Source organism: Lynx canadensis, chromosome B3, assembly GCF_007474595.2.
Source record: "Lynx canadensis isolate LIC74 chromosome B3, mLynCan4.pri.v2, whole genome shotgun sequence".
Taxonomy (NCBI): domain Eukaryota; kingdom Metazoa; phylum Chordata; class Mammalia; order Carnivora; family Felidae; genus Lynx; species Lynx canadensis.
Window position 1 is genome coordinate 106,906,736 of NC_044308.2, and position 135,488 is coordinate 107,042,223.

The 135,488-nt window shown below is 38.3% G+C and overlaps 1 protein-coding gene across 1 annotated transcript; it reads left to right on the forward strand.

The window, feature by feature from the left end:
* Positions 1-12,804: 12,804 nt before the first annotated feature.
* PPM1A (protein phosphatase, Mg2+/Mn2+ dependent 1A) lies at positions 12,805-62,446 on the forward strand. The gene is made up of 6 exons (XM_030319241.1): positions 12,805-12,882; positions 45,923-46,776; positions 48,977-49,094; positions 53,213-53,321; positions 54,705-54,762; positions 55,943-62,446. Exons 2-6 carry the CDS (start codon positions 45,943-45,945, stop codon positions 55,970-55,972), a joined length of 1,149 nt encoding a protein of 382 aa, XP_030175101.1. The 5' UTR covers positions 12,805-12,882; positions 45,923-45,942; the 3' UTR covers positions 55,973-62,446.
* The last annotated feature ends 73,042 nt before the right edge of the window (positions 62,447-135,488 follow it).

Sequence of the window (135,488 nt, forward strand, 5' to 3'; positions counted from 1 at the left end):
TTTTTATTTTGAACTTGGTGTTTGACTAACAATTCTTTCCATAGGTGTGGGGGTTGTGATTTATGTCTTCTAGAGCATTTTATCCAGTCAGTGAAAGTTCTTGCCCTTAACGGCCTTCAGACAAATATTAATAACCAAAAAGGATGTATCTAATCCAAGTTAGATAGAATTACAAGGAGCATATCATGGACTTTTAAACACCCTTTTGTAACATTGCTTTTGGGAATCTAGGCGTAGGAAGCAGAAATTTTATTTGTTATCAGTTCCATGTGTTTCTGTATTTTAGCTTTTGCTTTTGAATTCAGGCAGGACTGACCTGAGATGATGACTTTCATGATGACAATCCAAATAGTCTAACTGCCTTTAAGGCAATGTTTATGGGTACATAACCCAGATATGATACACATGACTCACCAGGCCATATAAATCACTGGTATTTTATATCAGGCCAAGATTTTTTTTTGGCATCCCATGTTTCAAGTACTCACATTGTTCCCTTTAACCTTTCCATGCTTTTGTTGTGATTGACAACACAAAAGAGTTTTGTATGTCTTGCCTACTTGGATAAAGGTCAGTAATTTTACTGACCCCTCCCCAGGACATGTACATGTGGCTCTTTAAAACTAAAGATTCATTCACATATTTTATTAAATATTTATTTCAAGAACTTATGATTTCCATAAAATATAATTTAAATAACAAATTATTTCTAACAGGTATTTCTAATAGAATGGATATGACATATATCAGAGTCTGGTAAATTGGAGGTTTGTGCTACATTACGTCAACTATTATTTGCATCCTTTTCCATGTTTAATGGATTTGACACATAGGATCTTCATCTGTACTTAGTTTGGAATGATGGATTATTTTCCCAGTAGTAGATGCTTATGATTTATACCATCTAGTGCACAGGCTGAATTTGGCACTATAGGCAGAAATTGTTGTTTGGTCATCAATGCAGAGACTACAGATTCTACAATTGTAATATAATAGCCGTAATAATTTTTATTATGAAATATTTCTTGGGTATCTATAATGTACAAGTTATAAGATCATTAAACGTAAAATTAGTCATGATCCTTTTCCAAGGGCCTATTCTAGGTTTACTTTGAAAACTACCTATATATGACCATTAAATTAAAGGAAGAAAACTCGTAGTAAATAAGATTAAACATGTGAAGTGTTTGTATTTCTTTCATTGGTCCATGAGCAAGACTGAAACTAGGTATGGCTATGGAAGAAGTAGAATTCATCTTTAATTTTATTGAGGTCTTTACCAAATTCCTTTGTAAATTTCTTTTCCCCTATCCCACTAATGCATGTCCATGGAACTTGCTTCCCAAGTATTAAAATTTGACTATTCGAAAGATCTAAAAACTTTCATATTAAGATGTAAATGTCCACCGTAGGTAAGGACACCTAAACTATCATTCTCACTGGATAGCACAAGGTATAAATAATTAGTCGAATTTTAGTCTTCAGCCTTCAGATGTGTGTTGGGAGAGTATCAAGGGGAGAGAGAGAGGGTAATGAGGTTCTTGGAGAATATTTTTGAGGGCACTAAGTATTCACCTGAAATTGAACCACTTAAATGGGTGTCTGTCTTACCTACTCTTAATTTGGCCTTTCCTACAAGGTACTTCTTGCAACATTTCACTATACTTACCAAGAAAGGTTACATGATGAGTCATTGGCAAAAATATCTAAGTATAGTTCTCAGAAAATGAAAACATAAGCTCCAGTAACAAGAGCTCTCTAAAAGACCATATTCCTATCACCAAAATGTAATCATTCTATGCCATTTAAAGCTGAAACTAATTTCACTTCCTCTTTAAGGATTTATGAAACTGACATGAAAGGATTTTTCTACTTCCACTTTTGCTTTTCTAAAATCTCTTCTCCATATTGCAACCAGAGCAAAACGCAAATCAGATCACATCATCCCCCTGCATAAAAACCTCCAGCGGTTTTCCATCACACTTAAAATAAAATCAAAATCCTTAACTGTGGCCTATAGGTACCCTGACTACATAGCACTCTTTCCCACCTTGACTGTGCCCCAGACATCCCTGAGTTCTGTTTGTTCCTTGACATGTCAAGATCACCCCCACCCCAGGGCCTTTGCTCTTGCTTGGGTCTTCCCTTAGATTTTTACATGGTGGCTTCCTCTGTGATTCAGGCCTGCCCAGCTGCCACCTCCTCTAACAGGATTTCTTTCACCAATTGGTATAAAGTAACCTCTCCTTTGCCCCCTCTCCCATACTACTTGCCTACATCATACTTTGCTCCACATCCATTATTTATTCCTCTGTAATGATCTTGTTTGTTTTCTATTAATCCCAAGTAAGGTCTATGAAAACTGCCCCTCCTCTTCACCATAAGATCCCTCTAGGTGGGTGCCTGGGGGTTCAGTCGAAAAAAAAAAAAAAGATCCCTAGCCTCTAGAGCAGTAGCTGGCATTTTCAAGGTACTCAATATCTATTGATTAAATAAAATGCATGGTGACTCAAGTCTATGGTATAAAAATTACAAATACTATAACATATATGTTATATATACTATATATATATATACATATAGTTTTATATATATAACATATAGTTATATAGTTTCATACACACACACACACACACACACATAAAATCTAGGGTTTGGAGTCAGTCTTTTAAAGTAATTCTTTTTTTTTTTTTTTTTCAACGTTTATTTTATTTTTGGGACAGAGAGAGACAGAGCATGAACGGGGGAGGGGCAGAGAGAGAGGGAGACACAGAATCGGAAACAGGCTCCAGGCTCCGAGCCATCAGCCCAGAGCCCGACGCGGGGCTCGAACTCGTGGACCGCGAGATCGTGACCTGGCTGAAGTCGGACGCTTAACCGACTGCGCCACCCAGGCGCCCCTGTCTTTTAAAGCAATATAAGAAGAACAATCCAGGGTTTAGGTTCAGAACCAAATGGTTACCTCTGGTATAGATGACATGAAGTGAAACTCACATAAAAAGGGTCAGCAGTGGTGGGATTGGCAGAATACTCCAGCAGGCCTCAGTAAGCCAAAGGGCTAGAAGTCAAAACAAGCCTTCAAGAGAATAGTTTTAGCCCTGCAAGGGACAAGTCTATATGAACCTAACTAGGCCTATGGAAGAGATAAAATATTGCACAGCAGATGTCAAATCATTTACAATGTATTATTATTAAAAAGATCACATTATGTGCTTTAAAGTAACAGTTACATTTTCTTGTGTGTCTGCACACCATGATATCACGCAATGTGGTAGGTTCTTTCTGTGCAAGATCTCATCTGTTTCTGCAAGGCGATTATTCCATGTCCTGATGAAGAAACCAAGGCTAAGAGAGGTTAATAACTTGTCCACAAGATAGAGCAGAGATAGGCTTTGGGATATCCTCTTTGGCTCTAATATGTCTAAAGTATTTAAAATGATTGTTTTGAATATCTTCAAAATGAATAAATATGCTCTCCTCCTCCACAGTTTTCACCATGGCCTGTTGGGTCATACCCAGCCTGATCTCACACTTATGGATCTGTCTGGCCTCTACCATAGACTCTAGAGTTCTCTCTCTCTCTCTCTCTCTCTCTCTCTCTCTCTCTCTCTTTCTCTGTATGTCTCTCTCTATCTCTATCTCTCTCTATCTCTTTTTTTTTTTCAGGCACAGAGCCTGACGTGGGGCTAGAACTCACAAACTGTGAGATCATGACCTAAGCCAAAGTTGAGACTGAGCCACCCAGGCACCCCTAGGGTTTTCAGTCTCTGATGCTAATCTGAATTCTTCCTTCTATGGGCTGCTTCTCTACCAAGAGGCCTCTGCCATGTTTGTACCAATAACAGGTTGAAGATGTTCTCCAAGGACCCCCTGAGTGGGGGTTAAAGGCCGTTATGCTGGCTTTTATCTTATTAAGTGGGTTTTATAAATAATAAGCCAAAAAGAGAGGAGAGAGTCTTCCACGAAGGGAAGAGAGAAGTTTTCCTTGAATGGAAAGAGCAGGAGAATGGAATTGGTGACAGTTGGAAGCAAAACTCTAAGAAAAGTTATGATTTTATATGGAGCATGAGAAATATTTTGGTGTGTAACATGCTGTGTAATTCCTCTCCTAAGACATCTTCAGTAAGGACACCGTTTTGGGACTGGTTCTTTTTTCTTGGATGGGAAACTGCAGTAGAAAGGGCCTAAAGAAGGGAGAAAGTCATCCCAAGAAGGCCCAATCAGTTTCTGGAACAGAAAAAGCAAGGACTTTGGACTCAGATGGTCCTAGGTCTGCAAAAGAGCTCGTTTTCTCAGCCTTAGTTTCCTCTTCTGTAAAATGAGAGGTGGGAGGAAAGGGGAAGTAACTTTTTTGCAAAGTTATTGTAAGAATTAAATAACACCCATAGGGGCCTGATATGGAGCTTGGCATATTCTAGGCCACATTCATTCCCTTCCCCTTCTATTGAATTATAATTGTCTTCTCCGTAGTTCCTAAGAATTGGCTCTAGCTCTACCCTGCAGAACACGAAGACATTCTATTATCTTCATGATAGAAGCTCTTCATGTGATATCTTCATGTGATAAAGCTCTAGTTTGTCTAGAGCTTTCAAGAAAAGGCATATCAACATCTCTGTATCAATCCCTCTCAAGCTTTAAATGACTTAACTTTTTTTTTTTAATTTTTTTTTTAACATTTATTTATTTTTGAGACAGAGAGAGACAGAGCATGAACAGGGGAGGGGCAGAGAGAGAGGGAGACACAGAATCTGAAACAGCCTCCAGGCTCTGAGCTGTCAGCACAGAGCCCGACGCGGGGCTCGAACTCACGGACCTGAGCCGAAGTCGGATGCTTAACCGACCAAGCCACCCAGGCGCCCCTGACTTAACTTTTCAATTACTGCTTTTACTACTCAATTAGAAACACTTTTATGAAACAAGAAAGAGATGAAAAATGAATCAACATACTGAACAAATCCTTCAACTATTAAAGAATAAGATAAGTATACATCTCATCTTGTAGCTTTTCTAAAGGCAAAGGATGTATTTTGGTAGCAAGCACCTTATTAAGTACTTACTAGGTGTCAAGGATGTCCAGGTCTTCTGCAGTATTGAGCTGCTCTTAACTACAAATAACTGAATACAAAAATAAGAGTGGCTTAAACAATGAGAAATATTTATTATCCACCCCTCTCCCCAAATAGATTCCCAAGGTAGGCAATTGCAGGGAGAGCTCAATGGCTCAACAATGTGCAGGACCCAACCTTTGTCATCATTCACCTCCTCCGTGTTACACTGGTCCTTTGCAAGATGGCTCAGAAGTTCCAGGCTCAGACATAAACGTAACAGCTTATGGTTGAAGAAGGCATTTTCTCTTGGGTGACTCTTATCATTAGGGAGAGTAATCTTTCCCAGATCCATCTCCCAAGCTTTTCCCTGGGTTCCATTGGTTAGAATTGCATCACATACCCATGCCTTAAGCCAGTGCTTCCCAATTTTTTCACATGATGACACAAATAAGAAAGATAATGGTTTGTTTGTTTGTTTTGTTTTAATGTTTTACTTATTTTTTTAATTTTTTTAATGTTTATTTTAGAGAGAGACAGAGACAGAGACAGAGACAGAGTGTGAGTAGGGGAGGGGCAGAGAGAGAGAGAGACAGACAGACAGACAGAATCTGAAGCAGGCTCCAGGCTCTGAGCTGTCAGTGCAGAGCCCAATATAGGGCTCAGGGTCACAAACCGTGAGATCATGACCTGAGCCAAAGTCGGACACTTAACCTACTGAGCCACCCAGGTGCCCTGGAAGATTATGGTTTTTATGACATACAGGGGTACCTGAGTGAGGTTGCTTGTGGCCAGACAAGACAGTCTCAGGTTTCAGTAGTTGACCCTTACTGGAATATTCCAAAGGCATAAGGGATCAATACTGTGTCACATCTCTAACCCATTCAAGACATACCAGCGTGTGCTGGCACATAGATTGGGACACTGTGCTCTAGACTACAAGAGAGACTGAGAGAGCATTATCCATATACAAACTGTAGTGGGAGAAGGATCTACCAGTGAGAAGGAAAAAGGACATGGTGGTCAAGGGTGCCTCATCTATTCTAAATCTTACAATACAATGAGAAGAAGTGTACTTGACCTTTGAACAACACAGGATTGAACTGCGCGTGTCCACTTTTTTGCAGAATTTTTACAGTACAGTACTATAAATGTATTCCCCCTTCCTTACGATTTTCTTACTAACATTTTCTTTTCTCTGGCTTATTGTAATGATACAGTATATAATATATATAATATACAAAAAATATGTGTTAATATGTGTTTTGTGTTATTGGTAAGGCTTCTGATCAACTGTAGGCTATTAGTTGAGTTTTTGGTGAATCAAAAGTTATAGGCAGATTCTCAACTGTTCAAGGGGTCAGCATCCCTAAATCCCTGCCATGTCCAAGGGGGTTGAACATGGAGAATGAAATTGAGGCTAATAATTTAAATGACTTGCTTAAGGTCACAGAGCCAGTAAGTGGCCCAGTTGGCACAGTGGATGAGAACCAGTGGAATGCTGGTAAATGTGTAACAATCAGCTTTTCCAAATGTAGTTCTGACATGCCTGTTGGTTAATATTTAAGATAAAACTGAAACAGCAAACGTGTATGGGGACTTACTTTCTCAATGATCTGAGTAGCTCTAGTACAGAACTGGATGTTGTGTACCAGTCACCATGTAACAGCTATAGACATAATATGCTTTGTATTTGTATTTATTTATTTATTATTTATTATTTATTATTCATTATTTATTATTTATTTAGTTAGTTACTGAGTGAGAGAGAGAATGCTCCCACACACAATCAGGGGAGGGACAGAGGGAGACCCTTAAGAGAGAACCTTAAGAGTGTTCTACTCCCAGCTCAGAGCCCCACATGGAGCTCAATCTCACAATCCATGAGATCATGACCTGAGCTGAAATCAAGAGCCAGACACTTAACCAAGTGAGCTGCCCAGGTCCCCACAACATGCTTTTTAAAGTTTAATCTGCATTGACAGTTTCTCTGTCACTTAAGTCTAGACAATCAACAAAGTGATAAGTTAAGTCCTGAATGGTGGCACTTGCTGATTTCCATGGTGTAAATACTCCTTTCATAGCCAATTTCAAGCCACTAAAGTGAAGTCACTGAATAGAGCAGTGAGAAGAGATGTACAGTAACACATTACAGAGAATTTTCACCACACAGACACAAGACAGGTAACCTCAAGAGCACAGATAATAATAAGCTATATTAAAATAATTTGGAAGTGGTGAGTTTTTAATACACATTATCTTTGCTTAAATTTTATTTACTTTGAAGTTTTATATAATTTAATTTTTAATAATGGCTTTATTTAACAAACTACTGGCAAACTCCTTGAAAATCTAAGTGTGCTCTCAATGCTAGTATAAGCCAGCTCCACACACCGCTGTTGACTCTAAGCCCATACAGTTTCCACTGAGTCTCCTTGCTGCCTTTATTACTGGCATGTAAAAGCTAGAGATGATCTGTAGGATGCAGGGGAAAATCTGGGTACCAGCCATTACTTCTGGTGCCCCTGGATTGCTGCTACTGGACACTTCATTTTCTCCTCTGGAAAGGATGAGAACAACAGTCCTTGCCCTGCCTACCCACAAGGGATGTTGTGAGCATTAAACTGGTTGGTCTAAGTGAGAGTGCTTTGAAAACTGCAGAGCCAGACACAGAAAAAAGTCTTTATTATGATTATCATTTCATCACTGGTGTTCAACCAGGCCACCACCAGTAAGGATACAAAATGGAGGGGGGTGGGCACCTTGGTGGCTCAGATGGTTAAGCATCTGACTCTTAATTTTGGCTTAGGTCATGATCTCATGGTTTGTGAGTTCAAACCCCCACATCAGCCTCTGTGCTGACAGTGTAGAGATCCTGCTCGGGATTCTCTCTGCTCGCATGTGTGTTCTCTCAAAAATAAACATGAAAAAAAAAAAAAAGGATGCAAAATGTGTTGCAGCTTTCAAAGATATGGTTTGAGATCTTCTGTAATGCCTACCATAGACAGTAAACCCAGAAAAACTGTTTCTGAGAAGTCCAAATTTTTGCTAGTCTTCACTTACTGAGAGTAGCTATATATATTGGGAGAAAAGAGATTCTTTTTACTCATTTCTAGCTGTTGTTGGATTGTCTGAGGGGATCTCTCCCTGGGGTTATAGAATGCTTCTTATTTTTAATTATTGAATAAAGATCTTTTGATTTTGTAATTTTGATTTTTCAAGCTGCTTTCCTTTTGGGGCCACACAAATTCACTAAGTTATTTTGTATGGATCATGCCCCTCTGTTGAAGGTGGTTTCTACGTGAATTTGATTAAGTATCCCAAATATCCCAAGTTGAAATTCTAAACTTGATTGCCTTTATAAAAAATGTATACCTTATGCTTGCTGAACTTCTCTTTGGCCTGTAGACAACTTTTCTGCCAGAGTCTTCCCACATCAGGCCCTTTGCCTATGCTGACCCCTCTGCCAAGAAAGCTTTCCCCTAATTCTTTGCAAAGTTAACTCCTCCTCATCCTTTAGCTCAAATGCTACCTTCTTACAAAGGTCTTCTCTGAACACCTGTTTCAAATCATCTCCCCAATCTGTTTTCTTCATAGCACTGATCACAATCTTAATTTCCTTATTTGTTTGCTTTTGTGTCTATATCCCTGATTATAATATCAGATCTTTGAGGGCTAGGATTTTGCCCATTCATATCCTTATCTACTTCCAGCCTAGCATACCATAACTATCTGTTGAACAAATGAATTTGTCTGAAAGGATCCACACCAATGTTGTGGAGCTGTGGCCATATACAGTTCTCTTAAGGTGATAGCCTCCTCTAAAGACTCTCCAAGGCTTGGCCTGTGGTGTTCATGGCGGCCTGCACTTCCCTCAAAAGGCCTAGGAGGAGTCACAGTGGCAACACAAGACTGCTGGCTCGAGTCTGCTCCACCCTATTGGAGCTGCCTCAGTGATGTCACACAGGGCAGGATTCTCTAATCCTTCTCATTCTGTGACAGTCCTTTAAAGACCTAAGTGTTTCATGACTTGACATGGTGCAAGGGGAGGGGGACGATGGAGAAAATAGGACCAGGGTGGGGGGTACACCCCCCACCAACAAAATTAGTTTAGGGGCACTATCCACTGATTTGTACTGCTTCAGGAGAAAGTGCGTAGCAGAGGCTGTAATTTGGGCTAAGATAAGAAAAAGTGAGAAGAGAAGAATGGGGAAAAGAAGGGCAAAGGAGATCAAAAAAGAACAGAAGAAAGGGAGAAGAGTGATGAGAAAAGAGAGAAGAGGAAGACATATGAAGAGGATATATGTGAGAAAGAAACGCGGAACAGGTAATGAAGGTGGAGGAGGAAGAGTTGGATCTCATTCTGCTTGACTTTGTGACTCTTGAGTAGTGAGTGACTGACTTCAGTGGGAAAGGATGGATGGCTGAGGTGAGGGGAATTCTCAGGCGCTTCCTAGAGGGGTCACTTAAAGGGCGACCCTTATTTTGAGAGGCCCAAGCCAGGATGTCTCATGGGTGACTCTCCTGGGTGGATTCACAATAGTAATTTGGGAACAAGTGATTTAACCTTCACTTTAAATTACGATTGTGGAGGGAAAGATGAGAGAGTGTTATTGTTAACCAGATTGAGCTTCAGACTCTTCACCTCGGCCCCCACCCCCATCCTCACCGCATGCCTCCCAGTTACTAGGCTAATCACATACAGTTAAATTCAGGACTTGAAAGCCAATCTTTCAGAAAATCTTCCTCTTTGGTAATTGTAATGTAAACAGATTTCTGACGCAGAGTAGGATTGTGTTGTACCTATAAAAATTACTAAAAAACAATTATGGGAATATGTGCTCACGGATGTTTCACAGAAACTCACTATGAACATCCCAAATATGTGTAGGAGGCCCAAGCAAAGCCTTGTAGTTCAAACGAAAAGAAAACTTTTAACTCTCTTTTTTCAATGTCCTTTCCTCCCTTCTAAATAGTTGGGTTTTGCCCATAGCATATTTAGGAAACATAATATTTAGTATAATAATAAGGAGGGGGATATTATAAGATCGAGCATATTTATTCAGACAATACTAAGATATCTTTGTTCCAAACTTTAAAATGTTAGCTTATAACCCATGAGTTTCCTAGTTCATACCAAAATGTCCCTGCAAGCTGTATCCAGAAATAAGAAATAGTAGGAAGGTACAACTTTATCAGCAGTCTGTGGTACACTGTGCAGCCTTCTTCAAAATCTCTTTATGCTCATATTTTCTATTTTTCTGCCTCTTCTGCTATAATTGACCCAGATTCTCCTCCAAGTGTAGAACAGAGAGAAGAAAGATATGGGAGCCTGAACGAAGGAAGCAGAAAGATAGGAAAGCCCTTCAAGTTCACTGTGGTCCACTACTGCCATTGGCTGTCCGGGCTCTGCCTTATGAATAAGAAAATTTGTTTTCCAAGGGCACTTCAAACGGTGGTTGCCACATGGGCTTTTCAGTTTCAGAATGGTAATGAGTCCACTAGCATGCAAATCATGCTGTTACTTGTCTGAAGTATTAAGGATTTCAATACAGAACAGTTTCAAAGATCTTTGATCTAATTTCCTTTTTTTTTTTTTTTTTTTTTTTTTTTTGGCAAGTGTATGGAGAAGCAATTAGGAAATGTGTCCTCAGATGATACTGGGACCAAATGCATAAGTGAATTTTATTTTCACGTTGTATACCTGGAAAAGATCCATCGTCATCTTACTCTAAGAAATTCAAACACCATAGATATTGGGTAGAGTGACTTTTGGGTTCCTTGAAGAATGGGCCTCCCAGTGACTATTTGGTGATACTGTTTTATCCCGTTGTCAGGTTCCAGGCCTAAACGTGAAAGGAACAGAAACTTCCTCAAAAAAAGTCATGTAGAAAAAATTGGAAATGCCTTTCACAGCTTCAAAAACAGCTAAGTGTTCGTTGAATGACAAAAAGAAAAAATAGATTGCTTTTTGATCTAGGAGGTGTGGGGCAAAGTGGTTTTAGGAGATAGTAAGTAGCAATGTAAAAATTGCTACAGTGAGTTCCTCAGATAAAAACGAATAGGACTCATCACATACTAACCTTTTTATTGGCCAGAACACAATTTGGTTAATATTTTCAGGTGTTCTTTTTAAAGTACCTGCCTCCTACACTGAACTATTTGGTTTTTCTTTGTATATACAAGAGCATCTTTTAAAACGCGGATCTTGCTTTTAAACTTCTCTTCCAGCAAATGTGGTATAGGTCAAATCCCTGAACAGGTTAAGCCTCTGACAAGAAAGGGAAAGGCACCCCAGCCAATGGGAACTCGTGCTGGTGATGTACTGCTTCCAGTTCTGATTCATTGGCCGCCTAGGGTTTGTCATTCTATCCCGGCGTCTGCAAACAGCGTGGGTCGGTTTTCCGTAGACCAGCTAGCTAAACTGGATTGTGACCGCCTGCATGTGCAGTTTCAATTAGGTTCAGTTGATCTCTAACTCTTAACAGAAACAGCTGTTACGTTTCTGATTATCCTCCAGATTTTGAAAAATCTTTAGTTCCTTAAACCTCGCTGGAGGTCGTAGGAGGTCCCCTGTGACAGAATCACGTGACTGTCTAACATGTGCAAATAAATACAATGTGGAATCTGATGACCTACAGATGGAAAACCTGCCAGAAACTCAGAGCATGTGCCCCGTGTATCGGTTGCATTCGCGTGTTAATGGGTGGTTGTAGGGTGTTGCTGCCCTTCGGGACTCGAGGTGTGTTGTAGCAGAAGCACCTGCGTGGGGCTCCCAGGGTCACTGGTGAGGGTGGCTTAGAGCCCAGGGGGAGGGGGTCTGGCCGCAGCCTGTATCCAACAGTGCGTTTAAACCACAGCAGCGAGGCGGCAACCAGGCCGCGACTGCGCCGGAAAGAGGTCGGTCCTCGGTGCTCAGAGAACGGCGTCTCTGCAGGGAGTGGGGTGTGTATTTAAGACAAGTGGAAGCGCCGGGGCGGGAGGAGCCGACGCCCTAAGGGGGAGCTCCCGAGTCCCGGCTGGACAGACTGTCGGGCTTGGAGAAGCTCTCGACGGCCGGGGCGCCTTACACTCACACACTCTGTCCAGCCCCCAACGCCGGGGGCATAACGACCCCAGTGCCGGTTCTGATCCGGCATTCGGATGCTCCGTTCGGCCTTCGCCTGGGGCCCTGGCCGCGAGGGGGCTGCGGCGAGAGAAGCAGGGTAGGGCAGTGATGTCATCTGCGGCCGCCCCTCCCCCGCCAGCCGGCCCTCGCCGCAGTTCCTGCCCAACGACATCCGGGTCTCTCCAGCTGCTCCGCCGCGCCGCAGCTGTAGCGGCCGCTGAGCCGCCGGGGCGGGGCTGACAGAGGAGTCGGGGAGGGGCCGCACGGCGCCGTCGTGAGCGCGCCTGCGCGGGGACGCGCTCGAGGCGGCGGTGGCGGCGGCGCTAGGGACGGGAGCGCGCGCGGGAGCGAGGGAGCAGTGGTCTCGGCGCCGGCCCGGCCCGCAGCTTCGGGTGCTCGGGCGGCTGCAGCGCCAGAACGGGTGGCTGGGGAGGGGGGGTGGGGGGGCGCCAGGCAGGTGGGGCGCGAAAGCGATGAATCTTTGGCTCTTCCTCCTCCTCCTCCGGGACCCGCTCTCCGCCTCCCGCTCCAACGCCCGGATGATCTGAGTCGCGAGGGCGCCGAGAGCCGGGGGCCCGGACGCAGCCCGGCTCCTCCCCTCCTCCGCCCCCTCCCCGGCCTGACCTGGCCGGCGGCCGCCGCGGTGACCCCCTTCCAGCCCCCTCCCCGGCCGCCGTCGCCGCCGCTGCCTTGGCCGACCAGGGACCTGCCCGCCCGCGGCTGCTCCGGGTAAGCGCGACGCTTGGGCCGAGGGCGGGCGGGCGGACGGCGCGGGCCTGCGCGGCGGCGGTGGCGGCCAGGCCTGGGCCTGGGGCCTGTAAACAAGCCGGGCGTCTGCCCGGGCGCTCCCGGGAGGAGACACGACAACTCCACCCCCTGGCCCGGCCTCCTTCCCGAAGCCGGGCGGCGGGCGGCGAGGGGTTAACGCTCCGCGAGGGCGGTGGCGGCAGGGAGGCGGGGGCGGAGTGTTGGTGGCGGCGGCGCGGGGAGGGGGCGCGACCCTCCCGCCGCCGAGGCCGGGCGGGTGTTTGTGGCCGCGACGCGGGCGAGGGCCGCAGGCCATCCTGGCTCGAGAGCGGCGGGCGGAACTTTTTTTCCGGGGCGAGGAGTGGGGCGTCGCGGCGCCCGCCCCCTCTCCACCCCCTCCCCCCGCCCCTGCCCGCCGGGCTGCCCAGGGCTCCAACCCCTGGGAGGGAGGCCGGGAGAAAGGAGGGGGTTGGCTTCCTCTGGACCGGACTTAGCCTCGAGGCACCAAATTCTGGACTGTTTGCTTCAGGTTTATAGGGGGGCTGAGCTGAGAGTGAGGCTCTTTCTGAACTCCAGTCTGTGATGCCTCCAGTTCATTCATTATTAAGGCATCGAACAAATGCATTGGAGTAAATCACACTGATTTTTTCTCGTATTTTTAACTGTGTAAATTGGTAAAAGTTCTTAACGTCAGTTTGATGGTTGAGGTATGGTTCTGTTCTGCCTGTAGATTTTAAATATTTTCTTGAAAGACAGCTGGCTCTGGAGAGCCTTTTAGCAACCGCAGTTTAGATACGTTTTGAACATTTCATCACCCACCTGAGGTCTTTTTCCTTCTCTCTTCTCAAGCACCGCATGGGACTTAAAAATCCACAAAGGTCGTTCTTAAGTTGTCCAAAGAAATCTGCGCCGCCCCTACTCTCCCCACTGAATTTTCTGCTAATTGGAATAATGAGCCGAATGAATTGTAAGAAGTGATTGGAAGAGTAATAGGAGGTGTAAAAATCAGTGGGATATAGGTATTAGAAATTCGAAATTAAAAAAATGGTTCTGAGGAAAAAGGCTTAATCTTTTCAAACTCGCACGATGGGATTTTAAACACAACCACTTTTTTTTTTTTTTTAAGATGCAAAGAGCTCTGAAGAGTCAGAGGATTTATTTATTTAAACTGTACTCTGCTGAGCTTTCTGAGTTCCAGAGCTCACAGGAGTCCAACTGGGCTTACTCCCCAATTCCTCTTTAATTGGAACAACTTCACTTTTACAGCTTTTATCTTTTTAACATATTGGGCCTTTTACAAATACTGCATTTCTGTAACTCTTTACAGAGTAGAAAACTGATTAGAGAGATGGTGACCTACCCCACTGCCTATTTTCTAATCCTAGATGTTACCTTTGATTTAATGTTTCTTTGGTCAAAAAATTGAAGCCCAAAGTCACATCCCTGGCCTCGTGTTGTAGTTCTGTTCTTATGTATAACTCACATATATCTGAATAAACATTCAGTCATGTAGGGATGATTACTTTTAAGTTGCAAGTTGCAGCCATTAATGAGAACTTCACATGGAAGTTGCTTAAGACATTTTTGATTTGATATCCTCAAACATTTTTCACCTCAGTGAAGTAATTTTATTATGGGAGGGGTATATTAAGACCAGTAAGGTTTGGCTAGCTATCTCAGATTATATTTGAGAAATAACTGTGTTAAATGCTGGCGTCATCAAAATTTCTTTTTTGGTGGAAATTTACATAAATTTGTTTTCACATTCTTTTTTAAAACACAGGTTGTATTTTTTTATATTTTAGATTGAAGGGCTGAAGTGATGATCATAATTACAATATAACCTGTTGAAGGGAACACTGCGCTGGGAGATAAGAAATGTTTAGTCATGGCTGTGCTCCAAAATATCTGTGTCCATGGACAAATCCTTTAACCTTTTGAGTCTCAGCTTTTGCATATTGGTAAAGCTAAAGTGGTATACTGTATTGTCAAATGCATGCCCAGTTGTTAAATTTTTTTATTCTGTTAACATTGTCTATTCAGTATGCCTTGACCATACCAGGCATTTAGATGTTTCAGTGTTCTAAAGATGTGTGTTACTTAGAAATAAGTGTCTTAATTAAAAGAATTTTAAATTTGTGATTCTTCTTTAGGGAAGATAGTCCTGTAGGTAGGCTTTATTGATTTTTCTGTTGGGATTGGGAAGTCTAGAAAAACTCTTAGGAGAAAGAGGAAGGAAGAACTCTTAGGTCCGAGACAGAGGGTGGTTGAGACTATAGGCTTGAACAAGCACAGGACCCTGGGTAGTTTGATGTGAAGGGCATTATAAGAACACATTATATCTTTCTGTGAGTTCAGGCTGGGTCTTGCTATCTTGACTTGTTAATAAACCTTTGTGTGAAAATTTGTTTCCTAATACCTAACTTTTTTCCAAAGGAATCTATAGCAACATCATGTTGTCACATTGTAAACATTTCTAAACAGTTACCAAAAACTTACAGTCTTTGAATTTGTTCACATTATGCCTAGACTGTATAATGGCCAACAGAATGTGTAGCTGATTCTGGTTTAACTATGAATGTTTATTTAATAATTTAAAGACTGACATGTCCACAGAGAGCTTATTATCCTTGAAGTGCTCACGCATGAGAGCTGGATTAATTTCTTAAGGTGTAAGTCTATGATCATGTAGAAATAATTAATTATAGGGTGATATTTTGATGATCCCCCTCCTCCTCCTTCTCCCCCCCCCCCAATGATTACCGAACTCTTGCCTGAGCACCTGCCTCTGAGTGGTACTGATTACTTTCCGTCCTTAGATCAGAGAAGTGAGGCAGCCATGTAAGAAAATTGGCTCAAGTGGAGTCCTATAAGAGTTAAGCAAGAAGATAAAACAAGGTGTGGCCCTGTGAAATATGTGGACGATGGGTGAAGGGAAGGTGTGAGGCAACTGGGCAAAAGTTTGTTTCTTCTTGCACCTTGGGTAGTAATTTTATGCCAGAATGTGTTCTTACATTTCAAATAATGTTGGTGGCAAAATTTTTAAAATTCAGTTGCTTCATCTATTATTGCATTATTAACCAAGAAATTCAATGAATTTCTATCTGGGATGACGAACTGCCCTAATATGAAAGGAGCTTGGGTTAAATGATATCAAAATCAAAAGGTTGATTATATTCTTCTTTTGCTCTTTCTAATGTGCTTCATATTACATGAGTAAAGATTTTGTATTTGATTGAGTCTCCAGAATATATTCCTTGATGATTTTGACCTTTGCAAGTCCTAGCTATCTATATACTACCTAGATAATCTCTTTACCTAGCTTTTCTTTTGCTGAGGCAGGTAGGAGGAGCTAGAGAAAGTAAAGGTTTAAGAGAGGTGAGCTTCTGTGTACCTTTATCTAAAATCTAATAGACTTTAGAATTTTTTAAAGAGACTGAGGGAAAAGTACTAGATGTTAATGTGTATTAATAAAGTAGGCTATTGATACATGTGTTTATAAAAGAGATGTTTTAAACATTCCTTGAATGTGTGATGAAGAAGGGAGCTTGAGCTTTTATAATTCTTAATATGTTTATTTGGAATCCATTGACTGAGTTTATGTAGGATCTGGATTGAAAGTCATTAGAGTTTTTGTCACTGGTATGATTTAAATTAAAATCCTATGAGACCAAACTACTTCTAGATAAAGTGAATAATAAAAGCCATAGTTTATTATTTGTCAAGCTTTAATTTTCACCACAACCCTCTAACATACATGATGTTATCTCTGTTTTACAAATGAAGAGATACAGACTCAGAATCTAACATGCCAGAATCAGAACTATGTAGATATAAAAGTATTTTCAAAATCTTCCTAAGTGAATTTGTCCCAATTAAATGAGCCTTCTTGTTCCTAGGAATCAAAAATTGAAAAGCTGAATGTTAACACTATGATTCAGATTAAGTCATCCATTACAAGAGTGTCTTCTGAAAACATTCAGAAGTTAAATTCATTTTGTCATTCCCCAAGTTTCAGAAGTCAACAGAGCTAGACAGTTTTATGTCTTCACCTATCATTGTTCAGATTGAGGAATGGAATCAATATTAAATTCTCAAATGGTTGGTATCCTTAATGAAGGATTAAGGGAAATGTTTCTATGTACATACAGTCAATACAACCACATTGAAGGCTTTAGAGGGGAGAAGGTGGTAGAATTTCCTAGTGGGGTTATTTGGAGCAAGCCACTTGATTTCTCTTAGTTTTCTTTATTTGTCATATGGAAAAGTCTTTCTCATAAGATATTCTTGAAGATTAAGTGAGATGATTGTGTAAAATACTTGACTTCTACCATGAAGAAAGTACTAGATAAATAGTAGCTGCTATTGAGTTTGTGAAATCTTGAGATACAGGAATAGAGACTTACTGAGTCTTTGAGCACAGTTTTAGCAGTGAACCTGAAAGCCATACTGTAAGAGATTGAGTAGAGACTTTAGAAGATGTTGTAAAGATTGTAGGCATATAGAACTTATATATATTTATAAAAGTGAAAAAGTTAAGAGGTAACGGAAGAGAGTATGATTAGATCTGTTTGATTATATGAAGCTGGAGAGGTCATGGCTTTGGAGTTAGTGGTTAGGTGGGAATAGACAGTTAAACAGAGGATAAAGAATAAGAGTAATTTTTTTTTTTAATTTTTTTTTTCAACGTTTATTTATTTTTGGGACAGAGAGAGACAGAGCATGAATGGGGGAGGGGCAGAGAGAGAGGGAGACACAGAATCGGAAACAGGCTCCAGGCTCTGAGCCATCAGCCCAGAGCCTGATGCGGGGCTCGAACTCACGCACCGCAAGATCGTGACCTGGCTGAAGTCGGACGCTTAACCGACTGCGCCACCCAGGCGCCCCAGAATAAGAGTAATAAAGCAACCGTGAATGTTTAGACTAGAGTGATCAGTAAGTGAGGAAAGACAAGGGTTGCTATTTTGAAGAGGAGTTACAGTCTATGATTAGAAATGGGCAAGAAGATACTGCTACAGGAAAAAAATGTGAGAGAGTGAGAAAGCTAAATTATTCTAATTAACCAGTTCTTGTAAAAAAAAAAAAATAGGGAGTCTTTACATAAATATGTTAAGGTTTTCAGGTGGCTCCTGTGTCCTTTAAGGTTGAAAAATTGTATTGAAATACTACAGGTCTTGTCACTTCATACCCAGACCATGGTTTCAGCACTCCAGCTGGTCTTTCCCACTTTCATCTTGTGCTGCATCTCCCTCCCCCATTCTATAAACTATTACAAACCCCGTCCTAATAAACTATTTGCACCATATTATTTCTTTGCTCCACATACTCAGTGATTCCCTTTTCCTCCAGAATAAAGTTTAGAAATCTTTGTTGGGCTTTTGACACTTTCCATGACTGAACCTCAGGACTGATCTATTTCAGCCGAACTGGTACACTTTCCATCTCTAGAACACACCCTGTACTTTTCTCTCAGTGGATTGTCTGTCACTCATGCTAAGTGGTAGCTTGGAATTCTTGCCCTTCCTTTTCCAGCTTTTGCTTTCCTCTGTATCAAAGCTCTTTTCTAGTATTTCCTCTCCCACAAAGCCTTCTCTGATCACAATGTTTCATCTCTCATTTCTCTGTACTTCTATAGTAGTATCTATTGTATTATTTGTGTGGCTTTAATAGTATACTGCTAGGTGTCTGTGTTGTAATTATAATTGTTCAATTTAATTACAAATTCTGACGGGGAAAATATAATAGCTTTTTATTATCCCTGAAGCCTACCACAGGACCTTGTGGATAGTAGATACTCAGATATTTTGTAAATATTAGGCACAATTTACCTGAGAGTGGGAGTGATTGCTTTGGAGGTGGTGGAAAAAGTTAAGAGCTTTCAAGTAGTGGACATTGCTGCTTTTCTTCCTATGTATTATTTTCGTTGAACCTGGATATTTAAGTGTGAAGATCATACAAATCAGAAATGTGGGAGAGTTCTTACGTTGGTGTAGAAAATTAGGTTGATTGATTCTAGACCTAATGGTTTCATTTTAATTTCCAGTTAAGGGTTAATGGGACATTCATAATCTTGCATCTCTTTCCAGAGTTATATTTGCAGATATTATGACCTAGGCAACCTTTTAACCGGAGTGGTGGAATCACAGTAATTAGATGATGTATTAGTTAAAGATGGGAGATAACTCAACTGATTTAATTTAAACCAAAATGTCTAACATTATGAATAGTCTGTTCATATGAACCTTAGAGCTAAACTTTAAACCATATCAAACTGTTAAACTATTTCCAGTATTTGAAAAATGCATAGTAAAATTTCCTTTATTGAATTTTAAAATGAATAATTTTATATAGACAGTCTGTGGCTGCTTAGACTCCTTTATTGAGGTATGATACTAATGAGACCAGAATCATAAATTTGATTCTTTGTGTGCCTTTTAAGTTTTTCTAGCTTTAACATTAGCTACTAACACTGATAGCTAATATTATTGAGCAGTATGCCAGGCATTATAGAAAATTTTTAATTACTATCTCATTAAATCTTCATATTTCTGTATATGAGGTAGATACTATTGTTAGTTGTATCTTAACAGATGAGGAAATTGAGACAGGTTAAGTTACTTGTTCAGTTTCACAGCTAGTAACAGAAGCTAAACACATGTCCTTGGACTTCTCATAGTTGTTATATATATGCAGTTTTATTGCTTCTGCTAAAAGAAATTGTTGGCAGTTGTGATGGTTTAGAAAATCTTTGATTATACTGGGGTGCCTGAGCGGCTCAGTCGGTTAAGCATCCAGTTCTTTAAAAAAAAATTTTTCTTTTGATCATTTATTTTTTTTTCCACGTTTATTTATTTTTGGGACAGAGAGAGACAGAGCATGAACGGGGGAGGGGCAGAGAGAGAGGGAGACACAGAATCGGAAGCAGGCTCCAGGCTCTGAGCCATCAGCCCAGAGCCCGACGCGGGGCTCGAACTCACGGACCGTGAGATCGTGACCTGGCTGAAGTCGGGCGCTTAACCGACTGCGCCACCCAGGCGCCCCTTGATCATTTATTTTTGAGAGAGAGACAGCGTTGCGGGGGGAGGGGGGGAGGAGAGGCAGAGAGAGGGAGAAACAGAACTTGAAACAGGCTCCTGGCTCCAGGCTCCAGGCTGTCAGCACACAGCCCGACATGGGGCTTGAACTCACAAGCTGTGAGATCATGACCTGAGCTGAAGTCACATGCTTAACCAACTGAGCCACCTACGTGCCCTGATTAAGCATCCAACTCTTGATTTCAGCTCAGGTCATGATCTCACAGTTCGCGAGATCGAGCCCCACATCGGGCTCTGCACTAACAGTGCTGAGCCTGCTTGGGATTCTCTCTTTCCTTCTCTATCTGCTCTTCCCCTGCTCATGCATGCGCTCTCTCTTTTTCTCTCTAAATAAATAGATACAAAGAAAATCTTTGATTTTGAAGCTTATAACTACATTTCCATCATACTCAATGAGTGAATCTTGTCATTGAGCTGGGTCTGAGGTAGACGTGTACACTAAATTTGAAAAGTATAGTGTCATATGTCACATCATGTCAGCTCTGTTTAGAGCTTTTTACCAAGTACTGGAGCCATTGGCTGGCTCACGTCCATGGAGTATGTGACCTTTGATGTCTGGATTGTGAGTTTGAGCCCCACTGTTGGATGTGGAGATTACTTAAAAATAAAAACTTTTTTTTTTAAAAAGGAGCTTTTTACCAAGAACTATTAAATTTTGTTATATAAAAAGAATATAAGATAAAGGCATAATATAACTGGTACCACAAGCCACATGCAATTTTACCTTACTTATGTTCACTACTTTGCAACCCACTGACATGATTTCATCATTCCTTTATTCAAATGAAATTCTTAGTGAATTTAAGAAGAATTCTTAGGGGCGCCTGGGTGGCGCAGTCGGTTAAGCGTCCGACTTCAGCCAGGTCACGATCTCGCGGTCCGTGAGTTCGAGCCCCGCGTCGGGCTCTGGGCTGATGGCTCAGAGCCTGGAGCCTGTTTCTGATTCTGTGTCTCCCTCTCTCTCTGCCTCTCCCCCGTTCATGCTCTGTCTCTCTCTGTCCCCAAAAAATAAATAAACATTGAAAAAAAAAATAAAAAATAAAAAATAAAAAAAAAAAAGAAGAATTCTTAGTGAATTTAAGAATATAGCACAAGCTACCTAATTGGGCTTACAGTAAAAGTTATACTATAAATGGAATATTTCATTATTAAGATTTTTTAAAAATAAATCTTTGAAAGCAAGGACCAGGTTTCATTTGTTTTAAGTAGATGTTCAATATTGGATTGTTTAATCCTTGTAGTCTCCTTGCTTACTTTCTGATGAACACATGACAAAGAAAATTGATTGTGAGCCAGAAATATAGCAAACTATGAGAGCATAGGTCACGTACAATCCATCTTAAATTTAGGCTCATTCTTTTTATTCAAATCTGTGTTATGACTATCTCAGGCAGGGATGTAGATAGATAAATGGGTTTTTTGTGTGTTTTGAGTCATGCTATATGTAGCTTAATTATTTCTCTTAATATGTTATTCAAGAACTATTCTGGTGTTTCTAAGAATGTAATTCATTACTGACTGAATAAAGGCCTTGGCTTTTTTGTTTGTTTGTTTTTGTTTTTTAAGTATTGCTCCTTTTCTTTAGTGTGAGTGGTAGAAAAGTGCATCTAATTTGACATTATATCTATAGGAGATGCAACTTGCTTACTTTGTTACCAAATTTCAGAAATGAAAATATTAGGGGTAAGCAATGAGTGGCTATATATTGGTTCTTCTTCTCTTGTTTTGCAAACAGGATTGTTTACAAGGTTTACAATTGTTTACAGATTGCTTACCAGGCTTTAGAAAAACATCTTTGCAGTATGCCATTATGCTTTAGAATGTAAATAGATAGTAAATAAAATTTTCACTATTTAAAACAGTAGTTATTATCCCTGCTGAGAGTGTGTAAGCCTGTTTGGGATGTTAGGGGCTGATCTTAGAAATAGCAGATTTTGTTTTGCTGTCAACCCACAACTTAACCCTGTATTAATTACTCCATATCTGTCATCTTCATTTTTCTCTATCTATGTAAATGCTTCCTGATAGTATAAGTAAGTACTTCTACTAGTCAGCGGTCTAGTGTGATCTAGTGTAATGGTTTGCTATAGTCAATAGAATAAGGAGCTCCTTAAGTGCAAATGAGATTAATTCATTTTATACAGTAAAACTCCCAGACTAAGTTAAAGATACTTTTGTCTAAAATACATTGAAAGTGGATTTCTTAGCTCTCAGAAATTATTACTTTGTGTCTAAATTACCTTGTACTTGGGGTGCCTGGGTGGCTCAGTCGGTTAAGCGTCCTACTTCGGCTCAGGTCATGATATCACGGTCTGTGAGTTCGAGCCCTGCGTCGGGCTCTGTGCTAACAGCTCAGAGCCTGGAGCCTGCTTCAGATTCTGTGTCTCCCTCTCTCTGACCCTCCCCCATTCATGCTCTGTCTCTCTCTCTGTCTCAAAAATAAACATTAAAAAAAATTTTTTTTAATTACCTTATACTTTGCTTCTCATGTAGAAAAGACTTTTAAAATTTTACCCATTCATGACTATTGATTGAGCAGATAAATAGCACAGGGAAAGAGACTGTATAGGCTCTAACTTACAGTCAAAACTACATCTTTCTCTTTTGTTTCCTCTGGTATGTCTTCTGTGGCATTTTTCAACAATAAGAGTATGTAACTAATGATGTCAAGAAACTTTTAAAAGTCATTAATGAACACTAATCTGAAAATTTGATTTTTGATTAATAGGCTGCACATTTGTTTTAGGGTCCAATATTTTCTTATTAGAAATCAATTAAATTTCTGTAGAGATTTTAAAAATTAGATTATGCATTTTGTAGAATAACAAGATGGAAATGTTAGGATATAGTTTGTTTGCAGAGGTCATCGTCCGGGAATACCTTTCCTGGGTAGAAAAGAATTCCTAACTCTGTTGACAAGAGAGAAGTCATGATAATGGCTGTCACTCCTTTGTCCTACATATTAAACAAGTGTCTGACTATATGCAAAGTACTATGAACAAAAAAGACATAATCCCTTCCCTCATGGATCTTACAATCTAAAATGAGTGAGAATTCACAGGGTCTTCTGTGCTATGATAAGGGTAGAATACAGGATTCTGTGAGCTTATGACTAATGGTAGATCTATTTCCTGAGACAGGGAACTGAGTAGAAGTGGCAGGGCATTGAAAAATTCACTTTAGGTCATGTCATTTGAGGTGTGGCTAATCAAGTATAGGAGGTAGTTGGATATATATATTTTTTAAGCTCTTAGAAAGATAGAATCTTCACTTAAAAAAAAAATGTTTTCTCTTCCCCAACACCCTTTTCCATACACAAAATATCTCATCAAAACTTGTGGACTCAGTGAATGAATCTGTTTTGAAATGTATGGACCGAAGTCTTTCTCTTAGAGGCAAATATTTTTTGGTCCTCTTTTCTGTATTTTGTGTAAAATACTTAGAATTGCTACATATTGTTAAGACAATAAATCTTTTATTGTCTTAAATATTTAGTAAGTTTTATTTCCGCTTCTTTCAGGTTATCAGCAAACATATAAATGCTCAGTCACACGGGGGTTTGTTTATTTTAAGCAAAAGGAAAAAGGATGGATTGGCTAAGGGAGTCAGTTATTTTCTAGGTCAGTCTGAGTCTGAATCCTCAAATATGCAAGGATTAAAAAATAACAGACTGGAAATTGAATCCACTTCTGTAGACAGTTATTCAAAACTGAGAAATTTGAAATAGTTGACAGATGAGGCAAATTGAAATTGTGAATACTATAGAACATTCTTAGAAAACTTTAAATAGCTCCATGTTTTCCACATCTTTTCAATGTTTTGCTCATACTATAGCTGTTAGTGAAAATAGGTCAGTATCTAATTTTTATGGTCATTAGAAACCTCAAACTAAATTGAGCTTAGATATTTTTCAGGTAATTATGTACTTCTAAAGTTTACTTTTAAAAATTATGCAGTACATACCTTTGTATGTACTTCTAGTACATACCTAGAAGTTTAATAAGACTACCTTATGGAGCATGTAGTTCATATCACAGCACATGTCTAGAAGATATTGACACATTAAAAAATCATGAAATATGGGGCACCTGAATGGCTCACTGGGTTGAGCAACTGACTTGATTACAGCTCAGGTCATGATCCCAGGGTCCTGGGATCGAGCCCCACGTTGGATCATGGAGCCTGCTTGGGATTCTTTTTCTCCCCCTGCACCTTGCTCTCCACCCCCCCCCCCCATAAATAAATAAAAATTTTAAAAATTTAAAAATAAAGTAAATAAATTGTGAGAAAACATGGAGGAAACATCAAAAGCAACAAGCTCTGACTTGCACATACCATGTGAAATTGAGACTGCTGCTCATAGCCTGCACAAAGTAACTATGGTTTGGGTAAGTTGTACATTTTTCTTTAAGTTTATTTATTTATTTTGATAGGGAGAGAGCCATTGAGCACGTGTGTGCATTAGCAAGGGAGGGGCAGAAGGTGAGAGAGAATCCCAAATAGTTTCCCTGCTCAGTGCAGAGCCTGACATGGGGCTAGATCTCGGACCATGAGATCATGACCTGAGCCAAAATCTAGAGTCAGACACTTAACCAACTCAGCCACCCAGGCACCCCCAAGGTAGTTGTATATTTTTACCTAATTCAGCGAAGACTAATTATTTTTGAATAATTTTTGGTCGGAAAAAAATGACCTGTGTCATGGACTTCATGGAAATGCTATTTAGCATAGAAGTGCTGTATTTGACTTATTTTGCTTGGTTTGCTTGGTCACTTTTGGTTTGCTTTTTGAAATTTCATTTTTAAGGTTTTAATTTAGGACATTTAAATTTAGGTATTATTTAACTCTGTAACAGTCTTTTTGCATTATAATTCCTCTGGATGAAATTTGGTTTTTTGGAAGAAATAATTTAAATCAAAGAGTGAAGTCAATATTTAGTTGAAGCTGTAAGATGAAATATTGGGCAGCTAAGGAAGTTTTCAGATAATCTCTGAAAAAATTTAATGTATTTTCCATGTTGTCCCATATAATCTATAGTCATCTTTAAAAATCTTTTAATGCAGGAACACCTGCATTGCTCAGTCAGTTAAGCGCTGGACTCTTGATTTTGGCTCAGGTCAAGATCTCAGGGTTTGTGAGATGAGCCTCACATCCGGTTCTGCCCTGACAGCTCAGAGCCTGCTTGGGATTCTCTCTCTCCCCATCTCTTTGTCCCTCCCCCCACTCGTTCTCTCGCCTGCTTTCAAAAATAAATAAATAAACTTGGAAAAAAATAAAAATAATAATCTTTTTATGCAAAATAAAATATAGATACAGAAAACCGTGTAAAACCATCTTTTTAAATGGCTTTATTGAACAGTCTTTATTGAGATATAACTCACATAGCATAAAATTGACCCATTTAAAGTTTGTATCTCAGTAGTTTTTAGCGTATTCGCAGAATTGTGCAACCATTAACCACAATTTAATTTTAGCACATTTATATCTCCCCCAAAGAAACTTTATACTCATTAGCAGTCACTCCCCATTCTCCTCTCCTCCAGCCCTTGTCAACCACTCATCTACTTTCTTGTCTCTATAGATTTTTTTTTGATATTTCATATAAATGCAATCTTAGATAACTTTTTGATCAGTTTATAAGCATGTTGTATATCTTATGAGATAACCAGTGATGAATAATGTAGCCTCCTTTTATAGCTTGAATAATGGTGGTTTCCTTGTCCTCTGACCAGGAAAAATTATTCAGTAATTGGAAGACTGTATCCAAATTTAAACCAAGAATCAGGCTCTTCACTAGTATTAAAACTTCAAAGAACATGTACCATTAGTCCTCATCTCCAGTACTGTGGGTTGCTCAGTAGCCCCTCAGCTTTCCCTGAAGTGTGTGTAGTAGCCATTTCTCTTCTACCTTGTAAACTCAATCTTGATGAGTTCACTGAAATGTTTCCCCTCACAGCTGACTTGCCTGAACTCTACCTTCTTACTCCCCTAAACCCAAGAATGAGAAACAATTAAAGGCAAGAACAGGAAAATAGAACAGATTGTGATCAAGGTTGTAAGAACAGGAAGAAAAATGGTATAAAGTTTGCAAGGAGACTGAATTTGTAGATACAAGAATAAAACTTGGAGGCTGTGTAGGAGAGAATAAGACCTAGAGGGAAGAAAAGGCAAAGATGTTATAATGTAGTAGAAGAAAGGAATTTTTTTAAGTTCTCAGTTCTGAATGTTGAATTTTAGTCATAATGTCAGTGAGACACAAATGATAATTCCATTTTCTGATGAGATTTAATGCCCTTGATATATTTTCTTTCCAGAACTTTGTATAGGAACTTTGAAGCTTAACTATAGTCATGGTTTTTTTTGTTTGTTTGTTTGTATGTTTTTTGTTTTTTGGGGGTTGTTTGAAGATCTTCAGGTTTGAACCAGTGCAGCATGGGAAACCCTTATTAGCTTGGGATTATTGTTCAGAGATATTCCACAGAAAATTGAATGGCACTGTCCCCCCTAGAATTTCAAATTGGAGGGGCAGAATCACGCTAATTGAGAGGTTGCTTCTGCCAAAGAAGATTTGATTTGATAGATCAGAGGCCTTCTGGTTGGATTAGAATTGTCAGTAGGATTTTAAGAGCATTTGCTAAAAGTGCCCCCAAAGAGCCACAGTCCTACATCAAGTTTTAAAGGAGTAAAATCCTATAATCAAAGTCAAAATTTGGGAGGAGGGGAGTACAAAACTGATGGGAACTGTTTGTGCGTGTATTTTACATTTTGGATGACATATTTAAAACCCTATATTCAGTTCCTTATCAGAAATATTGCCAGGGTGCTTGGGTGGCTCAGTTGGTTAAGTATCCAACTCTTGATTTCCACTCAGGTCATGATCTCACAGTGGTGAGATCCAGCCCTGCATCAGGCTCCATACTGGGTGTGGAGCCTGCTTAGGATTCTCTCTTTCCCTCTCCTCTCTCTGCCCTTCCCCAACTCGTGCTTGTTCCCACTCTCTCTCTCAAAAAAAATATTGCGTACTGTATTTGTATATAACTTTTTAAAGGAGCAGGTGATGAAGATAGTTTTCTTTAGAACAATTGAGATTCATTATTTAACATGAAATATGTTATATGGTTTAAATGTTTTTAGTATTGGAACCCTAAGTTTATAAAATGTGTGAATAATTTTTTTAATAACAAGGATGTGTTTCTTTTCAAAAGAACTCTATTATAAATCTGCATAATTCTTTTATAGGTTATATTGTAGGAGAAACTTAAGAGTACAGTTATTTGTTGATTTAACTGACTATCAGATTGAGCTTTATTAAAAGAATATTTAAATTTTATTTTTTTAATGTTTATTTTTGAAGGAGAGAGAGAGAGAGACAGAGCATGAGCAGGGGAGGGGCAGACAGAATCTAAAGAGGGAGACAGAATCTAAAGCAGGCTCCAGGCTCTGAGCTGTCATCACAGAGCCCCACATGGGGCTCAAACTCACGAACCATGAGATCATGACCTTAGTGGAAGCCGGACGCTTAACTGACTGAGCCACCGAGGCGTCCCTAAAAGAATATTTAATTTTTTTTTTCAACGTTTTTTTTTTTTATTTTTGGGACAGAGAGAGACAGAGCATGAACGGGGGAGGGGCAGAGAGAGAGGGAGACACAGAATCGGAAACAGGCTCCAGGCTCCGAGCCATCAGCCCAGAGCCTGACGCGGGGCTCGAACTCACGGACCGCGAGATCGTGACCTGGCTGAAGTCGGACGCTTAACCGACTGCGCCACCCAGGCGCCCCCCTAAAAGAATATTTAATAAGAAACCTGTGAAAATATTTTAGGCCTGAGGGAGATTGGAGCAACATTCCGGAGGTCTTAGCCCTATGAGCTGCAAACTAATGGACCCTATAAGAAACTTCTAACTGAAGTAAGATGGGGCTGCCTGGGTGGCTCAATTGGTTAAGAGTCTGACTTCAACTCAGGTCATGATCTGTGGTCTGTGAGTTTGAGCCCCACATGGGGGGTGGGGGGCTGACAGCTCAGAGCCTATAGCCTGCTTCGGATTCTGGGTCTCCCTCTCTCTCTGCCCCTCTTCTGCTTGCACTCTCTCTCTCAAAAATAAATAAAAATTAAATAAAAATAAATAAAGATGTACAAATTTAGAGACTATGATTTATGTATATTTAGAAAATAGATAATGGGTCACCTGGATGGCTTGGTTGAGCATCTGACTCTTGATTTTTGGCTCAGGTGATGATCCCAGTGTTGTGGGATTGAGCCCCATGTTAGGCTCCGTGCTGAGTGTGGAGCCTGCTTAAGATTCTCTATCTCCCTCTGCCCCTCTCCCCTGCTTGCCTGTGCTCTCTCTCTCACATACACAATTAAAAATAAATAAAATATGAGATACTAGAGGAGCGTTTGTTAAATGAGATTAAGCTGTATGTATAGAGTAAGGTACCATTATTTTACTGGTGTTTTCTGATTTCATAGTGGAATAAATATTGATTATAGAGTATAAAGAACTCTGCTACTACTACCATGTTCTAGGGAGTTGACATCAACAGAGAGAGATTAGTTAATAGTTCCTGGGCTTTCAGGGGTCCTACAATGTCCAAGTCTTAAATTTCTAAGAACCTACTTATGTGGACTATTTATGCTACTTTCTGTTTATGGAGAATTTGATTTTCTATTTCTCCTTCCCCTTTCCCTCATCCTTTGGTTGTAGGTTTTTTTGAAGTGAACATAATTTTATTTATTTATTTCTTCAAATCAGTCAACTACATTTATTGCGTTCGTTTTTAGTCTGTTGTCATCCTTTGAAATTTTGTTATCAACAAATTTTTAATTCTTTTAAAAAATTTTTAATTCTCGGGGCACCTGGGTGGCTCAGTCAGTCGGGCGTCTGACTTCAGCTCTGGTCATGATCTCACGGCACTCATGAGTTAAAGCCCCGTGTCAGACTGTGTGCTGACAGCTCAGAGCCTGGAGCCTGCTTCTGATTCTGTGTCTCCCTCTCTCTCTCTGCCCCCACCCCGCTTGTGCACGCGCTCTCTCTCTCTCTCTCAAATATAAATATTAAAAATAAGTAAATAAATTTTTAATTCTTAATTTCCAAAAGTGGCATTTAATTCTTTCCCAATTTGCCTGGTGATTTTTAAATAATTTCTTCTCATTTTCGTGTGTGTGTGTGTGTGTGAGAGAGAGAGAGAAAAATCTTGTTAAATACTCCTTACGTAGTTATTTTATATCTTATATTTGTCATGTTAACTCCTACTCATGGCAGCCTGTTTCCTTGTATATTTGGTGAGTTTTTTTTTCTGTGAGCTCATATTTGATTAAACACAACATTCCTTTATCTTCTGTATAACTGTCTATAATTTTATTTCCTCTTTTTGTAGCATAAAAAAGTTATTTTCTTTTTTATATTTAACACCTAATGTAATCAGCCAATATATTTTATTATGCTTAACTGTTCCTTATATCTCATTCCTGGATTTACCTTTCTTGCTAAAGTATATCCTTTAGTAATATTGTTAATAACAGAGTGTGGCCTGTAGATATCTGTAGTTTTTGTCTGAAAGTATATTTTATACATTTCTTTCTTTTTTAGCAAATAAAGACTTTTTGGCTAATAGGTACCCCCCTTTCCTATTAGTACCCTCAAGGTATTATTTCATTGTATTATGAAACTTGACTCCCTGAGAAGTCTGGTTTCTACCTAGCTGTTAGGCTTTTGTATATAATTTTTCTCTCTGATAGTTTTAAAAAGATTCCTTTTCTGTATCTGTCACCACTGTGTGACCTTTGGCAAGTTGCAAACAGAGATAATGAGATGTTATCTGTGTTGTGGGGGGGTTGTAGCAGTGATTACATTAATCTATGTAAAATGTATGTAGGACAGAGTCCTGTTTTTAAGTGTGATATAAATATTACTATTCTAAACACATTCTCATATGCGTAGATATGTGTATGCTGTGCTGTATGTAAGTATTCCTTGAAATACGTGGTTGATACGCATTGTTGATCTAAAGACGAGTATCTTTCAATTCTAGAAAATTCTCTAACCTTTATATTTTTCTTTTTAAAACATTTTTAATGTTTATTTTTGAGAGAGAAAGAGACAGAATGCGAGTGGGTTGGGGCGGAGAGAGAGGGAGACACGGAATCGGAAGCAGGCTCCAGGCTCTGAGCTGTCAGCACAGAGCCTGGTGCGGAGCTCTCCTGGTGCGGAGATCATGACCTGAGCCGAAGTCAGACGCTTAACACAGGCGCCCCGTCTTTTTAAAAAATTTATTTTTAAGTAATTTCTACACCTAACATGAGACTTGAACTTAGATTCCTGAGATCAAGAGTCACATGCTTTACTGACTTAGCCAGGTGCCCCTAAATTTTTGAATATTGCTTTTGTGGTGTTCGTTTTAATCTCTGTGTTATGTTCCAGATACTACCTAAGTATCAGTTTTCAATTTACTAATTACCCTCTTGACTTTATTCAGCTAGAGTTTACATGGCCTCAGTTGTTTTAATTTTCAGTGAATATTTTTTCCTTTTCAGGATCTCTGTCTCTAATAGCCACCTATTCTGATTTGGTTTCTGTTTAAAATTTTTTCCTCTTCATGTCTATTGTTTTGTTTGTCCATGTTAGTTGTTTTTTTTTTCCCTCATGTGTTTTGGAATTCGGTTTTGCATTCTCATGTTAGAAGTTTTTTGTTTTCGCCCTTATCCAGTGTTTTTGTATGTGCCCACATCTTGGCCCTAGGGTGTCCAGTCTGAAACCATGTCTTATATTGGAGGTGTGGTTCCTGATTCTCAATAGCATCAGAATCAGCCTTATCTCTCCCAAGAAAAGACAGACTAAAAGATTTCTATACTTCTGCTCACTGGGCACCTAACTTCATTCAAAGTATAGCTCCAGGTAAGGATTAGTAAGTAGCCTTTTCCAGCTCCTTTTATAGGCAGCAGAGCCCTTCCGTCCCAGGCATTAGTTTCAGTGAGGTAGAATTCTGTTTCAGCCTTGCACAGGGCATTTTTAATCTCTGTTACTATCTCTACAGGATGTAGACTCTTGTCCATCTCTGGGAGTTGAACTCAGGAGGCTCATAGTTTCAGCTTCACAAAGAGCTTTGTATTTCAAGAATTTATCTTTAGCAAGTGGCTTGGTCTTCTTAATTTTGTTTTATAGTTCATTTATTTAAAAATACTTCTGTAGTAGAAGGGCACTTCAGAGTGTGAATATACAAAACCATTTAAAGGGCGATCAACATTTAAAATTAATGTTGGGGTGCCTGGGTGGCGCAGTCGGTTAAGCGTCCGACTTCAGCCGGGTCACGATCTCGCGGTCCGTGAGTTCGAGCCCCGCATCGGGCTCTGGGCTGATGGCTCAGAGCCTGGAGCCTGTTTCCGATTCTGTGTCTCCCTCTCTCTCTCTGCCCCTCCCCCGTTCATGCTCTGTCTCTCTCTGTCCCAAAAATAAATAAACGTTGAAAAAAAAAATTTAAAATTAATGCGTGTCATATATATCCTTTAGAAAGATGGCTGTTTACTCTTTATCTAGGAGAAGCATATTTTTTGTATTTCTTTGCCAATAGTGGACATTATAAATTTTTAATCTTTAATAATGTGTAAAAAATGAATTTATGTTTAATGGCTAGCGAGCTTGCTTATTACTCCATGTATTGTCCATTTGTATGGACAATTTTTTTAAAATTTATTTTTCATTTTATTTTAATTTTGAGAGTGAGCGAGACAAAGCACAAGCAGAAGAGGGCAAAGAGAGAGAGGGAAACAGAGAATCCAGAGCAGGCTCCAAGCTCTGAGCTTGTCTGCACAGAGCCTGATGCGGGGCTTGAACCCATGAACTGTGAGATCATGATCTGAGCCAAAGTCGGACGCTCACTGACTGAGCCACCCAGGCACCCCTGCAAATAGTTATTTCAAAGATACTTGCCTTTCAACTTTATAAGCCTGGTTTTATAGTGTAGAAGTTTTATTCCTCTGGAGTTGCTTTTTATTCCTTTAGAGTCTTTTTTTGCCACAATGGCAAAAAAATGTCATACTCAGAAAGTCCTTTCCTACTATAAGATTATCGAAATATTTGCCTAGATGCACTTGTATTGTTTTATTCTTAGTATTTCAAGCTTAAATCTTTAATTACCTGATATTTATTTTAAGCTGTGTGATAGGGATTCAGTTACTTGCCATGGGAGAGGGGAGGATTAGAATAGGCCAGCTATTTTAACACCATTTTTTGAATTTTTGTTTGCACAGTTGTCTTTCTGTAGTCTCAGTTCTATTCCACTGATCAGTTCATTCCTGCAATAGTATTCCCTCTTAATTACCATAATTCGACATTGTTTAATATTATGTATGGCAGGTGCTAATGTTTTTTAGAATGTTTTGGATATTCTCAAACATTTATTGCTTCATAAGAATTTTGGAATCATTTCATCAAGGTCTGGGAACAAAAGGACCCAGTTGTGGTTACACTGAATTTATCGGTTAATAAAGTGAGGATAACTGTCTTTGTAATATTGAATCTTCCTGTCTCAGAAATAGCAGTGTCTTTTATTCTGAGGCTCTTTTCTTTTTTTGTGGGGGGAGGGGGGTTTAAGTTTATTTATATAGAGAGAAAACACTTGGGCATGCATGTGATTGGGGGAAAGACAGACAGAGAGGGAGAGAGTGAATCCCAAGCAGACTCCACACAGGGCTGGATCTCAGAAATGTGTGAGATCATGCCATGAGCCAAAATCAAGAGTCAGACGCTTAACTGACTGAGCCACCCAGGCGCCCCTGAGGCGCTCTTCTTAAAGGTCCTGAATATTTCTTTGAATATATATTCAGATATACTTTTGTTGGCATTTTTTCTTTATTTTGTAAGTGGTTATTAATAGTTTTCTTATATGATTTTCTGTAATCAGATAACCTTACTGAACTTTTTTTCCTAAAAATGTTTTAGATTTTGAGTTTGTCATGACATAATTATATTTGCAAATAGCAATTTTATCTCGTCTCATAATTTTACACCTTTAAAAAAGTGTTAACTGTATTGATCACCATTTCTAGACATTGCTAAAGGATAAGAGCAGGTATCCTGTATTCGTTTTTTTCCTGGGAATTGTCCTAATCACTGTGTGTCCTCTTTGGCTTCAAATATATGTTATATTATGGAATTAATTTTATCAAATCCCTTTTATCATATGAAGAGATGATCATGTGTTTTTTTTCTTTGAACTTTTTTTAAGAAGATGACATCTTAATAGGTTGTTAAATGTTGGCTCATAGTTAAATTCTTAAAATGAGCTCTACTTGTTGATTTGTAATATATATTCATATTTTACTTAGGGTTTTTTGCTTCTGTATTAATATGTTCAGACTGTAGTTGTATTTTTGGGCGCTGTCTTTTTCAGTTTTTTTTTTTTTTTTAATTTTTTTTTCAATGTTTATTTATTTTTGGGACAGAGAGAGACAGAGCATGAACGGGGGAGGGGCAGAGAGAGAGGGAGACACAGAATCGGAAACAGGCTCCAGGCTCTGAGCCATCAGCCCAGAGCCTGACGCGGGGCTCGAACTCCCGGACCGCGAGATCGTGACCTGGCTGAAGTCGGACGCTTAACCGACTGCGCCACCCAGGCGCCCCATGTCTTTTTCAGTTTTTAATCAGGATTATGGTAGGGTTGTAAAAAGAAATGGGAAGCTTTTTTCTCTGTTCTTTAGGTAATTTAGGTAAATTGGGTATTATTACTATTTCTTTTAAGGCTTGTAAGATATTGATCATGAAATTATCTGATACACTTTTGTTTTTAATAACTTTATTTTGAAAACAATTTAAATTAACAAAATTTTAAGAAAAAAAGTACAGCGAACTTTAATATTAACCTGAATGACTAATTAACATTTGCCACATTTGTTTTACAAGTTTTATTTTTTTCCTTTTGTGTGTATACTCATGCGTGTTCTTTTTGCACACACAAATATGTATAAGCCAGTGCACTATTATATATTACACTTATATCTCTTTGGTCTTCTTTACCCTGGAATGGTTCTTATGTTTTTTTAATTTTATTTTTCATGAACCCTAGAGCTCTTTAGTTCTTTGATAACTTTCTCATTTTGTTCCAGAGTTACTGGTCTCTATTTCATAACTGCTTGAAAAAATTTTGATAATTTATTTTTAAGAACATTGCCTGTTTCCTCCATATTTTCAAATTTATTGGCAAAGAATTGTACAGTGTGTTTTTATAAAAAAAAAAAAAACACCTATCCGTGAGGCAAGTACAGTTTGTTTGATTTCTAATTTTGTATAATATTTTTTCTTAGACTAGTGGTTTAACCTATTTTTACTCGTATTTTCCTCCTATAACATCATATTTACCTTAATTTTTCTTTTTTTTGTAATGTTTGTTTATTTTTGAGAGAGAGACAGAGTGTGAGAGGAGAGGGAGGAACAGAGAGAGGGAGACACAGAATCTGAAGCATACTCCAGGCTCTGAGCTATCAGCACAGAGCCTGATGCAGGGCTCAAACTCACGAACCGTGAGATCATGACCTGAGCTGAGGTCTTACCGCCTGAGCCACCCAGGCGCCCCTTACCTTAATTTTTCTTAATATATTCCTTAATATATTCCTTAATATATTTCTCTCCATAGGTCTTGTGTGTAGGTGTGTGTGGTTGTTCTTTTTACTTATTGAGTTGATGTTTAGTATGCTGATTTTTACTTTTTTACTAAGGAAGTGTGAGTTTTCTTGAGTAAGGTTTGGTCACATCTCATTAAAATTGATACAAGGTTTTTCTCATTATTATTGGATTATATAGGATTAAATATCCTATAATTCTAAAAATACACAAACTCAGTGCAAGGTTTATTAGAAGCATGCCTTATTTAAAGCAATATCCAGGTCTCAGAAGTGTTCTTCTTTCTTTACTGCTACCAGCATCTACTGTTATTGTAGTAAAGTCAGATAGTATGGTCTGTGTCATTTGTTTTTCTTTTTTGGTGGGGAGAGGGGTCCTGGGGTAGGATGGGTGGGAGTATGTTAGGAAACTTTACCCCTTTCGTTTTCCAGTATACAATCAAGTAAATGCTTGGTTTTTAACTAATGCTTTAAGCATGTTTGAACAGAGCATATAGTCTTGATTTCAATATATAGTATATTTGAAAGATTGTTCTGTATTATCTGGCATAAAAATATTTAGCCCATAAAATTTGGAAGTTATAATTTTAGAGTACACTCTCATCAATTAAAAAAAGACAATCGTATTTATTGACTTAGTCTTATGCTTTTCTTTGTCTGAAATTAAAATCTCAACCCTTGACTTTTGTTACGCAGTTGACCCTTGAACAACATGGAGGTTAGGGGTACCAACTCTCCACATGGCCAAAAACTCACATATAACTTTTGTCTCCCCCAAAACTATTGATAGCTTACTGTTGATTAGAAGCCTTACTGAAAACATAAACAGTTGATTGTGTATATTTTGCATGTTATGCGTTGTATACCATATTCTTATAATAAAATAAGCTAAAGAAAAAATGTTAAAAAAACTCATAAGAAAGAGAAAATACGTTTATAGTACTGTACTGTATTTATAAAAAGGAAATCTGTGTATAAGTGGACCTGTGCAGATCATTAATGAAAAACCCAGCCACGCAAACATATACTTTCTATGGTTTAAAACTAAGTTCATCTCTATGACTTGTCATTATCTCTTAAGTAATCTCCTTCTTAAGGGTCACCTGTATTTGCTTAGCATATTTTGCCCACCCCAAAGTCCTCTATATTATGACATCTCCATTACTGAGTTTCTGGTTTTGATTAATCTCTTGGTGACATCATTTTGGCTTTAAATAGGTTGTTCATGAATGGTACATGGATGATACTTGTTTAATGCTGTCATAGTTGATGATACCTTTTCTATTACCTTCACATATAAATGCCAGCTTTGCTGGGTATAGAATTCTGGGAATATTCCCCTTTACTCTCAACATGTATAAGCATGACTTCATTATTGCATATCATGTGACAAGTTTGAGGCCAGCCTGATTTGCTTTTGTTTTTTGGTATGTTTCACTTTTCTGAATTTGTATATTCTTGAAATTCATTATCAAATTATACTTTGGTGTTGGTCATTTCTACTAAAATTATCTAGTATTTTTTTTTTTTAATTTTTTTTTTCAACGTTTATTTATTTTTGGGACAGAGAGAGACAGAGCATGAACGGGGGAGGGGCAGAGAGAGAGGGAGGCACAGAATCGGAAACAGGCTCCAGGCTCCGAGCCATCAGCCCAGAGCCTGACGCGGGGCTCGAACTCACGGACCGCGAGATCGTGACCTGGCTGCAGTCTGACGCTTAACCGACTGCGCCACCCAGGCGCCCCTAAAATTATCTAGTATTTGATGAACATTTTAAATCATCAAATTTTCCCTCAGTTTAGGATTAATTTCTCTTTTCTTTGAAGTTTATTCTCCAGTATTTGATTTTCTTTTTATAATGTACTAACTAAATTGTTGGATCTACATTCTTTGTATCTTTAATCTACCCACTTTCATCTCTTTATTCTTATCTGCATACAGGATGATTTTTCTCCTGTTTTTGAATTTTACCCCTTGCAGGTTGTTTTCTATAGGTTTTCTGCTCATTATTGTTTTTCATGCCATTTAAAATACTACAATAATTTTTGCCTCTTAAATTTCTTTCCTTAGCTCTATTAATACTTTTTATACTCTAGTTTCTTATTTTTCATACATGTTTGTTCTCTTACAGCTAGTTTCTTACTTTTCATACATGTTTGTTCTCTTACCGATCTAGAGGGCACAAGTCCAAAATCATTTGCAGTGGGCCAGAGTCAAGGTGTTGGCAGGAATGTGTTCACTCTGGAGGCTTTAGGGAAGAATGCAGCATTCCTTGGATTGTAGCCATATATCACTGTAATCTTCAGTGCCAGCATCTTCAAATCTCTCTTTGCTCTATCTTCACATCACTTCTCTGTGACAATTCTTCCACTGTCTTTCTCTTACAAGGACCCTTGTGATTGCATTTAGGGACCCCAGTATAATCCAAAATAATTACCCCATTGCAAGTTTCTTTTTTTTTTTTTTTAAATTTTTTTTTTTTTTCAACGTTTATTTATTTTTGGGACAGAGAGAGACAGAGCATGAACGGGGGAGGGGCAGAGAGAGAGGGAGACACAGAATCGGAAACAGGCTCCAGGCTCTGAGCCATCAGCCCAGAGCCCGACGCGGGGCTCGAACTCGCGGACCGCGAGATCGTGACCTGGCTGAAGTCGGACGCTTAACCGACTGCGCCACCCAGGCGCCCCTAAAATTATCTAGTATTTGATGAACATTTTAAATCATCAAATTTTCCCTCAGTTTAGGATTAATTTCTCTTTTCTTTGAAGTTTATTCTCCAGTATTTGATTTTCTTTTTATAATGTACTAATTAAATTGTTGGATCTACATTCTTTGTATCTTTAATCTACCCACTTTCATCTCTTTATTCTTATCTGCATACAGGATGATTTTTCTCCTGTTTTTGAATTTTACCCCTTGCAGGTTGTTTTCTATAGGTTTTCTGCTCATTATTGTTTTTCATGCCATTTAAAATACTACAATAATTTTTGCCTCTTAAATTTCTTTCCTTAGCTCTATTAATACTTTTTATACTCTAGTTTCTTATTTTTCATACATGTTTGTTCTCTTACAGCTAGTTTCTTACTTTTCATACATGTTTGTTCTCTTACCGATCTAGAGGGCACAAGTCCAAAATCATTTGCAGTGGGCCAGAGTCAAGGTGTTGGCAGGAATGTGTTCACTCTGGAGGCTTTAGGGAAGAATGCAGCATTCCTTGGATTGTAGCCATATATCACTGTAATCTTCAGTGCCAGCATCTTCAAATCTCTCTTTGCTCTATCTTCACATCACTTCTCTGTGACAATTCTTCCACTGTCTTTCTCTTACAAGGACCCTTGTGATTGCATTTAGGGACCCCAGTATAATCCAAAATAATTACCCCATTGCAAGTTTCTTAACACACCTGCAAAGATTTTCCAAATAACGTAATATTTATAGGATTTGGACCTGGTATCGTTGGAAGCCATTATTCAGCCTATTACAGATATATTTTGTTTTGCTACATTGAGATGAGATGACCACTCATGAAATAACAGATTAGAGTTCATCCTCATGGATTATATGCTGTTACCATCATAGTAGATATTGTCCTCTTTATCAAATGATACAAGCTCAGATGCCGTGTGGTCAATAAAAAGTAGTAGGGACTCTGAAGAATGCATGTTGTTCAGGGAAGGGGCTAACCATAAATGTGAAGGTCAAATTCAGGCTACCAGCTTGTAGTCCTACAACTGTTGGTGACTGTTTTTCTCTTTTTTCTTTTTTTGTTTTTTGTTTGAATTTGGTTTTGGTTTTTGTGTGTTTTCTTTTTTCATTCTCTACAAGTTGATTTTTCTGTTATAAAATAATCTTTGTCTCATAACCTTCATCTTGGTATTGAGAATAAAAGTTTTTAAATAGGATTCATCAGCATGGTTTTAGATTGAAGTATTAATTTACTAATGCCATTTACCTAAGTATTCCTAAAACTTTAGGCTTCTCACTTCTACATTTCTCAATGTAGAATTACCTTGTTCTGAGAATGGTTTATCTTTCACTTAATTTATCAATGTTTATTTATCAATGAAGAGAGTTAGAAATTAAGTGAAAGGATTTGTCCAAAGTCACATATTGGATACATCCATAACTTTTCAGTTTAATCTTATGAAAGGTATTTCCATTTACAGACATAAAATGGGTGTCTCCTTATTATTAAATTGGATAAGTGGGCAATTTCTCAAGTTCTTTTTACTTTATGTACAGGATTTTGTTTTTCTAGATTATTTTTAAGAAGGAGATTACTTAAGAGATAATGACAAGTCATAGAGATGAACTTAGTTTTAAACCATAGAAAGTATATGTTTGCGTGGCTGGGTTTTTCATTAATAAAGTATGAGTGTATACTTTGAGTCCTTGTGTATCTGTTCTGTTTCCCTTTCCTCCTATGTACATTAATAATAGTTTCGAAGCCAGCATAAAATGAGAAAAGGGCTTAGGTTTAAGCCTTGAATGTCAACATTTAATGGCTTGGAAGATGAAGATGGGTCTGCAAAGGGAACAAGGATGGAAAAGCTAAGGGCAGGAGGAAAGCTGGGAGTGTGTAGCCTCTTGAAAAACCAGTGGGAAATTGGAAGAGGGAGTGTTGAAAGCTTTTGTAAGAAATCAATCAAATGAGGACTAAAAATGTCCATTGTAATAAGCAACTTGGAGAAGTTTATTTTGGTGGAATGGTCAGACAACAGTGTAGAGAGCATCAATACTTGTTTTTAAGAAGATGAACTACAAAGGGAAGGAAAAGGCAGACGAGTAGCTAGAGGGGCAGGAGTCACGTAAAGACTTATTAGTAATGGGTGGCATTTGAGTATCTTTTTTTTTTTTTTAATTTTTTTTAACGTTTATTTATTTTTGAGGCAGAGAGAGACAGAGCGTGAACAGGGGAGGGTCAGAGAGAGAGTGAGACACAGAATCTGAAGCAGGCTCCAGGCTCCAAGCTGTCAGCACAGAGCCCAACGCGGGGCTCGAACTCACAGACCATGAGATCATGACCTGAGCCGAAGTCGGAAGCTCAACCGACTGAGCCACTCATGCGCCCCTTGAGTATCTTTAAAAGTTGTAATCCAGGGGCACCTGGGTGGCTCAGTCAGTTAAGCGTCTGACTTTGTTTCAGGTCATGATCTCGCGGTTTGTGGGTGGGTTCGAGCCCCGTGTCAGACTTTGTGCTGACAGTTCAGAGCCTGGAGCCTGCTTCAGATGCTGTGTGTGTGTGTCTCTCTCTGCCTCTCCCCGACTCACACACTGTCTCTCTCTCAAAAATAAATAAACGTTAAAAAAAAAAAGTTGCACTCCAATTGAAAGAGAGAGGTTGAATATAAAGAGGATAATAGTGTAAGGTTCCAGAGAAGACATGTAAGTAGTGTAAGATTCCTTTGAAGCATGGGCTTTAAAGCTCTAGTAGAGGGATTTATGTTAAGTGAGAGCATAGAGTCCTCTTTTGTAACAGAAAGGTATGAGGATAGGATGGGTATAAATATGGGTGGGTTTGTATGTTTGGAATTAACAAGATGAGGAAAGACCTGAGTTCTAAAAGAATTTCTTGAGGTGATCTCATGTATAGGTTTGTTTTTTCTGTAGTCTCTGATTGGCTATTCATTGAAATTTTTAGTTCAATAATAGTTTTTCATTTCCATGAACCTACTTTCAGAGTGCCTTTTGTTTTTTTGTTTGTTTTTTTAATTGACAGCCTGCAGTTTTTATTCATTCAGTGACCTTTCATACCTTGTATGTTGATGGATAGTTTCCAATTTGGAGCTAATGAATATTGAGGTACTCCCATTCTCCCTGTAACTTGTGAATCTTTAAAAATATATCCCCTAACTTTTCTTTGCTCATATTTTATTAAGCCTGAGTATTTGAGATTTGCTTTGCCAGAAATTTAATTGTTCACTGTTGTTTTCTCTCTGTCCCAGACAAAAAAAAAAAAACCGAAGTTTAGATTTCTTGCCTTTTTTCCTTTTCTCTTTACCTTTCCTTTTGTTTGTTTGTTTGTTTGTTTGTTTGTTTGTTTGTTTTGGTCATTTATCTTTGGTAGGATAGAAGGTTAGAAGACAAGTTAGAATAGGCAGAGGAAGAAATGGCACTTAAGGAAGTTTCAGCTTTATTCTCTGACAGCCTCCCCTGCCTATGAGCTTTGTGTTTTGTCTTTAAAAAGCCTATGTTTCTTTGGCGCCTGTGTGGCTTAGTCAGTTAAGCATCCGACTTCTGCTCAGGTCATGATCTCATGGTTTGTGAGTTCGAGCCCCATGTGGGGTTCTGTGTTGACAGCTCAGAGCCTGGAGCCTGCTTCAGATTCTGTGTCTCCCTTTCTGCTCCTCCCCTCCTCAAACTCTGTCTCTTTCTCTCTCTCTAAAAAAAATAAACATTAATAAAAATAAAAAGTCTATGTTTTTAGGTTTCCATTACTTCATTTGCAATTACACAGGATAGCATGTGTAGAATTGGAGTAAAAGTCCAAAACCTAGGTCCTGTTTCTCAGCCTTTACTGCAGAACTAGCTTTGTGGCCTTGAGCAAATCATTCTATTTCTTGGTGCCTTCTCATTTGTAAAATAGGTTTGGACAGATAATTTCTACCTTTTGGCTCTGATGAGTTATACAAGTTAATCAAAATCAAATTTGTAAATATAAATATGTGTGATCATTTTTTAAAGTAAATGAGATGAGAAATTTCAGACTCCCAATGAGAGAAAAATTATCCAAAGATTAACTTTTTTCCCTCAAATTGGTAAAAAGTTTTTTCATTCATTCATTCATTCATTCATTCATTTATTTATTTATTTTGAGAGAGAGAGAGAGAGAGAGAGCAGGAGAGGGGGAGAGAGAGCAGGAGAGGGGCAGAGAGAGAGGGAGAAGGAGAGAGAATCTTCTACAGGCTCCACGCCCAGCATGGAGCCCAACAACATGGAACTCTACCCAGGGCTCGATCTCATGACTGTGAGATCCTGACCTGAGCCAAAATCAAGAGTTGGCCACTTACTCCACCGAGCCACTCAGGCACCCCTCATGCACTTATTTATCATTACCATAGATAATTTTGAGGTGACTGCCTTGTATTACAAAATAGAATTTATGAATTACCATGTCTCATAGTGTAGGAAGTTAAAAGTAGTTTGTGTACCCTAAATTATCCTTTACAGCAGATATACGTCCACAAGGAATCTGTGTTTCTTTATTGAACCCCAGCTGTGGAATATATTGCTTAATATTCTGTTATTTAGTAAATGTGCATTTCCAGGGTCAGCTGAGCATTTGTCCTCTTCTTTGACAAAATCTATATATAAGCATTAGTGGGCAATGTAGAATATGCTAAATATTTGGTAGTGGTAGAGGGTTTACTTCCCATATCTCACTGCAAATGACTTGAATTTTGCCATGTTTTATACACTGCTACCAGTTAGTGTTCCATTTTTTCCCTCTTCCCCCAAGGAGCTTCTAATCTTTCTTGTATATAATCCCTCTGGATCCCCCCTAATCTTTAAAATATAATTTCTTCACATTGTTTACATATGTGTATTTTGACCTCTGTGTATGGAGCCCACTTACTATGTGTCCATAGGTAAACAAAAAAACCACAGTTTTTTTATTAAAAGACTACCCAAACGGTCACTTGAAAAACTCTTGTTTCTGGACTAATATGTTGCTTAAGGATCTTAACAGTTGAATATATAGAGCTTTTATGGGGAGGAGGGGAGGATTTATGAGCAGATTAAACCAAATGACAAGGTTTATTAAGAGTTTATGCTATCATTATAAGATCAGTTTTTCTTAATAAAAGCCAATGGATGGACTTTAATGAATTATTTCCTGGCTCGGCCTTAGAATTTTTCAGTTTAGGAGTTAGTTTTTAAAAAGACAAAAAATATTCACCAAATTTTCTGATTATATCAAAGATGAATACAGTCTTGTGATTGTCATAGTACTGTTTTGAAAAGTTCAGATCAACTGATAAGCTAGTGTTGTGGTGAGATCTAGTCAGCATGTGTGCAGAGTAGATTTAAGATGAGGTGAGGGGCACCTGGGTGGCTCAGTCAGGTGAGCATCTGACTCTTGATTTTTGGCTCAGGCCATGATCTCACAGTTAGTGAGATCAAGCCCCTCCTTGGACTCTGCTTTGAGCATTGAACCTGCTTGGGATTCTCTCCTTGTCTCTCTGCCCCTCTCCCACACTCACTAGTGCTCTCTCTCAAATAAATAAACATAAAAAAAAGATGAGGTGAGAACTAGAATTTCTCTCAGAAACTAGCTTAAGCTTTCATTGGCATATTGAATCCCCTTGGAATTTACTATTTCTAGATTTATGCCATTTTAATAATTTGACTACATAATTAGTAAGTAGTCCACTTCTGGAAGATGATTATGTAAACATAGTATTTATAAGAAAATATATTTCTGGTATTAATTTACATAACCATCTGCTGTATTTATGTAGCTATTGTTAGCTGCTTCACTAGGATTCTACAAATTACTCAAAATTCCAGGAGGTAAGATTTCTAAATTGCCTGTTTTTGCTATGTGAAAGTCCAACCACAAAACTTTGAATGTGTCCTTGACCCATATTTTTATATTTATGATTGAGCAGGACCTAAAATTTTATCAGATGGTTGACTTGGTTTGTTATTTTTACATTTCTAACATGTATATTTCAAACATATATATATTTCAACATATATATGTTAGAATATATATTCTAACATATATTTCAAAAAAGAGTAAGTTCCCTTTTAGGTAATATCAGAATCTAGATGTGACTGTGTATGTCAGAATGTAGTAATAATTAAATACTTGTTTGCTGAGTGCCTCATTTAAACCTCAAAGCAACATTCAGAGTTAAGTATAAATGTGTCCATTGTATAGAGAAGAAATGCTAGATTAGTAAATATCAAACATCTTAACTATATCTCCCTCCTCCCCTTTAGCTCCCTCCTCCCCTTTAGCTAAAGGAATTGAGGTACAGAAATGAGGCAAATTGCTGTTGACTTTCAGCAGATGACTTAACTTTATGATGACTCAGTCATCATCTAATCACATATCTATCTAGGCGTCCCATCTAATCTTTTCTATGGATACGCAGATGCCTAGGTTCCAACCCTACCCTGGAAATTCTGATTTGTTAATTGTTATTTTTCAAAAGGTCCACAGGTAATTCTTTTGTACATCTATTATCAAGACCATTGCCTTAGTAAAATGGTACTTCAGAGTCAGGCTTGAATTAGAGTCCTGATTCCTCTAAACTTAATCAGTTGAGTGACCTTGGCCAAGTCCTTTAGTCTCATTAAGATTCATCTATAAAGTGAAGGTATTATTACTCACTTTAGAGAGTTGTTGAGAATGAATGAATGATTCTTAAATGTTGTCTGCTATTAAGGTGTCATCGTTATGTTATCCTTTGTCCAGTCAAAACACTCACCCTTGTCATGATATGTATCAAGTTGGTATCTGGTAATCTGATGAATATGAGCATAAGGAATAAATGGCTAGTTTTCATTATTTACCTTCATTAGCGGAATTGTAATAAGGGACAGAGGAGTAGGCAGGAGATTGTTTTATCACACCAATCAGTCATACTTCTCTTTTGTGTATTACTTTGGCCCTGATAGGGAAAGAAGGGGAAAAAGGTTACTGGAAACTATTACCTTCCTGAGGAGTTATTCTTTCCCTTTCTCTCCCATCTTCTTCTGAAAGCTTAGCATCACTGGCATCATCAATCCTTTAGTCTCATAACTGCATCCTGATGTACCTAGGTACTTTTCCCTTCCCCCTACTTCCCCTCCCCCCTTTACCTCTATTAAATTTCATTCTATCCTTTGTTCAGATTGGTTTGAATTGAGTTGTGACTTATTTGATGACTTGCACCCCAAGTCTCTGCATTCCTAGGCTATTACTCAAGTAGAGGTCGACCTAAATTCTAACCAACTGTCTCCCTGTGTTGTCTGGGTCCATTCCAGACCAGGGTTTGTAGTTACTGGTTCTTGGGAAAGGATTAGATTAGCTAAGCCTTCAGGCTTGTCCACATGGCTGTTTCTAGACCCTCTAATCTCCTTTACTATTTATAACTAAGGGTCATAGAGTATAATAATAATGATACATGTTATTACCATTAAATTAATACATCAGTAGATTATAGTAGGTTGATTTTGTTCTGTGTAACAAGCTTTGCTATATGTATGATAATTGCTTTGCACTTTGACAGTTGAGGCTGTACTATTTATAGTAATTTAATAACTTAATGGCTTTGTCAAAGACTGAAAAACCTATGGAAATGGTAGAATTTGCAGTAAACTTTAAAAGATGGATGTACTTTTCTCAATAAGTAGGGAGGACGGGAAGGGGATTCCAGTTAGGGGAACTAACATGAGCAAAGGCTTGAAGGAGTGTGCAAATTTGGACCATTGTGAGTAGATCATTTTTTACTTTTTCAGAGAGTTCATGTAGTAGCAAGAAAACTATAGGTAGTTCAGAATTAAACTGGAAAATCCTGAATCTTCAACCAAGATGTTTGAATTAGTAGGCTTTTGGTATGTTGTGAATTCATTTGGCTTTTTCTTGATTAATATACACATACAACTTAGGTCTGAGATTTCCTAAGAGATTCACCTGTTTATTGCATTCTTAAACACTTGGCCTGGCTCTAATAAGCTGATGACTACTGCCAGATCTCCTTGCTACCTCAAATGGTTGTGCCTCATGGGGGCAGTGTCAGGTCAGCTACCTTTATCCTGATGCTTTAGTTCTATTTGCCTGGTTCTAAGCTGTGCCTGATCAGCCTTTCCCCCAACTCTTTCCTGTTAATCTCCAGGTTCCACATCAGCAACACAATGTCTGCTTATAAGAGTTGTGATTTCTAAATCTCTCTCTCTTTTTTTTTAAGTAAACCCTACGCCCAACGTACGGCTTGAACTCACGACCCAGTGACTGAGCCAATCAGCCGGGCGTCTAAGAGTTGTGATTTCCTGGGTGCCTGGGTGGCTCATTTGGTTAAGTGTCCCATTCTTGGTTTTGGCTCAGGTCATGATGTTGAGGTCTGTGAGTTCGAACACCAATGCGGTTCGAGCCCCAGTCCTTTGTGCTGGCAGTGCAAAGCCTGCTTGGGATTCTTTCTCTCCCTCTCTCTCTCTGCCCCTCCCCTGCTCATGCTGTCTCTCTCATAATAAATAAACTTTTTTTTAAAAAGTTGTGATTTCTTATTTAAAGGTTTGTCTCCTTCACTCTTAAAAAGGTTGTTGGATATGTATTTTGTGTGTGAGATAGTTATTAACTTTCCTGTTTCTCTTCCTTTGCAGACCTAGAATATCAAGACATAATGGGAGCATTTTTAGACAAGCCAAAGATGGAAAAACATAATGCCCAGGGGCAGGGTAATGGGTTGCGATATGGGCTAAGCAGCATGCAAGGTTGGCGAGTTGAAATGGAGGATGCACATACGGCTGTGATCGGTTTGCCAAGTGGACTTGAAACATGGTCATTCTTTGCTGTGTATGATGGGCATGCTGGTTCTCAGGTTGCCAAATACTGCTGTGAGCATTTGCTAGATCACATCACCAATAACCAGGATTTTAAAGGGTCTGCAGGAGCACCTTCTGTGGAAAATGTAAAGAATGGAATCAGAACAGGTTTTCTGGAGATTGATGAACACATGAGAGTTATGTCAGAGAAGAAACATGGTGCAGATAGAAGTGGGTCAACAGCTGTGGGTGTCTTAATTTCTCCTCAACATACTTATTTCATTAACTGTGGAGACTCGAGAGGTTTACTTTGTAGGAACAGGAAAGTTCACTTCTTCACACAAGATCACAAACCAAGTAATCCGCTGGAAAAAGAACGAATTCAGAATGCAGGTGGTTCTGTAATGATTCAGCGTGTGAATGGCTCTCTGGCTGTATCGAGGGCCCTTGGGGACTTTGATTACAAATGTGTCCATGGAAAAGGTCCTACAGAGCAGCTTGTCTCACCAGAGCCCGAAGTCCATGATATTGAAAGATCTGAAGAAGATGATCAGTTCATTATCCTTGCATGTGATGGTATTTGGGATGTTATGGGAAATGAAGAGCTCTGTGATTTTGTAAGATCCAGACTTGAAGTCACTGATGACCTTGAGAAAGTTTGCAATGAAGTAGTCGACACCTGTTTGTATAAGGTAGCTAGACTTTCTTTTAAAAGATAAAAATGATTTTATGTCATCTTAATTATTACTCTAGTATTTAATCATTTTAGAAACTATAGTTCTCAGAAATAAGTTTTTGGCACAAAAACTGCAGGATACTCTTTACCAATTAGGAAAATTTAGGAACATTTTTTAGAAATAAATTACCAAATATGCAAGAGTTATGATCTGAATGGTCTTTTACTAACCATTACTACTTGAGTCTTTCAGTATTGTGGAAGATTATCAAAGGCAGAAAGATCACATCAGAGTGCATGTTTTAAAAGGAAAGGGAGGGTTAGGCCTTTGTCTATAATTGAAAAGCATTTTAGAATTTTAATATTTTATTTTTATCATGTGATATCTCAGTATACTCATGGATGTACTTTGAGACTATGGTGTAATGAATCTGTAGCACCAGCAAAGAATTTAGTGATCATTGGTGTGATGTAATAAGAATAGCCTTGGACATGGAGTCAGAAGAACTTGGTCTGAGACTATGACTTCAGGTAAGCTATTTAAGCTGTGTGGAAAAAATCAGTTTCTATCATTGTAAAAAAGGTAAGAGAGATTATTATACTGTCACTGGGGTTGTTGGGGAGGATCAAAAGGGGTAATATATATAGATGAGCCAGGTCAGCCCCTTTATTTTACAGGTGAGGAAGCTGAAGCAAGAGGAAGCACACTTAAGAGTCAGGCCTTGAATCAGGCTTACCTCTGTTACTTTTGTACTCTACAGTCTTGGACAAAGTGTTCAACCTTTCTCAGCTTTTGAATGGAGATCATAGTATCTAACCCACAGGGCTATTGAGGAATTAAATTTTTTGTCAGTAGTGTTCATTAACTAATTCTTTGATTTTTTCCCCCCCAGCAAATGTTGATTTTATAAAACTCTCTGAGGCTACATATTTGATTTTCTTTCAACGTGCAGAAAATGAAAGTTGTCTAATGTTCTGTGTAGTTTTATAAGCATACTGCCAGCTCTACCTAAAATCTTAATTAAAATCTGATCATACTTAGAAATCAGGTTTATGTAACATCCAATACAAATCAAGTTTATGTAACATGCAACACATGTTACAAAAAATCATTAGAGCAACAACTTAATAGTGCACACTGTTAATTTCTGAATTTGATGAGAGGTGAACAATGATGAACAGTGATGCTTGTGTTTTTTTGTCCCTTTTAGTATGCATAAAAGTAGTATCCATTTGTTGGTCTTATTCTGTAGCTCTTGAGAATTAAGTAGTTGTTAGCTAAATTCAAAGCTGTTTTCTTGAGAGAATTATCACATTCAGAAACTAGTAAATTATGACTCAGCTTCCACTTATTTCTTCTGCATTCCACTCCATTTTAAAAATTATTCAGTACCTTATCATTTGCCACATTTTATACTGTTTTTCTCCAAGATTCTTTTTAATATTAAATTCTTTGTATGGTTTGCTTAAACTAATGTTATAAGGTCAGTTTTCCCATACAGAGGCATCAAATACTTAACATGTAAAAGTTAACTCCAGTTCCCAATAGGAAGAGGAGTATGGGGAGGCTACCATTGATTCAAGTATTTTAATTATAACATTTTGAATACCTAGGTGTCTTTAAAAGTTAATGTACTTCCTAAAAAGTCAGTTGTTCTTAACTTATGAAAGTTAAAAACTGTTTTATAAACTATATACATGTATTCTTACTTTTAATTTCATGTTTCTATTATGAAGCAAGTTAATTAGCCCATAATTTATTATGATTCATTTTAAATATAAATTTGTCAAGCATACATGTAACTACAGATCAAATCCTCTTGTAAGGAATACCACTAGAATTTTCTGTTTTGTTGAGTGAGTATGTACATGTATTCGGGTTAGGTATCACTGCAAGTTAAGTAGGCCACCAGTAGTAAATGTTCGGCAATATTTTTTTTTTATAGCATTTAAAAAAATTATTGTTGCAGTGGAGGTTAACCTGTAGTGTTTCTTCTGTCTTTTGGAGTGTTAGTTATACTGTATACCATACGTACTATTATGTGTATGGCAGGGGGGTGCCTCTCCACATATGCGTATTTTTTTCTCCTTAAAAACCATATGTGTATATGTTTTACTAGAACAAGTATAATTAAAATTGTCGTGGCTATAAAGATTCTCAAAGCTTTAAAGACCAAGAAGAAAGCATAATATTTCTCAAACTTTTTTCTTCCTAGGGAAGTCGAGACAACATGAGTGTGATATTGATCTGTTTTCCAAATGCACCCAAAGTATCACCAGAAGCAGTGAAGAAGGAGGCAGAATTGGACAAGTACCTGGAAAGCAGAGTAGAAGGTGGATCATTTAACAAAAAATAAGTAGCTTTCTTAAAGAAAAACCTCAACACAATCAAACTTTAATATTTTAGCTTTTAGACCTTTACATGCCTTTGACATTTAGTGTTTAGTGTACAAAGGTGGGAAAGGGCATTTCTGTAGTCACTGTTCAGATGTTTTTGATTGTCCTATCACAGTTATAATAGAAATAAGAACTAATGTGGCGCTGTACGTTCTGTTCAGGATACTTTTGTTTAAAAAGGCTAAAAAGTGTGTGCTTTAAAATTCTTGATGAATTCACTGGCATGAGTAATTTTATGCCAGGAAAGTCTGATTTGTGATTTATTTAATGATGAACAGATTGTTTATGATGGTGATAATTTAAATACCATCTTTCTGTGTAAAGCTATGTATATGAATTTAAGATTTTTAGGACTTTTTTTTTTTTTCAATAACTTGAAGATCACAGCCTGGTTATTAGCAACTTTCATGTGCCACAGCTTTTAAAAATTTATTTTAAACTGTTTCAAGACTTGAAGACATAAGACATAAACTGCCTCATCAAGATAACATAGACCTGAATAGAAGATATGCTAGGTCTCTACTTGGCAGAAATGCAAATGCTGAATAAAATCAGCATTTTATTGCGAGTTCCAGCAGTGGATTTGTCATAATTCTGCAAATTATTTTGAGACAATTAGAAAGATGTCTGTAACTGTCAAGTGTAATGGCTTTAAACATTTGAAAATATATAACCTTTTACTCAGCTACTACTTGATATAAATGCTAAGTCTCCCCAGAGAATTGCATTTCGCTGCATATATGCAGTAAGCATGTAGATTATGCAGTTTCTTTAAGAAGAAAAACTTTAACATGCTTATAAAAGCGTTAAAATACATTTTGGGCTCCTGATGTTATGAATTTGCACGTTAAAGATCTAAGAGCATGTAAGCATTGACCTACACACTATTATATCCTGCTGTGCCTGCATTATTAAAATTAATATGCACTTTAATTTTGTTTTCTCCCTTTTTACTGTTTGATATCAATTATCAGTCTGATACTAGAATCATGATTGGTTTTGATTTTCAGTACTATCTGGAGCTGCTGTTTTGTTTTTATTGCTCTCCCCCCACTTGATAGCGATATATCTAGTGTGTGTATGTACTATTTACTATTTCATTCATTGGACCTACTTATTCAATGACTTTGTTTTCTCACTATTATCCAAGGATCTTGGAATTTTTATATTTTAAATGATTCATTTTGATATGTTATTTATATAATACAGTAAAATAAAATATTTAGAATGCTACCAAGTTATTTCACATTGATTCAAACTGCTGGTTAGTGGAAAAATGAAACCGTAAGAATCTGTATTGGGATAAATTGGTATTTGATTTATTGGCACTTTAACTTGGGTGTACATGTTTTCTTATTGATATAAAAAATAAATACTTCAGTTTTATTTGCTATGAAATAGGGTCACATTTTTGAAATACAACTTTTCTCTTTAGTATGCACTCTTTAAGTTTTTGGTGCAATTCTAAATAATTGCTTTAGATACATAATTTTATGTTACAGTATAAAGTTTTATATTGCTTTTTATCCAGCAAGGATTGCCACCTGAACAGAGTTTACATCAATACTCAATATTTTTGATATGTCGAAGTGTTATACTTGTACCATTCAATTTAAGATTATTGTGTCAGAAGTTAAATTTTATATTCCTTATTGAGATAGATTTGATAAGACTGCAACTAGAGAATAAATATATTACATTAATTAAAATTGCTACTATATTTTAAAACACAGAATGTAACTATTTAAATTGCAAAAGTTGTTCTAAGAAAAAAAAGACTGCATTCAGCCTCCAGAACAGGCACTGAATATTCTCTTCTTTTTTTCTTTATTTTTTTAAATACATGCCTTCAAAATTGCTGTGACCTATCAAACCTCATTTTATTTGCTTTGAATACTTTTGGCTTCTCTGTCCACACCGTAGAAAAGAGAAAAGGCTTTTCAGCTCTCCTGTTATCTGTGTCCTTCTAAATACTTGACTCTGTAGGGTTGTGAAAAGATTCAGCTCATAATTTAAACCACATCACTTAAGGTTGTGGTCCTTTTAAACCAATGTAAGATTGTTCTTCTTCTACACATATATTTTTTAAATCTTTGCTGCTGACTGCCCAAGCTTTAAAGTTGCTAATTTGGAGATAAATACTAGAATCCCTCAAACTTGGTGTGAAGTGGAGTGGGGAAGAGTAGAATGTGTTTATATGTGAGTGTGAGAAACATCTTCTATTCATATATATTCTTTAGTAAAAACATTCAGTCTTTTTACAGTTCTAATTAAAATGTATAGTCCAACAGCAATTAAAGGAATATTTCTTAAGATTCATTTTGTTTTCCTTTTTAAAAGCAGAAGAGGCAATGCTAGTATAGTATTAATGGTAAGACAGTTTAAATGTATTACTGTCCCATGTGGAATAGGAGATATTAACTGTTTTTAAAGACTTACATTCATTTTTTTTAAAGAATTTGTCTTCCTGTAATTTTCTTCACAATTAAAATACCCAAATATATATTTTAACAGAGGAGATGTAAGATACATCAAATATAGATGAATTAAGGTAATGTTTTTTAGACCTGAAACTATCATTGATTGAATTTATCATCAGTGTTCATTTCTATTGTATTTAGTTATCTATCCAATAATTGTGTTGGCTTAGCAGAGACTGTATGTTAAGTGTATTACAGCTTTAGATTGTGAAATTGTGCAGCTTAGGTAAACATCAAAACCCTTTATTTTTGTACGGCAGATTTCCAGCATTAGAACTATGTAGAATAAATATACTAGATGTTAAAGATTATACAATAAAGGAACTTGGCAAACCAAATCTGAGATCCTTGCTTTTTGTTCAGATTTAAGACTGGTTAAAAAAAAAAAAAAGGCAAAAAAATAATACATGGTAAAATTTGGCCTTAATTCCAAAAGGACAATTTGAGCCATTTAAAGAAATACGGGTAGCAATGTCTGTCTTTTAATATGCGGCTTTAATGAGGAATTAGTATTTTAAAACCTGATCAGAAGACAGAAGATCTTTATATGCATTGTGACTTTCAAGGGTATTTACAAATTGAGAACTAGAATGATAATTTTATTGCCCTAATGATGACAAAGAAAATCTCTTAGGATAAACATTTAAAAACAGAAAATTGAATAAAACTTGAACCTTTAATTTACAGATACCTTTGGTATGATCTTGCGTTTAGAGTAAATACGCTGAAACTCCCATGTAAAGATTTAGTCTGAGAGTTAAGTCTTTTGTACGTAACTGTTGGTATTCTGTGGTATGAGGAACAGTATGCATCTACATGGCAACACTGCAGATCATATCACTATACCCATTTAGTAACTGGATGTTTTGAAATTAACAATTTAAAATGCAGTTGTATGGTTTATCAAATTAAAAGTTACGAAATTTAGACTTTTTTCCATTCTGTATGCCTTGTTCAAATAATCAACTAAAGAAATGGTATTATATATCTGTTTATTGCCTAAAGTTACTTCAGACAAAAACTAAGCTGTGAGTGGTATTCAGTTATATAACCTAATCTGCACATGCTACTTAAGTATCGTTTTGCAAATATAAACATGTAAAAATGATTTGGGTTAGTATATAATCAATAAATTCCCCTATACTTAAAGGGTTTTTTTCCTTTCAAATTTTGAAATTATTTTTTTTAAATCTGTGTAAAATTCAGGAAACATGTTTCTAGTGTAAAGAGAGGAGTTGACCTCCTCCAAAGTAAACTAGTTGACATTTCATTTTCATACCTATATCCTTGATTAGGTAATGCATTGGTTTTAACATGAAAATTTTTTCACATGTTTATCTTGTTCATTTTCATTCTTTCAACTTAATCTGGAAAGTATCTCATTTTTGTGTGTCATTTTGTGCATCCCTTTGTCATAAATTTTCAAAAGTCAACTTAATTTTTTTTCTAATACCAGCTTAGAAAATCTCAGATGTGGTAAATGCCATCTTTAAAAACCTAAGTTATCTTTGTTTCGTTTTTTTTTTTTAATTAAATTTGAATAACACTTACAAAAAAAGTACTTCTGATTCCCAGAAATCATAAAGAAGCAGGGGGAAGGCGTCCCTGACTTAGTCCATGTGATGCGCACATTAGCAAGTGAGAACATCCCCAGCCTCCCACCGGGGGGTGAATTGGCAAGCAAGTAAGTTACATTCTGCACACTCTTAAAATTTGTCTCAGTACATAAAAATATTAGGTGTTCATTGACCAAATGTGTATTTACCTAATTTCTGAAGTGATCTTCAGGATGTTTAACCGCAATTCAGTGTTTTTCATTATTAATGGTACATGGTGCTTGTTCAGAACAGGTGTCAGGATGTCATTGTAACTTATTACACTGAAGGCCGTCTTTAGTGGAGACGTGGGTTACGTTGATTTCCTCATGTAGCATAAGTATAATAAATATAGTGAAAGAATTTTTTAAGCTAAATTACATAGCACTACAATTTTCATTTTTATTGCTGCTATTGTAATTTGATTTTGTTGATCCCTGGATAATTTAGCACCCCAGGGATAAGCATTTTTCTCTTCCTCCATCTGGGCCATTTTTCTATATCTCTGATTTTCCCAGTGTTTTTGGTTGTTGATTCCTGGTTGGGTGGATTTTGTTGTGAGGGAAGATAGGAGGAAGCATTTCTTGCCTTCTTCTTTGTGCACCTCAGTTCACAGAACTGGACTAATTCGTGTTAAAAATTAAGCTTACATCTTTGTAGGAAATTTTATAAATCAAGCATTTGTACCTTAACTATCCATATAATTGACCTACGAAGATATATTGACAATTTCCTTGATTTTCTACTGTGTTATAGAAATGAAGCCAGGTTCCTTATGATCATTTGTCTAAATAGAAATTGTAAAAATTCCTGTTTGAAGCTTTTATTTCTTTTCTTCCAATGTGACCTTCTGTGAAATGACTGTCTATAAAATTGCTTCAAATCAATTTTGGAAGTAGGGAGGCTATAACTTACAATACCACTACAGAGTTTTTAACAAAATATTATTCAAAAATTAATTCCTAGACTTTGCAGGGAAAATGTCATATTTGACATTTCTGTTTTATAGAGCTTTTTAAAGGGGGCATTACAAAAAGCAGAAATTCAAATGTAAAAATTTATCCAAATTATTTTACCACAGCAGATGTTGACGTTACTTCTATTTCAAAACTAACGTTCAACTCTTAACCAGAATATGTTACTATTATATCTTAAGACTAGCATCACTGCTGAGTCATAACCACATAAGCCAGTTCAAATGAAGTTGACCCTACTGACTGATTTTTTTCTTTAAACCATGACTTTCAGTCTTCTATTAATTGGGTTGGTGGAATGTTACATTTTAGAATAAATTCACATCTAGTTTAACATTGGGCTTCAAATATCTTAAAGTGGATCACTTATTGACAGTAAGAAATAGAATTAAAATAATTTCTAAGTGTAAGATTATCTGACATTTTAATGAGCACCTATGAGTTATTAAGCAGTTCTGTGCTCTAAAGAATTAACTTTCTGCATTTTTTTAAATTTAGGCGGAATGTAATTGAAGCCGTTTACAATAGACTGAATCCTTACAAAAATGATGACACTGTAAGTAGCATTTTCGCTCCCTCTGCTTCTCCTTCCCCACCACTCTAAATGTGCACACCTTCGTACCTGTATTTTGCAGAGCTGTTCACTGTACCCATTTGCCCTTACACACACCCCTGATTGATTGTTCTGAACTCTGGGTGCACCAAAGTTCTCGTGATTGAGGACATAATCATGGTGAGTGGCCACCTCTCTCAAAAAAGAAGAAAGTCCCTTTGAATTATTGCTGGTTTTTTAAGCCTCGGCAAGCAATCAACTTCAGAAGGTTTGTCTCTACTAAATGTTTTTTTTGAAGTTGCTCAGAATCTTGAATTATTCTGAGTTTTATAAGGAGCTACAATAGAACTTCAGATTGCCCAGCTCCACTGAATAGTTTTTATGTTTGGAAATACCTTGTCTGAGAACCCTGAAGTATATACTTCGTTTAAATACTAAAGTAGAGAATTCTACTTATGTGAAAAGAATGCCCTATTCTCCAGTTTTCCTGTTAGAATTCTGTTGCAGTATGGTGTTTACAGCAAAGTGGTAACTTAAAAATCATTTGGGCACAGCTCGAAAATGTATACTGCTCACATCTGTATTCCTTACATCTCTTATGACTTGAGGTCTTAATCTCTTCTTGTGTAATAAAAGTTTATAAAAGTGGTCTAAAAATAAATTGGGTTTTAATTGAAGAAAATAAGAAATTTTTTTTTTTTTTCAACGTTTATTTATTTTTGGGACAGAGAGAGACAGAGCATGAACGGGGGAGGGGCAGAGAGAGAGGGAGACACAGAATCAGAAACAGGCTCCAGGCTCCGAGCCATCAGCCCAGAGCCAGACGCGGGGCTCGAACTCACGGACCGCGAGATCGTGACCTGGCTGAAGTCGGACGCTTAACCGACTGCGCCACCCAGGCGCCCCAAGAAATTTTTATTATATGGTTTAGAAATACATTTGGTCCACCTCATGGTAAAATCATATTTTAAATATTTTACTCCAAAACAGATTTTTTGAACAACTTGAATACTGATACTTCATATTAGACACACACACATACTTACATACTTTAAAAAGCATTTATAGACTGAATGTCAACTTTACAAAACCTTATCTTGCTGCATTATCCCAAGAGTAATGTGCTTTGGCACCTCTCAGCTTTAATGTAGTTCCTTCTTTTGCTTTGTTTCCTTTTATAAAGGATTCTACATCGACTGATGATATGTGGTAAAACTGCTCATCTAGCCATGGAGTTTACCTTCACCTCCAAAGGAGAGTACAGCTCAACTTCCTTGAACCTTTTAAACATCCCTCCTCAACTTTAAAGAAGGACATGTGTCATGGGTGAGAGTGGATCACACCAGAGAACTTCAGCAGTACAACAGCTAGCCCAGAACTGATTTTTTTTTTTTTTGTAAATTTGAGACTTATGTAAACGTGATTTCAAACCATAATTCATGTTGTAAATCAGACTCCAGCAATTTTTGTTGTATGATTTTGTTTTTTGTAAAGTGTAATTGTCCTTGTACAAAATGCTCATATTTAATTATGAACTGCTTTAAATCACTATCAGAGTTACAAAAAAATGTTTGGCTTGTTGTGTGATGCAACAGATATATAGCCCTTTCAAGTCATGTTGTGTTTGGACTTGGGGTTGGGACAGGGAGAGCAGCAGCCATGTCAGCTAGGCACTCAAATGTGCACATGATTAAGGAGAATTCCCAAATCTTACAAAGCCGGATATCCAGGGAGTTAACTGAAAACTGTCTTCATGTTTTGGCAGTGGGGTTGGCACTGTTGATAAAGCTGGTCCCTTCATTTAACTGTCGTCTAGGTTGTTCTCTCCTTGTTGCCAGGAGTATTGCAGGTAATACAGTATATTCATAAGAATATCAATCTTGGGGCTGAAATGCCTTGATTCTTTGCACCTCTTTTCCGAGTCCTTACATTGAATTACTAATTGATAAGCAGCAGCTTCCTACATATAGTAGGAGACTGCCACATTTTTGCTATCATGATTGGCTGGGCCTGCTGCTGTTCCTAGTAAGGTATTCTGAATTCCATTTTATCAATAAAGCTTGATTTAACAAACAAGAAATTTAATCATGTATGTGTAATTCCTCCTTTACCCCGCCCTTTTAAAACACCATGCCATTGTAAGTGAGAAGTTTCTCGTGGGGAAAGATGTTTGTCTCTTTTAATTGGGAAATAATGTTACTCACGGCACAGATGGAACTGTTTCCCTTCCATTAGAAAGACTAAAAGATTTAAATCTCTGTTGTTTCTTAATCTGTTTTTTAATGGGTTTCTTTCTGGCTGCTTATTTTTCATTCTATGTGTATCAGCTTGAATTTGCCTACTGTTTAATTAAAATAATTGTCAGAGCTTGACAATCTAACACTCTATAGTAGGGGTGTGCGTGTGTGTGGGTGGGTGTGCGCGTGTGTGCACGTGCGTGTGTTTGCCTGTGATTTTTAATGGACTCATGTCTTTAGAATCCAAGTAGTTAAGATGTATTTGTGATTTGAAATAGAGCATGTTGCTAATATTTAGCTGTTGGCCTTTAAAAATAACATTCGAAGCTTAAGGAATTGTAGATATAAAAATAACCTAATTTAATTTAGGCTTAAATTCCTCTGATTAAGCATGTGAAAGTAAGTTTTAAAATCTGTCACGTTGAAAAGACTACTGTTTTGTGCCCTTCTGTATTTTTGTCTCTTTAGGTTGAATATTGTATTTATTGCCGTGTAATTTAATCATTCAGTAGGCAGATTCCCCATTAGAAATTATTAAAATGTAAGATTACAATACAACATTGAATACAAAATCAAAACTCTGTGTATAAAAGGTAGTATAATCAACTTTGTTACATTTGTTTTTTCCCTAACTTGGAAATATACATATTTGTATATATAGCCTTAAAACTAATGTAAAGTTAGGGGAGTAGTGGGAAAAGTAATGTGAAATGTCTCAGATTTAAGTAGTTACATACCAGCAAAACCTTTTCATTATCCCCCTTATTTGTGAGGCGATTAAATGTAATTTAATTGTATTTAATTTATATCTCAATCCAGCATGAAGAAAAGCAAGTACTATTTATATTTAGAAATTCATAAGTTGGAATTACAGAACCAATTCCATACTTACAAATAAATGCTCAGTGTCTAAATCTGTGGTAGAGTGCGAAGTATGATAATGTTCTAAGTTATGGCTTTGCAAGCATCTCAGTGTGCATTTAATGAATACAATGCTTCTAGTATAGAGTGATTACCAGACATACTAGTACTGAAAACTAAATTCCTATTATAAGAAGCCAGGTTCTTAATTTTTTAAGTAGACTGAATTTTTTAGTTCTAGAAATTGCAAAACTTCGAATTGGATTTTGATCTGCAAAATCATAAATCACAAGTTAAAATATGTGATGGAGAGATATTTCAAACCATAACAGCATATTTAGAGCTTTTTTTTGAGAGTTTTTAAATAAAAAAGAGGAAGTTAAGCTATTCCTCTGCTAAAATTATTAGTACTGAAATGAAGCTTGGAAGTGAGAGAAAACTATTAAATGTTCTCTGAGAAGACTAAATCTTTTCCACATGAGTCAGCATTGCCATACTAGATATAACTTTTCATTATAAAAAAGGAAGTATCCATTATTACAGCAGACTGTGTGTGTTCTTGATTCCTGGGGGTAATGGTGGTGGTGGGAACCGACCACACGTTTAAAAGGCACTTTTGCACCTCTATGGTGCACTTCATTTTTGTACCACTTAAGTTCTTGCCCTCCCAACCCCCTTTTGTGTGCTAATTAGCATCTCAGGGCAATGCCTCAAAATTTTTCGATGTGTTGTATGTTATTTTCTTTGGAGGGTGAAAGTTCTTTTGTGATGATAATTTACCATTCAAAATGTACTTTCATTTAAGTGTTTTCTTAGGATGAACTCATTTTGCTGCTTGTAATAGGAAATTCATTTTGTGTAGCAGACTCTTAACCCTAACATTAAAAAATTTCACTGGTCTCTTACTGTCGTAGCAGTAAGCTCTCTTAATTTCCACTTTGTTAAGGAATATACTTTTATAGATAACAGAAGCAGTTCTCAATATTAGCATTAACTTTACAAAATCCAAATGGTATTTTTCTTATTTAGCTTTAGAACTATTTCAAACATTTTTAATTATAATGCTTGCTTCTAGAGTACTATGCAATTAGTATACTGCTCCAGCCACTTATTTTTTATTACTACATTAAGAAATTTAGATTAAAGAATAAATTATGTAATTCAAATAATCTGAGTTCTACTAGCATTTTTAGTGATCATCCATCTGACCACATATTAATTCCACTAATCAGCTTTCCCAGGAAACATTGAGTGTTATCTGCAAAACACTGTTCTAGGCGCAATACCTTGGAACTATAAAGAAATGACTAGATCCTTGCCCTCAAGGAGTTTACATTTGAGTAGAATTTATAATCTAACACATGTTAATATTATAGCTGAATCACTCATCCAAAAAAAAAAAAAAAAATAGCTGTCACCCTCCTACTGTCTGCCAGATAATTTTCCTGAATAAGGCAGGTCTCTCTGTCCTAAAAAGCTCATTTATGCTTCCATTATTCACTTGAAAACTCTTCCATTTGTTTTCCTCTCCCCAAAGTTAAAAATCTCATTCAAAAGAAAATTTTGCTCAGCATAGTAATAATATAGGACTGATGAGGCTCAAATCTATTCAGTATGCTTGACTACCTTTAACAAATGGCCTTTTACTACTCCTATAAAATTAGTTTCCTGCTATATACAGACAGCTAAAATTTAAGAAAAATTCTGTTTCTTTGAAACACACTGCCGTTAATATCTAGTTTTAGCCAAATGATTATTATGCATTAATTTTTAAAAATAATTTCACTGCCCATCTTTACTGGACAAGTTCATATGTGAATTCAATTTGTGATTTCTGAAAGAAATGACAAAATTGGTTACAGGTTTTCTTTTTTAATTTTGAATTTCATGATGTATACTTTTAATTCATAAAATTTGAATTAGAGGTATAAGCCTATAATGTTTTCTTATTTGTACAGTATTATATTAGGATTTGGTAGTAGAAAATATGTAAATATTTCAGTACATAAATGTTTCTCTTCTGAGGTTTCTCTTTGAAGGAACCTTAAAGAGTTTCATACTTTTGCTTGCAGATACTGCCGGTGAGATGACCATTTTGTAACTGAGTGATCTAGTCCTCTCATTAGTTTTTCTTTTAGGCATTAGGAAGAGTTCTTTATAGTTTAAAACTTTAGAAGCATAATTTTACTTTATTTTCTTCAATAATGTGCCATGAGTTTTGGATTGTATTTTTAAATTCTATATTACTTTAGAATATGCTTGAAATATTTAAGGATACATTTTCTAAATGTTGCAAGTATAATACTGTATTGTTTTGTAGGTCAGAATAGTTAAGTCTCAAGTGTTAGTTATTACTGATAATCAGAATGCCATCAGAAATGATGAGAGGCATTTGGTTCCACTTGATTGTCAAATGAACATTTCTACTTTTGTTCACCTTCACTCATTCTTTCCCTTTTACCTGCTTTATGTATTAACCTAGTGGCCTCTGCTCTCGTATTTTTCTGGTTATATTACCAGCAGGTAGGAGTGCGCCAACTAGAAACACTCAGATGTATTGAAATTATAGTTGACTAACTTGCATTTTATTAGATGGGGGAAAATGTTGTTTGGATTGATGTAACAAAGAAGTGACTTTTTTCCCTCCCTTATCCAGCACGAAATGTTGCTTTATTTCCTCTACTGCCCTCTTTGTGGTGGTTGTCTCTCTCTTTTTCAAACGTAAGCAGGCTGATTCCATTTTCTTGAGCAAGAGTTTAGGGCATTACTTCACCAAGGCCAATTTCTACTGTATAAAACTGGGCCGAAAAAAAGAAAATTTGGGAGATGCCAGTGAGGAGGACAGAGAGGATTACTCTTAATTGTTGTAAAAGCCATAGAGAGATCTTCCTCTAGCCAGGCTATTAAGAACTGTTACATAAACCGGCAAGAACCAACCTTTGCTTCTTCAGATCATTTGATTTTCCATCAAGGGAGATAATGATAAACAAAAATACTGCTGCTTCAACTTAAAAACAGAAAAAATAAATGCAAATGTTTATTCACCACAAAACCCAATCCTTCCGGTCTTTTAATTGCTCCAAACCTCAGTTTCTATTAGCTTTCTCATCGAATTAAGTATTCAGAAAAATTTAATGTTTTTCCTTTCTTTTCCATAGTCCTCCTGGTCCAGTAGAAGACATTGAGTAACATTTGTGTTTGTATTGTACTACCTGAAGTAAGATTGGTGTAGGAGATTGTAGCCACAGGACAAAATTAGTAATATCTCAATTAGGTATAGTGAGTGCTACAAATCCATTTTAGGAACAATTCTTAACTTTGTACGTTCCCAGGCCCTTTGAAAATGATGAATCCTAGGAACTTCCTTACCCAGGAAAATCATGTAATGTACCTAACTCCCCAAAGTTTACAATATTGCAGGGGTTCATCAGCCTTTTTTCCTGCAAAAAGCCCGTAAAAAAATATTTCAAAGGTGTTAAAATAATTTGAGTAATTTAAGGAAGTGTTTAACTTTTTGAGAGAGAGAGGAGGTGGATGGGAGCCTAGGCTAGAATCTGATATTAAAGTACCCTTTTTAAAGGTTGTATTTTGGGGGAAAGGAGAGTAATTAAAGGTGAATAAAATAATCTTATTTGGACCAGTTCTGGAGGATAACATCACTCTTAAGTTTGCCACTTTTGAAACTCAACAGAAAAGAGGTAAGATAGAAATTGAAAGTTTGGAATGTTTCTGACCTGCATAGTGCAAATATAGTATATTCACAAGACATTTAACTGATCACACTCAGGTTTTAAAATTTTGAGCTTCCTAGTTTTAGAGTTCATTAAATGTTTAATTCACTTCAGATTCTAGGGTATTAGGTATTTACTTACTGATACAGAATGTTAAAATAGGATGTAACATATGGCCATCAATGTACAGGATTAATGGGATTTCTACTAAAATGTAACGACCATGAAAAAATTGATTAGCTTGTCTCATTTGTTGCCCAAATTGGATGTTCAGTTACAGCTTATTTAATTCCCATGTGTGGGAATTTTGAAACAGAAACCATTGTCTTGCTTGGTTAGCCCTTCACGAAGACATCAGCATATCCGCAGGAAGTATCTTGTTTGTAGTAATATGCCCCAATAGTAGTTGGTTTCACTCTTGAAATGGTTTATTTCACTTAATTTGCATAAATGTTACAAGTGGAGAGTCCATGTACATGTTAAAAGCATGTTGTATTATACATAGATTCATTTTTTAAAAATCTATAAATGTAAAACTAATACAACTGCAGAAATATTTTTCCTAAACAGTGTATAATGAAATTCTCCACAGTTAACTCACCCACTGTTTGCTGTTTATGTGATCCAAACTTTTAAAGAAATTCCATAAATGTATATTTTGTATTATGTACCATTTTCTTGGTCCAAAGAAGACATGTGAATTCAGTCCTAATTTTAAGAATGTACTTTTTGTTTTCAAGTCTGTTGAAGAAATTGCATTCAGCCTGTGAATGGTTGCAGATTGTATGTGAGATGAAAAGTAGAAATAATTTCTAGTTTGCAAAACTGGTGCCACTAAATAAACAGGCAATTGCATAATGTGTGTGTATTTATGATTGTTTGATATTGCAAGCAGCATTTTTGTTCTGCCTAGAAACGTGGAAAATTTGAAGTTATTAGGACAAATTAAGAGAATTTTTGTTCAACTGAATTTGGTTAATTGGCTAAAGAACATGGAACTGATAATCTTGTGCCTTCTTGATTTTAGGAAGAGTACTGAAAGCAAGTTTGAATTGATGGTTTTCATAAAAACATCCCAGAAACAAAGAAATTCTTTGGCAAGAACATTTACATTTGTCTTCTTACAGATGATAAATATTTCTTACTCTCTTGAAGAGTTGAGATTAGGAATTGGAAGTGGTCTGGAAAAGGCCTTACCCATTGAGTATCCCTGATGTAGTGCTCACTTCATAGTAGCAGTGTGTGTGCATGTCTGTGTGCTTTGATGCTTCTACTAATTCTGGTATTTTGTATTACCTGTGTTCATGTCTGAAAGTGTGACTTACTTTATAGGCTTGCATAATTAGAGGGATTTTAAAGTACACCGAATTAGTGACTAAGTGAAGTTCCAGGAACTGCAAAACCTATTTTCATTGTGGAATGTATAATGAAAACACGTTAATTAATTAAAGGTGGGAAGTCTTGGAAATGAGGGTTGAGGCAAATAAGTTTATTTGGCTCACATGTAATGAGTACATGTTCACGTGTCAAAGTGCAGTTTTGTGTCCTGGGGTTTTGGTTTTTTTGTAATTCTTTTAAACATTGAAGGTAGGGTTTGTTGTGTTTTGTTGTTTTTTTTTTAAGTAAAAATTGTTTATTTCAATTATTTTTTTGCCTTTAAGCTATTATTTACCAAGCAACGAATATTGGGGTGCTCTTTCCTTGCTATCACTTAATTGCTTAGATTGAAATTCCCATCAAATCACAGAAATTTTGATTCAAGTTGAAAAATCTATTCTTAGGTGAACTGCCCCAGACAGGCTTAGCTTGCATGCCCTCTACAGCATTTTGTTTACTTGCCTCAAAACCAGCCACTTGCCAGACATGGGTAAGCGATTTGGACTCAGCTGCTGCATGTTGTCTAGTGAAATTCATATTAATTTCTGATACCTTGTATAAGGTGATTCAGAGTATCTAGAAAGCTTTTTATAAGATTGTTTAATAGTTGTACTGTTACCTAGATAGTGGATTACCTCAACATACTGCATATGTGTCCTCTGCTATAGTTTAGGTAGAGGCTTGGGTCTCCTAGACCAAAGCATTTTCTCTGTGGCTTTCCTTACAGGTACGCAAGAGTACATAAGGTACATTTTTTCAGATGTCAGTTTGAGTCAGTGAAATTTCTGATATTTGACCATCTTTGATCTATAAAAATGGCAGTTTTTTTCGTTAAATTTAGTAGTTTCTAAAGGTTTTTTTTTTTTAAGTTTATTTTTTTATTTTGAGGGAGAATGAGGGGGGCAGTAGAGGGAGGGAAAATCCCAAGCAGGTTCCACAGTGTCAGTGTAGAGCCCAACGTGGCACTGGATCTTATGAACCATGAGATCATGACCTGAACCAGGATCAAGAGTGGGATGCTTAACTGACTGCGTAATCCAGGCACCCCTGAAGTTAGTTATTCTTGAATGCTCAGACTACAAATCAGTACTTCTCTCATTACTGCAATTTAGTTGTGTCTCCTTGGAATTGACCCTTAGAACTGGATGACAGGTTTAAAGAAAAACCATACGTATGTAAAATTTGCATATATGAAGTTTGGTAAAAACAGACAATACCAAGTTTATGATTCCTACCTTGAAATTAAATCTCCAGTTTTTAAGTCACTAACTTATTCTTTGTCATTTCAGCTTCTCGTAGAGCCAGCCCTCTAGATGCGCTGGTATCAGATCAACTTGCTTGGACATTGCTATGAGAAATGTTATTCCAGCAGTTGACCTGGAAAGGAAATTACAGAGTTTAAATATTAATGCTGGATTATAATAAAGCATAAAGATAAGATGGGAAAATGATTTTATGGTTTTATTTTGAATTAACATAAAAGTAAGGTGAGCAGAGTTCCTTTCACAGGTCATAGAGATTTATGGATCCAACTCAGTCTGACAGATACATCACTCGAGTCTCTGAAAATTACTCTTTTAAGTGCTGTCTTTGTTATAGGTGGATGAAGGCTCTAACTAGATGACAAATTCTTAGATTGTAGTCGTGCTGTGTCCTTCCTAAAAATCTTTTTTGTTATTGTATTTTGCTATTTGTGTTTGTTTTGCTATCAATTAAAATTGTTTCATATTTAAAAATCAAAGGATTTGCTAGATGAGTTTGTGACTGTTCTAGGTCAAATGGGTTTATATATGTACCTCACATTAGCATACTGAAACCATTCCAAAGATTGTCTTTTAAAGTTTCAATATAACAATCTTCAATGTGTATTTGATCATATTTAATGAAGAAAATGAAGATTCACTATATATATCATTATAAGAGCAGAGTTATTCTGTTATTTTAGCCATTGATCTTTTAACTGCTTATAACAAAACAAGTAAAATGTTCTAGTGATTTGATACAGAGGAATCACATGGGAAGTGAGTTATTAACTTGGCATTAGGCAAATAAAAGTCCTCATGTTACTTATATAAATTCAGCTTTTATAACTGTCCACTTTTCTTGACGTATTTTGACAGATTTTGCTGCAATGATCCTTAATAAAATAAAAAGAGGTCTTAGCATTTAATAAGGGCAACAAAACTGCTAATGTGCCAAGATCACAGAAAGGAAGCTTGCTTGGGTGTCCTTCCTTAGTATTTATTTTTATGTCTGAAATCAGAATGCTTGCCTTGTTTTTGTCCTTTGGCTTTGTTTTAAATATGTAAGTTCCTAGACTACATTCACTTTAGGACTTGCGTAAACATTTTTTAAGGGAAGTCCCTTTTTAAGGGATGAATTCTGCATCCTTGGATATCGTTGTGCTCTGTCCTGATTTCTACAATATAGGTAGGTTGGACTGTTTACTGACAATATGGTTATAAGTGTGTTACATATGCATATATAAATATCCTTGTTCAAGGTCAACTGCAGGTGCCTGTCACTAGTGTTATTGGTTCAACTTGACCTTCAGAGAGGTTTGCTGCTTCACTACCAGATGGATTTGGCATCTGACAGAACTACAGTGTCAGTAAAACTTCATCTCAGGAGGAGCAGGGCTCCAAGAAGGAAACTTCCTGGAGGGCAAGTCTCCATGATTTGAAATAAGGAAGAATGCAGTAGCAGTTTCTGAAGATCACATAGTTGGTTCTCTAAGTCGCTTGGAACTGTTTTGATATTTTAGTTTCTTGGACTGAAAGTCAAACACTTTTGTTCAAAACTCATTTGTTCAGATATAAAAATTTGAATGTTTATGTGAAAATAATTGTACTTTTTAATCTTAGAATCTGTGACTTTCTTAGACTTTAATAATTTGAAGTCATTTGATGAAGTTGGCAGTTTTCTCTTTGGTAAAGGAGGAAGAGGAAAAGAATGAGGAGGGGAAGAAAAGGAGATAAGGGCAAGAAGAGGTTCTAAAGTGGAAAAACAAGGTATTTTTTTTTAACTTAAGAAAATTCTACTTTTCTGAAATTAAAAACAACCAATTTAGGCTCCATAAATCCTCCTTATGTTTTACAGCAGTCAATATAATGCATCACTGGTCGATAGATTAGTCGTCTTGTTCTCCCTCCAGTATGTCCCTCCAAAGGCCTTGTATAAAGGGAAGGAGGGGATAACCCAATATCATTTGTCAACTGTCACTTGTAGGTTCGATTAGGAAAGTGATTAAAATGAAGTTTAAGGTAAGGATTGCAGGTTTCCCTTCTATTCATTGTTTCCCTGTCTTCTCTGAAGCAGTGATTCTGAACCTGCCTGCAAGATAGAATGACCTGGAAAACTAAAAACTCTTTCATCAGTTAAGGTTAAGTTGGAAGGTTACCCCACCACCATCCCAGTGATGCCTACATTCCCTCTTGCCCCTCCTGGGATCTTTTGTTCAAATTTCTGAGGTGGCTCCCATTTCACTAACAGCCAAAGTCCTTAACAGTGGCCTACAAAGCCCCCTATGTGATGTTCTTGAGACCTCTCAGACTCCCCTCCCTTGCTTTTGCTTCAGCCACACTGGTCTCCTGGCTGTCGCCAAACATGCCTGTCTCCTTCAGATCCTAGGGTCTTAGGGGAATTGCTTTACTGTTCACTCCACCTGGATTGTTTCACTGGTCAAAGCAAGTCGCATCTAACTTCAGGAAACCTGAAAGGAACAAGCCACAATAATTGTGGATAACCCTAATAGCTACCAGGGGGCCACAGTATGCGTTTGGATAAATAAGCTGTGCATGTGTGTGTGCCTGCAGAAAACGAGATTGGTGTTACATACACTCCAGGAGACGTGGTCTTATTTGAACTGTGCGCTTTGAGATAAGTGCTGGTGGCAGATGCAGGGACCACATGGGATTATCTCGTATCGCAAGTGCTCCCAATTATGAGAGGTCAGTGTTTCTGCATCTTTGCGTGTTGAAGCGGACTACCTGGCATTAAGGGTGAGGTTGGATTTGCATAGACAGGGCTAAACAGGATGTTTTCCCAGCAGAGAAAACAGATGAGCAAAGGAAAAGGTAAGGCGGCTGAGGCCAGTGAGAATGCCTGGTTTAGCAGGAACTTCCCACACTCAGATCCCCAAAGGGGAGTAAGAGAGGTTTAAAGGCACAACACTAAGAAAGCCTGCTTTTTATGTCCTTTGCTTCCTGAAGAGAGCTTTTCACTAAGTCTATGTTAGGAATATGGCATTGCTTACGTTAAATCAGCTTTACTGTCAAGTTCAGTGGCATTTCCACAACACATAGAGGAGCTGTGTGTTATTCTCATACACCACCCAGGACAGTGCTGCCCCAAACCTAACAGTCATTAAGTAATTTGGGCTGATTACCCAGTCACAAAGTTTATCTGTTATTTCTTCCACCTGAGGAGTGTTCTGGAGCCTCTGGAAGAGATAGGGGCTGTAGAGAGCCTTAGTATCTGTGGCAGAACTGTGACTCCATGAAGGAGACGTTCATGACCTTAGCTGAGCCCCGACTTAGCTGGCCTAGCTATTACTTGGCCAGCACGACCCAGGAGCGGTGGTCTAACTTGAACTGCGTACTTTGAGGCAAGTGCGTGGGAGCAGACAGGCGGGGACCACATGAAACGCTGTTTGAGGTTTCCTGTTTGCTCTAGCTCGCTGCTGCCGCTGCCCTCTGCCACCACCGCCCTCCCAGCCAAAACAAAATAACATTAACATTCAGAACGTAGAGTCAGCTAAGAGCAGTTCGGCATTTGACAGTGTATCATTTTTTTCAAGTTTCAACAATGGACAACATACTTCACAATTCAAAAAACACTTTATCCAACAGAGCCTCCAATTTATCAGCAACTTATTTCTGAGGTGACTCTCTTCGGGTGTACAATTATCATGCGCCTATTTTTGAGCTGCTTCTAAAGCCGCTACCCAAGTCCATTCACCGTGAATATGACAGTTTGGGTGTGAACCCTGCCAGAAGCTCTGTGTTATCAGAAAGCTTCCCTCCTCACACTGTGCTCCGCTTCCTTCCATTCTGAGCCAGTAACCTATGCCAGTTGTGGCCAGGACAGGAGGTAAAACAATATGTTTTTCTTCTTAGTAAATGCAATTCTTTGGAGTAGAAATTTTCTGAATATAAGTGATGAGCAAAAACAAAAAACGAAAAGCAAAACCCACCAGGGTGGGCTCTGCCCACTTACTGGCTACTTCATCCTCCCGCTGTCCCAGCCATGCTGCCCATTGCTGGGCAGAATTATTAACCAATATTAACTAAAGAAAGCCCTGCTGTCACTAACCCTCAGATATGTTAAAGCCGCCCTGTCAGAGGCCCCTCCACTGCTATCCTCACCTGCAACTGCTCCTGTGTGCCCGCAGACAGTTGGCCCTCAGTCCGGTCTTCTGCAGATAATCTTACCCCTCAGTGTTTCTGGGAGCATCAAAGTGAATGTGATGTTTGCCACAGAGCCTATTATTTGAAGTTAGACTAACTTAAGCCTCCAAATTTGGTGACAGTCTTTCCAATCATTTTCTTGTGACTGGGGGAAAAGACAAAGAGAAATTCTAGTGTATATGGATTATTGTGCAAGCTGAAGAATATTAATAATGAAAATATACTAGATACACCTCCATCCATGATTTAGATAACCCGTAAAAAAATAACCTCAAGCTGGGAAAAACAAAAACCCAACATTTTTTGCAAACATCTTTGATCATTAGCCACCCAAATTAACTTCTCAGAGAAAATCTCACCAGCTTTATTATCTCTTCACATAATTTTGTTACTGTAAGAGATACATAACAAAGTTACCATTTTAAGTGTACAATTCAGTGGCATTAGGTACATTCACAATGTTGTTTAACCATTACTGCTGTCTAGTTCCAGAGCATTTTCATCACCCGAAACAGAAACTGTATCCATTAAGCAGTCACTTCCCATTCTCCCCTCCCCTCAGCCCTTGGCAACCTCTAGTCTACTTTCTATCTTGAGAAATTTACCTATCCTAGATATTTATATAAGTGAAATCATACACTATTTGTCCATTTGTATGTGGCTTATTTCACTTAGCATAATATAATGCTTCCAAGTTTCATCCATGTTCTGAGATGTATCAGAATTTCATTCCTTTTTACAGCTACTATCCCAACAATGCATATGCCACAGTTTGTTTACCCATTTGCCCATTGATGGACAGGGGTTTTTCCACCTTTTGGCTACTGTGCATAATGCTGCTATGAACATAGGTATACAAATTTGAGTCCCTGTTTTCAATTCTTTTAATTTTTATTTTTTAAATTTACATCTAAGTTAGCATCTAGTGCAACAGTGATTTCAGGAGTAGATTCCTTAATGCCCCTTACCCATTTAGCCCATCCCCCCTCCCACAACCCCTCCAGTAACCCTCAGTTTGTTCTCCATATTTATGAGTCTCTTCTGTTTTGTCCTCCTCCCTGTTTTTATATTATTTGTTTCCCTTCCCTTGTGTTCATCTGTTCTGTGTCTTAAAGTCCTCATATGAGTGAAGTCATATGATATTTGTCTTTCTCTGACTAACTTCACTCAGCATAATACCCTCTAGCTTCATCCATGTAGTTGCAAACGGCAAGATTTCAGTTGTTTTGACTGCCAAGTAATACTCCACTGTATGTATGTGTGTATGTGTGTGTGTATACACACACACACACACACACACACCACATCTTTATCCATTCATTCATTGATGGACATTTAGGCTCTTTCCATACCTTGGCTATTGTTGATAGTGCTGCTATAAACGTTGGGGTGCATGTGCCCCTTGGAAACGGCATACCTGTATCCCTTGGATAAATACCTACTAGTGCAATTGCTGGGTCATAGGGTAGTTCTATTTTTAATTTTTTGAGGAACCTCCATACTGTTTTCCAGAGTGGCTGCACCAGTTTGCATTCCCACCAGCAGTGCAAAAGAGATCCTCTTTCTCCGCATTCTCACCAACATTTGTTGTTGCCTGAGTTGTTAATGTTAGCCATTCTGACAGGTGTGATTGTGGTTTTGATTCATCTTTCCCTGATGATGAGTGATGTTGAGCATTTTTTCATGTATTGGTTGGCCACCTGGATGTCTTCTTTGGAGAAGTATCTATTCATGTCTTTTGCCCATTTCTTCACTGGATTATTTGTTTTTTGGGTGTTGAGTTTGATAAGTTCTTTATAGATTTTGGATACTAACCCTTTATCTGATATGTCGTCTGCAAGTATCTTCTCCCATTCTGTCGGTTGCCTTTTAGTTTTGCTGATTGTTTCCTCTGCTGTGCAGAAGCTTTTTATTTTGATGAGGTCCCTGTAGTTCATTTTTGCTTTTATTTCCCTTGCCTCTGGAGATGTGTTGAGTAAGAAGTTGCTGCAACCAAGATCAAAGCTTTTGTCTGCTTTCTCCTCGAGGATATTGATGGCTTCCTGTCTTACATTTAGGTCTTTCATCCATTTTGAGTTTATTTTTGTGTATGGTGTAAGAAAGTGGTCCAGGTTCATTTTTCTGCATGTTATGTCCAGTTTTCCCAGCACAACTTGCTGAAAAGACTGTCTTTATTCCATTGGATATTCTTTCCTGCTTTGTCAAAAATTAGTTGGCCATACGTTTGTGGGTCTACTTCTGGGTTCTCTATTCTGTTCCATTGATCTGAGTGTTCTTGTGCCAGTACCATACTGTCTTGATGATTACATCTTTGTAATACAGCTTGAAGTCCATGTTTTCAATTCTTTTGGGTATATAGCTAGGAGTGGAATTGCTGGGTCATATTGTAACTCTGTGTTCAACTTATTGAGGAGCTGCCAGATTGTCACCCACAGCAGCTGCACCATTTTACATTCCCAGAAGCAATGATGCGGGTTCCAGTTCCCCATATCCTCACCAATACTTTTCTCTTTGTTTATTTGTTTGAAAAACAGCCATCCTATGGTGGTTTCTCACTGGTTTTGATTTGCATTTCCCTGATGACTAATGATGTTGAGCATCTTTTTATGTGTGTATTGGCTATTTGTGTATCTTTTTTGGAGAAATGTCTAGTTTAACTTTTGCCCATTTTTAACTGGGTTGCTTGGTTTTGTTGGTGTGTTGACTTGTAGGGATTCTTTATATATTCTGGATATTAATCTCTTATCAGATAGATGATTTGCAAATATTTCCTCCCATTCTGTGGGTTGTCTTTCTACTCTGTTGATAGTGTCTTTTGATGTACCAAAAGTTTTTAATTTTGGTGAAGTCTGATTTATTTATTTTTATTGCCTGTGCTTTTGGTGTCATAACTAAGAAATCATTGCCTAACCCAAAGTCATGAAGATTTTCAGCTGTGTTTTATTCCAAGGGCTATACAGTTCTTAAATTTAGGTCTTTGATCCATTTTTTAGTTAATTTTTGTATATGGTGTAAGGTAAGGGTCCAGCTTCATTCTTTCACCTATGGATATCCAGTTTTCCCAGCACCATTTGTTTAAAAGATTAACAACTTTATTTATGAGGATGGATTTCTCTTCCTGCCTCACCTGGCCGTGGGCACAGGCTGGAGGCACAGAGCTTGCAAACCACTTTTTCCCCTTCCTCTTATCTGGCTGGTGAGGATCAACTCCGATTCCCACAGTAAAAACTGTACTTAGGATCCCCATTTAAAACTCTCGATTAGCTGAGACAAATGGATTTGTGGTTCTTGCTACTAGCAATTAGCCTTTATATGCCTGTCTTCTCCATGAGGCTGGTAGAGGGCTCTGAGAATTGTTGACAGTATATACAAAACACCTACCACAGTGCCCACCACACAGTGAATGGATCAGTCAGGGTTCTTCCTTTTCAGGCCACAGATCTTGACTCTAGGAAATACTTAAGGAAAAAGTGAAATTTATAGCAAGCCTCTTAGAAGCTCACAGACTTATAAGAAGGCTGGAAAACCAGGCTTGGAAATGAGTGAAAACCAAGGTAATCAGAGGAATGGTCCATCCTCTTAGCTTCATTGTAAGACAGATGCCAAAATTTAGTGATGCACTGAGACCAGACATAAGGCTGTATAAGAGATGTCCTAGAGGAGATCAGAGCACAGGAAGAGGGGGTGAATACTGGGCAACAATTTATGGCAACTGTCTTCTGTAAATCATCTCGCAAGTCTCCCAATATCTACATCCACATCTTTTTCATTCAAATGCTTCCCAAAATGCTCCTGGCCTCACATAATGCAATTTTCAAAACTGCATTAGCCCCTCCCCAGAGGGGACAATACAAAGTGTCATCAATTACTGTTCCAAGTCCAGGACATCTCTGTGATGTCTACTCTTTAGTCCTTGCCTTCAGTAGCTTACATACTAGATGGTGAATTTAACCAACTCCTGGCAATAGGAGGAGTGGGCAAACACTAAATTATCTAAAATATTTATATAAGTACACTATTGGTTGTATCAGCAGTTACTGTTTTCTGAACCATTTGAAAATGAGTTGAAACACTGTACTTCTTCACCTCTGAATACTTCAATGTGTATTTCCATAGAACAAGGATGTTTTCTTACATAATCACAGCCCAATTATCATAACCAGGAAAGATAACATTCATAAAACACAGTCACCTAATCTACAGTCCATATTCAAATTTCATCAGTTACACCAAAATGCCTTTCATAGCCCTTTCTGCCACTCCAAGGTCAACCCAGGATCATGCATTGCAATCAGCTGTCGTGTCTCTCTAGTTTCTTCATTCTGGAACAGTCCCTCGGCCCACCTTTGTCTTTAATGACTGTGCCACTTTTGAGGAAAAGAAGCCAGTTATTCTGAGACTATCCCTCAGTTTGGGTTTTTCCAGTGCTTTCTCATTACTAGTTCAGATGATGCAGTTGTGGCAGGACCACCACAGAACTGATGCCATGTCCTCCTTGGTGCATCACATCCAGGAGGCACATGTTACCTATTTGTCCCATTATTGTGGTTTATGTCATCTTTGATCACTCAATTAAGGTGATATCTGCTGGTTTTCTCCACTGTGAAGTCACTGTTTTTCACCTTGTAATTAATGTGGAATTTGATTGAGACTGTGTTGTCTATTCCTCATCAAACTCTCACCTACCAGTGTTAGCATCAATTGATTTTGTACCTCCATACTTTCTGTATTCTACTGTAAAGAAAGGCTTTCCCTTTCCTTTCCAACTTTTAACTTTTTAAGAATTAATACATGTGCCTAGCATATTCTCACTCCATCCTTGAATTCCCTGTCCTGAGCTTCAACCCCCTATTGGTCCCTTATCCAATCCTGAGCTTTGCCTTTGACTGAATGCCATCCCAGCCTGCCTCCTGCTCCATCTCTGAGCTTCATCCATCCCCAAGCTTTCCTGGCCCCCTCACCCCACCCTATTTTTGGCCTTGAGTCTGGACAATGTGCCCTGGAGAGTAGACTGGACATTGATAATGTGCTAGCAAAAGCATTTATCTCAGAGAGAACATTACATCAATCTTCACCTCCTTTTAAGGAGGTAGATTTCAACTATTCCATCAATCCTGAAAGTTTTAGACATACTTTCATTGCTAATCTTTGTCTCATTGGCTTTTCCAAAAGTCAAAGCTAGAATTTTTCTTTGCAAAACAGGAGTCCTGATTTGACTATTTGTTTATACCTTATTCTCAAAGGTAGTTTTCAAAAATATACCAATGACTTTAAGAGAGAGAATAGGGATTAAGCTATGCAATGAGCTAAATGTTCAAATGTCTAATATGTTCATATATAAAAATCCATATGTCAAGGGGCACTTGGGTGCTTCAGTCAGTTAATCCTCCAACTCTTGATTTCAGCTCAGGTCAAGATCTCATGGTTCATGGGATACAGCCCCATGTCAGGCTCTGCACTGACAGCATGGAGTCTGCTTGGGATTCCTTCTCTCCTTCTCTCTGTGTTCCTCCCCTACTTGCTCTCTCTCTCTCTTAAAATAAATAAACTTAAAAAAAAAATCAGTATGTTGAAACCCTAAACCCCAATGTCATGGTGTTTGGTGGTGGGACCTTTAAGAGGTAATTAAGTCATAAGGGTGAAGCCTTCATGAATAGGATTAGTGCCCTTATGAGAAGAGGTCAGAGATGGCTAGCTCTCTTTCCACCATGTGAAGATATAAGAAGTTGGCAGTTTGCAATGTACAAGATGGCCCTCAACAGAACCCAACCATGCTGGCATCTTGACTTTGGACTCCCAGCCTCCAGAACTGTGAGCGATAGCTTTCTGTTGTTTATCAGCCACCCAGTCTATGGTACTTTTGTATAGCAGCCCCAACTAAGACAACAAGCAAGAATAGCAAAAATAAGATTAAGCCCAGAGTAAGGCTGGTATATAGAATTCATGTCATTCTGTATGCCCATGTTTGGGGCTTTCTAGTAGCCAGTGCAAAAGGGAGTTATTTTGGTCATCTTCATTTATCAAGTAGAGGGTGATACTTTTTAAAATTCTCTAAATTGAGGTCACATAAAGTTTGCTACTGAATATGTGGAATATTTATACATTATCCAGTGCTGGGTGATCCTGTACCTGGTCTTATGTAGTTTCCTCATATGCATGTGCTGGCTGGAGCTCAGCTGGAGACTTGCAGGAGCCTCTGCTGCTCTCTAGAGCCCTTTCTCTTAAGCTTTCTCAGAGACGCTCTCCTGAGAATTCTAGTGCCTGAGCTTCCCCGGACTCCAAACTCTGTCTACCCAATGCGGAAGGGTCACAAGGCTCCACCTAATCCCCCCCTCCCTGTGATGTAGCCTCTCCCCAGGCAATAAGCTGGGGCATTCACAGGTTCATATTTTATGTTTCTTTTCTCTCAGGGATCCCTGTGCCTTACTGCCTGGTTGTCCAATGTCCTAAAAATCTTTGTTTCATATGTTTTGTCTATGTCCTTAATTGCTTCATGTGGAAGGATAAATCTGGTCCCTAATACTCCTTCTTGACTGGAATCTTAAGTCCCTTGTTTCTTGACAACCTCACATTGTTAAGTTCTAACTTGGATGCACTGACCAGTGATCAGAACTTTCAGGAACCACTGTCTTCTAAGAAACATTTATATAAAAATATCCAAACAGAAACTCTATGACATTTTATTTCCTCTAACTGCATTCAGGTTGGATGTCCTCATATCCACAATGAGTTAGGAAAGGGGATTTTGTAGTATTACAAAATCATCTTATGTTATATAGACTGGCCAAATCACTATGTTTTACACCTGAAACTAATGTAACATTGTGTGTCAACTATACTTCAATTAAAAAAAAGACAATGCAAAAGGATTGCAGAAGAAATATGAACTTCCAGTGACCATGGAAATATGCTGGTCTTGAAGCTAACATCTCAGCTCCAGATCTGTTCTTCTCAACTCCACCTTGTGATGCTGGGGCTCTGATCCCTTCAACTACATTTCTCCTTTGCCAGCTGATTTTTTTTTCCTTTTTAAGTTACTTCATGCTAATTATAGGAGATGGACCAGAAAGCTGGAATAAATTTTCTGTTTTCCTGACTAGACTGTGACTGATAAAAACCACCACCCATTAGAAAAAGGAGAACTAGTGGTTGCTTTGTAGGTATGATTCTTCACCTCTCAGATGGCCAAAAACTAAAAAATGATACGATCCTGTGTTGGTCAATGCATGAGAACATATGAACGTATATGCTCTTGAATGTAGATTAATACAGCCATTATTTTTGTGGACAGTTGGCAATACCTATTTGCATTGTGCATGTACTTTGATCAATATATTTTATTTCATGGCAAAAAAAAATCCTGTTATGTTATTAGCTGGTCATGTTATTAGCTGAACCCAACACTTACTTTCTACAGTGTAGTTATTTTTGGTTATCATGTCACATTTGCTGGCAATACCCATCATGTAAACATGTTTGCATCTTATATGGCTATGTATGGAGATATGCAGATTTACTGAGAATACTCAATTCCCCATTATCTGGAGACAAACTATAATGAGGATAGAAAAAGACAATGTACACTGAAAAAAATTAAATTACCTAGAAATTGACAAAAAGCACCTACCATTTGGCACTACAAGGAACAGGAGACCACATGCTAGATCTACCATGTCCAGAGAATGCCCCTCCCTGGCTAACCAGAAATACAACAGTCAGGCAGAGTTTGATTTCCCAACCCACAGACCATCTGGAAAACAAGGCAGTGACCCATTGTCTAGGTATAGCAGCCTGCATGGCCAGAGACCCCATTCCAGTTAGCCATGTGAGACTATGGAATCGGGTGAGGAAGGGGAGGAAGAAAGCAGGTGCGGGCAATGGACAGTGCTTGGCCTTGTCCTGAATTTGAAAACAATGGGCTCAGCAAAGAGAAACCCTTTGGCTGTTTTTCATTTTGGTTTATGTTCCCAAATTCTTTTACAGCATTTATACATTTGGATAATGGCTGTAGAAGAGTACACATGTTCCTAAATATAGCACTTAATTTTAGTTAGACAAATAGAGCCTCAGGGTTACATCATTCAAGGATATAAGGGCTCTAGCCTCTTACATGTGGGCAGACATTGCTGTTCACTTTCAGGATTCCACCATATGTGTGACTCAACTTATTTCTTCTACTTTTGCTGCCACCAACTGATGAACTCCTTCCATAGGCCTTTAATCAAATTTCCCCAAGGGAGAGAATCTGATTGCCTGGCTAGTCAACATCCATTCTCAAGAGTCTCATTCGACGGTGCTCCCTCTCTGGACCAGCCATCTCACAGACCACACCCAGCCTGAGACAGGAGCCTGAAGCTCAGGTGCCAACCTCTGACGTAGGGCAGGAAAGTCACGTGGGATAAGGCAAGATCAATTGTGAGCATGGCAGGCATTCAGTCGATGACATCCAGTACATACATGGAGGATTTTCCTTCACATTTCCAACAGTACATGCAAGCCCCTGAGCTAATTCTCTGTAGGAGATGAAGATGTGGGAAAGACTGAATTCCGGTCTTTGAGAAACAGTGACAGATGCTGTTCACATTTATGAGACAAGCCAGTGAATGAACAGGGGAGTGGAAGAATGGCAGCATTCAGCTGATGCAGAATGTTAGCCCCCTGAGTCAAGCATGTAGGTCAATTGCTTAACTCAGGGACGCTCCCTAATAACAACTCAGTAAGTGATAGTTGTTACTATGGAGACAGCAGATAAAGCCCCATCCTGGAGCCTCCCAGGCATGTGCTTGTGCCAGTTCTGCTAGACCAAGAAAGTCTGGGGTGCAGGCACAGCCAGTCTGTAGTGGTACAGCTGCTTTTGCAAACAGGAGAGAGCAGAACGGGGGCAGAGACCACATGGGCTGCCACTGTCATTCCAAAAAGCTCCTACCTGTTGTTTCAGGGCTGCCCTGAGGTGGGGAAGGGGCACCTGGATGGGGCTAATGGGAGGTGCTCACCTGGGACTTAAGTTCTGAGTGTACCCTGTTCTTTTTTAATTTAAATCCAAGTTAGTTAACATATAGTGTAATGATGATTTCAGGAATAGAATTTAGTGATTCATCACTTACATATAACACCCAGTGCTTCTCTCAACAAGTGCCATCCTTAATGCCTCTTGCCCATTTAGCTCATCCCCCCCCCCCCAACACCCCTCCAGCAATCCTGTTTGTTCTCTGTATTTAAGAGTCTCTTATGGTTTATCTCCCTGTTTCTTTTTATATTATTTTTGCTTTCTTTCCCTTATGTGCATCTCTTTTGTATCTTAAATTTCACATGAATGAAGTCATATATTTGTTTTTCTCTGATTGATTTATCTCGCTGAGCATAAAGAGCATACACTCTAGTTCCTTCCACACTGTTGCAAATGGCGAGATTTCATTCTTTTTGATTGCCAAATAATATTCCATTGTGTATGTATATGCCACATCTTCTTTATCCATTCGTGAGTTGATGGACATTTGGGCTCTTTCCATACTTTGGCTATTGTTGATAGTGCTACCAAAAACATTGGGGTGAAATGTGCCCCTTCGAAACTGCACTTCTGTATCCTTTGGATAAATACCTAGTAGTGCAATCACTGGGTCATAGGATAGCTCTATTTTTAATTTTTTGAGGAACCTCCATACCATTTTCCAGAGCAAGTGAGCCAGTTTGCATTCCCAACAGTGCAAAAGTGTTTCTCCTCCACATCCTTGCCAACATCTGTTGTTGCCTGAGTTGTTCATTTTAGCCATTCTGACAGGTATGAGGTGGTATCTCATTGTGGTTTTGATTTGTACTTCCCTGATGATGAGTGATGTTGAGCATTTTTTTCATCTGTCTGTTAGCCATCTGGATGTCTGTTCTTGTCTTCTGCCCACTTCTTCACTGGGTTGTTTTTTGGGTGTTGATTTTGATAAGCTCTTTATAGATTTTGGATACTAACCCTTTCTCTGATATGTCATTTTGAGTGCACCCTGTTCCTGAGTCCCCACACCCTACCCCTGGCTTGTCAGCAGGTGAGCTGGCACCATCTTTTGTGGGCACAGCTCTGAAGTCTGTCTTGGAGTCTGTGTATTCAGATAGCTTTTTGCTAGGTTTTTGGGGGCCCCTTCAACTTCCTCAAGGCCATGAGCTACAGTAGTCGACTGGAGGTTCCTCCTGAACAGGAAGTGACTGTTTCCCTGGGTGTCCACTGCCCCTACAGAGTCAGGCTTGTGGTTCCCCATTGGCAGGAAGAAGGCTCCCATGGGGGCTCCCACCCACCACTCTGCAAGCAGGGTGAGCTCTTGGTTTCAGATGTATGCTTCCCCCATATTCAAGGTCAGGGTGAGTTGAGCTGAATGAATAACAAGAAATATTTTATGCAGCACTGCAGACACTGTCTGTCAAGTCCATTTGGGTCTTAAATTCAAATTGGCCAATTAATCTTTTCACCACAAAAAGTCAAGATCACCATGAGTATGACTTTCAAAAACTCACCTTTGAGATATCTTCAGGCAGGCTCTCAGCCTTTGGGAAGCACAGAAGCAAGCACTGTGGTCTCCTGCCCTGACGGGCAAGGGGAGGGGGGCTGGCGGCCATCCAAAGTGCCTGCCCCCATGGCCAGGGCAGTTTTTCAAGGGCTGTGAATATTGGTTGTATCCCTATGACTAAATCTGGCCTAATTTCTAACTTGTGAACCACGATTATTTGTTCTCTAAATGGAGGGTAGGCAGTGTTTTCACCTGTTGCCAGGGGTTAAGATGAAGTCTCACAGACAAGTTCAGGAAGGGGGTTGTGGGGAATTATCATCATGCTTCTCATCTGTGGGCAGGTGTCTGCTCCTTCCTCATGGCCTCTCTTTCCCAGGTGTCCCATATCATCACTCCACCTTATTCCTAAATCCTTGCTTTGCTAAATTCTTCCTCAGTCTCTCTCGGAGAACGGAGCATGACTGGGGAACTGGCGTTCACACAAATTCCTCAGCAGCAATGTAGTCCACAGAAGAGCTGATGGGGAGGAGTGGCAAGGAAATCTGGTTACTAAGATAAGATTTTAAATCCTCCAGAACTGGCTCCTTAGAAACTGCACTGGTCTTGAAGAGACTGAAGAACCTACCAGGGACCCTTGGGATTTGGACCTCATTTTCCCACCCCTGAGAAACCCCAAAGCTGGGAGACACGCTGAACACACAGTTTAGAGTCCCCTGTATTTGAGTCACAATGTGTAATTTGTTCATCCGTCTGTCATCCAAGGTGAAAGTTATTTACTAATTACTCTCTTCTTATCTCTTAGCTCACTGGAGGGGACTTCCGAACCTCTCAGTCTGGAGCCGTAGGTCTCCTGAGCCAAGTAAAGGCCTGAAGGGAGGAAGGAGTCTTTGTCAGTCTGCCTTTCTAAGGAAAGAGACTTGCACAGAGGCCAACAGAAGCAAGAGATACACAAAACCAGCTGCAGATGGAACATTCTTCTTCCAAAGATACCGAACATGACAGATTTGCAGGTGTATGCCCCAAAGTACACGGCTACTCTGTCTTATGACCACTTTGCACACGGCTGGGCAAAGCAAAGCAAACCAGCACTGCCACACGGTTGACACTGTGTGTATTCTGTGTCAGGTAGCTGGTTGAGTGCTTTCCACACACCATCTTCTTTAAAATCCTTCAAACACCACCCTGACATAGGCATGATAATTGTCCTATTACTCAGATGAACAACTGAGGCTTAGAAAGGGTGCCTGACTTGTACAGGGGTGCACCACTACTAACTGGTTAAGCCCGGGTCTGAAACCAGGAAGCCTGCCTTCAAAACCTCCTAACTTCTTTGTGGTCTTCCCTGGCAACCTATTGAGTGGATAAACCAGTCTTTTGCTTCCTCACTTCAATCTCAACTTGGCATTAGGGCAAATGCCCCACTTGGAGTTACTAAGCACCAACCCCAGGAGCTTCTCCTGCCACAAGCCGCTTCCTGTCCTGAGCACCGTCTCTGTTCTCCCAGAGCCCTGCAGTCAATTCCACAGTGTTGTCTAGAGCTGAAGAGAAGTGAGCTGCAGACTCCTTTGTTCCCTGGATAAATTCCATTTCCTTTTCTATTGTCTAATGGTTCTTTAGTGATGTAACATTACACCCAGCGTTTTCTGCCTTTAAAAAGAAACTTCCATGGAAGTTGGCAAATTACCACTCACAGTTCTGTGAATGATAAAGTCACAGGAGATGAGTGTTAGCAGTGCACCTGGTGTCAATAATTACAGGCTTGGACACGGAGGAAAGAAGGGATAAGAGCAGACCAAATACAGCTGGGTGTGGAGACTGGTTCAGGAGGGGTTTTGACAGTACTGGGGGATGAGAAACCAGGCAGCTGAGGAAGTTACATCATCTCCCGCCCCAACCGTGCCCCACCACCTTCTTTTCTTACCTTGGGTTTCTTTCTTTCTTTCTTTCAACGTCTTTTAACGCCGGGGCGCCTGGGTGGCTCAGTCGGTTGAGCGACCGACTTGGGCTCAGGTCGTGATCTCGCGGTTTGTGAGTTCAAGCCCCACATCCGGATTGCAGTTGCTGTCAGCCTATCAGCACGGAGCCTGCTTCGGATCCTCCGTCCCCCTCTCTCTCTCTGCCCCTCCCCTGCTCATGCTGGCGCTCGCACGCGCGCTCTCTCTCTCTCTCTCTCTCTCTCTCAATAAATAAATAAATAAATAAAATCTTAACGTTTATTTATTTTTGAGAAACAGAGATAGAACACATGTTGGGGAGGGACAGAGAGATTGGGAGACACAGAATCCAAAGCAGGCTCCAGGCTCTGAGCTGTCAGCACAGAGCCCGACGCAGGGCTGGAACCCACCAACCGTGAGATCATGACCTGAGCTGAAGTTGGATGCTTAACTGACTGAGCCACCCAGATGCCCCCTCACCTTAGGTTTCTTTTGCGATCTGTGTTTTTCCCTCATCTCAGACCTCTTTGTCCATCAGCTCCAGATGGCCTTCGGGGATCAAAAGAAAAGTTCTTGAGGCATCCTCATGTCAAACGATCTGTGTTTTGCTTCTTCATTTGGGTTCTCTAATCTGTAATATGTGTGAGAACATTCCAGGAACACTCTAGGAATTTAATCCAGAGACAAAACTGAAGAGACTAGAAAACAGATGTCACAAGGTCCACTAGCTCTCAAACTGGATTTCTTCAGTTACTTCTTTTCATTTTTACCTGGAAAATAATCTAATCTCTTAGACCTGTACTGTAGCTATTTAAATTATAACATAAGTTAATAAAGATTAAATGCAAGTGAAAAAATCAGTCCTTCAGTGGCACAGCCATACTTCAAGCACAATAGCCACATGCAGTTAGTGGATGAACAGTGAAGATATAGAACATTTCCACCCCAGCAGGAAGTTCTGTGGACAGTGCTGTTTCAGACACCAATATTATTGTCCTAATGCTGATGACAGTTCATTGGGGCAGAACTTCTGAAGGATAAGCTAAAAGATACTGCTAACAGTGAGACCACACTATCTTCCAGGAAGCCTGCTCAGCACTTTTTGGGAACCACTTAGACAAGGATCCCATATTTTATCTCTTTCTGTCCAAGGAGTAATTGGAGTTCTGAGGGTGAATCAGGGACTCCAAGAGTTTATCCTGGCATTAGGAATGAGGCATCCAGGACATGTAACATCCCCTGCCCTCGATAGCATTTTGGATACTGGCTCAGTCTCCAATGCTGCTTTTGTCCTGCTGGGGTCTCCAGCATGTATGGTCCAGCTCATTTGTTGGTGGCAGTCCCATGTCATAACTGAGAGACTTCATCCAGGCTTTCAGCCCTTTTAGTCACCTCCAGTCCTTTTTAGGGGACATAGGAATCTTCTGGAAACTCCTACAGAACACTCTGTATTGAGGCTGCCCCTAGACCCTTCACGGGGTCACCTGTAGGCAAAAGTTCCTCTACTCTCTACTTCCAAGTCAATCTGTGGTTTTTATTTCCCACTCTCTCTTTTAGACTTAGTTCAGGATGGTGGGCTCTGTGCCTATTCTTCAGAGCTCAGAAATCTCTAAGCTTTAGTCACCCATCCTTAAATTTCTCTCTCTTGCAGGTCAAACCCTTATCCCTTTTGGGGGAAGAAAACACCACCTCTTATTATATACTTCCTCCTTCCTATGATTTATGCAGAGGTCAGCAAGCTTTCTGAAAAGGGCCAGATAGTAAGTAACTATTTTAGGCTTTACATTCCGTACAGTCTCTGTTGCAGCCACCCAGCTCTGCTGTTCTAGGGCAAAAGTAGCTATAGACAATTCATAAAGAAATGGGTGTGACTATTTCCATAAAACTTCATTTATAAAAGCTTTACCCCTGAAGGCCATAGCTTGCTGACCCCTGGTTTATAGAATAAAGTCTGGACTCTAGGTCCTTTTGTCTTTGGCCCTTAGTATTTGGAAACAAGATTTTAGAATTAAAAAGACAAAAATTATTCAAGAGCTTGGCTCTTACATTTGAAAATCTGCTATCTGCTATAAATTTTTTTTAAAAATCTACCTTTGAACTAAAACAGCAAGAATTTTCTTCTGCTAGGATTTTAGTCCTATCCATATAGAAAGTCCCCAAGGATGTTTGAATGATAAGAGAGAGGATATGGGTAAGGGGTTAGAAAGTAGTTAAAATCATAATATTTCTCGGCTACATTACAAAATGGACTAGCAGTTCTTATCTGTGATGTAATGATTATTTTATAAAATGTGCCTTACACGTTGCGAGGCACGTTCCATAAATGCACATCCCTTTCCATTTCTGACATTATGATGTCATGTGAACACCAGCTGGGAGACCTGCTCTCCTAAAGTACCTGCACTCCTCAGCTTACTAAAGTGCATTCCTTCTTCCATTCTTAGAGAAACTGCAGATTTTCCCCAGAGGAGACATTTTGAAATTCTCAGCTTTTTCTTAAAACCACATGGCAGAAAGCCGATGGCCAGATCCTCTGGGAAGGAGCCATCAGCCTGCTGGTTATGAAATGGGAGAAAACAGTGTCCCCTGCAGGAATGCACTGCTTGTCCACTTCAGAGGAGAGGACACTGAAAATGAAGTGCAGATTTTCTAAGATCACATTTCATACTTCCTCTGTAGGAGTCAGGGCTTTCTTGCCGACAACTGATAGAAATTTAACTAGGTTAGGCAAAAAGGGAATTTATTACTTCGTAGTATCTACTGTTGAACAACTACATTGTGGCTGGTCAGGAGGAGCTGAGCCTCAGGAACAACTGGGCCCAGGAGCCTGAGGGCCCTCCCTGCTTTCCCTGTAGCCTTTCTTACCTTCTAGGTTAGACCAGTTGCCTCCTCTAGGTTAGACCAGCGCCTCCAGAAAGGCTGCTGCCAACTCCTAAACTTTGATCCCTCCACCGCTGCCCCTGGAAGGGTGAAGATTCCTTCTTTTACTTACAGTTTAAACAATCCCAGGGAAGGACTCCAATTGTCTCAACTGCCAATGCTGGTCCTAGCGGTTCCCCCTCTAGCCTTGTGCAGGCTTGGGGTGGGTCAGCGTGCCCCCATCTTTATCCCAGCACACACCCAGGATAGCAATGCTTTGTTACGGCTGTCATGTAGAAGAGCTGTTACCATGTTGACTCAAAGGTGATAGAGTTTTTCTCTTTTCAGGCAAACTCTGCATTTTAGGCTGATATCTTAGAAGTCCTGACTCTCCTTAGGAAAGTGTTCCACAAGCTGTGGGCCACTGTTGTCTTGTGTCATTGGTCAGGCTTTGCGGTGGAGGCAGCCTGATAAGCATGTGACAAGCCTGCCCTTTTTGGCAATGCAATTCAGCCCCTGTCACGCTCTGTTTCTTCTCTCGGTCATTGAGTCTGCCTAGCGCAGCCCCTCAGTGGCCAGCCTGGTGTTCCTTGGGGCTGAGGATCTAATGTCAGCAGGACACGATTCAATTCACACTGAAGATGGATATTAAGTCTTTTTACTCAGGGTCTTGTCAAGAAAAACAAATCTGCCTGCTATCAAAAGCACAGAAGATGCCCCTTCCCATAACAGCAGTTGTCTGTGTTCACTGATACTGAAGGGCCTGTCTGTCCCCAAGCCTCTGAGGCGGTTTTGTCAAGGTCAATACAGCTGATCTTTTTCAATGATAACCCAAAGAGGATTAAGTTAACATCTGACCTTTAAAGAGCCTTATCTTTGGGGAACCCGGCTAATTACAAAATTAAAAGGCTGCTTTTTAAAAAATATTTAGACCACAGCCTAGGGAAAACATGAACACACTGCTTATAGCAGCAGAAATACCCACAGAAAACTCTAAACAGCAAGCTAGATTTATCGTCACACGGATGAACTTAGTGTGGCAATTTTGGAGTCAAATGGAAGTGGGGTCCAACTTGGTTCTGCTACTTTCTAGTTGTGTGGTCTTGGACAAGTCTCTCATCGTTTCTAAGCTCTGTTATTTGTAAAATATGGATAATAATAGTAATCACCCCATAAGGTTGTTGACAATCTAAATGAGATAGCACACTTAAAGCCCTGTCATCTAGGCTAGCCATTCCTTTCACTGTGGACACGTTTAAATTTGAAGTTTTTAAAACTGTGTTTAGTTAATTGCCCCATCATGTTGACAGCTGAATGGAGTCTCATGACAAAGTGGCCGGCTCTCCTATGCCAAGAACTCAGAGGATCCTCTCGGTTCTGAAATGGACCAGATGTTCCCAACATAGATGTGGCAGCACCCGCCCCCAGCTGCCCCTAAACTTGACCAGATACCATTGTGATGACTCTGCTACTAAATAAAACCATTCTGAGGAAAGAGTAGCATGAGATTAGGGATGGCAATATTGTCCCCAAAATCCAGGAATATCTCTGTCCTTTAAATTCTGTAAATACTTCTCCATTCAAGGAGATACTGATCATTGTTAAATATTTTCATCCAAAGCAGTGTTCCTGATGTTGCTTTTTTCTTTCCATTGGGTTAGGTGATGCCTGAAGGGATGTCTTTTTCTTGTTGACAAATGTAATAAAGCCACAGGGAGTTTGGTATAGTCCTAAAAATAAGATCCTGAACTCCTTCTGGGAGAGAGATTTGTCTACTATCAAAGGTCTCTAGCCCCTTGCCACTCAAGCCTGGGGTACAGACCGGAGCTTTGACATCACCTGAGCACTTGTGAGAGCCGCAGAAGTCCCACCCCAGACCTACTCCATCAGAATCTGCATTTTAACAAAATCCCCAGGTGGTGCTGATGTGTGCTACTGTTGGAGAAGCACTGCTCTCTTCTCGTTTTTAGCTGCAAATCAGAAACACCTAGAGAACTTTAGAAACTACTGAAGCCTCCTTACCATCCACTTAATTGGCACTGGGAGTTTTAAAACCTCCCCAGGTGATTGCGATGTGCGACCAAGGGGAAGAACTGGTGTGCCAGAGACATTCCTACCTCTTCCTCTACTTATTCCTACAATATTAATTTCTCTAAAAGTGAAAAGCTCTCAAGCTGCAGTGACAGTTCATTTCATGTTGTTTATATCAATGAATGCATGGATGTCTACTTTCTAGAAATGCTGTGCAACTTGAAGATTCACTTTGAATTTTAAAAATAATCTTTAGGAATTTCTTCTGAACCCTTTGCCAAGGTCTCCACGTCCTTCTTTTATTGTAAAGTCCAGAATGAGACACAGTCTTCCAGTATAACCCTAAACAGCACTGAGCATCAGCATAAAGGACGTTTTGTGTCCCTCTGAATGAAAGGTACCGTTATAACTAAAGTCAGACCATTTGGATGGGGAGGGGGCAGTTTTAATGGCCAAGCAAAAGATTTTCTGATGCCTACATTCAGTCTGGAAGTGAATAAGCCAGTTATGCAAGGAGAAAACCCACCTTCTCAGTTTTGAGCTTTCCTAATGGAGCAATAAATGTGTTGTGATTTAACCAAAAAAAAATTCATAAGCTTTACTGCATTTGTAATTCATGGATGCCCAAAGAGATAAACCCACTTGCGCCAAACTTTAAGACAGTTCTACTGATTCAAATATTCGGCTGATGTCATGAGCATAAAAGTCACCTGAACCTTAGACTTTCGTGACAGTGACCTCCAAACCTAACCACTCTACTTATAAGAATCATCTGGGCTGCTTACTAAATGCATCTAGACGTTTGGGCAAATATTTGTGGTTTTAAAAAAACTAAATCATTTCTTCTCAAACTTTAATATGAGGTCTTGTTAAAAAGTTAGATTCTCAGGACCTGCCTCCACAGGTCTGAGGTAGGGCCTGAGATTTTGCATTCTAATCATCTTGAAAGGGATGGGGTGCTGCTGCTTCATGGACCACACTCTGAGTGGCAATGCCCTAAAACATTCTAATAATCAGCCAGTTGGAGAACCAGAACCTTAGGCATTTCAAACATTGCCCGAAATATGAAAGAGCTCATCTCCACTTCAGTGTTTTCCAGCCGCTTAGGGTGTATCACTGAGAGTTGGATATAGGCTGATATAAAATGTCAACGGGCAAATTCAGTTTCAAGTGGTGTTAGGAACCTGGCTGGGAATGTTTAATTACATCCATGCCTTGCCAATACCAGAAGAAAGTGAATTCCTTTCTTGCTTTAGTGATCTATTCTTTAGAGTTCACCAGCCAACACAAAGGCAAGAGGAACCGTTACTTGAAATTCATATTATTTTAGCTGATGTATCTGGAGCACGGTGATAAATTAATCATGACGTCTGGTCTGATTCACAATCATACTCTAGTCCAATTTACACTTCGCATTTGCAGACCTGAAATGCGATGCATTAAAATGGTGCACACATCACAGATTTTTCTCTTCAGTGAACTCGTGGAGGGAGGTGCTCTCTCCGCCTTTGCAGTGAAGCACCTGCCCCTAGGCCTAGGCTGACAGTGAAAACGGCCTCCAGCCCAAGCCGGGAGGCGGGGAGAAAGGAGGATTCGGCGGCGCTGAAGACAGCCGCAGCCGCTGCCTAATGGGCAAAACCTGCTTGCGAGAGGGAGTGGGAGCCGTTAAAAAATAACTTCCCGGCTTAATGACCGAGGCAGGCTTATTCACCGGGAAGGGGGAGCGGCGTGGGGTTGTTACTAAACATAACAGATGGCAGCTGTCTGCGGCTATCTAGGGCGCACTGACAAATCCCCGGGACGGCCCCACTGCGCTCACGGCTGCGCGAGGGGGGCGGCGGGCGTGGTGCAGCTGCCGCCAGGCTCAGAGGGCGCTGCCCGCGGAGCACCCGGGAGGAGGCCGCCGTCCGCCAGGCCCCAGGAGTGGGCTGAGCGTGGCTCCCGACTCCGAGACACTACAAATTTGGTCTAACTCCTGGGCTGGGGGCTGCGCCGGGCAGGCGAGGCCTCTCCGTGGCTTCATCTGCCCTCTGCACCTGCGGGCGCCCGGCCTCAGGCGGCGCTCAGGTGGCTCGCCCGCCCCGATACGGATACCCCCAGCTCCAGCTCTCAGGGGGTTAATGAAGCGTACAAGCATTTATCCAGGCCTGCGGGTGCTCCTCGCCTGGGAGGTGTGTGCAGATGAGCAAAGACATGGTCGCCCTCGTGTAAGCTTAAAAGCCAGGCTGTGGCTGGTAAAGTAGCTGGCACGCACACACTAAAGATGATACTGAACCACTCCTGAGAGTTAGTTTTGTGTGAAAGTGTCATACCCATGGTTTCCAGGTGGTTAAGCCTATTTTCCAAACCCCAAGTCGATCATCCATAAACCCCAAATCATCCATATGCTACCCTTTATATCTGTCAATGACTTAAAAAAAATTTTTTTAATGTTTATTTATTTTTGAGAGAGAAAGCGAGGGGCAGAGAGAGAGGGAGACACAGAATCCTAAGCAGGCTCCAGGCTCTGAGTTGTCAGCACAGAGCCTGACCTGGGGCTCCAACCCAGGAATCGTGAGATCATTACCCGAGCCAAAGTCCAATCCTTAACAGACTGAGCCACCCAGATGCCCCAAATGACTTTTTTCTATGACTTGGATATTCAGATGGGGAAAATCTTACAAAGCTAGGCAAGTTAAATTGCTTTTAGAGATACATTAAAAATATTTTAATTGAAAACGATAAAATTGGACAGCACTAGCAGTTGGGGATGATTTCTGAAACACAGGGAAGGAGAGTTAGGCTTCTGAGTTACCGCTGGGGTGGGGGAGTGCTGAGCAAAAGGAAAGGGATTTAAGAGTTCTGAGGGCTGAATAGCCATGCACCACTATAATTTTCAAGCTGCAAAGACCATTGAAAATTGAAGTCAGAAGAATTGTATCCATCAGACAGTTTATCTCTAAATAAGTGGGAACTGTCCCCAGTGAGGGAGCAGAGGAACTACTGAGCTTTCTAGCTAAGGTTCTAAGTGTCTGAAATGGGCTTCAGGAAGGACCAATAAGGTCATGGTGCATTTCCTGCCTTTCACTCAGGCCCATGTGGCATGGAAAAGCCTCCTCACCTCAATCCTCATGGACTTTTTGTCTCCTCCATCAACAAATGTCAGGGACGAGGCTTTCTTATTTTCTTCTCAGTCGCCCGCAGTGCTTTTCACGGAAGCTGGGAAAGACCAAGTTTCATTCATTCATTCAACAAATGTTTGTCAAGTGCCTTCTATGTGTTGAGCCCAGATGCTCAGACTCTGAACAAAACAGGTAAGAAACTCGGTCAGCGTGGAGCTGGCAAGACGCTAGAGAAATTGATAAAATCTGTGGACAGTATCAAACTGACAATGGTGTGGCACTAGTTTCCCTTAAATAGAATCCTTCCTTTTGACTTAGTGAGAATTTTGACACACTGAACATCCTCCATTCTTGTGAAGCTATCACTGTGATTATTGAATGATTTCAAAGAAAAAGGCATCGCTGATGGAGGAATCCATATGTTTGAAAGAATAGAAAAGAGGTCTAATTCCTTCTTATGAATTTGGTGAAGTTGATACCTAACTTCAGGGGACACGATCTATTCATCTCTTTTAACTTTCTCTCCCTCCCTTCTTCCTGTCTTCATTTCCCTCCTACCCCACCTTCAATTCCATGACCACGCATTATATCTTTTCCCTTGTGTCTGCCATAGGTTCTGTTTCTTTCTTTTTTTTTTTTTTTTTAATGTTTTTCAACATTTATTTATTTTTGGGACAGAGAGAGACAGAGCATGAACGGGGGAGGGGCAGAGAGAGAGGGAGACACAGAATCGGAAACAGGCTCCAGGCTCTGAGCCATCAGCCCAGAGCCCGACGCGGGGCTCGAACTCACGGACCGCGAGATCGTGACCTGGCTGAAGTCGGACGCTTAACCGACTGCGCCACCCAGGCGCCCCCCCATAGGTTCTGTTTCAATGGTTTCCAAAGCCCAAAAGATATTGTATGTCCACCCTACATAAAGCCAGGACAGACTAACATACATGTCAAATTTCTTTGCTTTTGGCTACAGCATTTTTAATTCATTGTGGTAACACTGACTATTTTACCAGTTACCTATTAAGGAGTATTTGGAAGGTAATACCAGGGTGCAACTTAAGGCCACAAAAAATATTAGATATAACTGATTGCACTCACACACACACTCACACATTCCAACTCATGCTTAAGTCAGCTCTATCATAAACTTATATGTACTCACGTTACAAACATGGGTTTATTTATTCTCTGTTAATCCCTGTGTTTTCTATATAGGATCTGGATTTTTAAAGCTCCTCTGTACTATTGTGTAGGTTATGGCTATGGCTATAGTTATACTTACTGGAGGTGATTTAAGGTAATATATGGAATGAACTTAAACAATTTTTTTATTAAAAAAAAATTTTTTTTTAAATTTTTTATTTTCAACGTTTATTTATTTTTGGGACAGAGAGAGACAGAGCATGACCGGGGGAGGGGCAGAGAGAGAGGGAGACACAGAATCGGAAGCAGGCTCCAGGCTCTGAGCCGTCAGCCCAGAGCCCGACGCGGGGCTCGAACTCACGGACCGCGAGATCGTGACCTGGCTGAAGTCGGACGCTTAACCGGCTGCGCCACCCAGGCGCCCCTAAAAAAATTTTTAATGTTTATTTATTTTTGAGAGAGAGAGAGACAGAGAGACAGAGCATGAGTGGGGGGGGGGCAGAGAGAGGGAAACACAGAATCTGAAGCAGGCTCCAAGCTCTGAGCTGTCAGCACAGAGCCTGACATGGGGCTCAAACTCACGAACCATGAGATCATGACCTGAGCCCAAGTCAGACGCTTAGCCGACTGAGCCACCAAGGTGCCCGTGAACTTAAACAATTTTTAAGTTATGTGTACATTTTAGGGTATATTAAAAAAATATAAATGGCTTATCAAAGCATTGTCTCACAGATATTACTTAGGATGAATACAAGTTTTTAAAAAGTGAGCTGATAAAAAATATTCAGTTAATTATAACACATGGTAATCAGATACAACAAAAATAACATAAGCAGTAAGGAACACCTAAAATATTTAAGTCATAGGTTTATATATGATCCAGGAGGACCAAAAAAGGCAACTGCACATGGCCCTAAAGAAAGGGCCCTTGGGGCACCTGGGTGGCTCAGTCGGTTAAGCATCCAACTCTTAATTTCATCTCACGTCATGATCTCACAGTTCATGAGTTCGAGCTCCACATCAGGCTCTGCGCTGACAGCAAGGAGTCTGCTTGGGATTCTCTGTCTCCCTCTCTCTCTGCCCCTCCCTGGCTCTCTCTCTCTCTCTCAAAATAAATAAACATTAAAAAGAAAGAAAGAAAGAAAGAAAGGGCCCTTAACAAAGTATGCTCCAGTTTGACTTTGCCAAACATTCCATTATTCCTCACTAGCAGACAAATAAAATCAGGTACAAATGGCTTTTAAAAAAAAATGGTGGGGGTTTTTTTTCCTGCAATTTAAGGAAATTCTGCTATGAAAGTTTATCAACAGAACACCTTCTGGCTCATAGGACATCTGTGTTTCATGTGATCACGGCTTTAGATCTTTAGAGCTCAAGGGCATTAGAAACATGCCAGAAATCCTCCAGTCATAGCAAAGCTGTTTCCTTTAGAAAATCACCCAGTATTTAAAAGTCTGTTTGGAAATCTCCATATAAATAATGAGCTATTTTTCACTTCCCTTTAACATTTTAACTTTCAACTCTAAGAAGCCCATTTAACAGAACTTCAAAACTTAAAATGGCTTTACTTATATTTCTATAGGAAGAAGCCACTGTAAAGATTCCAGATCACCCAGTGTTTCTCAGCGTGGGTACTAATGGCCTGGCAGAGTGTTTAGCATTGATGGTTCCTGGGTGCTAAATGCCCCTCCATCTTTTTTTGACCTTCAAAACTGCCCCCTCTATATACACACATCCCAAGTGTCCTCAGTGGGGCAGTACCGTCCTCACTTGAGCACACAACTGCCTAACTGACTGAAGCGAAACCAGAGACCCAGGAGGAAGAAGGGACCTGCCTGGAACCCACACTGAATTGGTACTGTGTTGGGCTGCCAGACTGAAAAGAAGAAACACAGCCTCGGATGCTGAAGGATGACTGAAAGTTTACACAGGAGGTGAGGAAACCTAGGAAACATGTCAGGAAGTTGCTCACCAGGCCCCACAGAAAGGCAGAGCAAAGTTTTCTCACTGTTACAGATTGAGCAGACGTAGCTTTTCAAGGGAAGCTCGAGGGATTTGGCCACCATGTCATCTCTCCCAGGGACTCAGGCCACTGGGACATAGCCTCCTTCTAACTGCATCACCCTCTGCCTCTCTTCCTGCTTTGCTTCCCCTTTATTGCTTCTGGCCCTGGTGCGCTCTTTCTGATTGTCTTACCTTCACACTTTTCTCAAGAAAATACAAATGGGATCATTGGACATCACAATCTCAGGCATGCCTTTGGGGCCAAATTTTCTTGTCCGGCTACCCCACAGGCCACAGGTGAAACGCAAAGCTGACTGCTTTGGCTTAGGACCAGCAGCCTGTGTCCCCAGCTGGGGGCAGCACAGCTAGTGGGCATCTTGAGGTTCCATTGCTTAATTAGATTTGGAAGACCCACTCCTGGGTTTGAAAGCCAGCTCCATCCCATAGCCTGTGTCACTTCAGCTGTCTGTGCCTCATAAATTGACATATTAATAGTACAGACTTCAAAATATGTGTGTGTGTGTGTGTGTTTTAAATGAAATAAGGCATTAAAAGTACTTGGCACTTAGTAAGCATTTGCCGAACACTAGCCTGTTGCTACTATTGTTATTACTATTAATAAGTAAAAAATGGATTATTATTTTTATTAAGCAGAAAGTTAAAACTTGTATCTCCTGACCACCATCCCACACTTCCACCCAGCAGTGCTTTGCAGACTTTTCTATTCAAGTATCTCTATTGGCCAAAGGCAGTGAAGATGCAGAAGACTCCAGGGAGGAAGGTGGAGGGAGGAGGTTCTAAGTGTCTAAGGCAAGGCTGGTGTTTGTTTGAAATCATTTATTTTATCTTTGTTTGATATTCTATTTCAAACATCACTTATACAGCAAGAATAGATTCAATGTGCTTTTTAATAGCTATTCCTGAATATGGCCATGCCTGTATTAATACAAAATGTTTTAAATTACTTACCAGTTCAAACATTTAGTGTTTGTCCAAAAACTCTTTAGAAAAATCAGTGTGCCAGTGAGTATTCACCACGTTTCTCTCCAAGCACATGCCTAGGGGCACACATACCTCATTCTGTGTCACCATAATCCTTATGCCTTCATGGTTACAGGTTTTCCTTCCAGAAAGATCCAGTAGAAAAACATGCAGTCAGTCATTAGATTGTCAAGTATTTATGAAATTTTATTATGTGCAAGATATGTAGTAAGTGCTACAGGGGATTCAACCACACGTTACTTCTATGAAACTTCACGTTTAGCTATGCTAGTGATGTCTTCTGGATGTGACCCACATCTCTCAACCTCCCCAGTTGGTGAGGAGGGATGTAAACCCATTCATGCCCAAATTTTAGGGGACTTAAATCCCATGCTCCCTACTTGGCCACAGAAAACACCTTCTTTTTGTTTTTAATTTTTTCTTTGCTTTTTTGTAAATTAATCTCTACACCCAACATGAGGCTCAACCCTGAGATCAAGAGTCACATCCTCTACTGACTGAGCCAGCCAGGCGCTCTCACCTTTTATGTAGTCCCCTCTTACTAAAGTATTTCTAGAAACTCCCAAGGTCCTTACAGGAATCCATAAATAGTCCCAGTCATCACTTGTTGCTGGTGGAGGCCAAATCACAACTGAGTCTCAGGATCAACAAATCTATAGGCTGGTACCTGCACTTGTTGCCATTGCCTCCACCAGGTGACAGTAGGGCTGAAAATGTGGTATGCCCCAATACCAGGGGGCATCACTGTTCTCATGAAGCCAGAAGAATCTGTTTTTACTTTTGCCCACTTGGAGTCCCAAAGCAAGATTGCTTGAGCTCCCAAGTATTAGTGTTAGAGCTCCCAAGTGTTACCTTCTTTCTTTTGCTGCCTGTTTCAGGACTCGGCTGCCTCCAGCCTCTAGGGTTCCACAGAGGTGCTGCCCGAGTGTTACTTATTCTCATTCTTTGCTGTCACCACTGCCTGGATGTGGACAGAGCAGAAAACCCTCATTGGCTCAATGCAAGCAGAACAGGACTGTGGTCTCCTTGAGACTGATAGACCTTCAAGGTGGGGTTATACCATAAGGCCACAGATCCACATTATCACTCAGGAACAGTAAGAAGAATGCACCTTCTGGATTGTAGTCAGTTTGTGGGTAGAGGGGAATATGTTCCACCGCAAGTCAACTTGAGCCCTACAGTGTCACAGCCCCTCCTGTGCACACACAGAACCCCACGTCTTATGACATGGGATGTAAATAGAGCTGACTCTCACCTCATTTTCTGCAAGCATTTCCCACTATTTGGTTTTGATTATGGCTGCATATTTCCAAACCCCAGGCAAACAAGGATAAAATCTTTTTATCGGGGGTTCCTTGGCCCTTATGTAAATCAGTAAATAAAAAATAGTGCTGGGAACCCCTGCCAGTTCCAGGGATGTGCCATATTCCCTCCAAATTCCCAGCCTTTGCTATTCCCTTTACCTCTTTTCCCTATTCCTCTCTCCTTTCTCAGGGCACTCATTCTGAGTAATTCCTAGTCTCCCTTCGGGTCTGACATCTTTCCTCTATGAAAGCTTCATTGACCCCAGGCCCCCAAATTCTGAACTGGGTGCCCTTCCACTGTTATCACAGAAACCTCCCAACTTTCCCTTATTACACTTTACTGTAGTTGCATGTTTGATTGTCTCTCCCCTGGAAGACTTAATTCTGTGAGGGAGGGGATTATAACTATGAAGAGGCCAGCAACTTCAACAGAGACGCCACTGGCATTTGTTGAGTATGGCTTAGCTCCACTCTCCAGAAGCCTTCTGTGTCTAAGGTAAACAGGAGAGAAATAGCTATGTGGGCAGGATATTTTCTTTTGGGCTAAGTCATATTCAAATGACAAATATGACCAAACTGTGATATGGCCAATCTGAACCATTTTACCAAATGATTCAATTCACTTTGTCCCCAACAGTAATATCAGTGACAGAGAAACTGGTTGGTGATGCAATCTTGTTCTGCAAAACAGGAGGTCTGTCAGCTACTTAATCATGGTGTGATAATCCTGACTGTGAAAACAGACATAATACTTGACATAGAGGGACTTGGACTTAGGAAGCCCTATTATTGCAACTAAATAGTAAAGCTCCCCTTACAATAGCTTTGCCAATAGGAAAACTGCTAGAATAGCTGCACATAAAACCAGCAAGTTTGTGAAAAGTGAAAAGAGTGTGGTACACAGCAGAGTGTGGCAGAGAGGAAAGCAGGAGATGGAGCCCTACCTCCACCACTTCACGGTTTTGTGCCTCGAGTCTCTAGAACGAGGAGCAGGCTGGAATGAGCTTGTCTTGTTCTCCCGCATGGACATTGGGTCATCACTGTAGGCAAAGGCCCACCTCAGGCCCATGACAGGCAATAGCAGAGGTCACTGCACCTGAACTTTCAAGGATGTGGGGCTGCACAGTAGTTAGGAGTCCGGGTCTCAGAGAAGCAAACCTGGGTTCGATCCCCCCTGAGTGAGCCTCTTATGCACCGTGTGACCTTGGACAATGCTCTTGCATAGGACTCCGTTTCTTCATCTGTAAAGTGGAGATGATAGTACCACCTTTATCAGGTTGTTGTGATGAAGTGAGAAAAGTTGTAACACATAAAGTACTCAGAACAGTGCCAGGCACACTCCCAATAAATGCTCGCTATTCTTGTTAACTGACTACATGGTTCATAATACATTTATATGCTCGTAATATGTGTCTGCTTTTTAAAGTTAAAGCAACAAATAGTGTATCTGCCATTAGTAATAGAGCCTTTCTCACATGGTTCTGTCTCCACATTGTCTACGGTCCTGTTAGGCTCCCACTTCTCAAATACACATGACAGCTGCTATCTATGGCATTGGGAGTCCTGCCTCAGTAGGAAATATGATCAACTCCCATTATTTCCACTTCAAGGGAGCATTTGTGGAAGTCAGGTAATTGCATATAGCATTTTGATCTACCTCATAAGCTGTGGCAGTTGATGGTGAAAATTGAAATGCCTATAAATTATTTCTTTTAAAGAAAGGAAACCATGGTGATTATTTTTTATACCATTATGGTGCATTGTAAAAGTAAGAACTCTTTTTTGAAACTCATTTTTAAGAAGGGATATTTTTTCTTTGTCAGTGAAGCTATATACCTTATGTTATTGCAGACTTCCTGGCATGGCATGTTTTCTAGCATTTACTGATGAACTACAAATATTCCTTTGTACATTCTCTGGGTAATAGCTAGGAAATGGAAATAAGCAAGATCCGTATTTACCAAAATTCAGTCTTTCAGATTTTCAAAACAAACTTATAGTGGAGTAAAATAAACATATTTTTTAAAAAGTAGTCCACAGAAATAGAATGCAAGAAAAATGTTGGCTTTCTTATACAGAGATTTACTCTTTTATAATTAATTTGTAAGTGGGTTATGTCATAATGAATAATTCAATCCACTTTCTAAATTTTTTGACTGGTAAATTCAGTGAGGGAGACTTAGCCATAATCTTGAGAATTGCTGGCAGGGAAAGTCAGGTATTCAGAGAAAGGGAGAAAAGACTTTTTACTTCTTAGTTATGAAAAAGACAATCCTCCATCTCCACTGCCTATATTTGCAGCATGAAGAATCTGCCACCCATTGAATTGAAACTTTGGGGTCTCCATGTCACTTGCTAGAAAATCACAAAGGAAACAAATTTCATGATATTTATTTCTAATTATTTTTATTTTTGGCAGGGTCACAAAATGACTCAAAGGCCCAGAGTAAAGTACATCGGATGGAAAAAAGATCCTTCTACTTTTTTGACTGATAAGGCTAAGAGGATCTTTTAGGGGTTGTCTAGTTTAGTGTGGGCACAAAAGTGGATTGGGTGAGTTTCAGAGATTTCAAAGATGTTGCAAAGACTATGAAAGATTTAGCTCACTTTTTAAGTCAATTTCCTATGTTTTTGTTAGACGACAACCATAATTTGTTACATGATAACTATTTGCCATGATAATTTAAAAATAAAACTATCAATTCAAGGCAGCATCTCAAGCCCTTGTTTAAAACCGCTTCCAACCCCCTGCCTACCTCCCAGAATAGATGAGAGTTCGTGAAACGCTAACCAGATATGCCAGTGATAGCACTGAGTCACTCTCATGGTGTCCTTGGTGATAAAAATCTTTCGTATGTTTGTATAGTAGAGTTGTAGCAACAAAAATCATTATCAACCTTATTGGAACATTTGAAAGTTGTAATGGAATTAAATTTAAGCTATAGAGTAAAAGTCTATATCATTTTTTATTTACTCTCTTCTGTTTCCACAGAAGCAAAATATAAACTCAATATTATTACAATTTTCAACTATTAATGACATTATTATTTTTGTACTACAGCCCAAACAGTAAAAGTTTGCAAGGTTTTGATCAGTTTCCCTGCTTCTACCCTCTCCACAGGGCCTTCTTAGAAACAAGCATGGCCTTCTTGGTCAACTTCCCCAATACCTTTTCCCACAGGATTAAGCACACAACTCTCAACTGCAGCTACTTTCTGTACAACATATCCGAACCATTCCCTTTACCTGGACTCCTCTTGCCTGAACTTTGTACTCCAGCAAACTGGACTACTCACAAGAAGCAACTTTTCCTGTCTACATCATCTCTACTTGTTGAAATCCTAGCCATCTTCATTGCTACTAGGCACTGTTTTCCCTGTGCTTATGATGTTCCAGATAATGCCCTCAGCACACCATAGTGCATCATCTGGGGTAATCCCCAACACAACCCAGGAAGTGAGTAATAACACAATACCTGAATCTAAAACATGAAAAGTAAAATGACTTGCTTCAAGTCATACCACTAGTGCATGGGATGGAGCCAGGAGTCAAAGGCAGGTCTGTGAATTCCATGCTCAAACCACTTCACCACCTGCTGCTTCACAACTTTCTCAAGAGCAGCCTCTTGAGAGGCTGTAAAGCTTTGCCTAACTTCCCACCCAGTTTTGATAGATCACTCCTTAGAACTGGGGACTGGGGACTATTTTCTGTTCATCTCTGTGCCTCTTGCAGCACATCCCACAGGCTGAATCACATAATGGGGGCTCACTATGCACCTGTTAAATCAACTTTACCTGGAGAACAACTTATCACGAAATGTCACAGTGCTGATAGTAAATTCAGTGGAAGTTCGGAAGAGAGAGGTTGAACCGTCTCAAATGGCTTCCTGTAGGGGTGGAGCTAGAAGTGGTGATAATGTAAGTGAAACCAAGGGAGGAGGAAGGATCATGGTCTACATGAGGCACTATGAAAGAAGTAGTGCCTAGTGGATTCAATGACTTAATGTGCTTTGGGGAAGGTTATGAGATTGGATAGATTAAATGGGCTTTATGGATTATAGAATGCTATGAGTGCCAGGCAGAGGAATGCATATAAAGCTTTTTGCTGCTTTTATATTCTTCTGTGACACTGTGTTCCTGACATTCATCTATGTTGTTGTGTGCCATTTTAGTTCATTCATTTTCAATATTGTATAATATTCTATTGTATGACTAGTATCACAATTTATTTATCTATTCTCACATGGATAATATTTGGGTTATTTCCAGGTTTTTGACTATTATGAATTTTGCAGCTATGAATATTCTTGTACATGTTTCCTGGTACGTACAGTTAATGGTTGCATCATATGGCAGGGATGTCTTCAAGTTTTTTAGATAAGGCTAAATTGTTTTCCCAAGTGATTGTAATAATTTACACTCCCACCAGCAGTGAAGAGTTTCTCTTCCTCCACATTTTTTCCAATACTTGATTTGGTCATACTTTAAAATTTTTGCTGATTTGAGGAGTATGAAATGTTATCTCAAATGTTCTGTTATTCTGACATTTTTTATTGTTGGTCTTTTCCTCCACAGTTTGTGCTTTTAGTGGCTTAAGAAATAGCTCTCCATTATCAGGCCACAAATATATTCATCTTCTTAAAGCGTGATAGTTTTGTCTTTCACATTCAAGTCTGTAATCCACCTGGAATTTCCATTTAGATCTGTGTTTGGGAGTGTTCTTTACCCCCCCCCCCCCCGCCATGCTCCTTTCCATGTTTGTTAAACTGTTAAAAGTGAAAGAGTTTGGTGTTTAATCTCTGTGACATTTTTTAACTACTAAATTCAATTCCTTTAATGGTTATAAAACCATGCAGGTTTCCTATTATTTCTTGAGTCAGTTTTAAGATTTATAGATATATTTTTAGAATTTGCCCAGGGGTGCCTTGGTGGCTCAGTTGTTAAACGTCCAACTTCGGCTCAGGTCATGATCTCACAGTTCGTAGGTTCGAGCTCCACTTCGGGCTCTGTGCTGACAGCTCAGAGCCTGGATCCTGCTTGGGATCCAGATCCTGTCTCCTTCTCTCTCTGCCCCTCCCCTGCTCATGCTCTGTCTGTCTCCCTCTCAAAAATAAATAAACATTAAAAAAAAAAGAATCTGTCCATGTCTTCTAAATTTGCAACCTGTTGTTCATAATATCCTTATAATTTAAAAAAATCTCTGCTGCATCTATAGTTGTGCTTCCTTTTCATTCCTGATTTGGTTTATATATGTCCTCTACTTTTTACTTGATCAATCTTTATGTAAATTTGTAAGTTATGTCTTTTCAAATAGCTAATTTAGGAGTTTGTTGATTCTCTATTTTCTACTTCACGAATTTATGCTCTTAATCATTTTCTTCCTCTTCTTTCTCAATTTATCTTTTCTACAATTTTTTTTTGTAACTTCTAATGTTTAGCCTTTCTTCTTTTCTAATGTAAGTATTAAAAACTGAATTTTTGCAGGGGGAGCCTGGGTGGCTTAGTTGGTTAAGTATCCAACTCTGGATTTTGGCTTAGATCATGATCTCATGGTTCATGAGTTCAAGCCCTGCATGGGGCTCTGTGCTGGCAGTGCAAAGCCTGCTTGGGATTCTCTCTCTCTCTGTCTCTCTTTCCTCCTCCACTTGTGCTCTCTCTCTCTCTCAAAGTAAATTTTAAAAAACCTGATTTTTTTTGGGGCGCCTGGGTGGCGCAGTCGGTTAAGCGTCCGACTCCAGCCAGGTCACGATCTCGCGGTCCGTGAGTTCGAGCCCCGCGTCAGGCTCTGGGCTGATGGCTCGGAGCCTGGAGCCTGTTTCCGATTCTGTGTCTCCCTCTGTCTCTGCCCCTCCCCCATTCATGCTCTGTCTCTCTCTGTCCCAAAAATAAATAAAAACGTTGAAAAAAAAATTAAAAAAAAAACACCTGATTTTTTCTTTAACTATCAATTTAGTTTTTTCCCCAAAGTTTTGTTAGTATTTTGTTATTATTCCATCCTCAATATTTTCTCATTCTCATTATAATTTCTTTATTGATCCATGAATTAGGTATGTTTCTTCCTTTGTCTTATTCTTTGATGAACAGTCAATTAATTTCAATTTAAAAGATCAAATTTCCCTCAACTTTTATATAGTTGTAATAATATTTACATAGTTATTCAAATTCCCTTAGCTATTTCAAAGTACGATTATATATTCAGCATATCTGATTCTCTCAAACACTTCAAACATCTAAAATGTAAAATTAAGCATCAAAATCAACAAGAAATTCCTAAGCATGTAAGTTACCCTTATCAATTGTGTACTTGAAATTCTCTTAACTTGTTCACATATCTGAAAAAACCAGGTCAGACCACACTATGATAGCAGAACTCATTGATCCACAAAAGTGTAATTATTTTTTAAACTACCTTCCCTAAAAGTGTAAATTTATTTATAAAAAATGGAATAGAATGCCCATCTTAAATAAGCTGAATTTACTCTATCACCTTGCTACTCAAAAATAGGATCAACAGACCAGCAGCATCAACGTTCCCTAAGAATTGGCCAGAAATGCCGACTCTCAGCCCCACCTGAACCCTCCTACGTCAGAACCTTTAACAAGGTCTCCTGCTAATATGTCTCACTGACCTCCATTTAAAGGTGACTTAAACGAGGCTGGGAAAGGAGAGGCAGACCCAGGGCTAATGGAAGGCTGTGTCTGGGATTTATCAGGAAGCAGAGAGAAGTTTTAGGCAGTTCCCAATGGGGAATCTCTTGCTTTCCTATTTCCACACCTCCACATCCTGAAAACCCATAGGTGAAAATGGGCAGGCAGAAGGGAAGGCGGAAGAAAGAACTAAGGCTCCCTTGTCTGGGGCTAGCATATTTACTGGCCAGAATCAGCCAGTGTTGACACCTGATTTCCTGTGCCAAGTGAGCCTGTGTTAGCTGCTGCCTGATGAGAACCATTAAGTCAGTAACAGACTGTATTTCCATTTCAGTGGCCTTTACACCAATACACAAGAAGTCACATGGCTAGGTCATTAAATTGTTGGTCTAATTGATTGGTCTAATTATCCTCACCTAAGGAAGAAAAATCCGTAACTGGGAATAAAAGGGTACTGGCTGTAAGGCAGTATTTCTGGATTATAATCTTGCACCAGACTCTGGCCCTGCTGTGAAAGCCTGACGAAATCTCCCTTAATTTCTCTGGACCACAGATTACTTATTGAGCAGAGGGATTAGTTCCAAAATAATTGGTTTTCCAAAACTTCCTGCTTTCAGACTACCCAGGCTATCCTGGAGTCCTGTACTTTTATAGAATCTTCCCATACCATTTATTAAATAATACTATGTGTGACCAGGACTCTTCTGATGACTTAGGGCTCAGCAACAGAACTCCTTGAATTTTTTGCTCAGCACTGAAAGTTCCAATCCCTATATTACCTCTACCACCCTCAGGAATCACAAAGAAAATTTCCTAGAGAACAGTTCAGTGTAGGGAGACTTACTAACTATTGACTTCTTGTGAATTAATGAATGCGTGGGAGCTGCAGACTCTGGACCTTGCTGCTTGAGTTGGAATCCCTACTCAACCACTTAATACCTGGTTTTGGATAAGTTAATTAATTTCCTAATGCCTCAGCTTCTGCACCTGTAAAATGAGGCAAATAATAGGTAATCTCTCCCAGGGTTGGTGTGTGGGTTAAATAAGACAACACATAGAAAAAAGAATGTTTGCCATGTGGTAAGCACTCAATTATGATAAGCTGTGTTTATGAAAACATTCAAGCTGAATGTAAAATACCACATTAAACACTCATTTGGGTGCATAGGTTATCCCAACATATTTTAAAAGCTGATTTTTCCAAGCACTCAGTGAAAAAAAATACTTCTTGGTACTTAATTGTGGTGGTTATGCCACACGACATGGAGATTTCCAGAATCATTGATTTGCATTTTCTTTACCTGAACTTAGTGCGGTGAGAAGAAAACAACTAGAATATGTCTGGCAATTGACTCTGACTTTTGCTTTTAACAACAGGACTTTTAATCCTTGCATTCAGAGTAATACCTGTCAATCACCTTTTTCCTAATTAAATTTACCTGGAGTTCATTTTAAAGAAAATAATTTGTTCAGCCAAAAGTGGTTGCATATTTATGCTACAATTAGTTAAGAACTCCACAAACGAACCCTTCCCCCTGAGCCTCTGTAAAGAAAGGAGAATGCAGTTGAGAGCCTACAAGATTTCAGAGCAATTAAGCCTAGAAATGCAGGTGTTTGAAACACCTGTTTCCCCCTCCCTCTCATGCTGACTGCCCTGGCCACCCCTCATCAGTAGGTTAAAATAATTAACTTACCCCACTGGCAGAAAAGCCCAAGAACTGCTAAGGGCAACAAGTCTCCTTTTCTCCCCTTTCTCAGATTAAAAGAGAAAAATAAAAAGATTCATGGGTGGTCTGAAAACAGGAGGGGAAAAAACTTTCCTCTTCTTAAAAAAAAAAAAAAAAACGGACAAAATCAAGTGACAAGAAAGACATTGTCTCCCTCAAGCAGACTAAGTGGCTTGCTTAGGTTCAGAATTCTATGTTTGTTTTGTGAGGGTGATTGCAATGCTGTTCAGGAGCATGAAAAAGCCTATTTTAAGGGATATTTATGTGAAGAAATAAAGCAATTGGGGAGGATGTGATGTTGCCTGACCTGCCTTTTGTGAATACCTGCAAATTTATATTAAATCTCAACCACAGAGTTCCTCACAAAGATAAATTGTGGGAATTTTATTGGGGCTTTAAAAAATGGAATCGTCCATAGCTAGGAAATCAAGAGATTGTTAGGGGAAAAAAAGAAAATTCATTTTGGCAATTTGAATCAATTCAATTTTGGCCTTTATGCTTTGTGTATCTTGGTTTTGTTTCCCTGAGTTCCATTAAGGCTATCCTTGAATACTATTTGGCATAACTAGAAAAGATCGTGAAGGCAATTTTGTTTTTATGATTATTGTACTATCTCTGTTTGAAGCACAAATTTTGGAAACTTTTAGCATTTTAATTGGAATAGATATTTTTGGAAGATGGAGGGATGATACAGGTAAGGGATCTGTTGAAGTTGGAAACTGGTTTGGTATACATAGAAATATGCATACACATTTATACTTTCCATTTTTCTAAGTATGATTTAAGGTGACTTCAGTTAGATGTTGGATATTAAAAGTTTTCTGACAATGTCCACATGAAATACAGATTATAGGAAGCCAAGGGACTATTGCATACTGTTAATTCAACCCCTACTTCTGACCAATACATTTATTTATATAATGCCTTAAAGTTTTAAAAGCATTTTTCCACTTGAGGTATGTAAGGTGGGTCTCATGACACCTATCCCAGGCAGGAGGAAATTAAAGGGATGGGTAGGGCCTTCCATGGAGAGGGAAAGAGAGCGGCTCTTATTATTCAGGGAGCCTTAGGCAGCTGGCCATAGAATAAGTGATAAAAATGAGACGCACCACCCCCTCTACCTCGGTGCCCCCCTGCCCCCCAGTGCTATTTCTATCACCACCCAGGCTAGAAGAAGTCTTCTCCCCTATAGCACAGCATTTTCACAAACCAGGGTTTAGTCTCCTTGTTCATGTGGCAAACTCCTGAGAGCAGCAGTATTTTTAAATGGCCAGCAGGTGGCGGAGTAAACCCTGTTCCCAAATCTATTCCAGCAATGTTTAAGTTATTTGAAAATTAACGGATTAAAAATTCAATACCAGCTCAAATAAATGTAGCATTCAAGGTTCCATTAAAATTACAGCAATAAAAATACTTAATCTAAATACTTAAGTCCACTGTCAAGCTAAATGCTGACACTGGTATTTTTTTCCCTCAGCATTGTAACATATTGCAAAGTCATTTTAAAAAATTACAATTCTTTCCTTCCCTCTCACTGTACTACTTACTGAGTTGGAGAGAAATGATGGCTTATTACTCATATGAGTTTATTTTCTGTGTTAATAGATCTATATATGGTTATCTAAGTGTGACATGACTCTCCCAAACAGTACAGCTCTGTCTAGGTTTAAGAATGTCTTTATTAAGTGTTCACTGTTAACCACTCATTTCCCAGCTCCCCCTACCCTGGCACTATGGGAGGCTAGCCTACACGAACTTCTAGAATTACATTACACTCCTGTTTGCATCCTGAGCTGCTCACAGGCAGGTGAATTGAAGAAGCCTCTCTCCCCACCAGAGCCTTCCTCTCCTTCATAATGTCTTCCCCATAGTGCTATGATTCTAAGGCTTAAACGCTGAAAACACACATAGTCCCCAAACTCCTTTGTCAAGAAGTTTCCTCGGCTGCTTTCATACACTATTGGCAAGCACCAATAATGATTAAAAGGGGTTTACATCCAAACATTTTCAGCAATAAAACACAATCATATGTAAATACTGTACCCATACACATTCTCATTTCCACACATACATGCATTTACCATTGCACACATATGTAGACATATGCTTATATTTGTATAAATATCAGATCTCATCATAGTGAATTTCATTGGATTACCCAACTCCCCATATTGGAATTCTGATGCCTAAACTACGTTTTAACTAAATGAAAGGAACTAGGTTATAAGTGATAGGGACTGATGCCACCTACTTCCTATCATGTATAACTTGGGAACTCGAAGATATTTTGTCTGCAGTTTATTTTTTTACATGAGATTTGCCATATGTACAAATTGATTCAAGAAAGTGCAGATTGAAAATACACATGTTAATACCTATTTATATATGCTTTGTCTTTTTTTTTCAGAAAAAAAGATTTCAAAAGGACTTACAGAGTTATATGAGAGTTCATAGAGAATCACTAGGGACTAGAGATTTTGTCTTAAGGATGAAAAGCCAAGGATGGTTAAGGGCTTTGCTCAAAGCCATAGAGCTAACCAGAGATTGAAAAGGGACTGGGATAGGAGGTGTTCATTAAACATTTGTGAATTAAATAAGATGCAGAATAATTCAGTGAGACTTTAAAAGATGTGTTGGTGAATATGTGAGCAGCTGTTACAGGAATCAAGAAAATAGAAAGACTTTTGAGAAGAGGTAGAAATGTATATGTTTGTGGCACTCTATAGCTGGTGGAGGGCAGGCACAGTTGTTGATGGTGATACTTGTTACTGGATATTTAAAAGAAAGCAGTCTCTTTGGAAACTTGAGAGCAATGGTCTTCCTCCCAATTCCAGAGCATTTTGGAGAATGAAATAGAGTTCCATGAGAGCTGGAAAAAGAATACAGGAATCCTTGCATTTTATCTTTATGTATCAAGGAGATAATTCTAGCTGAGGAAAAAAATTCAGTAACTATTTCATTTGTGTTACAAATATTTTAATATATTTATCTGCCAAGATCTATTAAAATTTATTAATAACTGACCTTTCTATAATTACGCAATACCTTCTGTGAGTTAATATGTATTTAAGCTGACCAAATAAAGGTAAATATTAATAGTCAGCATTAGCCATGTACTCGTTGTGCTCTAAGTCACTTTAGTCACCAATTGAAGAATGGGGCTTATTTAGTATACCTCATATCCTATCATTAAAAAAATTATTTTAATGTTTATTTACTTTTGAGAGAGAGAAAGAGACAGAACGCAAGTGGGAGAGGGGCAGAGACAGAGGGAGACACAGAATCCAAAGCAGGCTCCAGGCTCTGAGCTGTCAGCACAGAGCCCGACAGGGCTTGAACTCACGAGCTGCTAGATCATGACCTCAGCCAAAGTGGGACGCTTAACCGAGTGAGCCACCAAGACACCCCAAATCCTGTCATTTTAAAATTAATTCAAGAGAATCAAACAGAACAAAAGAATCCATTAGGAGTAGAACAAATGTGTTGATGGTGACTTCATAAGTCACTTTGCCTTTCCCTGAAATGGAAAATTCTATTTCATAACCATGTTAAACTCCTTCTATGCCAAGCACATAGATAAACACACACACACACACACACACACACACACACACACACACACACACACATTTTACAAGAACCCTGAACTCTCCTCTCCAGGGTTATTTTTTAATTTTGGAACAACGCTAAACCTACATAAAATCTGCTTTAAGAATGTACATGTTTTGTTTGCGTTTCCAACATTATGTGTTTCTTTATTTTGCAGATTGGGTTGCGAGCTAGAAGATTTTTTTTCCTGTTTCATCTTAAAAGCCTAAGGATCAATGCCAATTGCATACTTAGATATCAAGGCAACTTCTCCAGCTGTGCTCCAACTGTTTTCTATTGCGCTCACTACTGTGTTCTTGGTGTCATTTTTCTGATTTGAGTGAAACCTATGCAAGACATTAATTGCATCTCATTACTGGTCCTAGCTCTTCTTTTCAATTCTGGCATATATAAATGCTCCAAGAGAAATACAACTGATAAACAAAACAGCAGTATATTCTTTTGTACATTGTTCATGAGGCAAAGAGTAAGTGGGAAATTCATATTTGCCAGTGTATTTCAGGGCATTTTGTGGGGCCCTTTAAAAAGTCTATTGCTCTATTTCTACCACAATGCCACTTCAGATCTAAATTCTGGGGTCTTTTGACCAGAAAGGTAATAATTATTAATTGTTTTGATTATAATATTGCAGAAATTTGTAGAGCATTGTCCACTACTCTACAAGTAAAATATGCTGCTATGGCAAAACTAGGGGAAACGCAAAATAGAAAAATACAGACGTTGTTAGGATAGTTTCTGATAATTTATTACTAAAACAATATTTTGGCCTGCATTATATACAATCTGGATTCAAAGCAGTCAAAGGAGTGAGCTGGTAGAACCCACATTTCAAGTTACATTTAAAGCATTTTCTAAATCTATAACACAAAAATGCTAATTTTGATCTTAAATTTGATAAATCCTACTTTAATATGGAGATCACAAGAGAATAATTACCAAATGATGTAAAAATTATTTATTCAGAGAACCCTTATAATCTCCAGAGGCAAATCATGAATATCAGAACCAAACCTTTCAACCATTATGTAGCACTACTTTAAAAGTAACTTTCTCTTTTGTTCAGCCAGAGGATACCAGAGATTATAAGAAATGTGAAGTCCACCAGCTATTAACTTCAGTCTGACTAAATAAGAGTTAATATAATTGTAGTACTTTATCAGAGAGCAATTTCTGGAATAAAATACACACTATACAGTAGAGCAAGGTTTTAAGAATTACAGGGAACATTAATTCAAAATGAGGACATTTTTGGAATCCAACATAACTTTTTAAATTTACCTATCTTTCCATACGTCCAAATGATGATAATCTCACATTGTTGCTGCAGTGGCAGAGTACAATACTTATTTGACATTTTGTGCATCAGCATGAACTTATTTTAACACTAATTTTTTTGTAGGTTTAAGTGTGTTTCCTGCAGTTTTATTAATGGAGAAAATAGAATACTTTGAGTGGAAATAAAAATTCATCCTCAAAGATAACATCATTAAGGAAAAAAATATCTTGATAATTACTAACTGATTTCGTAACACATTCATGTATAAGAGTATTTTAGAGGGCCAATGGCCTGAAATTATACTTTCTTACATTGAAAAAGGTTAATTAGGAATTGAGCTCAAAGTTAATTTTTTGAAGGTCAGCTGCTATGCTGTTGGGTCCTGTGACCCTGTCTCAAGTAATCACAGCATTAACATACAAGTTATAGCTTTCCTTTCACTTGATGACATAATCTCTTTAATTGGTGTCGGGAAGCCTGCATGTGAAAGAACCATGGAAAACACCTAGAGACTATAATTTTACTCTCTCCATTCACAAGGCAAATGAAACAAGCTTTAAGAATGTACGAAAGACTCATTACAATCCCTTGGCTGTCAACACAAAGCCCTCACATTTCAACCAAGAGTTTTAGGAATGATCAATTCTGTTTAGTTCTAACTTTGGCTGGTGAACTATTAACCTTTTCAGAAAAACTGGTGAATGCTAAATGTCAGATAATCTTCTATGAGAAAGCTAAGAAGGTAGATAATGTGGTTTAACTGATTAGACATAAATGTGAGAAGGTAATATTTGCAAAGTTATTAAGCATGTTCTCTGAAAGAAACTATTGGAGTGAGACTCCCTAACTCTTATATTTCCACAACCTTTGACAACATTCTCATAAATCCTCTGTGGCTCATCATGCAGACTTGATATGGCCCATTTTCACTTGAGAGTTTAAAGTCACCTTTTATAGGGAACTGATCAGCATTGTTGTGATACTATTTTCCCAACAGATTCCGCTTAGTAAAGAAGAAAGCTACTGTGAAGTAACCCTTGAAATACCCACTATGAAACTTTGGCAAAGATATGCTTTGGGAGAAGGACGAAGGGAATACTAAAGTGTGCTAAGCCTATCAGCCATCAGTTTAACAAGTGCTGCAAAATAGAAGGGCCCCGGGTCTATTGTTAATGTAGTTCCTGTCCTTATAGCACTATTTCAGTTTTGTCACCTTTCATAATCTCTTTACCTCTTGAGTTCCGAGATGACTTTTTAAAATTAGGTAATCATCCAACCAAGAAGTGCTGTGCTTGGACTGCTTTGTGCTAAGGCCTCAAACTGGGTGCCATCAGCAATCTGGAAAATATGGGAATGTGCCATCTAGCAGAGACATGAAGTCATCATTTGGAACTGGTTCATATTTGGTTATGATATAAATACTGGACCCTCCCTCTTGTGCCTTGTCTAGAAAAATCTGTACCCTGAGGGTGTGGAAATAGAAAATGTGGTAGAAAGGGCAGGCAGGTGTTCACGATTATAGACAGTATAGTACTACCTTCCTATGACAACTACTAGACAATTGATATACTTTGTATTGACATGTTTTTAATCATGTCTCTGTATAGATAATAAACTGGTCTGATGGGATCTGTTTTGTGTTTCATATAATCTTCCATTTTCCTGCCCGGATGCATAGTATATACACTTAAGGCTAGAAAGTCAGAAAATAGCCTATTTGTTGCATTATTCAAATTTAGGCACTACCACAATTTTATTAATCAGCAAAATAACAAGGCACAAATGCCTCAACCATAATTTGCTTTGTTTCACTCTGTGCCAATTTGGTGCAGCCTCAGTAATATCAAGAACTCACAACTTCATTATGCCCTGAAAATTGAAATATTATTTTTCACCACTCAATAAAACCAACAATCCTCTTTTTCCATTAGCATTTTCAGCAAAATCTGAACTCTACCATCTAAGTTAAATGGTAACTTATAATGAGGGATATACATTCTTTTATTACCTGGGAGCTTTCCTCAGGAAGAGGAAATAAAAAACACCAGTTATGTCACTGCAAATCTAGTCATACTAAGGTCTATCAGTATTTCCTCACTCCCTTCAAGAAAAGTCCTGAGAGTGACATCTCCAAGATAGCAACATAGGTCATTCCTGACCTCACTCCCCCTCACAAGAACTAACACCTATTCAGGAACAAGACACTGCTGATGTAATTCTAGAACATGAAGGTGAGGCTAAGGAATCCCCTACACCTTAGAGACCAAGAGAGACTGCATTAAAAGGGTAAGAAAAATGACTACATGTACACCACATTGCCTCTACCTCAGAATAGCACAGCACCACATGGAGAGGCCTCCCCTGAGGCACTAGTTCCTCCAGGGGGAAAAGAGAATCAGGGGTACAGCTAACCTCTCCCAGCCTTGTGGGTCACTTTGTGGGAGCCCCTACTCTGATCTCACATATGGGGATGGCAGGAAAATCTGTGGGGCCAAGCTACTGGGCATCTGACTGTGAGACAGAGACAAGAAGGGGCTTGCAATAAGTAGCACATGGATCTTGGCTGACTGCGTTCATACCTGCAGTGCCCAAGAATTAATCCCAACCAGAAGCTTTGCTCATCTGCAGAACCAAGTCAGGAATGAGCACACTCTGACCAAGGAACTCAGTGGGATACAGATATGCCTCCTTGAGATCCTCAGATGTGAAGTTTTGCTGGCCCTAGAGTTTGTCCACACCCAAGCAAGGTGTTGAGTCACAGATCCATCTACTGTTAAGAGTCTCTTCTAGCCCCATCTAACCAGAAAGTTGGTAACAACTCCTGGAGGCTGTGTGGCCCAGTGGTGCTTGAGCTGAGAGGTGGATGGGCATAGCTAATCACCCCCAGAGCCAAGCCAATATTGAAAATGCAGGCTTCCAATGCTATAAAACAGGCAGAGGGATCAATTCTTAGCCAAAGCTAAAGATAGCTCCTAGTCCCTTCCAACTGGAGAGCCTATTTGGGAAATCGAGAGTGGCCTACAACATTCCCCATCCATTCTGCCCAGGAAAGGGGGCTGAAACATAGCCCCACTCTCTGTGGAGTGTATTCTAGTCTTATCTGACTAGAAGGGTTGGTGACAACTCTTGGGACCTATGTGGCCTAGTGGTGTTCCAGCTAAGAAAAGTACAGACAGAAGTGTTAGTTTGCAGGGCAGAGCCAATGGTCCTGTATGGCCAGAAAATTTGGGATGTGGGCCAGCTTGAGTTAAAGTAACAAAAAGCTTTAGAGCTGCTTCTGCTGCTGCATCTGAGCAGGGAGTCTAATTTGTAGCCCTGCTCATTGCTGAATATAGCTGGAGCCTGTCTGACCAGGAAACCTAGCCAGAGCACATAGGAAGCTGTGTAGCTCATTCAACAGCTCTCCACATAATAGCACTTGAACAGCTAGCACAGTCTGTGGATTCCCCTGTCTGCAGAGCAAAACTTCACCAGACCAGGGAATTCAGGGCATACTCAGGCCTGCTTCAGGCCCCTAAACAATGAGTTCTATAGGCCCTGGGCTCTCATCTGCTGCCCTGCCAGGCAGGGAAACTAATTTATAGCCCTACATACTATTGAATATAGTACCCAGTCCTGATCATCTAGTAAGCCTGACCAGAGAATTCAGACAACTGTGGAGCCCATCCTACAGCTTCATTTTAGTAGGGAACAAGCTTGCAGTTCATTCCTACTGTTCTGTGCCAGTGGCACACCCCTGTTCCCTGTCCTCAAAGTTCAAACAATTGCCATACCTAAAAGTAGACTATAATACTGGGTCTTAACTGCCCAAAGATTATCAGCAGACATAACAAGAAACCCAAACTGAGCTGGCCAGTGAAGAACTATCTCTGCTAAAGCAAACCTTTAAGAAGAGCCCCATTATCCAAATGTACAGATAACAGTGTAAAGAATCAAAGATCACAAACAATCAGGTAAAATATGACACCATCAAAGGAAACTAATAAAGCTAATCATAACTGGCCCTAAAGAAATGGAGATCTGTGAACTGTCAGGCAAAGAATTCAGAATAATCCTCTTAAGAAAGTTTAGTGTACTACAAGAAAACACAGACAATTAAATGAAATTAAGAAAAAAAACAGACAAATAAAACAAGAAGTTTGACAAGGAAATAGCAATCATCAAAAACAAAAACCCAAGAAATCCTAGAGTTGAAGAATGTGATAACTAAACTGAAGAATTCAATAGAGATTTTGAAAAGTAGACTTGACCATGCAGAAGAAAGAATCAGTAATCTGGAGGATAGGACATTGAAATTACCCAGTTAGAGAACTAAAAAGACAAAATAAGAAAGAGTGAAGAAAATCAACAGGAATTACAGGACACAATGAGAGTAACCAATAGGAATTCCAGAAGGGGGAAAGAAAGAGAACGAGACAGAGAGTATATTTAAAGCAATAAAGGTTGAAAACTTCTGAAACCTGGGAAAAGAAATGAATATCCAGATCCATGAGGCCCAAAGTATTCAAAATGGGCTGAACCTGAACAAAGCCATACCAAGGCACTTTAAATAAATCTGTCAAAAGTCAAAGACAAAGAAAGAATTTTAAGAGCAGCCAGAGAAAAAAGAAGTTACATTTAAGGGAAACCCCATGATACTATCATTAGGTTTCTCAACAGACACTTTTCATGCCAGTAGAGAATGGGATGACATATTCAGAATATTGAAAGAATATAACTGTCAACCAAGAATTCTATACCTGACAAAGCTGTCATTCAGAAACAAAGGAGGAATAAATACTTTCTTGAAAAAACAAAAGCTGAGGCAGTTCATTACCATCAAACCTGCCTTACAATAAATGCTAAAGAGAGTTCTCTAAGTGGAAGTAAAAGAATGTTAATTAACATCATAAAAACACAAACAGGTGGAGTAAATCTCACTGGTAATGGTAAATACATACTCATAGTTAGATTCTGCAATATGGTAATAGTGGTGTTGAATTCACAATTGTAGTTTAAAAGTTAAAAGAAAAGGATATATCAAAAATAAGTATAAATGAGGTAACCTGTTATTAGGTTATTGCACAATTAAAATCATCTAAATTGTAACAGCTGTGACCTAAAATGTGAGAAGTAAAAGTATTAAATATACAAATTCTATTGAAGTTAAGTTGTTATCAGTTTAAAATAGGGTGTTATAAATTTAAAATATTTTATGTAAATCTCATGGTAACCACAAGGGAAAATCTTATAGTAATTACACACAAAAGAACAAGATAAAGAAGTCAAAGCATACTGATACCAAAACACATCAAAGCACAGGAAAAGACAGCTGGATGAGAAACAAGGAACAAAACACCTACAAAATAAGAAAATAATTAACAAAATGGTAATAGTAAGTCCTTACCTATTAATAATTACTTTAAACATAAATGGATTAAATTCTCCAAAAGACACAGAATGGTTGAATAGATAAAAAACCAAGATCCAACAATACACTGCCTACAAGAGACCCATGGTAGCCTTGAAAACACACATACACTGAGAGTAAAGGGGGAAAAACAGATTTCAAGTAAATGGTAACCAAAACAAACAAACAAAAAGCCAGAGTAGCTACACTTAAGACAAAATAGACTTTAAACTAAAAGTGATAAAAAGACAAAGGTCATTATATAATAACAAAAGGGTCAATAATTAAGATATAATTGTAAATATTTATGTGCTTAATATTGGACCATCTAAAATATATAAATTTAAAACTAACAGCACCAAAAGGAGAAAGAAATAAACAGTAATACAATAATAATTGGAAACTTTAATAACCTTACTCTCAGCAATGGACAGGTTACCCAGACAGAGAATCAATAAGGAAACAGTGGATTTGAATAACGTTATAGATTAAATGGATCTAACAGACATATACAGAACAGGAGAATATACATTCTTCTCAAGTGCACACAAAACATTTTCTAGGATAGACCATATGTTAGTCCATAAAATGAGCCTTAGAAAATTCAAGATGATTGAAATCATACCAAATATCTTCTCTGACCACAATGGCATACGACTAGAAACCAACAGCAAAAGGAAAACTGGAAAATTCATGAACACATGGAAATTAAACAATATTCTCCTGTACAACCAATGGATCAAAAAGAAATTAAAGGGGAAATGAAGTTTCTTGAAACAAATTAAAACTGAAATGTAATGTACCAGAACTTATGGGATATAGCAAAAGCAATTCCAAGAGGGAAGTTCATAGCAATAAATGCCTACATTCAGAAGCAAGAAAGAACTCAAATAAATGACCTAACTCTATGTGTTAAGGAAGTAGAAAAAAGAAGAACAAACTGAGCCCAAAGTTTGCAGAAGAAAAGAAATAGTAAAGATTAGAGCAGAAATAAATGAAATAGAGAACAGAAAAACAAAAGATTAATCAAACTCAGAGTTGGTTCTTTTAAAAGATAAAAGTTGACAAACTCTTAACTAGACTAACCAAGGAAAAAAAGAGAAAGGACCCAAATCAACAAAATTATAAATGAAAAAGACATTACATCCATACCACAGAAATTCAAAGTATCATAGAGGTTATAATGAACAACCTATTCGCCAACAACCAACTTCTGGACAATCTAGAAGAAATGACAAAATTCTACAACTTACAAAGACTGAACAGGAAGATACAGAAAATCTGAATAGAGCAATTACTAGTAAGGAAATTGAATTAGTAATCAAAAGTTTCCCCAAAAAGAAAAGCCCAGGACCAGATGGCTTCACTGGTGAATTTTGGCAAACATTTAAAGAAAAATTAACACCTGGGAATGCAAACTGGTGCACCTACTCTGGAAAACAGTATGGAGGTTCCTCAAAAAATTAAAAATAGAACTACCCTCGACCCAGCAATTGCACTACTAGGTATTTACCCAAGGGATACAGGTATGCTGTTTCAAAGGGGCACATGCACCCCGATGTTTCTAGCAGCACTATCAACAATAGCCAAAGTATGGAAAGAGCCCCAATGTCCACTGATGGATGAATATATAAAGAAGATGGGGTACATACATATATAATGAAGTATTACTTGGCAATCAAAAAGAATGAAATCTTGCCATTTGCAACTACGTGGATGGAACTGGAGGGTATTATGCTAAGTGAAATTAGACAATCAGAGAAAGACAAATATCATATGACTTCACTTATATGAGGAATTTAAGATACTAAACAGATGAATATAAGGGAAGGGAAGCAAAAACAATATAAAAACAGGGAGGGGACAAAACATAAGAGACTTTTAAATACAGAGAACAGAGAGTTGCTGGAGGGATTGTGGGAAGGGGAATGGGCTAAATGGGTAAGGGGAATTAAGGAATCTACCACTGAAATCATTGTTGCACTATATGCTAACTTAAATGTAAATTAAAAAAATAAATAAAAATTAAAAAAAAAAAGAATTGAAAACAGGGACTCAAATTTGTATATACCTATGTTCATAGCAGCATTATGCACAGTAGCCAAAAGGTGGAAAACCCCTGTGCATCAATGGGCAAATGGGTAAACAAACTGTGGCATGTGCATTGTTGGGATAATAGCTGTAAAAAGGAATGAAATTCTGATACATCTTAGAACATGGATGGAACTTGGAAGCATTATGCTAAGTGAAATAAGCCACATACAAATGCACAAATAGTGTATGATTTCACTTATATAAATATCTAGGATAGGTATCATTCTTCCAGAATATCTAACCAGTATGGACAACATTACCCTACATTCTGGGCCATATATCACTCAAGGTATTCTCTTACATGCCAAACTCTACCCCAACATCCTTCACACCATGCTGTAATTGTACAATACTCCTCAGTTTCTCTTGAAGGCTAGTACTCTGTATTTTTCATGTCTAAAACCCCAGCATCTAGAACAGTGCCTGGGTTTTATAAAAGTCTGTTGAATGCATGTTTTGGTGAAAGCATTTTAATGTGTGGGAAATCATTTATGTTTTGTAAAAGTTATATATTTTGCATGATAAAATCTTTGAAGTATAGGAACCCAGATATATTAATGTTTACTAATCTATTTTAAAATAATTTCAGTATTATTTCAAAATTAATTAATTTAATGATCTGGTTTTAAAACAACTGTGACTATGCTGGATCAGTCCTCTTAAAGATCCCAATGTAATCTTTTAATAGGAAATCAACCTAAGCCCTACACAGGTCACTTTAATGGTGTCCTCTAGATTAAGAAGATGAGCTATTCTGCTCTCTGCTTGTCTCTGCTCCTATCTCTGGGCCAGGTTAAAATTTTAATGGGTCTGCACAGAGGGCACGATCAAGAAATCAAAATTCTATTTTTGTCCAGTTGTTTTGCAAATGAATGAGCATGCATTGCCTGTGTGCCTTCAGCAAAGCAAGCATTTGTGACAGCAACTCTGAATAGAAGTTTTCCTGTTTACCTTCTTATCACTTGTTTAAGTTCTAAGAGAGAGACCTGGCCATTTTGTTATAGAATGGGTATTTTCAATGCAAAGAAAAGAAAAAAAATCACAGTTTTGAGTTTTTACAATGTTTGCCCCTTTTCCCAGCAGGGATGTGTTTTGAGTGCCAGGAGACAAAAGTGTGGCCTCAACAAGCAGAATTTTAAAAAGAACATCATTTTCATTATGTAGTCAATCTCAATTACAAGCAAATGTTTTCTCTGTAGAGACTCTTCTCCTTTCAGGGCATTATGTGAACCTCTTTTGTGGATTGAGAGAAAGGATCAGTGGTCAATAGGGAGCAGAGTGCTGTGTACAGTGGATTTTTGTATCCCTCCGTCTCCTACATAATGCGTTTTGTCAGGAGAACAGCCTGCCATCCTGAGCAGATTTGCTGAATTAAAGAGCACAGCAGGGATAGGAAACTTGTTGCTAGGTGACTGACCGCTACTGCTTGGCGGGTCTGGGCCGAAGGTGACTCTCTGCTTTTCTTCCACTACTTAATCTTACCTTTTAATCTGCATCTATAATTAACTCTGTTAATGCCACACATCCATTTGTTTCTTTTTTACTGCACTCCAGGCAACTAATTTATCATTATTTAGTCTTTACACTCGAACAACAAACTATTTTTTCTCCATTAGCGTCATATGAGGTGAAACATTCTACAGGCAAAAAAGATGTAGACTCAGTAGATACTGTGTGTGATTACTCACTTCCTCTAAGGATTTTCACAGATACTTTTTACTAATCTAAATGGAAAATACATTCTTGAGGAAACACTCCTGTTTTCCATTATCTCTACTGATGACTGTGCCTAATTAATGGAAATGTTCTTGGTGACTTTAAATTCCTCTCAATGGTGACACGTATCAACAATTAAAAATTGCTTTCTTTCTCAAAGGTTTACATAACTGTTTCAACTGAAACAGTGTGTTGTCTCCAATGTCTTTGCAGAATGTATTCTCTGTGGTTATCATCGGCCATAGAGCCTGGACTTGGAAGCAGGACCTAGGAATGCAAAGAAGTGGGGACTTGGCAGAATTCATTCTGGTGAAGTGGTGGCTATGTCCACTGTCTGATGGATGCTATAGTAGATTCTGGCAGCAGCACCCAGAATTCAGCTTGACTGATGTTCATGGTTCAAGTGTGATGTTGTGTGCCGAAGGAGAACTAAGGTGGTTTTAAGAAACCAAGTCAATGGCATGATTTTCAGTACTGTTCCAAACCAGATGGCCCCACACCTGGCTCTATGACCCTCCTGGACATTCTGTGAGCTAAGATACCCTGCCTGATACAATAGACTTTGACTTGTACTTCTACACCCATATAGGCATTCTGTGATAATAGTTAAAAGAGCTGACCTAAAGACAGACTGACTGCCTGGGTTCAAATCCCAGGTCCACCATGTACAGATCATGTGGCCTGAGATAACTTAACCTCTCTATGCTTTGGTTTTCTCATCTTTAAAATAGTGATAATAACAGTACCTTTTGATTAGGATTATTATAGGATTAAATGAATTAACCCTTGTAAAGCAATTAGTACTTATCAGCTATTATTATTATATTGATTATATGATAAGACAATGATTTAATTTTACATGTCTAATTAAGACAAAACTGCATGTCCACAGTGAATAAAAATATTAAGACATGGTGCCTCCTAGGGTTTTCATAGCAATTTAATCACATGATCTCCCAAACTCCTCCAGTTTCACAAATTCTCAATCTGTATACAGAGACAGGTTACCAAAGATAGTTTAAATGCATATTTTCCTTAAGAATGTATATTTTGGAAAAAAAAGACAATGCATATTTTGTGTGTACTATCGGGTTATACTATAGTTCAGATTTAAAAAGTGCTCAATCTGACCCTTCTAAATTAAGAAAAGGCAGGTTATGAGGCTTTTATGCCAGACATATTTGGAGAGCATTAGGCTGTAATTAGACTAACTGGGGCTAGTTGGAAGTTGTGATGGCTCTACTTCAGTGGTGCATAAAAGCATCTTGTGCACAGAGAATTAGGAAGCCAGAATAAGGACCATTAGGATGTCATTTACTACATTTTCATTTAATCAATTTATGCTCTTTAATGTGATGGCCTAGTTTGCATCCTTTATGCAGGTGTTAATTCTCTGCCTTTGACTCTCTTTAATACATGTCTATGAAATGTGGCTGCCTGCATGTGTGATGATGGAGATGAGATCAGATTGTTGGGGAAAGTAGGCCCAGACCAGCACTCTCGATCATCACCAAACACAATGGGGCAGCTAGAAAACTTTTATTTCTGGTATTTGAGAGTGAGCTAAAAGCTTCAGTCTCTTATGAAGGGTTCCTGAACCTATACAACACAATGAATTTGACTTTATTTCAGGATATTGCTTCCTCATCTTTCCTTTTGACCATCAATGATAATGTATTGTAATGTACAATAACAGTTTCAAGTAGTGGCTCATCTGAGCACTCATATATGATCTCACTTATCTTAAAAATATTCACAGATAAACCCATTTTTAAAACATTTTTTTAAAATGTTTATTTATGTTTGAGACAGAGAGAATGGGTGGGGGCAGAGAGAAAGGGAGACAGAGAATCCAAAGCAGGCTCTGCACTGTCAGCACAAAGCCTGATGCAGGACTTGAACCCACTGACTGACCTGAGCCGAAGTTGGACACTCAATCGACTATCCACCCAGATGCCCCCTAGACGATCCCATTTTATACGTGAGAAAACATAAGCCCAGGTGTAGACTTAGCTGCCCAAGATCATTCAGTGAGTCTATAGCAGGAATGCAATGAAGCATAGATACATTTTCCTTTAGGCTATGCTCCATGTGGCTTCTCTGCTAGTCTTTGCTGATTCAAATATGGTGTAGGTAGAATAATAAATTGTTCCTCTTCTTGTTTTACAAAAAGGCTAAATGATGATCATAATTGAACGTATAGAATTGTTTCAAGTTTTGACACTTTTATAAGATTTTCCCTCCAAAACAACAAAATTATCTTTAAAACAGCAATCAATTTGAGGCTCCATAGCAAGTTTCTTAGTTTGCTAGATAAAGCATCCCTGGAAACTGAAGCTCCATGAGGGCAGGGATCATGTCGTCTGGGTTCACCACTATATCCCCAGCATTTAACACAGTGCTCAGTACATAGCAGATATTTGTATCATATCTGTTGAACAATAAGTTGGTGAACAAATGGATTACTTAAATATACTTAAAAGGAGACGCTAGTGTCCACCATTCAGTGCCTGGAATTCATTTTTTCCCTAGTTTTTTTAAATGATTAAAATCTAACCTTTAAAATGAATTTGAACTTTAAACTTGACTTAATATTCTCATTTTGATTCCTGTTCTGCTCCTTTTAATAAATTCTTGGCTTTTCAGTGGAGTGTGTAGACTTAGTCACTGGTTTAAAACTATGGAGTAAAATGAGTTCAGCAATGGTGTATCATTTTAATTTTTCTATATCCCCAAAAAGATGGAAAAAATTAAAAAGGTAATTTTAGAGCCTTTTTGTCTTTTGCCTTTTCCTGAGAAGTGACTATAATTTTGAAACGTTTAAAATAAAAAATTTTAGGGGCGCCTGGGTGGCTCAGTTGATTAAGTGTCCAATTCTTGTCTTCAGCTCAGGTCATATCTCATGGTTCATGGGATCAGGCCCTATGTCCAGCTCTGTGCTGGGCAGCATGGAGCCTGCTTGGGACTCTCTGTCTCTCTCTCTCTCTCTCTCTGTCCTCTCTGCCCCTCCCCACCCCACTTGTGCTCTCTCTTTCAAAATAAATAAACATTGTAAAAAATAATAAAATAATTTTAGTCTTACTCTCTAATATTTAGGGAGTTGTGACAATTTAAAATGGATAAAAAGCTCAAATTTTAAATTTGAAAGTATGGGAATTATATATCTTTTCCTTTTCCATCCAGTGAATTTTTTTAAAGTTTATTTATCCATTTTGACAGAAAGATAGTGTGCATGGGGGAGGGGCAGAGAGAGAGGAGAGAGTGAGAATCCCAAGCAGGCCCCACGCTGCCAGCACAGAGACCAATGCAGGACTTGAAGCCACAAAGCCGCGAGATCATGACCTGAGCAGAAACGAAGAGCCAGACACTGACTAAGCCATCCAGGAGCCCCCCGTCTAATGAATTTTTTAAGAAATGTAATAAATAGCTATATTTATGTATCAGGAGCCATTATTAAATTAGCTTGTCATTCTAATATAGTTAAAGAAAATTATCATCAAATAAAGTTCATTAATAAACTTTGACATTTGGTGATTATCTCTGATTTTGCAGTAGTGAGTCTGTTTTTCACAGAGTGCTAAAAACTCAACTTAGTTAATAAGTTCTGCTAAATGACATAAGTATGCATAATGAAAGCTATGCACTAATATGTTTATATTAATGTTCCTTTTGCATCTGTTAAAAACCTAACACTAATTATCATTTTTCTGCAATAATTCTTTGCAGTTTTTTCAGAAATTTATGAATATTTGTGTGGAATAAGCTTTCTATTTTGCTATTTTCCCCATAATATGTGTCTGTTTTGTATTAACCTTATAATATTAATGTGATTCCATGCCTAATAGGTAAAGATTGTTTAAATACAAAAACTTCAATCAATAGGAAAGATGTTTTATAATGGTCTTCATTTTAAAAAGGAATATATCTTATAATTAGATTAATGTCATCTTATAGTATGAACACTAGTCACTAGGATTTGGTGTAAATCAATGTAATTTTAAAAGTACTTGAAAATCACTGAACAAATTAGATTCACCAAATGGTATATCAACTCAAAAGAATATGTGCAACATTAAGGGACTTCATGTAGCTTTTTTACAAATAGAATGATATGCCAACTTGTTCTATAGCCTTCAGTACATAAATGCTAGCATCTAATCAAATCAAAAGTTCAATTGCTCTTGGTAAAAATGCTTCTTTTGGAAAGTTATTTTTAAAAGGTATAATTCTGTTTTCTTTCTGTTTGTGTGATGGTATTTCATACCTAAAAGACTTTACTAATTTCTCAAAAATTCTTAGAAAACCTTGCATGTTGATCAATAGATTCAAATAAAGTAACTTTTAAAATTTTCTTTTTGGTTTACTCCTCAAAGTGCTGTGTTAACTGTGTTAGACAAAGTGTAGTGATAATGAAGCATCTAGTGTGATATAAAACAGATTGTGGTCCTGTGCAGATAGTATAATTCATTCATTTTTTACCTTCCTCCCTCACAAATATTTGTGCCAGGTGTGTTGAATTCTGAGGTTTCTCTCTAAATAGAAAGGAGCCTCTTCATATTTTTTCCCGAGGATCTTTAAGAAATAAATTTATTGTTTTCATGTCTCTTCTTCCAAAACATTCAAAAAAGTGGTAATTCCATTTTTGGATACAATACATGTAATAATGAAATTCCTTGGCAGAGTATCAAGTTTTTAAACTTTTTTTGAAGTGAGAAAATGAATGTTTAGAATGAGGAATTAACAATAAAGTACAGATATCTACTGCAAATATCACAAAATCTAGAAAAGTTAATTTTTTTAATTTATTGCCTAAGAAGCCTGTATAATACATTTTACCCAGTATTTTTATAGGAAAATTTTTGAAAATTCCTTTCAAATTTCTTTCCAATACCAGCTATAAAAGATGTATTTGTTCAGGCTCTGTGATGACACCTTAGAGACTGGAGCCTGCTTTGAATTCTGTGTCTCTTTCTCTCTCCACCCCTCCCCTGCTCATGCTCTGTCTCTCTCACTCTCTCTCACAAATAAGCGTTAAAAAATTTTTTTTAAATGTATTTGTTGCTTATACATTTCTTATAGGCTTGTTACAAACACAGGAGTCTGACAAACTCTATTTCACGTGGTTACTATAAAAAAAATGTTCCTTTCCATGCATGTGTCTACATTGAGTATCTCACAACATGGCAGTTAGCAATGCAAGAGGAAGTGTATGCAGGCAAGAGGGCAAGAGAGAGCACAGCAGCAAGAGAGAACAAGCTAGCAAGAACCCAGTCTCTTGTAACCTAATCACAGAAATGTCATCCCTTCACCATTCAGTTGGAAGGAATCCCTAGGACCCACCCACACTTGAGAGAAAGTAATTACACAAGGTGTGAATACCAGGTTGCATCATTCTATAAGCTGCCTGTCACAGCACCATAGGACAACTTCATATGGTACTGTGGACTTTGGCCTTATACCTTGCTGTCACGCTGCTGGCTAAGCAGGCTCAGTGGGCCATGAGAGCATATTGAAAGCCATTCCAACACTATTCTGACATCTAACAATGCCTTAAATAGACATGCAAGTAACTGCAAGCTACCTATATAGACCCCATTAAACTCAAAAAAGATGTACCTCCTTTCATTTGTCCTTCATCTGAATCCCCAACTTGCCACTGGCTACTCCATCACCACTTCACACAGGTGGCCTTAACTGATTACAGTTAAATACCTTAGTCTTACAAATTTTCCAAAAGCATAACATCAGAAGGGGTCAAAGAATTGCTTAAGTTTTGGTAGGTTTTCCAAAAATCTGCCTCTGAATGGAAGCCATCATTTTTGACTAGGTCGATACAGAAAAATGACATAAAGGAGATAATTTAGAAATTACCTTGAAGACTAGTTTCCATTGCTTGTTTTAAGCCCCTGAAAAATCATAGTGACTTCTTTAAACTTTTTAATTCCAGTTAATTATATTAGTTTCAGGTGTACAATATAGCAATTCAACAATTCCATACACCACCTGGTGCTCATCACAAGTGCACTCCTTAATCTCCATCACCTATTTAACCCCCTCCCCCCACTGCCCTCCCCTCGGGTAACCATCAGTTTGTTCTCTATAATTAACAGTCTGTTTCTTAATTTGTCTCTCTCATTTTCCCCCTTTGCTCATTTGTTTTGTTTCTTAAATTCCACATATGAATGAAATCATATGGTATTTGTTTTCTCTGACTTCTTTCGCTTTACATTATACTCTCTGGCTCCATCCATGTTGTTGCAAGTGGCAAGATTTCATTCTTATTTATAACCTCTTTTGCATACAGCAGTTTATATTAAGTTGATGGTTGTTTAAGTTTGAACCCATTCTTTACTCCTCTCCTCCCCACATTTTTGGTTTGTGTTGTCATACTTTACATCCTTTTATTTTGTGAGTTCCTTGACTGATTTTTTAGAGAAATATTCATTTTTACTGCTTTTGTGTTTCCTACCTTTTTTTGCTGTCACTTTTGGTCTCCCCTTTCCACTCAAAGAGTCCTCTTTAATATTTCTTGCAGGGCTGATTTAGTGGTCATCAGCTCCTTTAGCTGATGTTTGGGAAATTTTTTATCTCTCCTTCTATTCTGAATGATAGCCTTTCTGGATAGAGTATTCTTGGCTGCAAATTTTTGCCATTCAGAACTTTGTATGGATCATGCCACCCCCTTCCGACTTCCAAAATTTCTGTTGAAAAACCTCCTTACACGGGGCGCCTGGGTGGCTCAGTCGGTTAAGTGGCCAACTTCGGCTCAGGTCATGATCTCACGGTTTGTGAGTTCAAGCTCCATGTTGGGCTCTCTGCTGTCAGTGCACAGCCTACTTTGTCCCCTGCTCTGTCCCCTGCTCTCTCTACCCCTTCCCCACTTGCACTTGCTCTCTCTCAAGAATTTTTTTAAAAAGTTAAAAAAAAGCCCAACTATATTAATTTCATTGTTTCTTGTTACTTGTATTTTCTTCTTATCTTATGGAAAATTCCGTTCTGAGGAATTACAAAGAGAAGGGTATTTATTTTCTTGAATGTTGTACACACACAGTAAACCAAGAAAGACAGTACTGAGAAAAGATTTAGTGTATGTTATTTACATGTGCTCCAGGAGTGCCTGGGTGGCTCAGTCAGTTGAGCATATGACTCTTGATTTCAGCTCAGGTCATGATCCCAGGGTTATGGGATCAAGCCCCTTGTCAGGCTCCATGCAAAGCATAGAACCTGCTTAAGATTCTCTCTCTCTCTCCCCCTCTGACCCTCTCTCCTGCTCAAACTCTCTCTCTCAAAAAAAAAAAAAAAAAGTGCTCCAAAGTGAAGATTAATAAAACAGTACTTAAAAAAAAGGAATGTTTAAACATATTAGGAACCCTAACATATTATTTACCCTAATTATCTCATTTGTCAGTACTAAGGAAAGATATGTAAATCCCCTTAAGTTTCTCTAACACTGGAATTTGCCATCAAAGTCAGAGGCAATTGTATCCTACTGAGTGCACATTAAAGCAGTCTGGAAACAGCTATTAAAATACATATACCCCAGTTCTGCCAAGATGGAGTACTTTTATTCCTCCCAGGACCTCCTCCCTGCAAATAAAAAAATCCTGGGGATACACAACAAAGAAAGATAGGAAGACTCTGAAAGACCTCAGACTGCCTACAGACCTAAGGGCTTAAGGATCAACATAGTGATTATTTCCTGAGTTTCCTTGTTACCTCCCATATATTCTGGACAAGGCACTACAGAAATCTCCAAACTGAAACCACTAACAGGAAAAAGCAAAACACAAAAACAAAAAACTACCAAGAAAAATCTGTTTTGCTTAGCCAAAGGACTGAATGGCCTAACAACAGAAAAGCTCTCAGCGATACTGAACCTACTCCAGCCAATGGTTCCTACCATTGTTCCTACCAAATGTTCCTACCAAACACCAATGGAAAATCCCACTCCTCCTAAAAATGTACAAATAGCCCACAGGAAGGTAAGAAAAGGCAAACAGAAAAAACAAACAGAAAACAATAAAATAACTGACTTAACGCTTAATGTATCAGTTATTACCTTAAATGTAAATAGTTTAAATATACCAATTAAAGACAGACATTGGCAGAGTGGCTGAGAAAACATCATCCAAAAGTATGCTGTATATAATAAATTCACTTCAAGTACAATTACACAGGTAAGTTAAAAGCAAGAGATCAAGTGACATCAAAATGACAGAACAGGAAGTCCCAGCCCTCATTCCCATCTCCCCAACAACATAGATTTAACAACATAAATTACAAAATACCTTTATGAGAAGTCCAGAATTCAGTTAAGAAGTTGCAATATCCCACGTAGGTAAAAGTAGGTAAAAAATCCAAGATCAGCTGCACTAAAACAGTTAAGAAGAGCAATTTCACTTAGTCTGCATTAGTCCCCTGAACCTGACACAGCTCATCACTAAGAAAGATTGTGACTCCTCCCTGGGTTAGGGGAAGAAGAGAGGGTGAGGTAAACATCCAACATCCCAAGCCTTTCAGTGCTGCAAATGAATTAATATGATATACAACATTAATAGAATGAAGAATAAAAATCACATGATCATCTCAACAGATGCAGAAAAAACATTTCACAAAATTTAACACCATTTCATGATAAAAACTCTCAACATACTAGGTATAGAAGGAATTTATCTCAACACAACAAAGTCTATATATGACAAGCTCATAGCAGTTTTGAACATTTTATCTCGATTTTTTCAGTTTTTTTTAAAGAATTTTCTTTTTATTTAGCATTGAAATACTATAATACCTTTAAGGTTCCATTTGTTGAAATTTTACAACAAAAAACTCTATGTAAGCCTGAAAAATATAGAAAAGTATTAATAGTCCTTACTTGTGATTAATATTTTGGATTAAAATAACTTTTACAGGAATGCTATCTAATTATGTGTTCTGCAAAGCACCTATCATTTTATGTTCTTTTTTTTTAATTCTGAACTTAATATATTTGTATTTGAATATACAAGTCAAGTAAATTGAACATGCACAAAATTCTTTACTAAGAAAATAAATGGGGGGCACCTGGGTTGCTCAGTCAGTTAAGTAGCTGACTTCAGCTCAGGTCATGATCTCACGGTCTGTGGGTTCAAGCCCTGTGTCAGGCTCTGTGCTGGCAGCTCACAGTCTGGAGCCTGCTTCTGATTCTGTGTCTCCCTCTCTCTCTGCCCCTCCCCTGCTTGTTCTCTGTCTCTTTCTCTCTCAAATAATAAAGATTAAAAAAAAAAAAGTAAAAAAAAAAGTAAATTCTTTAAAAAAAAAGAAAATAAATGATTTAAGCGTTTTTAATTAAAAAAAACCCTAATTTGTAAAAAAATAATAATAATAAAGTAAAAGAATAGAAAGAGATGTACATAAAAACATTATTTTTTAATAATAGCATATAATAATATAGTAGGAGTGGCTATATTAACATCAGATAGATAGACTTCAAAACAATAAAAATTACAAGAGACAAAGAGGCACGTTACATATGATGAGAGGATCAACCCATTAGGAAGACTTACTCTTAAATGTGTGTTACACCAGATGACAGAATCTCAAAGCCATGAAACAAAAACTGATAGGGTAAAAGGAGAAATAGACAAATTTACAACTATACACTAGGGACTTAAATAACCCACTCAAAGCCATTACTACTAAACAACTACTAGGTGGCAAATCAGCAAGGATATAGAAGATCTGAACAACACAATCAACCAACAAGATCTGAAATATACAGAACCTATATATACCTAGCAACAGCAAAATACACATTTTTTTCTAGTGTCCATGAAACATTCACCAAGAGAGACCATATTCTGGGCCACAGAAAAAATATCAACACACTCAAAAGAACTGAAATCTTAGAAAGTATATTCTGTAACCATAATGGAGCCAAAATACAAATCAGTAATAGAAAAACAATTAGGAAAGTCTTCAAACGCTTGGAAATAAAAATAACGCACTTCTAAATAACAAACAGATCAAAGAGGGAGTCTCAAAGAAAAATTTAAAAATACACAGAACTGTATGAAAGTGAAAATAAAACATATGAAAATATGTGGAATGCAGCTAGAGCAGTGCTGAGTATTAAATGCTAATATTAGGGGAAAAAAGATCTTAAATCAATAATCTAAGTTCCTACCTCAAGAAACTATAAAAAAAAAAAAGACAAAATAAACCTAAAGCAAGATGAAGGAATAAAATGATGAAGAGGAGAAATTAATGTAATTGAAATAGAGAAAAATCAATAAAAAGCTGTTTTTTTAAAAAAATTAGTAAATTGATAAATCTCCAATAATACCAACAAAGATAAAGAGAAGACCCAAATCACCAATACTAGCAATTAAACAGAGACCATTACCACAGATTCTGCTGCCATTAAGAGGAAATACTAGTCAGGTTCTCCAGAGAAACAGAACTGGTAATATGTGTATGTATAGAAAGAGACTTATTTTAAGGAATTGGCTCATGAGATTATGGCAACCCAGAGAAAAGCTCAGTGCTGCAGCTCAATTCTAAAGCTATCAAGTTGGAAACCCAGAAAAGAGCCAATATTGCAGTTCAAGTGTGAAGGCAGTCAGATTAGGGGCCCAGGAATAGTCAATGTAGTCCAAGTCCAGAAGCCATCTGGTGCAGTATGTAGCTTGGTCAGAGGAGGTCAGTCTCTGTACTACTCAGGCCTTTAACTGATTGGATGAAGCACACTCACATTATGGAGGGCAATCTGCTTTACTAGAAGTCCATCAATTTAAATGTTAATCTCATCGAAAAACACCCTCACAGAAACATCCAGAATAATGTTTGGCCAAATATCTAGGCACTGAGGCCCAGCCAAGTTGACACATAAAATTAACCATCACAACTATGAACAATTTATGCTCATAAGTTCAAAAACCAATTCCTCAAAAATCACAAACTACCAGAATTCAACGAAGATGAAGTAGAAAACCTCAATTAAGTCCTAGGATGATTAAGGAAATTTAGTTTGTAATTAAAAAGCTTCCCCCAAAGAAATCATTAGGCCCAGAAAGACACACTGGAAAATTCCATAAAACTTTTAAAGAGTTAACACCCATTGTACACAATATGTTCCAGAAAATAGAAGAGGAGGAAACACCTACCAATTCATTTTATAAGGCTGCTATTACACTGATAACCAAAGTCAGACCAAGCACAAAAAAAGAAACAAAAAACTACAGACCAATATCTCTCATAATGGGATTAATAGTCCCATGAATTTCAGGCCTGAGAATTTTTCCCATAGAAATAAATCCATCAGGGCATAAAAAACATATAACCACTTATTGAATTTGTTCTTAGTGGCAAAACCCAGAAACAAGGGACTACCCATGAATTTGGTAGTGGTAGAATAATGACATATAATATTACACATCTATTAAAAAATGAATTAGTGCTACACCAGTGGCCTTGAGTTTTAACAAAGTTGAGTTAGAAAACAAAATGAAGAAAAATATGTGTAATATAATCACCTTTTAATAAATAATGACAAAAAATCCTATGTGTTTGTGAATATATGTATGTATGCACGTGAGCTTATATACTTTTTTATGATAACATGAGCATAGAAAAAAGACAGAAAGATACATCTCAGGTTGTTGATGTGGGTTACCTGGGGAGAAAAAGGTTTTGGGAACATCAGTATGGTAGAACGGGGGAAAAAAAAAGAGCAAAGAAAAAAGGAAAAAGAAAAAAAGACTACATTAAAAAGTATGTAATAAAAATTACACATTTATGTAAAATGGTATGTCTGACTGGTGGTACTTTTTCTCATTATGTTTTCTAACAGATTACTGATGGCATATAAAAGATATAGATTTTTATATTTTTATTTATATATGGCTCCCATGCTAAAATTCCCTATTAATTCTAATAGGTTTTCTATTGATTTTCTTGGGTAAACAATCATATAAGTTGAAAATAAAATTTTGGATTCTACCTTTTAGTTCATATGTTTATTTCTTTTATTTTTTCTTCTTTGATTAGTTTGAAACTTTAGCTTCCAAAATAATATTAAAGAATACCAGTTTTCTCACTCATCCTTATTTTGCTTAATACCTCTAGGGTTTACATTAAGAACAATGTTCATTACAAGTTTGAGATCGTTTTTTGGGGTTTTTTGGAGATGGTGTATGTGTGCATCTTATCAGGAAACAATGCTGAACTTTAAGTAGTGTCTTTTCAACATCTATCAATATACATTTCTTATTCCTTTTACTTATTAATATAATAAATCATCTGAATAGGTTTAATATTAAACCATCATTGCATTTCACAAAATAAACTTTTGTGGGGACTGTTTAATATATTTCTGGACTTAATTTGTTAGTATTTTATTCAGAAGTTATTCCAAATTAGTTCATAAATCATGTATAATTTTCTTTTGTGTGTAATTATTGCCAGATTTTGACATCAGTTATTAAAATGAACTGAGATGTTCCATATTTTTTCTGTGCTCAGAAATATTTTTAAAAGCATATGAGTTATCTGTTTTTGATAGTTTGATAGTAACAACCATTAAAACCTTTAAGGGCTGGTACATTTTTTTATAGAGGCTAATTTTAGTAAACTTTTCAACTTGTTACATGATTGTTGTTCTTCTTGAGTCAGTTTTAATTATTTTTCTTTTAGAAAATCATTCATTCCATCAAAATAATCTTTACAGTGGCACAAAAACAAGACACTCAGATCAATGGAACAGAATAGAGAACCCAGAAATGGATCCACAAACATATGGCCAACTAATCTTTGACAAAGCAGGAAAGAATATCCAATGGAATAAAGACAATCTCTTCAGCAAGTGGTGCTGGGAAAACTGGACAGCGACATGCAGAAAAATGAACCTGGACCATTATCTTACACCATACACAAAAATAAACTCAAAATGATGAAAGACCTAAATGTAAGACAGGAAGCCACCAGAATCCTCAAAGAGAAAGCAGGCAAAAACCTCTTTGATCTTGGCTGCAGCAACTTCTTACTCAACACATCTCCAGAGGCAAGGGAAACAAAAGCAAAAATGAACTATTGGGACCTCATCAAAATAAACAATCAGCAAGACTAAAAGGCAACCAACAGAATGGGAGAAGATATTTGCAAAGGGCATATCAGACAAAAGGTTAGTATCCAAAATCCATAAAGAACTTATCAAACTCAACACCCAAAAAACAAATAATCCAGTGAATAAATGGGCAAAAGACATTAATAGACACTTCTCCAAAGAAGACATCCAGATGACCAACTGACACATTAAAAAAATGCTCAACATCACTCATCATCAGGGAAATACAAATCAAAACCACAATGAGATACCACCTCACACCTGTCAAAATGGCTAACATTAACAACTCAGGCAACAACAGATGTTGGTGAGAATGCGGAGAAAGAGGATCTCTTTTGCACTGCTGGTGGGAATGCAAACTGGTGCAGCCACTCTGGAAAACAGTATGGAGGTTCCTCAAAAAATTAAAAATAGAACTATCCTATGACCCAGCAATTGCACTACTAGGTATTTATCCAAGGGATACAGGTATGCTGTTTCGAAGGAACACATGTACCCCAATGTTTATAGCAGCACTATCAACAATAGCCAAAGTATGGAAAGAGCCCAAATGTCCATTGATGGATGAATGGATAAAGAAGATGTGGTGTATATATATATACATATATATACACACACACACACACACACACACACACAATGGAGTGTTACTTGGCAATCAGAAAGAATGAAAAAATCTTGCCATTTGCAACTACATGGATGGAACTAGAAGGTATTATGCTAAGCGAAATTAGTCAGAGAAAGACAAATATCATATGACTTCACTCATATGAGGCCTTTAAGACACAGAACAGATTAACATAAGGGAAGGGAAGCAAAAATAATATAAAAACAGGGAGGGGGACAAACATAAGAGACTCTTAAACATGGAGAACAAACAGAGGGTTACTGGAGGGATTGTGGGAGGGGGGATGGGCTAAATGGGTAAGGGGAATTAAGGAATCTACCACTGAGGTTTATATACACAATGGAGTACTACGTGGCAATGAGAAAGAATGAAATATGGCCCTTTGTAGCAATGTGGATGGAACTGGAGAGTGTGATGCTAAGTGAAATAAGCCATACAGAGAAAGACAGATACCATATTTTTTCACTCTTATGTGGATCCTGAGAAACTTAACAGAAACCCATGGGGGAGGGGTAGGAAAAAAAAAAAGAGGTTAGAGTGGGAGAGAGCCAAAACATAAGAGACTCTTAAAAACTGAGAACAAACTGAGGGTTGATGGGGGGTGGGAGGTAGGTGTTGTATGAAAACCAATTTGACAATAAATTTCATATATTGAGAAAAAAAAAGGAATCTACCACTGAAATCATTGTTGCACTATATGCTAACTAACTTGGATGTAAATTAAAAGAATAAAATAAAATAAAATAAAAAACTTGACAGATCTTCCCAGTTTTTAAAAGAAGCTAGAAATTAAGTTTCATTAATACCCCTTTTATTAAAAATAATTTTAGACTTACATCCATGCTAGTATCTTATATAGCCACAGCACAATTATTAAAACCAGAATATTAGCATTGATATATTATTAACTCATGTGCATACCTTCTTCAAATTTCACCAATTGTCCCCCTAATATTTTTTTTCTGAAACAGGACCCAATCCAGATCCCATGTTGCATTTAGTCATAACTCCTGTGTCCTAATTTTTAATGTCAGCCATTATTTATAACATTGTGCAAGATTAACAAGACCTTAGACCTGCAGTTTGCTACTTCTGGACAAGCTAGGCATAACTGAAGCTTATGTCTTATGTTTTATCAGCAACAGCTATCCGGGAACTCAAGTTAACATGGGGCTGAAGGAAAGATGACAGAATGTAGAGGAAGGACTGTTCATTACACCTCTTCTTTCCTTAGTTTTCCAGAGGAATTTTTTTTTGTACTTCTTATATCATATAGAAACCAATTTTTAACTGTTTATTCTGGGATTCCCTACATGTTGTATGACCTAGCATACAGTACATGTTGAATACTTATTAAATAAATGAGTGAATTCTGACAAGGACAAATGCTTGCTGTCCGTTTGAGAAAAGTTTCTACTAGCAAGAATGTATGTGTACTGCATTGTCATGGACATGTGATGTTTTTGTTTATCTATCATCTATCTTCCCTCCTTTCAGAATAGGAATCTAATTTTCCTTTTAGAAACTACTTCCCCTGACTCCATACAGTCTTGGTGGAACCATCCATCAAGATACCAGGAAGTGATCACATAACCTAGATTACGCCAATTAGGCTTTCCTGGAAATTTTAATCTTGAGCAGAGTGATATAAGATGGAGACATGACTAGAGCTCATTCACTCCATTGGCAGAAGCTTGAAGAGACCTATATCCCCAGAATTTCTCCAGTTCCTAGCCTTCCTAAGGCTCAATTGTTCAGCTTTTGCTTCTATTTCATAGGCTATTCCCATCCTTCCAATAAATCCTCATTCCCCACCGCACCTTTTGTTTTGGCTTAACTTAGTAAGAGTCAGTTTCTATTGCTTACAAACAAAAAAATTTAAAATAAATCAAACCCTGCACTGGGCTCCGTGGTAGGTGTGGAGCCTGCTTAAGATTCTTTTTCCCTCTTTGCCCCTCTCCTCCATTTGCACTCTCTAAAAAAAAAAAAATTAAGATAGATACATAAAGGATAAAGGGGAAGTAGGAAGACTATTTCTAGATATTCTTCTCAAAACAAGAGGAAATTAAAGAGGAAAGTGTAGTACATAAAATTTAAGCTCTCCCTTTTTCCGTAGGTAAGCTAATCGCATGTCCTACATAATACTACAACTAATTTAATATCCATATTTCAAGTATATTATTGTATCATAGATATTAATACATTTATATTATATACACATGTCAGTGTAATTATATATTTATATAATATATATATTATTATAATATATATATTAAATTTAACAAGTATATATATCTTAATATAAAACAGTGAGATGAGGGGCACATGGGTGGCTCAGTCATTTAAGCATCCAACTTTGGCTCAGGTCATGATCTCATGGTTCATGGGTTCGAGCCCTGTGTCAGGCTCTGTGCTGACAGCTCAGAGCCTGGAACCTACTTTGGATTCTGTGTCTCCCTCTCTCTACCCCTCCCCCACTCAGGCTCTCTCTCTGTCTCTCTCTCTCTCTCTCTCTCTCTCTCTCTCCCTCTCTCTCTCTCTCAAAAATAAACAAACATTAAATATATATATAAAACAGATGAGATATAGCAAAGGATACAATACTATTTTTTCATGCAAAAATTAGAGTTGATAGTTCATTTTAATTAAATAATTAATTTGTTTGTTTGTTGTTTTGAGAGAGAGCACACAAGCAGAGGAGAGGGGCAGAGAGGGAGAGAGAGAATCCCAAGCAGGCTCCACACCCAGCATGGACAGTGACATGGGGCTTGATCTCACCACCATGAGATCATGACCTTGGCCAAAATCAAGAGTAGGACGCTCAGCCAACTGAGCCACCCAGGTGCCTCAAGAGTTGATAGTTCATTTTAGAAAACAATGATTAGGCATTTCTCAAGCTACCAGATTAACATTTACTAAATTTAATATCACTTTCTTCAATAGATACTATGTTAATCTGAATATACACATAAAAATTTTACTTCCAATTCCTTGGTAATTTCTGACCCACCGTCTTCTAAAATAACCTGCCCTATAGCAGTCCTCATAGTTGACTTATAATAGAAAAAATAAAAATAATGACACATTTGAACCACTTACTTATAAAAGTAAATCTGGACACATTTTGTATTATTTTTCTTATGTGTTTACAATGTAGAACTTGGAGATACTATAATTTGATAGGATTCTTATTAGTGGTTTATAAATCCATGCTTATTAACATTATAATAAAAATACATACATTTGCATTCAATTTAATTTCTTAGATTATAAAGATGTGGTAAGCATTGACCATCAAATGTCATCTCTCATACACTGATAGTGCAAATAAAAGGTAACTATATTTGAAGTCCTGGAAAAAATTGCTAAGCCTTCAGCATTCCCTTGTCAAAGTAATCATCATAACTAACAAGGAGCAATAAATGACAAAAACCAGGAATACAAATAATTTTACACTATGTCAGTACTTACCATTGATCTAGCCACCATGCTTAGTCTCTGATGATCTTAATTCTGAAATGCCATTTCCTTTAAGAACTAATGTAAAATACATATAAGGTCCCATGAAATTCAAATAGTTATTCTAGATTGGTCTTGGTTTTACAATCAGGAAGAAACAGATCATGAGGCATGTTAAACTGTGTAAATAAAAGAATTATTCCTTTTATACAGCATTTTTTGTATTCTTCCTTGTTATCTAAACCAGATATCCATATGCAGCTGTGTATATGGATAGGTGAAAAATCTTATAAGTAAAATGGCAAGTGGTATATACATCAAGAGAGCTAGCCCATCAGTGTATTTTATATAATTCTTGTTCTGTTTTAGGCCACCTGTACTTTCCAGAAAGGAGTAACTTTTCTCCTAGTATAGAAAAAGACTCACTGCATACAGTTTTTCTTTTTATATGGGGTAGAAGAGGCTGCTTCAGTATTCAATAAAAAATTTAGGGGTGCCTGGGTGGCTCAGTTGGTTAAGCGTCCAACTTTCACTAAGGTCATGATCTTGCAGTTTGTGAGTTCAAGCCCCACATCAGGCTCTGTGCTGACACCTCAGAGCCTGGAACCTGCTTCAGATTCTGTGTCTCCCTCCCTCTCTGCTCCTCCCCTCCTCACACTCTGTCTGTCTCTCTCTCAAATAAGTAAACATTAAAAAAATTTTTTTTAATTTAATGACAATTTCTGAGGCCTATTTCCTTAGGTTTTACTGACTATAAATTCCAGTGTTTTTTTTTTCTAAATTTTTTTTTTCAACGTTTATTTATTTTTGGGACAGAGAGAGACAGAGCATGAACGGGGGAGGGGCAGAGAGAGAGGGAGACACAGAATCGGAAACAGGCTCCAGGCTCTGAGCCATCAGCCCAGAGCCCGACGCGGGGCTCGAACTCACGGACCGCGAGATCGTGACCTGGCTGAAGTCGGACGCTTAACCGACTGCGCCACCCAGGCGCCCCTAAATTCCAGTATTTTTCAAAAAGAATTTTATACATTTATTCTACAAAAATTTATATAGTTTTATAATGTGAAAAATCCTGTACTAGGTGTTTTGGAGACAGTAGTGAACATCAGAGACTTGATCTCTTACCTTCTGGAACCTAAAATCTAGTGGCAGATACAACATTAAAGTATATACATAATCACTTCTATAATTGAAGTTGTAATGTTATATGAAGGAAGTAGGCAGAATGTTATGAGAGGTATCCTCACAGTCTATGGGAGGAAGGGAAGGCTTGTTTGAGAAAGTGACATGAATCAGTGAGTATACTGGTGTAACAAAGCCTATGGTTCTAATCAGATCTGAAGCCAAATCTGTGGTTTCTTTTGTGTTTAAGCTGTATGAGTTGGGTATCCGTTGCTTACATCTGAGGAGTCTAATATGCCATTTAATGTCAAATAAGATGTAAAATAACTTTTGTTCAAGGTATTTTAAAGAAAAGACAATTATTAGATTTTGGGTTGCCATTTGAATTTCAGATTGCAAATAATTTTTCTGAGATAATTTTTTCATGTCCATTCTCTAAAGAAAAAGTAATAGGGGCGCCTGGGTGGCTCAGTCCATTAAGT

Bases quoted from the DNA above. Each gene is read 5' to 3' on its own strand.
- PPM1A (XM_030319241.1), top strand. From the start codon at position 45,943: ATGGGAGCATTTTTAGACAAGCCAAAGATGGAAAAACATAATGCCCAG. The intron at 46,777-48,976 runs GTAGCTAGACTT...TTTTCTTCCTAG, and splicing joins TCGACACCTGTTTGTATAAG to GGAAGTCGAGACAACATGAG. The intron at 49,095-53,212 runs GTGGATCATTTA...TCTGATTCCCAG, and splicing joins CCTGGAAAGCAGAGTAGAAG to AAATCATAAAGAAGCAGGGG.